Source organism: Xenopus tropicalis, chromosome 3 (genome assembly GCF_000004195.4).
Source record: "Xenopus tropicalis strain Nigerian chromosome 3, UCB_Xtro_10.0, whole genome shotgun sequence".
NCBI classification, from domain to species: Eukaryota; Metazoa; Chordata; class Amphibia; order Anura; family Pipidae; genus Xenopus; species Xenopus tropicalis.
In genome coordinates, this window is record NC_030679.2 from 25,132,157 (window position 1) to 25,276,335 (window position 144,179).

At 39.9% G+C, this 144,179-nt stretch overlaps 3 protein-coding genes across 7 annotated transcripts; 1 reads left to right on the top strand and 2 right to left on the bottom strand.

Annotated features, from left to right (window-relative positions):
* Nucleotides 1-1,969: 1,969 nt before the first annotated feature.
* Nucleotides 1,970-20,675, bottom strand: fbxl21p. Of its 2 annotated transcripts, none has more exons than XM_004912774.4 (7): nucleotides 20,440-20,675; nucleotides 18,509-18,540; nucleotides 12,383-12,482; nucleotides 10,268-10,643; nucleotides 9,718-9,840; nucleotides 6,588-6,759; nucleotides 1,970-2,852 (listed from the first exon to the last, which is right to left on the bottom strand). In XM_004912774.4, the coding sequence occupies exons 3-7, from the start codon at nucleotides 12,442-12,444 to the stop codon at nucleotides 2,209-2,211; spliced, it is 1,377 nt and encodes a 458-aa protein (XP_004912831.1). In that variant the 5' UTR covers nucleotides 12,445-12,482; nucleotides 18,509-18,540; nucleotides 20,440-20,675; the 3' UTR covers nucleotides 1,970-2,208. The 2 variants fall into 2 exon arrangements, with proteins under 2 accessions (XP_004912831.1, XP_002935952.1); XM_002935906.5 differs by having other exon boundaries at nucleotides 12,383-12,478; nucleotides 20,440-20,674.
* A 32,768-nt stretch (nucleotides 20,676-53,443) lies between these two features.
* On the top strand, nucleotides 53,444-55,280 carry il9 (interleukin 9). Of its 2 annotated transcripts, none has more exons than NM_001171896.1 (5): nucleotides 53,444-53,532; nucleotides 53,577-53,613; nucleotides 53,817-53,861; nucleotides 54,289-54,414; nucleotides 55,167-55,280. In NM_001171896.1, the coding sequence occupies exons 1-5, from the start codon at nucleotides 53,444-53,446 to the stop codon at nucleotides 55,278-55,280; spliced, it is 411 nt and encodes a 136-aa protein (NP_001165367.1). The 2 variants fall into 2 exon arrangements, with proteins under 2 accessions (NP_001165367.1, NP_001165366.1); NM_001171895.1 differs by lacking the exon at nucleotides 53,577-53,613 and adding an exon at nucleotides 53,638-53,683.
* A 5,657-nt stretch (nucleotides 55,281-60,937) lies between these two features.
* slc25a48 (solute carrier family 25 member 48) lies at nucleotides 60,938-107,679 on the bottom strand. Of its 3 annotated transcripts, none has more exons than XM_031897980.1 (8): nucleotides 106,930-107,679; nucleotides 75,661-75,704; nucleotides 71,633-71,704; nucleotides 70,433-70,685; nucleotides 68,511-68,768; nucleotides 67,273-67,406; nucleotides 63,509-63,638; nucleotides 60,938-62,070 (listed from the first exon to the last, which is right to left on the bottom strand). In XM_031897980.1, the coding sequence occupies exons 1-7, from the start codon at nucleotides 107,105-107,107 to the stop codon at nucleotides 63,525-63,527; spliced, it is 1,053 nt and encodes a 350-aa protein (XP_031753840.1). In that variant the 5' UTR covers nucleotides 107,108-107,679; the 3' UTR covers nucleotides 60,938-62,070; nucleotides 63,509-63,524.
* Between the last annotated feature and the right edge of the window lie 36,500 nt (nucleotides 107,680-144,179).

The following is a 144,179-nucleotide window of genomic DNA, read 5'->3' on the forward strand; positions in this document are numbered from 1 at the left end:
GTTGAAGTTAGAAACAAATGGATTATTCTGCTGTAGTCAAAATATGTAAATGTATGGAACTTGTACGGCCAGATTAAATGGAAGTGAGTTCATTTTAGGTGCTTAATCTTATGATAAAGGTCTGTGGAGTCACCAGATATCTCCTTTTGCATTGGCTGCTATGGAAATTGCTAAGGGACAGGCTATATGTTTAATGAGGTTAATAGAGGATTAGAATTGGAATCAGAACACGGAGAGGCAAACAAATGATTACTTCTCTGTAGTTTTATGGCCTAGGGAAGGCCAGTAGCGACATCTCACAGTTTTAGACATCACTTTGTTTGATAGCTGCAGTTAAACCAAGGGTGAAAGGCCCATGTATGGTGATGGGAAAGCTGGGAGTTGTCATGTGGTTGGTAAAGTAAAATGAACTGTTAGTGGGTTGTACAAGGGCATATGTTATTTGTGAATAACAGTTATTACAAATGACACGTTTAAATTGATCTCATTTTTATTTGTTTCCCCAAGCAATCGCTCTATTGCTCCCCCCTTCACAAAAATTACAGCTGTTATAATCTGAACAGTAAGAAAAATAATTTAAAGCTATAAAATTAAGAGGCGTTAAGTATTGCAATATTTTAAAAAGGGGAGATTGAATATGTACAACGACAATAATACCATTTTACATATTAACATCCCCAGTGTAGAAACTACTAGAACATAGCAGGAAAGGTATAATAAAGTAGTGCATCATAAAGCAATATACAGTACAATGTTTCTTACACCTACCAGCTTGCAGCACGTGTGCTTTATGTACAATGAATACCCTACCTAAAAAGAGTATCCATAGTTTGTAGAAGAAACTAAACTCTCCATCCAGTTCAATGGGGGTTTTAATATTCCCTAGGGATAAGAATAAATTATTTACATAGCAAATGAAATATCCTGTGTATGTATATATACAGCAATCTCATTACTTTTCAGTATTATCAAACTCAAATATAATATTTATATATGCACAAAATATATTTAAGTGTATGCCATTATTTAGACCTAGAAACTGAAATGATATCAATGACACAAATAAATTAAAACACAAAATTAAATACTAATAATCAGTCTTTGATTGATTTTTTTTGGGGGGGTGTGACTGCAACTTTTTTTAAAAGGGGTTCCCCACCCAAAACTGATTTATCCCATTGATAAGAAAATTCTAAGCAACTTTCCATGTGAGTTGAAATTTTTGACATTATTTGTAAACAATAAAACAATATAACAGGAGTCAGTTTCCCTGCAGGTCTTTTTATCAACTGCCTTGCAACCCTGTTCAGGACTAGCAGTGCAAAGAATGTAAACAGACAAATACTGCTTTTAATTTACAAATCACTTTAGAACCACTAAAAATGTGTCATAAATGTATATTGGAAAGCTGTTTAGAATTACTAGTTAATAGTTGGAAGACTTTTTCCAACTATAACGTTTGAAAATACAGTATGTAATACAATTAATAATAAACAATAAATAATAAAGCAACTATGAAGGTAAAGGTTTAATTAATCAAGGTCATGATAAATAGTATGTAGCAGTGATAATTCTAAACAACAAAACTTGCTCAGTAATCTTGGAAACGTTTCCCCATTCATCCAAGTAGCTTCTTAAAATGAAGTGCTGAAACATTCCCATGATTACTGAGTGCAGTTGCTTAAGCATATCACTGCTAGATACTATATACCAGTGATCCCCAACCAGTGGCTCGGGGGCAACATGTTGCTCATCAACCCCTTGGATGTTGCTCCCAGTGCCCCCAAACCAGGTAGTTATTTTTGAATTCCTGACTTGGAGGCAAGTTTTGGTTGAATAAAAACAAGATTTACTACCAAATAAAGCCCCCTGTAAGCTGATAGTGTGCATAGAAGCTCACTAATAGCTAATCTTAGCCCTTATTTGGCTCCTCCATGAACTTTTATGGTGCTTGTGTTGCTCTCCAAGTCTTTTTACATTATACTGTGGCTCACGAGTAAGAAAGGTTGGGGATCCCTGCTATATACCATGGCCTGGATGAATGAGACCTTCACAGACAATCACATCATCCGTGCAAAGTTTTTATCCAGTACAAACCATGCCAATCAAGCAGTATTTTCACCATATATTTTAGAATCTGACTGTTGCATAGTAAGCAGAACCGAAGGCCAACGGAATTCTGAAGCTTCATGCTTTATACCGGCTTGCCTACCAAGTAGGCATCATATCTGGAAACCACATTCTGCCAAGATGCTTTGAAACTTCATAATGAATTTGCTCCAAGTTGTATTTGTTATCAGGAATGAGTACTTCTTCCATAATGGATAGCTGGGTGAGTCTCCTTCCACACATTTTTACAAACTCTACAAATGCACTGCAAGAGACCTCACACTCCCCAAGACCAATAGCAGTCAAGTTCTTGCATCGATCTGCAATTCGAATAAGCTCATCATCCAACGGTTGAAGCCCATTGGCGCACACAACCAGCTCAATTAGGCGTGGGCAGTTCATACCGATCCGTCCAAGCATTGCTTTGCTTACTGCCCGACCAAAGTAAAGATGAGTGACAGGAGTCTCTTCTCTGAAGAATGCATCAAATTCCTCTTCATACAGAAAGAAGTACATGACAATGTTCACCTTTGGTGAATGCTTGATAAGCGCATCCCAGCTTTGTTTCTTAATTGTATGAAATTGTGTTTGACCTGGATTTTCACTTACAACGTCAATGCGAAGGTGTTCGAGGCGAACGTGCTTCTCGGTGGAAAGGGCCAGTAATAGCTCATCGCTCAGAAGATGGTAATTAAGTGCTAGTTCTCGAAGGCCATGACACTGATCTGCCACGCACAGAATTCCTTTGAAAATAGGTAAATAGGTTAATTTATCTAAGAATATATATGATCTAACTTGCCACCAAAATAAATCCATGCAGTTTAGTAAGGATCGAGGTACAATTTTATTATTACAGAGAAAAGGAAATTATTCTTAAAAATTAGAATTATTTACTCAAAATGGACTTTGCTTATGTAATTTGGAGCTTCCAGATAACAGGTCCTATATCTGTACATAATTAAATTAGGAATCTAACAAAATACAAAAATAATGAGTTAGGACTTGGCGTGTTGCATGTTGGTCATGAGAAAACGACAATCCTGCAATATAGCTGTCAGTTTATCTCACAGGAGAAAAACATGTTCCTGATGATTGGCCAGTTGTGTGTTTTTCCAGTCCTGACCAATAACCATGTGATATGGTAATAAGTTCAGGGATCTGGAAGATTTAAGAAATGAATTTGCTGATGCATCACATTGACCAGTGCATAGTACACTGGCAGATAAGAAAGGAAAGAGGAGCCACAGCTTCTTTTCACTTCCTGCTGTTCCGATCATTTGGGATGTTTGCCGAATTCTCAGATCAGTTAAAGTGTGCCCATAGCGTGTATTGCCCAAAGTATATTCTCCTTCTGCCTGAGTGCATACCCATAAGTCTGTGTATGGCAGGTTTTTGTTTAAACACAGGCACTGGAATGGTAATAGTGACTCACTGAGTCACCTCGGTGTTCCATGACTTGTATAAAAGCTATTGGCCTTCAACCTTGTTTCTTTATATGTTCATGGAACTGCTTGGTGACTTATAAAATCTACATATATTTTACATTAGGGGTACATAATTCATTATGTTAGATGGAGCCTAGTGTGTAATATGAAAAATAATATACCTCCTGTTGAATATATGAGGCTATTGATGTTCTATGACATGTTCCATGACAATCGGCTTGTGGCCTTGTGCCCTTATATAGACATGGAAATTCATTATTCTCTATATTACATTGCATTATACCTTATGTAGTTTTTAAGTAAACATTGTAATATATATCACTAGATTTTGCATTTGGCCACTAGGTGAAACATCCACAAGGCAGAAAATTCTGTTAAAATCCATGGGATTTCTATTCACAACATTAAAAGCAGCTTATTGTTCCTAAGGCAGCCATACACATTCCTAAGGCAGCCATACAGATTCCTAAGGCAGCCATACACATTCCTAAGGCAGCCATACACATTCCTAAGGCAGCCATACACATTCCTAAGGCAGCCATACATATTCCTAAGGCAGCCATACACGTTCCAAGGCAGCCATACACGTTCCAAGGCAGCCATACACGTTCCTAAGGCAGCCATACAGATTCATAATGCAGCCATACATGTTCCTTAGGCAGCCATACAGATTCCTAAGGCAGCCATACACGTTCCTAAGGCAGCCATACAGATTCCTAAGGCAGCCATACATGTTCCTAAGGCAGCCATACAGATTCTTAAGGCAGCCATACACGTCCCTAAGGCAGCCATACAGATTCCTAACGCAGCCATACATGTTCCTAAGGCAGCCATACAGATTCCTAAGGCAGCCATATACGTTCCAAGGCAGCCATACAGATTCTTAAGACAGCCATACACGTTCCTAACGCAGCCATACACGTTCCTAAGGCAGCCATACAGATTCCTAAGGCAGCCATACACATAGTTACATAGTTACATAGTTACATAGGGTTGAAAAAAGACCAGTGTCCATCAAGTTCAACCCATCCAAGTAAACCCAGCACACCTAACCCACACCTACCAATCTTTACACTCACGTACATAAACTATAAATACAACCACTAATACTAACTGTAGATATTAGTATCACAATAGCCTTGGATATTCTGATTGATCAAGAACTCATCCAGGCCCCTCTTAAAGGCATTAACAGAATCTGCCATTACCACATCACTAGGAAGGGCATTCCATAACCTCACTGCCCTCACCGTGAAAAACCACCTACGCTGCTTCAAATGGAAGCTCCTTTCCTCTAATCTAAAGGGGTGACCTCTGGTGCGTTGATTGTTTTTATGGGAAAAAAGAACATCCCCCAACTGCCTATAATCCCCTCTAATGTACTTGTACAGAGTAATCATGTCCCCTCGCAAGCGCCTCTTTTCCAGAGAAAACAACCCCAACCTCGACAGTCTCACCTCATAGTTTAAATCTTCCATCCCCTTAACCAGTTTAGTTGCACGTCTCTGCACTCTCTCCAGCTCATTAATATCCTTCTTAAGGACTGGAGCCCAAAACTGCACTGCATACTCAAGGTGAGGCCTTACCAGGGACCTATAAAGGGGCAAAATTATGTTCTCATCCCTTGAGTCAATGCCCTTTTTTATACAAGACAGCACTTTATTTGCTTTAGTAGCCACAGAATGACACTGCCTGGAATTAGACAACTTGTTATCAACAAAAACCCCTAGATCCTTCTCCATTAAGGAAACCCCCAACACACTACCATTCAGTCGATAGTTTGCGTTTATATTATTTCTACCAAAGTGCATAACTTACACGTTCCTAAGGCAGCCATACACGTTCCTAAAGCAGCCATACATGTTCCTAAGGCAGCCATACAGATTCCTAAGGCAGCCATACATGTTCCTAAGGCAGCCATACAGATTCCTAAGGCAGCCATACACGTCCCTAAGGCAGCCATACAGATTCCTAACGCAGCCATACATGTTCCTAAGGCAGCCATACAGATTCCTAAGGCAGCCATATACGTTCCAAGGCAGCCATACACATTCTTAAGACAGCCATACACGTTCCTAACGCAGCCATACATGTTCCTAAGGCAGCCATACAGATTCCTAAGGCAGCCATACACGTTCCTAAGGCAGCCATACAGATTCCTGCTATGTACCGCACCACCATATACTTCTGGGCCTCCAAACTGCCCCTTCAGTTCAGGCGGGTGCATTCTCAGCACAGAATTTCCCCAAGGTTCTGTACCGCGCATGTGCCCTGCTGAGTTGTCAAAGGGGAGCTTGGGAAAAGAAAAAAGATGGCAGAGCACCAAGCTCTGCAAGCAGCAGCCTGGACTTTGGGCTTCCCTGAATAATGTTAAATTTCCTACTCCTTAACACAAACCCCAACATATTTTAATATGTGCCTTTTGTCTCTAGGTGGAGTATTAAAGGCAACCAACTGATCATTACTAAGGCGGCCATACGTAAGCCAGCTTGGTACTGTATCAGGCCAAATGGGAGGATTCTGTATGAGGGGCCCTACACAGCCTTAAAGCCTTTTCATTGTTCATTTATTTGGAATGTCAATACAATTGGAACAGCAGGAAGTGAAGATGAATGCGGCACCTTGTCACTTTTTCATCTGTCAGTTCATCATGTACTAGTCCTAGACAAGACAAGAGCCACATCCCCCTTTTTTAAAGGGCGTACTCAATATTCTAAATATCGTACATCTCTTAAATATCATTTTAAGCAACTTTGTCATATCAATTTCAAACTATTCTGTGATGTCAATAAGGAAAGAAACATCACAGTGCAATGCATTGTGGGTTATAAAGTTCCTCCTCCCATGCCAGGATTCAAACGATGCAGAAAGAAAAGAACCATTTCTGGATTTCAGCATATAAAATAGTATTTATTCATACTTTTTGAAAGAACAGATTACAGTGATAGGTATATTAGGGATTTCTGTGTTATGTGGGGCTCTAAAAAATTTGGTTTGAAAGCCAGAGTCCCCCTTTAAACAGCAAAGTCTTACCAGCAGGAGAGACGTGTGGACAACTGCTCATTTTAAGTAGTTTCAAAGTGTCGCTGTTATTTGCTACCAAAACCTTTAACGAAGGGTCGTCAACAGGCGTGTCGTCAATCTTTATGGATGACAGGGACTTCGAGTTCACAAAAACTACTGTCAGTGCAGAGACAAAATGAGACTGCAACAGAGAAAATACAGCTTAGAATTTATCTGTAAAGCATTAATCTGTTAAACAATGAGAGCTCTCAGCTTAAAACCTTTTCATTCCAATATCTGATTTACATGGACTCATATACTTGTGTTGTTCTAGGTGCAACAGTTTGGGGGCAATCTGCCATGTTTTCTACCCATAATGCAATCCTCTTTTTTTTTCTTTTTAGAATTCCAGCTTAATTTTACTGACAAATATCTCAATGTGATAATGCAGATGCCAAATGTTAAGCCGGTTAGTGACTGGCTTATATTTGGGTGCAATCTGTGCCTGTGCCCATTTGCAAAGGAGCACTGTCCTTTCTGTCTGGTCAAGACAACTGTTAGGTTTAGGGCTTCCTTGTTTCTTAAGTGGATCTGACTGTATCATATACTTGCTGCTTCATTTATTTCTAACAGTGAGCACTACAGCACAAATACTTATCCATTATCTAAGGATATAGGGTTTACCCCTTGTTTTAATTAAGAAAACAAATCATACTGGGTACATTTATCAGTGATCATTATCTAACAATTGATCCCAAATATTTCAAAATGAAATGAATGTAAAGAAATATTTGTGGTGAATCAGATCCATTTTTTTATGAATCCTTTGAATTTTATCCTGGAAAGTAAATGTAGTTTTCCAGGAGAGGTTGGACAATGACAAATATGAAATCTGATCGATTACCAGTTCATTCAGTTCTATCGAAATGTTAAAGTGTAGGAGGAGCAAAATTCCCATAGATATTTGATAAATTTGCTATAAATGTTGTAGTGTTTAATTATACAGTACAATAGGACAATACAGCATCACCCAAATCCAAGAAGAAAGGCAATTGTGCTGCAAACACATAGGGGCCCATATATGATTGGCCGAGCTTTCGTGCTCAGGACATGATAAGTAAGGCCCTATGTGACTCAACCACCAATAAAGAAAAAATTGCTCATTTTGTCATTTGGACCAGTGTGCAGTCTATGGGGCCGATTCACTTAAGTCCGAAAATACAAGTAATATTTATAGCATGCCTTAAAAATATTATCACTTCTTATATTTTTCGAGTTAAGGTTCGATCCACTAAAAGGATACTTGTCTGACTTAAGAAGCAATGTTATTTATGTTGCGATGACATATTTTTAAGTGATATTTTAAAGCATGCAATATATTTATGTGTTATTTCGTAGCATGCGATAATAGTGCACACTATTACGCACGCAACCGTTACTTTCTGAAAACTACCATTCTGAAAATTACCATTTCCCTGAAAACTGGAGGATGCATCACTGCAAACTCCATCTTGTCACCACAGACAATCACCAGCTGCAATGTTGTTTAGTAACGCCTACTCCTGGAATGTGGTAAGTTTCATAGTAATTATCGCCACATTTTATGCTTTTAATGCTTCAAATATATCTGTGAATTATGTGTTAGTATTATTTCTATTTGATAATTACCTCAATGCGATGGAAATAACGCTTTGAGATCATTAGGATTTTTGCGCATGCGATATAAGTTGTAATGCATGCAAAATGACTTTGATGAATCGGTACTTAATTATCGAACACTTTTTAACGCATAAAACTATGCGTTAAGCGTTAACGACCTTTAATGAATCGGCCCCTATATGTATTAAAAGATCTTACTAAATAAGTAGCTATTGTGCCATCTTTTGTGCAATTAAACCATATAGTGTAATAAACTCTCCAATGAACATTACATAGCAAAATGCATTGTTTTTATTCCATTTTCTTTACATGACATTACACGTGCCCCTAATGCAGATAGAATACATGCAGTGTATGTGTTAATCCAACTCACCACTGACATCAGGAGATTATACACTTTTACATTCGGTCACAAAAGGGGGGGGGGTATCATATGGGCTCAGCAAGTCAAAGGACACTAAGGGGTGGTCCAAACTTTTAGTATTTTATAAAATGGCCCTTTACTAGCAGCTTTGGAATTGATTTGCATTATTTATTTCTTTACAATTTTTGAATTATTTGCTAAATAATTCTAAATCTTTTCAATATCCAAAAGGGAGTCACCGACCCTGGCAGCTAAAAAAAAAACTATTGCTCTGTGAGGCTACAATTGTATTGTTATTGTTACTTTTTATTACTTATCCTTCTATTCAGTCCCTCTCTATTCATCTTCCAGTCTCTCATCCATGCCACTGCCTGGTTGCTAGGGTCAATAAGACACTAGAAACAGATAGCTGCTGAAATGCTAAGGCGAAGAGCTGCTGAAAAGAAAGCGAAATAACCAAAAAATAAATAATAAAGACCAACTGAAAATATCAGAATATCACATCATAGTAATAGTAAATTTAAAAGCAAACTACCTCTTTAAGTTCATCTATCTTACCATTAACTCACAGAACAATCTATTGCAATTGTCATCTTAGGGTACCAGTGACCCCCTGTGTAACACAGAAAGTTCTTCTGCCCTTAACCTTTTGTATGCCTTAACCCTGCATATTCTTTGACTGAAAACATTATTTAACTGTAGGAATGTGTTCTGATTTGCTTTAAACTAATCTTAACTCTCCTTATTTCTGTCACTGAGCTGCTTAACATTATGAATGCAATAGATATGGCTGTTGTGTCTCAATAAGGAAAATGGAAAGGTTTTTTAAATGATAGGATTTGTATGTTAAGCCCTTTGTCACTTTTCATTTGGTAAACATATTCCAAAAGGAGGTCAGGTTATCTTGGCCTTTTCTAATTATAGCAGCAAGGGATAGCTCTTCGTTACAGAAATAGGCATCTGGCATAGGTTAAAGTTTCACTTTAGGATAACTCTATCAGTATGCAGCAGTGGCCCAGATATAATCTGCAGTGCACTGTTCCAGGCAATGTGCTTGTGTGTTTATTTGTGTGAAGAAAAACATGAGCAAATTGGGAATGCTATCTTTCCTAGTTTAATAATCTCTATTCACACTACCTTAGATACATTCATGAAACTGGGTTTTGCCGTTGATATGAGTCCGAGGGTTTTGATGGAACAGTTCACAAGCTGGGAAAGAATATCACAAGCTGCTTCTGCCGACTCAGTGCAACTGTCAACCTAGGTTGAAAAAAAAAAGCAACAATTATTATTTTCCTTAATTAAGACAATCCTATATACTGTATTAAACCTTTAAATAAAACATTACCTATTGTAAGTTTTTTTAGGTATAGGAAATATTAACCAAATACGAGTACTCCACAGTGTATCGACAGTGCTGCAGTGTCATTTGTAATTGTAAGTCAGTATTTGTATGCATTTTGTTTTACAACTATGCTCTTCTTTTGTACAGTGCTGTAGAATATACAGCCAGTTAGTTCAATGCCATTGCCTGCATAGTGTTTCTAACTAGCTAAATTAGCTGGGGCTTAAAAGTTTTGACATGGAATTTTTGCCCAAGTGTTGCTCTGGACTCTGTAAGTTTAAGGTACAAATACCTACATTCCAAACAGATTCCCCATGAAATGCTCTTGTTTCACATTCTTACCTTAAAGCTAACATACTGAAGATGATCTGCATGCTTTTTGATAATCTGTTGAATGAGATCAGGGTGGGTGGATTTCAAGTATGAAGTAGCTGGCTGATTCAGTTCAAACTCAAACTTTCTCCACAGCTCAGGGATATGAAAAACTTCATTCCATCGCCGGCACACAGATGACGCACGAGCACGATCTACTAAAGGAAGATACTGAAAAATATGCAGCACAACATGGTGTGGCAGATTGCCCCAGTCTAACGTGCAGGACTGCATTTGTGCTTTGCACATCTTTGATGATGGGCTCTCCATTTTCTGTTTTTTCATTCTTTGTGGTGATTTTACAAGTTGACTATCAATTGTTACTGTTACTCTACCTCGTTTCATTCTATGGAAAAAAAATACACAAAAATAAATAATGTACACAATTTACTATATATTAGGCTCTTCTAAAAATTACACATGAAGGGGACCTTAACCTTAACCTTTGTTTAACAAATATAACTGCCAGTTTAAATCCCAAAAACATGAAGTTAAATATGGTGCACTTTATGCTTAAGGCTTCTGTTTATGACTGGAGCTACTGGAGCCCTTTAAAAATATTGCCTCAAAAAAGATTTCCCCAGAGCTCTATATCTCCTGAATCTCAGATGGGCAGCCTGATATTCCCACCAAGAACATACAGCTGTCCAGATTACAATAAACACATATATGGGTTTAATATGATTATGTACACGCTAAATCATTTGTTGCATCATTGTATTTTTTATGGTTTTTGAATTATTTAGCTTTTTGTTTAGCAGCTCTCCAGTTGGAATTTTGGCAGTATCTGGATGCTAGGGTCCAATATAACCTAGCAACCAGGCAATGTAAGAGACTGGTTCTATACATCCATTATTTTTCTGGGGAATAATGACTTTCTGACAGGGTCATACCTATCAACTACTGTTCCTTTTACAGTAAACATTAGGGGAAAACGTTAATATTTTTAATAGCTGATGACGCTAACTAAAGCTACTTGTTATATTCATATGCTTTGGAGGTAAAGGGCCCCAAGGTTGGATGTCAAACCTGTCTCTGGGGGCAACATACGGGACACTGCCATATAAACCTTACTCATAAGCAGGGTACACTTCCCCTTTAACAGTGGCACCTGCATTGTGATGAGAGGTGACTTCACCCTAGGAATGTGACAGTTGGTTTAGTCCATTGGTTGGATTATTGCCAGAAAACACTTATTTATAAGAAAAAAGAAGGAAAATATTTAAGTGACGCCCCACCCCAGACTAGCAGAAGTTGCTCCTCTCACTGATTTTAGTGAATTTGGAGAATTTTCCCCTAAAATGGGCTTTGGAGATGCCTTTAATCTTAGTGCTGGTTGGGAGACACAGGCCCAGGATTTGGCAGTTATACAGGGCTGCCAGACACTGCACTTTTGCATTTTGGTGCCTATGTTAGTAAATCAGTCCTTGTGCCTATTCAGTGTCCTTGATAACATCTAATCCCATTAGACCTGGCAACTGAAATCAAGCATTTCATCCAGTTTGCATTTCTCCTATTCATACATTATCCTAACTTTCACACAAATGCCTGGTTGCTATTTTTAAAGTGGAATACAACAAAGTATTATGAGTTGCAGTGCAATTCATTGAAATGATGGATTTTTAAGTACTACATTGTATCCATAGCAACCGACCACAACTCTGCTATCATTATTGAAGCTTGCTTTAGACCAATCAAAACCCCATTGCTATGATGTTTTTATTAGTCCTGCACTTCTGTACCCAAGTCACCCAAAGGGCATAACTGGGCCTTGGGGCGATCTGAACCTTAAACATAATAACTAGAAATGTTAAACTTACCATTAAAGCCCTAAGGTTTAGCATAAAAACATCATTTGTAGCATTTTAACTTAAATTGTTGTTGAGTTTAGTGCTTCTTGCGGTCAGTAATGAAGAGAAATAAATAATTTGTCTAATCTGTAGATTTATTCTGATTTGGCAATTTCACTTTAATTCTTTTACAGGAAATGTGCATTGTAATTGACTGTGTGAGAAATGTACTAGACCTCTTAAGCACAACGCAATGCAAAGTTATTGTGAATAAAATAATGCCATTCTTCCTTACCTAAAAAATGCTTCCAAGTTATAACTTGCACTGGATGTATGAACTGAGGTAACCGCTGCCATGGGGCATTCACCAGCATTCGTCCACTTTCACTTTCTAGCTTGGTAAAAATAGAAAAAAATAAAACAAATCAGAAAAGAATGGGACAGAGGCAATTTAGTAACATTTAAAACTGACTTGGTCACTATTCACTTCTTGAACACAGAATATAACTTCATAATTATGAATTTTATCTTTGCTTGCATTTTTTTCCAGCAATTTTGTGCAATTTTTTTCACACTTATAGCATTTCTGGGCTGCTTGAGGGCCGTGACACATGGCTGATTATGGACCCCCCATATCCAGTTGGAACTTGGGCAAATACCCCTTGCCCCTTGTCCAATATAGCACCTCTGAGTGCCTCAACACAGCTAATGTATTGGTGCTACTGTCATGTACTATAGGACAGTATTCATGCTGAGCACCTTAGCTTCAAACCTAAATTTGGTCTTCATTTATTTTTTTATTTGTGGTTTTTGAATTATTTAGCTTTTTATTCAGCAGCTATCTGGCTGTTAGGGTCTAATTTAACCTAGCAACCAGGCAGTGGTTTGAAAAAGAGGTAGGGATATGAATAGAGGAGGGCCTAAAAAGACAGCTAAGTAATAAAATGTAACAATAGTAATTCAGTAATAGTAATAGTAATGCAGTTTTCCGGCTACTGAAATCTAGAAAGAGTCAAAAGAGGAAGGCAAATATTTTAAAAAATGAAGACCAGCTGAAAAGTTGCTAAAAATAGGCCATTCTATAACATACTAAAGTTAACCTGAAGGTGAACTACCCCTTTATAAGAAGCTTGATTTTAATTGATTTGTGCTAGTTCTTTACACACTCTCAAAACTGCTGGCTCCTGTAAATGAATAAAAAGTGATATAAAAAGCGATATAAGGCAAGCCACAGCACCAGAACTGCAGGACAAACAAACTGTTCCATATATTACATGAAAATAATGTAACAGTTTAATTATCTATTTTGAAAGGTCTTGTTGCTTGTTAATCTATCCAGGGCACATCATAAAAAATAAGTGTTCTGACAAAAGTAGTGCATCCATCAGTTGTCCGCTAATTAGACGTTCTATCTATATTTCTTTCAAGCAGGCAGGCCAGTCAAAATAAATAGAGAGGTGTATTAAATTAGATCCCCATGCCCCAATTAAAGATGAGCAGGTTTTGTATGTCAGCGATTAAAAAAAGTATGTTAAGGACTGAGATAGGGCTGGCTTTAAAAATGAATCACGATGTCGACCTAATTACTACTGGAAGCCTCAGCTGAAACCCTGACTCCTCTGTGATGCAAAATTGCACTGTAAAACTGGTTGCACAAAAGGGAAATGAACTCCTAGCTGTGATATTGACAGTGCGTACATCTTCCAGAAGTGGCAAGGTCACCAAAGTCTTGTTAGATTTAAAGGTAAATATGAAGACAGAGCATTAGTTCTGAAATGCCCTGGACTTGTGATCATATCTTAAAAAAATGCATTGACCTAGGGTACTGCCAAAATGATGGCACTCACACATAAAGTACGCTAGTAGGGGGTAAGTGACTACAACTTTTTTTCCCCTTAAACAGAAAAGAAACACATTGTTTTTGCTTTGTGATTATGTTCAATACAGTAGTAAGCACTAGGTATTCACATAGACTTCATAGAATTCATCCTATTTGAGGCCTTCACCCCACTTTGATATGCTACCATGATCCAGGGCTTGACCCTAATGTGTACAGCAAAACATTTTTAGGACCCTTCCAGCTCTCAAACCTTGGGAGAGAAATTCTTGCGTACACCCAAATTAAAATTCTACATTTGTCTTGATTCCACTGGGCCCTCAATATTGGTGGATTTTGATCCAAGCTCAACACTGGCTGAGCAATCTGTGTTTTGGATTTTATTGTCTACAGAAGAACTGCAAACTCAACGCTCAATGTTCACATAATTTATTGTATATTGTATTTTGTACACACTTTTTCAAAATCTTTATGCACAGTGTCAGGTGGGTGAGAACCAGTATATACAACATATACATATATTACTCACTGTGAGGGAACGACTTTGGGAGTAACATCAATATGTGCCACAATTGAAGAAAATATATATGTATAACACCCACACATTCAGAAACTCTTCCCAGACACCATAACCCCTCAGTGTTGGAGATGTTGAGAACAAAAGGGTCCGTTATTTCATATGCTTTGGAGATGTTCTACTTCTACTAAATCCAATTATATTGATCTAATGATAATTATACTGGGAGACACGGTTCCTTTATTAGAAAATCCTGCCTAAAGAATAGAAACCACTTTTTAACAGTTGTGAGAGGGATAACAGCAAATCAGTCCACTGATGCTACTGGAAATCAGTAGCATCTCCAGCCTCCTTGTTGAGGTAAACAGACTGTGTAAAAACATGATTCAATAGATATGTTTGGTACATTATGGCATAACTGGCATGTGTTAGAGCTCAACAAATTATGAACAATTAGTTAATAATAACTAAAATAAAGCATTTTGGAAGTACCTATGTACTCCCAATTTAAGCTGATCCTGGAAAAAGTGGAGGGGCATGCCTACTAAGCTAAAGGGCATATATTTATAATAAAAGGATGAGCAGCACATGTATTATAGTCAGTGAAATTCAATTTGCAACAGAATAGAAGAAGTTGCTTACCAAGAAAAACTTTAAAAATTAAAAAAACACAAAAACCAAGGTATTATGGTCAGTTAATGGGGAAGGGCAGTAAGATTTAGGGGTGACGAATGGCTGGAACCATCCCTGATTTTCTGAATATTCATTGTACAATGTATTCTTTTGAAAAAACTACAAAGGAAATCATGGCCAGCAATGTGAGATAAACAAATAGTTGTGCCAAGAGCTTCAAGTCTGCTTTAACTTGCCTTGCCATTGCTGGCAAAATCACTCCTGAGCGTAATAATGTGACACAGTAACCAAAACAAAGCAGCAGCACAAGTGAAATGATTCTCTTAGAGTGAGAAAGGCATCAAAAATGGCGCTCAATCTGTTCGAGGGGGCCCATTATCTAACATATCATTGCCCACAAGAAAGAGCACACAAGAGATTAAAGAGGCACTTGTACAACTCCTATTACAGCCAAGGCAGATATACAAAGGGTAAACCTAACACTATTTAAAAGCTATTTGCCAAAGCTAAAAAAAACTATCCATGGTAGAAGATACACTATCTTGCTATTAGAGGTCTGTATGTGCTTTACCTGTGTTTCTGACACAACTGATGGACTCCCACAGGTAAAGCACATACAGACCTCTAATAGTAAGACTGCTTAAAAGCATGTAAAGCCACACAGGGGACTGCTGTGCGCAGTTCCAAGATATCTTAAAACATTCTGAAACAAAAAGATTAAGTATGCCATGCTGTAAAAATATCTGGTTATCACACAACAATATAACTCCTTGTTATCTTCAAAGATTTACTACTTGCATGCTATGAGAAGGAGGTTCAAGGTGTAAATGAAAAAAAATGAAAAACCTTAAAGTGCACTCAGACCTTGTTGTTTATTAAACAACCATTGTTTTGTATGACTATAAAAAGCAGAATAGAATTTCTGTGTAAGACTTTCCCTACCAATATTTGCTTACAAAACAAATAACAATATAATATGATAAAACAATGGAAGTGTTTCTATTATCCAAGTATGCATATAAGTATATAAATATGTATAATTATACTATTGCACAAGTGACATGTATATCATCATGACATTCTTGTGGTGTAAGGCCTATTAGAAGGACATACATTTGAAATGTTCTTATACACATTGCAGAATAACTAGGAATAACATGACCATTCAGACAGATTTATTTGTAATTGGCCTTATAGTGTTGGCCACAGTCCCTAAATCATGATCAACATACCCCTTTCAAAAGTCACATCTCAACCATAGATTCAGTTCACCAGTACTGTATGAGCATGCTACAGAGCTCTTGGGGTAAATGGCAATATACCCCCTTTATGTAGTTCCTATGCATCAAAGATTTTTCTTACATATAACACTTTGCAACCAAATTTATGCAGCATTACAAAAAGTATGCACAAGTATACCTGATCAGTAAAGTCTTGCTGAAGGTCTAGTTTTTCACCATTCCATAGACTTCTAAAGGTAAATTAATTTCCAGTTATTTGCAATAGCCTTCCTCTAAAGGGTCCCTAAGATTCCTTAGGAAGTCAAGCACTAATACACCCTTTTAATGATTTGCATGTAATTGCATGCATGGATGCTAGGTAACCCTGTAATTACCCCCAGCTTGGACAATAAGCCCAGGGTTACTTGGCATGTTGCATCCATGGATGCAACTGACATGCTTCAAGTGAATCCATAAACTAATGCCAAAATAGCTGCAAACAGCCTCAGTAAAGTTACTTATCAAGGGAAATATACACCACCTATATATAAATCTTTTATACCAACACGATAAGAGGGGTATGAGGGCCTTGGTTCCCCTGAGTGTCTCCAAGGCCTTTGACACTGTTGAACAGGAGGATCTGTAGTCTGCAATGAGAGCCTCTAGGTTCAACTCCAGTTAGCTGGTTTAACTATACAGGTATGTACAACCCAGGGTAGGCATCAGGGCAAATAGTCTAAGCCATTTGATACTTCCAGGGGTACAGGACAGGGATAATCCCATCTCTATGTATTCGGGTCCTGCTCTAATACAAATCAGCCATGCTGTAATAATAACTGACATGAACAAGCTGCTAAATATTGACCTAGATATTTGTCCTAAGCCCTTATCAGAATAAGTGATTAACTTTCTATTACACGCAACTAAAATTAAGCAATTCCCTTACCAGATATATGGCCAGTTAAAAAATAATGTACAGGTACACTAATAGAGCTAATAATAACATGTTCCCAATAATTTGGGATTTATGGATAAATTGCTATCCATTTTCATGAGCAATAAATCAGTACAACCTTTTTTGTTAGACTACAGGTGGCCATACATGTAAAGATCATTTTCAAAGTTGGCAAATGATGTGTGGTGCCAAATTGGACTGACCAGATTGTTGACCAGCTCAGATTATACTGTGTGGCTATAGGGAACGGCTGACTAAGGACAGCATCAATGCATCCTCACCCAAACAAGATTTTTAAACCTGCCCGATAGATATCTGGATGATTCTCAAACAAATATTGGTCAGGCAAGCAGTCCCACATGTGCCCCATATGTTGCCCAATAAACTGCCGACTTGGTCTAGAATGGCCAGCTTGTGTATGGCCAGCTTTATCCTGTATACAATAACTAGGTGTTAATGTATTGTCTAAGTATGAGAGGTGATTTGTATGAAAATCATTTATTAGCAAAACCCAGCAAGAGCTCACAGATTACCTTTTTGTAATTAAAGGTCCTTAAAGTAAAGTGCATAAATAATAAAAATATGTTGCACTATACATAAAGCATGGGAAGAAAATCCATCCTTATGCCCCAGTCCTGTTAGTCATGGAAGCCCAGATGTAATACCTCCATGAGGTCCTTGGGAACTAATTTCCCAAACTAATTTCCACCAACTCCTAGAATGTTAGTGCTGCATACACATAATAGTACAGATAGAAGAAAAGTTGCAGAACTTGCCATTGTGGTTTCAAACAGCAGGGAAACATCAATCATTTTTGGTACAGAAAAATGCAATACGGTAGTTCTTATTTACAGTGTAAAACAGTAGATTTGGTGGTCTTTAAAACTATGCCTAAACACACACATATATCTCAGTCCCTACTATACCAATGTCACATTCATAATTTACTTAATACAGTTATTCTCAGGAAAAATGTTTCAGTAGCCACAACCAAACATTGGTGACCACATAGTGAACATCCAGGGTCTTCTATGGCAATGACTTAACAGTTTTAAATGCTTAGAATTATGTATTGTATCTTCCTTTATATGTATATCATAGAATTAATCACATTACATTGCCTAAAGCAAAGTGGTACTTCACAAAGTACACAGCATAGCTAAAGGACAACCAAATCAGCATACATATATACTACATGGTTAAGGAATACAGCATAAAAACAATATTTTTAAGTTTTACAAAGCAATTATTAGTCTTACCTTATATATGGCGCGTTGCTTTGCCCTGTAGGCTGTATGTAAAATAAAAGGTAAATTGTAAGGAAAAAGTCTGTATGTATTGCAATGTTTTCAAGTCACTTGAAGACATTCATAAAGTTCAAGATAAATGATGCAATACTGCATCTTTCACAATTCAAGTTTCTTTGCATTAAAAAAAAAACTCAAATTCGAATTATGGTTTAAAAACTTGAATATCTGGTGTCTATTAAGTGCAAAAAAAAAAAAAAAATTTTGCCTTATATAAGCTTGAGAGTTTCTATGGGAGTCGTCCGAGGCAAAGTCAATCTATATTTTCAGTTTGAGATATTTGATTTCTTTGAGTTTTACGAGTTTACCACATTAATAAATAAGTGAGCATTCCATATGAGAGTTTATTCGATTTAGAAAAGCTAAAACTCGAATTCAAACTCGGAAATTGGCAAATAAGCCATTTCTTTTTAAAATGATAATAACATGTCATGTTACCTGTAGGAAGACAGAAATGCCTCAGGGTATTGAAAAGCGGCTATCAAAGGTAAATATAGGGTGACTCGTCAGTTTCAGGTTCAGCCAGAAACAACAACTTAATCTTGGCCTTGATCTGGTCTTGCACCTTGGCGTATGAGCGACGTCACAAACATAACATACCATAAGGGCATTAACCATGATCTATGTAAACACCACACTGTTCCTACCTCCAGGCTGTGGGTTTTTTCCCTTCATGTTTTCCTGAGGGGAGCTAATTTACAAATCCCCTTTGTCCTCCTGACCTGGAGAGCCATGCTCCAGATTCTGCAAGGGATCTCGCTTCTGCTTTTAATCTGTATATCTTTTCTAAAGTGCGTCATCTCTGACCCCAAATAGTGACCTTATCACTTGACGTGCTACTGTATGCACATGTTCACTTGGACACAAGCCAAACATATTCCGTGCGAGGTACCACAACACCACAATATTCAAGAAGGACACAAGATGGTTGCAGATACCTTTCTCTGTGGTTGTAAAGTTGGCCTAGTTCTGTTTCTATCAAACTGTGCAAGTTCAGCAGAACATTTATACAATTTTTGCTTTCAAAATTAGGGTTGGTCATTAAATAGCCAGGTCACATGGTTATCAAGACTTATATATTTTGAGTAATACCAGCATAGCTGTATGATACTAATATGCCTCATTATATACTGCCCATAACAAGTAATCATTTTCATAGGGTTTGCCAGGAAACATGTTCCTGAATTAACAGAAACCTGGAAATTACCCTATTATTATTATTATTATTATTAACAACAACACATATTTATAAAGAGAAAGCAATGCTGTGCTATAAATAGAAAATAGGTATCAACACTCAACATACATCTTACATACAAAAATACTTGATTAAAAAGGTAAAGTGCATCAATTATATGCTTTAATATCCAATTAAAATCCCACACCAACAGTTAGCTGAGTGTTATGATTGTATGACCTTATTACATTGATTTTTCATGTAGAAAACAAGTTGTCAGAAAGAGACCTGATAGAACTCGAGACGTCTTGATATCGCACGTACAGGTTTTGCAGCAGGGTAGCAAAGCAGATTTACTTTCCTTCCTTACTTCCTGGTATGTTTTGCATTGAGGTATACAGCAAAATAAACAGTGTCAATAGGGAACACTCCTTGCAGTTTATGACCATTCTGTCTTGTTTCTGTGTTAATATTTTACAAGAAGGGCCTATGCAGTTTTCTCAGACAAACAGCACCGGTATTATTTTCTCTGTGGAATCACCTGCTTGGGAATGCTTAATAAGGTTAAACCCCCCTTAAATGCATCAGGTCAACCCTGAAGGGACTGTGTGCACCTTCTATTCCATTTGCAGGGACATAAGCAAAACAGTAATTACACAATTAGCAGCTGCTCATTCCTGCCAGCAAATAAACAACACAGGCCTACCTTTTCTTGGCTTGCTGCTGCTGCAGTTTGTATGAGGAAAAAGAAACTGGCTGTCTGCGTAGTTTGCTTAAGAAGATCTGTCACACTGTGCAGGCTGCTTGATGGCTTTTTCTCTGAGACGCTTCCCCCCCCCTCCCAATGTTTCTGTGTTGCTGTGAGGGAAAAGTAGGTCACTGTGTCGGGGAGGCTGTGGGGAAGGAGGAGATCTGGCCGCCATCCAACCTCTGACATAGATCAATAAAACAAATAACAGGACTGGGTATTTTCTTTAAAGCAAGAGAAACATATTATTCTGGAGGGTAAACTATAAACTGCACGGTTTGCTATGGTCAGCAATTTGTCATGCCGGTGGCAATTCACAAACTGAAGTGTTCATTTTAGACAAACGAAAAGATGCAACTGTTACTGCAAACTTCAAGCACAAAGTGCAACAGTCATACAGTATATATGGTGGAGTGCTGGAGGAATGAAATCATACTGATATGGGATCTATTTTCCCCAAACCAAATATTTAGAAAGCTCCGATTTACAGTAAGGCCATCTCCCATATACTGTGTTTTAATCAAATAATTCACATTTCTAAAAAAAGGATTTCCTATTTATCGGTACAGGTATAGGCCCCGTTATGCAGAATGCTCGGGACTAAGGGTATTCCAGATAAGGGGTCTTTTGGTAATTTTGATCTTCATACCTTAAGTCTACTAAAAAAAACAATAAAACAGTAATTAAACCCAGTAGGATTGTTTTGCATCCAATAAGGATTAATTATATCTTAGTTGGGATCAAGTACAGGTACTGTTTTATTATTACAGAGAAAAGGGAATCATTTAACCATTAAATAAACCCAATAGGGCTGTTCTGCCCCCAATAAGGGGTAATTATATCTTAGTTGGGATCAAGTACAGGGTACTGCTTTTTTTTTACAGAGAAAAAGAAAATCAATTTTAAAAATCTGAATTATTTGATTAAAATGGAGTCTATGGGAGACAGGCTTTCCGTAATTCGGAGCTTTCTGGATAACAGGTTTCCGGATAATGGATCCCATACCTGTATTAATAAAACAATACCTCATACTTAATGCCAACTAAGATATAATTATGTTGGTTTGAAAAACCTAACATAGTGTTCTTCTACTTCAGCTTATTCTTCTTTGCTTGTGCTTTTCTAAGCGACCCTGCCCCCCCCCGTCTTTTTGTGGCGCCGCTCCAAACACCCCAGTTTTTTTATTGACTTTTTTTAAAACTGATGCCACGCTTACAGTTTTGAAGCTACACCCCCCAAACTTGAATAACATAATTATGGGGTCACAACAAATGAAAAAGGACATTTGTTGGACAATCCAAAGTGGGAGGAGCCAATACCAGCCAATAAAACTTCACTTATTGCCTCTAAAGGCAACTTCGGGCGACTGTGGGACATCGCAGTGACGCATATGCCATCCCACCGGCGATTTACATTCTAGCCGATGGGATGGCATTGCGGGGAGATTAGTCGCCCGCGACAACAAAGATTTGTCGCTGGGCGACTAATCTCCCTGTGTACCCCTGCCCTAAGGGTTGATTCCATTTCTTCTAGCAATCAATAACAATTAGTAAGAATGAGAAAGAAAACCTAAGATGTATCTCACTGAAAGGTCCTGAAATAACATACCATTAATTAAACACATTATTCAGTGAAATACACAACCATTTATTGGCTCAGAATTTAAATACAAAATTCAAAAAACAAAACATACTATACCAAATGGAAAGGTACATCTCATGCTACATGGCACCCTCTCTCCTTCCTAACGCGTTTCGCACACTAGGTGCTTCATCAGAGGAAGTACTTGAGCCAATAAATGGTTGTGTATTTCACTGAATAATGTGTTTAATTAATGGCATTTCTTCTAGCAGTAGCTATTTCACAGACTAGCACTCCACGGCCCACCAATACCAGGCAGCGATCCCTAACATATATTTTTATTAGATAACCATGTAGGATACAGTCACCAACCAGCTCCAGGAGATCTGCACTCCATTGTAGATTAATTGGCCTTTCTTGCATGGAAGTTTACATTATTTCTTTTGTTCGAGATATAAGCAGTTTGTAGCCAGTCAGCCTTAGAACAGCAGGTGGCACTGTTGTTGTTATGTTGCTGTACTAAGAAAATCATTCTTCATTAAACGAATGGCCTGATACATCATGTTTCATGGTCTGTATTTATTTTGAATATAAAGGTATTTAATAATAATTCAGAGGGTTTGAGTGCTGTTCAAATAGCTAAAAAAAATTAAACATAAGTGGGTTGACCCCTGAGGTACATGCATTCTGTAACTGTAACTGTTGCTGACAATGAGTTTTCTCTACAGTCAAACCCTGAGGTGTGATTGAGAGTTTGGTTCTAAGCCTGAGTGCAGTTTATATAGCAGGCACTGGCTTAGTGGAAGGCATAATAGAGTTTTGTTGAATGTGAATTGGGACATGAACAAAAATCTTCAGAAAATCACTTCTAGAAAGTTGACTCTGCAATAGACAACCAACTAATTTTATATAAATTAACTGTTATCTGTACAGTATTTTTACACCCTTTCCCCTCTGAAGTCTTGAAAGTCATATAAACTCGACATGGTATAAATTTGAATTAAACTCGATCACTGCTGTATTCATCAAATGTCACGATAATGCTTGAATCGTTGTATGAAAATTTTTTCAGTTCAAAGTATTAATGTTAAAACTTGAAAAATCTGAGTTTAAATGGGCATTTGTTTCCATGAATACTCTTTATTTTTCCCAAACAGGAATTGCTCCAGCAGCCATTTTAGGAGCACTCATTCTAGGAAAATAATAATGTTTCACTTGATAATGATGTTGACTTGAATAATAATGTTTCACAAGTTTCACTTAAAACTGGGGGAAATAGAAAACACTGATGGGATTAACTTCCCCTTAAAAACATGTGAAATAGAAAACAATGAGGGGATTAAGTTCCCCTTGTAGCTGGGTGAAACTGAAAACAATGAGGGGATTAAGTTCCCCTTGAAGCTGGGTGAAACTTGAAAGTTCAAGGACAGGCTGTCACTATTCTATTCCTCTGCTATTCTAAGTCTCCAAAGGACTCAATGGTACTCGACAGATCAAACCTGACAAATTTTTTTTGACAAAAAAAAGTTAACTAAACATTAATAAATCCAAAATGATGGGAGTTATTTTAGAAAAACTAATTTATCGGGGAGCAATAATGAACAAATATGGGGGGAATCCACAAAAGTGGAGAGAGCCCTTTTTGGAGTAAAAGTGGTGGAAAAACTGGTGGAAAACACTTTCTCCATATTCACAAAGAGAAATCCACCTAAATTCTGACTCAACCGCCACGCTTCAGTTTTTGGTAAAAGAAAGACAGTTTACAGACACTTTTGTGAATCTGTTGTTCAAACGACATTTATACAACGTTTTAACAACATTTTCAAAATGGAGTTAAGCCAGTGTAACTCTGTCAGACCAATTCTAAGCTCTTCTGTTTTGTTTGGTCTCACCCAGTCTCCATTTCACACCTCTGGTAGAAAAGCTTAACTTATATCTTATATATAAAACATTTTTACCTGACATTTGCATTGTTATGCTAACTTAATGAATGAGGCAGTAATATCATTTTGAGAGAAAATATTGTATACATTTTTATTTAAAGGAAAAGTAAAGCCTCCCAGGCAAATTTTTAGTTTTAACAGCAGTGCCCCATCATTAACTTATCTGTGCCCCCATAGCATGTCCAGAACAACAGAGCTGCTACATTAGAAAGCTTAGCTTGTCCTGAAAAAAATGATGTATCATTTTCCTAGGCAAACTAAAATTACCCCTCAGGAAATGCCCCAAAGTGAAATGGCAAACGGCAGATGAAATGCAAAATCCTGCTGGTAAAATCCTTATTCCAAGGCTCGTGTAGATGTGGGACTGGGTTTGATGGCACTGACAGATTTACTAAGAGCTAAAGACAAATTCTTAAAAAAAATGTCAGGAAAATGACAAAATCTGAAAAATGTCTGTTTAAAAGACAAATTCACAAAAGTGGAGTTAGAGGTTTGTGAATAAGGTGGAAAATTCATCAAATCTATCTCCACTTTTATTTTGTCTCAATATCACCACTTTTGTGAATTCCCCCCATAGAGTTATGGCGAAAACCCATTCAGAAATCTCGAAATTATCTAAAAGTAAGAAAAATCCGACTTGATTTCAAAATTGTTTAGTAAATGTGCCCCTTAGCTGTAGGACAGCAAAAAATATTGTCCATGACTGGATGCAGTAAATTTAGTAAAGCAGATCGAGCTTAGAGACCGAAGAATACATTTCATTGGAGCAGTAAAAGTAGGTCAGTATGTCACAGTTTCCCTGAGATGTACTAGCAATGTTCGCATCATATTTCCAATGGTTCATGACAACACGAGGCACAAATATTAAGTGCATGCAGCTTGTATTTTATTGTAACATACACATTTGATCAAAGGCAATATGCCATGGAGGATAACTGACATGTAAAGCCTGATAAAATGAAAACCATCAAAAACTGCACCAAGCAGAATAAATATAGCGTTCTAGCTTGCAATAATGTGGCAAATCGATTGGCAGTAAAATGCCAAAATTACTTTCCTTTTTCCTTTAATGGTATAAGTTTCAGCTTTGAATGCACTTAAATATAAAACTCTTGCCAGGCCTACTTGCACACATCAAAATCAATCTAAACCCTTCTCACTCGTCCAAAGCACAAGCCACCCCAGTAACCAGGCGAGGCCGAAGCAATTCCAGAATTTCATTGAGCAATGACCTATCTTGTAAAACCAAAACACCCAACACCACCTTAGTTGTGAAGAAGAGAGCATATATAGCTAAGGCAATCTATAGCTTAATGGGGTAGTTCACCTTTAAATTAACTTTTAATATGAGTTTACATTGATATTCTGAGACAATTTGCAATTGGTCCGCTTTTATTTTTAATGGTTTTTCAGTTATTTAGCTTTTTGTTCAGCAGCTCTCCATTTGATATTTCAGCAGCTATCTGGTTGCTAGGGTCTTATTTACCATTTGAAAGCTGGAAAGAGGCAGAAGAGAAAGGCAAATTATTCAAGAACTATAAAACAATTAATTAGGAAGATCAATTGCAAAGTTGCTAGGAATAGGCCATTCTATTACATAGTAAAAGTTAACCTAACTTAAGTGAATCTCCCCTTTAGATGTGTTTAAGTTAGTATAACAGAGGGAGAGGCAGCAGGTACTGACACCCCAGGCACATTATACACAATGAGTAATGTATATATTGTATTTACAAAACCAGCACATTGAGTACTGATGGCAGATATTCTGGCCCTGGCACTTTAACACTGGTACTGATACACAACATAGAAATGAACAAAACAAAGTGCCAAAAACAACAACAACAAATATATAAAAGCACAATTAGATTTTTCAGGGGGAAAGTGTTAACTTACCATCTCTTAGGGTTTTTATGTGGTTTGGGATAGGGATATTATAGATTGTGTATAGTACCTGTGTATTGTACCTGTGTATAGTACCTGTGGGGGTGGGATGAAATCTGCAGCAAAAGTTCTTAGGTAAAGTTTACAGCCTGTGGATTCTTATTTTCAGTCTTCATTTCTGCACTGCCTTCAGTTTATAATATCTCCCAGAGCCCTGTCTGCATCTGTGTCTGAATTGGTCAATATTACTGTCTGTCAAGAAAGTTGTGCTCTGATTGGAGAATCCATAAGAAGAAAGATCCAATCAGAGCATATCTGATTACAGCAGAACCGGAGCTTGCAGGAACAGGAGAAAGAGAGATGATGGTTTTTTTTTAAGGTTCTAAGCAAGTTTGGGGAGGCTTAGCCACCCTTAGCCTTATTGAAAATCCGCCTATGAATTGAACCTCAACTGCAGCCATTGTTGTCTAAAACTAAGGGGCAACCTGTAGAAGAAAGGACATCCAGGCTGAAGTGACACACTCTCACATATTCAGAAACCTGTTTATTGCTCTCTACTCCTACGTGGTTATTAATGATAAAACCGACTTTTAGATGAATTTGTCCCAAAGCCCAATCTGTGAACCACAGATGCCCAGAATAAAAAAAGAACGGTTTCAAGCATATTTTAATCAGTTTATGCTTCCTAATCTCAAACCCAAACACAGTAATCCCATCACTGACAACCAGCTCATTAACTGGGATACATCCAGTTACTTTCTATGCAGCATTCAAACGTTCATTACAGTACATTAAAACATACTGTAAAAATGGTACATTTGCATTCCATATATTACACTTACCAGTCTTCTGAATTCCCTGGCTGCAGTTCCATTTCTATTTAGGCATCCAGTGTTCTAAAGCCATGCTAAGAATAAAGTGTCTAGTTAAAGACCAGCTAATTTGTGCCTATATGATAGATTTCAGTGACCACAGAAAAATAAAGAAATATGCGCTCAAATGTACTTTTGGAAAACAGTACTTACCTGTGCACTACTGTGCAATGGATGGGGCATTTTACCATTTTTGACCCGCAGAAACATTATGTTATGTATAACATTAACATTAGGTTATGTCATTACATAACCTGCCCATAATTACAGTAGAAATCATAATGAGAGTTACAACAAGAGTGCCAACACTTACATTACATTCCAAACTTTTACAAGCACCAGTTTGAACATTACTTTATAGACATATATTTTAAGCACAGTCTTACTCTGCACATAAATAAGTACACACAAGCATGATCTTGTATAGACAATACCTCAATATCAAAAAATATAAGGATCAATAAGAAACAAATAAGTAGCTGCATGTCAACAATGAATTAAAATGGAAGTAAATGTAGTTTTCAAGTAAAATAACAATAATTATATTACATTTTTATTATTAACATGTATTTATAAAGCACTTACATATTCCACAGCGCTGCACTATTAATGAGTGTAGACACTAAACATACAGCTCTACATACAAAAACAGATACAAGAGCTAAAAAGGGCCCTGGATAAAAGAGCTTGCAATATATATGAATCAAATACACGATGCATGAAAGATCCATCATTAGAAATTGCATAAAGAAATGCTCGTCATTAAGCGTCCTCTTGCCCTTCTCTCTGGCGTCTGTGTTAATGACTCCTTTTTTGGTTGAATCCTAATTTTTTTTATTATGGTTATGGCAAACAAAGCCTTCTTTTTAACCTTCACAAGAGCTTTATCAAATAAATGGCCATAAGTAGCTTGTTGGTGAAGAGTCTGCTTCACTGCTCTCCTTGTGTCACCAGCATTCAGTATACAGTATTTCTGGCCTGAGAAAATCAGTCTAACTCAGCAGCAGTTAATATATTTAATTTTTTTATGAGTCAATTTTAATGAAGCATTAAAGGCGTTGTAAACCTTACCATAACACTGTCCCACTGCGCCACCTAGTTTTGCTATAAAAGTTGCCAAAAACGTAATTATAGATCCAAGAAAATTCACCAATGAGAATTCTACTGATCAAAAACTTCATTATAAATGCAAAATAATTGACCTATGAGAATGCTGACTCCCAGCATTGTGTCTTGCTGTTATCTTACATATAGATCATTATCATAGATCATCATAGTAAAGTAAAAAATCTAAGATCCACATGTGTGGCCCTCTACCTACAAACCACCGATGTGCACCTTTGTATTTGATGGGCATTCACTCTAGTACCCTGCACAAAGGGGTATGGTGTAGTGCGCACACATAATGCGCCAGAATATTTGAAACAGGAGTTTGGAAGGTTTGGAGAGCACGGGGATCATTAAACCACATTTCTACTGCCATCTGTCTGCCAGTTTTCAAAATGTGAGTTTAGAGCTTAATATATAAAAACCCATGTTCTAATTATCTCTAACTCTCACCCATTGATAAATACACTTCTAAAAATCCCATAGGAATGAATAGAATGTAGGTGAGTTTTTATATATTAAAGGAACAGTAACACCAAAAAATGAAAGTGTATAAAAATAATTAATATATTATATACTATTGCACTGGTAAAGGTTGTGTGTTTTCTTCATAAACACTACTGCAGTTTATATAAATACCCAGCTGTGTAGCCATGGGGGCAGCCATTTAAATTGAAAAAAGGAGAAAAGGCACAGGTTACTAAGCAGATAACAGATAAGTAGCAGATTCCCATTGTATTCTACACAGTTTATCTGGTATCTTCTTATGTAACCTGTGCCTTTTCTCCTTTTTTCAATTTAAATGGCTGCCCCCATGGCTACACAGCAGCTATTTCTATTAACTATAGTAGTCTTTCTGAAGCAAACATGCAACTTTTACCAGTGCAGGGCAACAGTACATTATATTTTAATTATTTTAAAACATTTTTATTTTTTAGTGTTACTGTTCCTTTAAGCTCTAACCTCACATTTTGATAAATTTGTCCCCTACAGTCTGCTCATTTGTTTTTTTCTTTTTAAAGTAGAAGGAAACGTAAAAAGGTAGAATGTTAGGCACCCCTCAGTGATTATAATCGCTTACCTGATACCCCGGCTGGTGCTCCTGTTAGGAGAAAACCGCACCAGCCCAGGGTAGTTGCGAGAAAGGATCCTCTCCCTTCTCTTGTTTGTCTTTAGAATCCCAGGGCCGGCACATGTGCAATAGAGAGAAAAAGCTGTTTTTTTTTGTTCGGCTTGTCACTCTACTGCGCAAGTGGTGCAAAGACAGAAGGAGGAGAATTACTCCAGCCTGGGGTATAAGGTAAGCGATTTCAGTCACTGGGGGGTGCCTAACATTTTGGTGCCTCTTAGTGTTCTTACCTTTTCTTCTCCATTAATCACATCAGTAACTTCTGTTCACTGCATTACCTGCTTTCTCCTCATTTCAAAAACAGTGGGTTAACAAATATTATCAAAAGTTACACATTTTAGGGATTTCAAATGAATGTTCCAATAGTGAAGCAGAAAGTGGGCATAAGGGCAAAGTATGACCCACTTGTCTCCATATGTGTTTTGTAATCAGTTGGAAAGAAGCAAATGCGCTCCTATACATTTACGGGTTTAGATGCACTGACAGGCACAGCCTTGCCCCGAGTGCAGCTACACTGATTGAATCAGAGATTGGTTTCAAAAACGTGAAAGTGTGCGTTTATCGAGATGATCTCTGCTCTGCTTGGTAACAGTTTAAATAACTGCTATGATATTCTCTTACAACAGAATTAAGGCCATCCTAACAATTTTACCTCATATTTTTTCGTGGACAGGGACTTGACCAATGATTTTATTTTTGTACATGCTAGTGTCTATTGATTTTAAACAGGGTTACAAAAAAGCAATCAGATATCACCAAAAGTCAGGGCTTGAATAGTAATTACAAAACACATCTGATAAGTCAGCATGGTATGCAGGATATAGGTTAGAAAGTTAACTGAAAAAAATTTAAGGTAACAGTATATCAAATAGCGAATTAACAAAAAGGGGGGGGGTCACAAGGATTTATAAGTCAAGCAGATATATACTATGCATCAACTAAAAAATTGTTTGTAATATAACTTTATCTTATGATTCCCCATATATACTCATCCATCATTGCAAGTGTTTATGGAATACAATACGATAGGGGTTAACTGTTTCTATTACTTTAGAAATTCATGGGGGTTGAAGTTCCACAATTTTTCCCTATTTTTTCCCTACTTCTGGTTGCAGTAAGAATTTGTGTGATTACAACTTTTGTGCTATGCAGATGTTTTTTAATACACAGGTATAACAAAGCTGGATGAAGGGTAACCTGCATTAATAACATACTTTAAGGTCCCATGGTGTAAAGGTAATTGCACTCAGATGACTGCAGGTGCTTTGAGCACTGTGTTTTTTAGTCCTCCAAACATCCAGTGCCAAAAGCCCAAAGCAGCCACCCAGTGTGAGTGTAAACAGAAGATAGTAGGTTGGTAAAGTGTAATGACAAGTTTCCATTTAGAGTGAAAAAGCTGGCGCTGTCTGACTTAAATATTTGGCCAAATGTTTTCCAGTATCGGACATTTCCACCACGACACTGATTTGCAAATTTGTAAATATTATTAAATCTACTGGCTGTTCAGTCTTTTTTCAGAATGACTAGGATTCTATAAGCTTTTTCTTTAATACTGACATTGTATTTAATCAATATTGCTTAGCATCAGAGCATGCAATGTGCTCTGTATATAGTTTCTGGACCAGGGTTGCAGCAAGAAAGAAACAGAGAGAATATTCCCTACTATAATTCTAAGTCTAATAGAAGGCACTGAGATGTTTCTTAAATGAACAAGGCACTTTTCTAAAAGGTCATAAAACGATATTGGAAATCTGATGTCAGAATAATATCATTTACCTTATGATACAATGAGATACGATCATTCTGTAAATTATAAGTATGATACAACTTCTTTTTATTTACAGGCTGTCTGACTTGATTTATAACAGGGATTCTAAATTAAAACTCTGGATGAAAGAAAGTAAAAGTTGTACAGCCATTGTACATTGAAGTAAGAGTTCCCTGTGCTCTCCAAACCTCTCTCTGAAACTCCTGTTTCAAATATTCTGGCACATTATGTGTGCGCACTACATACCCCTTTGTGCAGGGTACTATAGTGGATGCCCATCAAATACAAAGGTGCACATTGGTGGTTTGTAGGTAGAGGGCCACACATGCTGATCTTAGATGTTTTTTTTAGCTGTAAGCTAACTTGCATAGATTATTATATTTCTTAACTCTCTGGGTTTGAAATGAAGAGCACTTCTCCTCCCTCACTGTACAAGCTGTGTGAACCAGCAGTCTCTCATAATACAGAGTTTTATATTTCTGCACTCACTTTACCTGCCTGGGTATTATCTCTGACTCTACTCTAGTCTCTCCATCTCCAATCATAGTAAAACCGTGGTCAAGGCCTGATACTTTTTCTTTCCCAAGCAACAATTAATACACTCAGCTATGCCCTCCCCTCTCCCAACTTCATTCTGTAATAAACTGTGATGCCAGAAATCCTTCTTTTCTCATATTTGCTTTCCATTAAGCACAAAATAACTTACAAGCTCCTTCTTTTTCTTTTTAATACATTTCATTTATCTGCACCATACTACATCTCTTCTCGTGTATCCATTCTTGGGCAACTTCTCTTTGCCACCAACTGGTCACATCACCAACTTCTACTGCTGTATCCCACCTTAAACCTTCCTTTTTTGCTGCTTTATACCTGTGTAATTCTATCCCTGAATCCCTGCGCAGAGAATCCTTCTTCAAACTCTTTAGAGTTTGACTGCTTCTAGGAGAACTTACATAACATCTCACTCAGTCTTGGAACTTAGGTAGCAATGGCAACCACTGTAAATTATAGTATTATGCTTACCCACCCACTTAGATTGTAATCCAGGAATCCCCAACCTTTTTTTTACTTGTGAGCCACACTTAGATGTAAAAGGTGTTGGTGAGCCACACAAGCTTAAAAAAGTTCCTTGTGATTGCTAAATATGGGCTGTGATTGGCTATTTGGTAGCCCATGTGGACTGCTAACCAGCAGAAAGCTCTGCTTAGCGAAAAGTGTGCCTTTATGCTTTCAAAACTGCCTCCAAACCAGAGATTTAAAAATGAGCACCCATGAAATGGGGTGGTGAGCAACTTGTTGCTCACAAGCCACTGGTTGGATATCACTGCTGTAAATTGTACTAGCCAAGTATCTCCTTCCATTTATCTCTTAGCAACCAATTTTGAATGGATTTATTTATATTATATTATTGTATTGATCCCTGTATGTTCTACTATTAAATTGTTATAATGCCCAGCACTGTGTACATAAGTAGCACTATATCAATAAAAATAATCATACAGGCCAAAAGTGAAGCCTCTGCAGCCATATAAAAGATAGAATATTTTTGTGAAAAATGGGTACGCAATGAGATCACTAGGAAACTTTTCTCAGGGGTTTCTATAATCACCTAATGTTTGAGGAAATCATTATTCATAAAATATGTAAGTAGATGTCTGAATCAGATGGATGGATGTTTGAATCAGAAAATAATTTTCTCTGCCCACTCCCAACTTTCTGTTTCTATTGGTCTATGTATTAAAGCATCTCTTCATGTTTATCTTATAGAAGCATTGAAATATTAACTGTAAAATCATGATCTTGGTACAGTCATGATTCAGTCCCTACTAATATTTTGTGTCTATGTTCCTCTATGGTGGCGGTAAAAAAAGAGTGATTTTGATGTTTCCATCCACAACATGGGATCTGATCAGATCAGAAATCGTCTGGGCTCAATAGAAACTCTTTTATGAGACATTCCAGACAGAAATAAATTAGTCATATTCAACAGAGAATTAGAGGTGCACCACTAAATAAGATCTCCAGCATCTGTATATATGAGAAAGCATTTGAGGAAGTGGTTTAATACCAAACACTCACTTGATTCATGTTATATGAAGCCGCATCTCCTGGAGTACAGCATGACAATTAACAGAGACATACTATAACAGTAAATTACCAGGAAGACAGCTAAATGGAGGGGGGTGATTTGATGTGAGATATGCTGTTTGTCAAAACCACATCTAGTAAACTTCCTAACAGTTAGAACTGAACATTGCATTACTGAAGTAATGAACACAGCTCATTATGAAATCAGTTAAAGAGTAATAACACTTTTGGTGAGTAACTTGTCTCCTTTAGGTTAATAGTGGTAAATGCCTCATCAATTAAAGTTATAACAATGTTATCTCTTTATATTACTATTTTGACAACCTTGCACTATATAGATATGGGGAATTTTAGTCAATTACAGTATTGGGTGATAAAACCCTCCAAAGGTAAGGAACAAAAAGACTGATCTACAGGAAAATCAAATGAGTGAACAGCTTTACGTTGTACTGCGCTCCATGACTGTAGTAGGATGTAGTTGATAATAGGATGTGTAACTTTGCTTCAGTGGGAAAAATTAGGCAAAAGCCAGACAACAACCCTACAAGTTTAACCCAAATGAAAGTGTTTCCAATATTACATTATCCTTATTCACTTTTGGGTAACCAACAGAAACAACACGAGAACGACAATAATGTACATGAAAAATTATTTAAGACAAAGGGCCCGATTCACTAAAGTCCGAAATAAGGAGTGCTATTTATAGCATGCGTTAAAAATCTTATCACTTCTTATTTTTCGCTCGATTCACTAAAAGAACACTTGTCATAATTAAGAAGCGATGTTCTTGGCGTTATTTATCTTACGATGACATATTTTAATGAAAAAAACTATGCGATAAGCGTTATTGACCTTTAGTGAATCGGCCCCTATAACGCTTATCGCATAGTTTTTTTCATTAAAATATGTCATCGTAAGATAAATAACGCCAAGAACATCGCTTCTTAATTATGACTAGTGTCCTTTTAGTGAATCGAGCGAAAAATCAGAAGTGATAAGATTTTTAACGCATGCTATAAATAGCACTCCTTATTTCGGACTTTAGTGAATCGGGCCCAAAATGTTCTAAGGGCTCATTTACAAACATAGGTTGGTAAATAGGACTGGTGCAGTTGACTGTAGCAACCAATCAGTAATTAGCTACTGCACAGCAATAATTTGGAACCTTTGTAAGTAAACCAGCCCCTTACAACCCACATTTCAAGCTTCATAATTAGCCATATTGAAATACTTTGAATGCATAAACCTCAAATACTTATGGTGTTCCATTGTGGAAAAGCATAAGGTACACCCCAACCCTAATGCCACGCAGACTGGGTGTTATTTATTTCAGCATAAGGCACCAACTTTCATGCAAGCCTATCCAAGTAAAAACCCCTACAAACCCTTGCAACATCATGCTTAATCTAAACCTGAAAAATAAATTGATATGAAGTTACTCAGGATGTTCTTTTGAGAACTATTGTAATTAATTGTAATTTTGTAATTACATTTCTATTTTCAGTGGTTTCTATGGTATTAGCATTTTAGGCAGTTTTAGACTGGTAATACCAGGCTTTCCCTCAACAGATCTGTTTAAAATGTCATACAAGTGTCTTACACTAACACATATGCTAGCAGCAACTAGTTGACCCAAAAACTAGTGTAGTGTAGAGTAACCAATGGACAATATTAAGTCCTGGTATCCAGGGAGTAGACACAAGCAAAATCAGCCAGTTTGGGTCAAGGCAGGCAGTGATTATCACAAAGAATTAACAGGCCAAGGGCCAGGAAACAGCAATCAGCATGGTTAGAAGCAAGCTGGGTAAAAATAGAACGTCAGTCAGGATAACTACAGATGAAATACTGGGCTCAAGGAAATTCCAGGATAACCTACCAACAAACTAGGAAAGGTTGAACTTGATGGACTTTTTTCAGTCTTTTTTTTTCAACCCAACTTGTAACTATGTAAGATGGCGTCCAAATAAAGGCCCAAGAAACATCAATGTGCAGGCGTATTGCCAAACATCATATTGGTGTAACGGCATCATTCTGCATTGACTCATACACATACTTGAGTAAGGAGATTTTAATTTTAAAAAATTTGAATAAACTCCATGAATGTGTGACATTTACTGAAAAAGTACGTGTGGGGAAAAAGTCACAGAAAATTCACAAAACTCAAAATTTTTCAAATTGTTGCACAAAAGCCGACATAAAAAATCTGAGACCTCTAATGATTCTGTCACGGCTGGTATCCCAAAACTCAGAACAGGCGCCAAGGGTCCGGTCTCGGCTCACGCTTCTGCCTCTAACAGCCGCCTTTCACGTCGGGAGGAGCCCTTCGCTACTCGGATGCCGCCAGGTCTTATAGTGAGAGACCCAATGAGAGAGTTCTGAGCAGGCAAGGGAACCAGAACCGTGTGGCAGGGAGAAGGGGAATGAGTAATCGTAGTCAGAGGTCAGGCCAAGGTCAGCAACGTTCGGACAGCGCTGTACCAAACGGAATGCAAAAGAGTAGTCAGAGGTCAGACGGGGTCAATAACAATCAGGCAGCGCGGTACCAAACAGAATCCAGAAGAGTAGTCAATTTCAGGCAAAGGTCGGTTCAGGCAGCAGTACAGGATAGGTCAAGAACAGGCAAGGGTCAAAACAGATCAGAATCATAAGAATAACGCACCCAGGAACTAACAGGAGGTAGACCTATGTTGGGCGATGATTATGCTGTAAGATCGGCTTTAAATATTCAAATTTCGCGCCACAGTGACGTCATACGCAGTGCAACGCGGAAGAAGGTAAGTGCACATGCGCACGTCAAAAAGGCGATGGACACGCGCGTAACAGAACCGGAGGGTGGGTGTCCCCACACAGGCAGCGGTGGGCGTCCCCGCCGGCCCCCTAGACCACCAGGTACTCTTACAGATTCAAAGCAAAAGAAGGATCCTCCAGGGAAGGGATATCTGCCACTGACTTATACACGATCTCAGCAGGTTTTGGCTAGCGAATTGTCAAATTTGGATTTTTAGCAATAAAAAATCAGAATCAGAAAAAAAAAATCTGATTATATGTAAATGGCCCCCTAAGTCTCATCTGTCATTTAGCTGGCCCCAGGTTCCAGTTTGTCTAGATCCTGCTGCAAGGATGCTGTATTCTGGATGCATTGTCGGGCCAGGCCGGCGCCAGCCCAGACGCGATGTCCATGGCGCTCCCCCGCCCGAAGATCTCCCTCCCCTGTTGTGCCTAAGCTAAGACTAAAGCAGATGCATTTGGGAGAGGGAGTTGGACGGGCGGCGGGGGCCCCTTGGTCTGGTTGTAGGGCCCTGGGACAGGAGCCCTGGTGGGCCCTGCACGCCCCAGTCTGACCCTGCCTGGATGAAACATAGGGGCCAATTCACAAAAGGGCGATATAACGAGCGCTATTTATAGCATGCGTTAAAAATGTTAGCGCTTCTTATTTTTTGCGTCTTAACGCTCGATTCACTGAAAGGACAGGCGTCATAATTAAGACGCGATGTTCTTTGCGTTATTTAACTCGTGATGAGCGTTTTTCTTGCGTTAATTCCCGGTGCGTGCGATATAAGTTGCCGTTTGCTATATTAGCGCACGATTATACGCACTTAACCATTACTTTCGTAAAACTACTGTTCTGAAAATTCCATTTCCCTGCAAACTGGCGGCTGCATCACTCTAGGGCCAACACAGACTTGAAAAAATCCCACTGCAAAGTCCATATTGTGTTGCCAAAAGCTCACGAACCACAATTTTCTTTAAGTACCGCCTGCCCCAAGTAGGGGTTAATATTTGCACACACTAATGCACACACTAATGCGATATTTAGCGCGTTTAGCGCTTCATATGTGTTTGTGAATCATGCGTTAGTACTATTTCTATGCGCAGTGCGTTTTTTTGCGCATGCGATATGCGTCTTAACGCATGCGAAATGACTTTGATGAATCGAGGCTTAATTATAGCATGCTTTTTAACGCAAAAAAGCATGCAATAAGCGTTATCAACCTTTAGTGAATTGGCCCCACAGTGTTGTGTATAGGTAGTATACATGCAGGCAGAACACAATCTTCATACCTTGGGCAGATTCAAATCAAATTTCTTACTTCTTATTTTATTTCCCTTGTCATTTTCTCCTGCTGCCTTTTGCATTTGTACCTTTACTTTCTCACCTTCTCTGTACCTTCTCTGTAATTCCCATTTTTGCATTGTTTTGTATTTGTCACTTTTATTTAATATAGATTAACAGAAGTTGAAAAAGATATCCAGTATGCATGTATATGTATTATACAATAACAAAATGGCTGTTTTTATTCTGTGTCTTGTGATTTGTTGAAATATTTTGGAGACATTTCTCAGAAAAGGATCTTAGCAGTTTTAAATGAGATGCTGAAGATTAGTACCTTCGTGCAGAAGCCCCTTTCGAGAAAACCTATTTTGATCTCTTGATCTTATCCTCATCTATTTGCCACCCTTGTGGGCTGTTGTTTAGATGAGCTCTGCCAATGCATGCAAAATGATTTATGTCAATGTAAGCAAAAGCTGTTCCCATATTCCTTAACTGGGCTTTTAGAATAACTCAGGACTCATAATTATGATTGGATACTAAACTTCTGAAAACTAAGATTTCAAGACCCCAAAATATGCTACTATTTTCAGCCTATTATGAAACGATTGTGGGTCCATGGAGATCTAAACATATAGCATCCAACTAAGGGAACATAGCTCACCCTTTAAACAAATGGTATATACAGTATTTATGTGACATGGGGAATGATTTATGAATATGTGGATAACAATACCTTTAGATTTACAAGATCTTTTTTGACCTGTAACAATTTATTGATCAAAAGCCAAACAGAAAATATAAGTGCACAAGAAACCACTCAGCATCTCACATAGATGGGCATAGAGCAAATCAGGGGGCTGTAGGTTTCTGCTAAGAACTTGGTTTGCCTTGCCTTAGATAAAAAGCTAAATAGGATTATAGCACAAAAAATGTATTCAATAATATACGAATTTTCAGCTTAATAATTGAGTACTATAACTGTAATTATAAACCCACGTATCCCAAAATCTGTAGAGGTTCATTACTATTAATATGACACAAGTATGGTGGCTCCCTAGTAGCTACAGATCTGATTATTACATTCTGATGCTAATTGCTCTAGTTTCAGAGCTGCCATGTAATGTTAATCTGAATGAATTACTAATCAGCCTTATATTGTGACATTTATATTCTATATATACAGTATATTGTGAGTGGGTCCCTAAGCTCAGGTAAGTGCGAGCGGCACAGAGCAAGGGCAGTGAATTGGCAGAAAAGAAGATGGGGACTACTGGGGCATCTTTGGGGCACAGATCTTCCCTGCTAAAGGGCTGGGGTTGCCTTGGGCTGGTACAGAAGCCCCAAAATATAATGTACAACATTTCTAGTCTATTTATTTAGTTAAGCTTTAGTTATACTTTAAGGATCATGATGAACTGGGCTTTGGCATTAAACAACTGACCCTTGGCAACTATTCTCTGTATATTGTGTTAGGCAAAAAGAAAAATTGATACAGAATGCTATCTTTAACTCCATCACAGGATTTTGTGTGTACAACATTTCTAGGAATTATTATGTTGTGGTAAATACAGTATTAGCGTTTGTGCTGACAACACAGTATGTATCATTTTCATAAATGTCATTTGTCTGCCGGTTCATAGATTCTTAGAAAGAATCTTATCATATTCTACTGGCAATCTGGGCGGCAAAGTGGCAGATGAGATTTAATGTTGATTAATGTAAGGTCATGAATCTGGGATGGAAAATATGCAGCCACTTATACCCTTAATGGGACTGCACTAGGCAAATCCATAATGGAGAAGGAGCTTGGAGTCCTTGTAGATAATAAACTTGGCTGTAGCAAGCAATGCCAGGCAGCAGAGATTTACGGGGGGAGGGGGTTATTCTTCCCCTTTACAGAGCGCTGGTAATGCCCCATCTAGAATATGCCATGCAATTTTGGTCTCCAGTGCTCAAACGGGACAAAAAGGGAAACTAAGCCGGTAAAGGGTATAGAAAGCCTATGGAAAGTCTCAGTTATGAAGAAAGACTGGGCAGGTTGCTATTGGTTACACTGAGTAAAAGCACTTGAGGGGGGATATGATAATTATGTTTAAATATGTAAGGGGATTGTATAATAATCTCTCTAATGCTTTCTTTACCAGTAGGTCCTTCCAGCAGATATTAAGGCACACATTTCAATTAGAAGAAAGGAGGATCCATGCAAATATTCGGAATGGGTTTTTTACAGTGAGATCTGTGAAGTTGTGGAGTTAAATCAGTCGTACTGGTAGATACATTAGATAGGTACAAGAAGGGGTTGGATGGCTTTTTAGCAAGTGAGGGAATAATACAGGGTTATGGGAGATAGCTCTTAGTACAAGTGAGGGAATAATACAGGGTTATGGGAGATAGCTCTTAGTACAAGTGAGGGAATACAGGGTTATGGGAGATAGCTCTCAGTACAAGTGAGGGAATACAGGGGTATGGGAGATAGCTCTCAGTACAAGTGAGGGAATACAGGGGTATGGGAGATAGCTCTCAGTACAAGTGAGGGAATACAGGGGTAGGGGAGATAGCTCTCAGTACAAGTGAGGGAATACAGGGCTATGGGAGATAGCTCTCAGTACAAGTGAGGGAATACAGGGGTAGGGGAGATAGCTCTCAGTACAAGTGAGGGAATACAGGGGTAGGGGAGATAGCTCTCAGTACAAGTGAGGGAATACAGGGGTATGGGAGATAGCTCTCAGTACAAGTGAGGGAATACAGGGGTAGGGGGGATAGCTCTCAGTACAAGTGAGGGAATACAGGGGTAGGGGGGATAGCTCTCAGTACAAGTGAGGGAATACAGGGGTATGGGAGATAGCTCTCAGTACAAGTGAGGGACTACAGGGGTAGGGGGGATAGCTCTCAGTACAAGTGAGGGAATACAGGGGTATGGGAGATAGCTCTCAGTACAAGTGAGGGAATACAGGGGTATGGGAGATAGCTCTCAGTACAAGTGAGGGAATACAGGGGTAGGGGAGATAGCTCTCAGTACAAGTGAGGGAATACAGGGGTAGGGGAGATAGCTCTCAGTACAAGTGAGGGAATACAGGGGTAGGGGAGATAGCTCTCAGTACAAGTGAGGGAATACAGGGTTATGGGAGATAGCTCTCAGTACAAGTGAGGGAATACAGGGGTAGGGGAGATAGCTCTCAGTACAAGTGAGGGAATACAGGGGTAGGGGAGATAGCTCTCAGTACAAGTGAGGGAATACAGGGGTAGGGGAGATAGCTCTCAGTACAAGTGAGGGAATACAGGGGTAGGGGAGATAGCTCTCAGTACAAGTGAGGGAATACAGGGGTATGGGAGATAGCTCTCAGTACAAGTGAGGGAATACAGGGGTAGGGGAGATAGCTCTCAGTACAAGTGAGGGAATACAGGGGTAGGGGAGATAGCTCTCAGTACAAGTGAGGGAATACAGGGGTAGGGGAGATAGCTCTCAGTACAAGTGAGGGAATAAAGGGGTAGGGGAGATAGCTCTCAGTACAAGTGAGGGAATACAGGGGTAGGGGAGATAGCTCTCAGTACAAGTGAGGGAATATAGGGGTAGGGGGGATAGCTCTCAGTACAAGTGAGGGAATACAGGGTTATGGGAGATAGCTCTCAGTACAAGTGAGGGAATACAGGGTTATGGGAGATAGCTCTTAGTACAAGTGAGGGAATACAGGGGTATGGGAGATAGCTCTCAGTACAAGTGAGGGAATACAGGGGTAGGGGAGATAGCTCTCAGTACAAGTGAGGGAATACAGGGGTAGGGGGGATAGATCTTAGTACAAGTGAGGGAATACAGGGGTAGGGGAGATAGCTCTTAGTACAAGTGAGGGAATACAGGGGTATGGGAGATAGCTCTCAGTACAAGTGAGGGAATACAGGGGTAGGGGAGATAGCTCTCAGTACAAGTGAGGAATACAGGGGTAGGGGAGATAGCTCTCAGTACAAGTGAGGGAATACAGGGTTATGGGAGATAGCTCTCAGTACAAGTGAGGGAATACAGGGGTAGGGGAGATAGCTCTCAGTACAAGTGAGGGAATACAGGGGTAGGGGAGATAGCTCTCAGTACAAGTGAGGGAATACAGGGGTAGGGGAGATAGCTCTCAGTACAAGTGAGGGAATACAGGGGTATGGGAGATAGCTCTCAGTACAAGTGAGGGAATACAGGGGTATGGGAGATAGCTCTCAGTACAAGTGAGGGAATACAGGGTTATGGGAGATAGCTCTCAGTACAAGTGAGGGAATACAGGGGTATGGGAGATAGCTCTAAGTACAAATTGATCCAGGAACTGGTCCAATTGCCATCTTGGAGTCAGGAAGGAATTCCCCCCCCCCCTTGGGCAAATTAGAGAGGATTCAAAAGGTTGTTTTTTTGCTTTCTTTTGGATCAACTAGCAGTTAGGCAGGTTAGGCATAAAAGGTTGAACCTGATGGACATGTATTTTTTTTCAACCTAATTTACTATATTACTATGTTACTCACAGACTACTTTGCATCTTTCCACCTATAGTCTACAATTGTTGATGCATTATATACTGGATGGACACTTTTTCTTGCTTATCAGATTTGGTAAATGTGTTAAAACTTTTTATGGTTCATGGCTAGGTCTTTTTATTCAATTTAACCCAAAAATAGAACTTAATATTTACAGGAATATGGGGTTACCCTAATGATCCTTTTTTGTTGCATTGTAAATGAATTTAACACATGGAGAGAATAAGATTCTGTATATACATCTGGGAGATATTGGAATATTCTTTTTATACAGACCACTTATTTACAAAATACTGACTATGTTTTGCTGCATACGTATTAAACATTTTAGGATCACAATGGATTTGATTATATTACCTAGTAATTATTATTGTTATTATCATTAGCAGCCTTGTAAGACTAGTCTGTGTGAGAATTTTTCTATCCAAATACCCTTGGAAGGTTTACCTTTTCATCAGGGCCCCACCAGCTCATAACAAAGTTAAAAACATTTAAAAACATTCAGCAATCAGTTATTCAGCATTAATAAATAAAAAGAGGGCACCCTCTCATAGTGTAGTATGCTATTATAATTGAAATTACAATTTCACATAATATTTAACCTCAGCTAGAGTCTGTCATGGGTTATCTACCATACACGGTCAATTCACATTTCAGAGAGCTATTTAGCTGACATGTTTTTGGACCAAAAGAGCTCTTTACCCAAACATTTGACAGAGAAACACAAACCAAGTCCAATTTCCTAATCCATATACCCTCATATTGCAACAGTGCTTTGTTTATATTGCCACTACCACCTGAGTAAACATGCATCATGAATTTTGGTTTCCGTTATGCCTGCCTGGCCACACACACGTACTGAATATTACCAATGTCAACAGTCATACTACTGTTGCGAAACATTTCTCTGAATGCTCCAATAGATCCCTATCTTTTTTACAAGTTACAGGGATAGATAGAGCAATCCCAAGCCCTAGAGGGGGCGATATCTCTTCAGTTTTAATTAGAAAAGAAACGAAGTGGATTTTCTTCCTAAAAACTCGACAACCACATGGACTCAACTATGACTACGATGTTACTTGTTATGTATAATTACCTAAATCTAGCTTTTTTATGGTTATACACCAATTTACTGTATACAATGTTCAATATATCCTTATGTGAATTTATGACTTTTTATCCACCTTCCCTAGCCATATGACCCTTCGGTCTGATTGGTTGATTGCAAAGTTTACTTCATTGGTCAATTTGCCTTTAAATATTGTGTATTATGTTTAATGTATCCAGCCTATGACTAAGTACCCTATGGTATGAAACGCGTAAGGCTATTTGCTTTTACATATGGATAAAATAAAATTTATACTTTTTTAACTCAATTATTCTCTACTGGCTGCATTTTTCTACTTTTTTGCAACTAATAATTCGGAGTGCCTGCCTATCTTCATATTTGATTGGCCACACCCCTTACCTGCTCAATCTTGCTCCAGATCCTCTTAAACCCAACCCCATAATTGTATGGTAGTCCAGGTTCCTCAACTGCCTCCTGATTGAGGCCCTAGCACTCAAGATACTCATGTAAAGATGTGCGTCCCAGTGTAAGAAGATAGAAAACAATGTAATATATATACAGTTGCAAGAAAAAGTATGTGAACCCTTTGGAATTATATGGATTTCTGCACAAATTGGTCATAAAATGTGATCTGATCTTCATCTAAGTCACAACAATAGACAATCACAGTCTGATCTTCATCTAAGTCACAACAATAGACAATCACAGTCTGCTTAAACTAATACCACACAGATAATTAAATGTTTCCATGTTTTTATTGAGCACACCATGTAAACATTCACAGTGCAGGTGGAAAAAGTATGCGAACCCTTGGATTTAATAACTGGTTGAACCTCCTTTGGCAGCAATAACTTCAACCAAATGTTTCCTGTAGTTGCAGATCAGACGGTCAGGAGTAATTCTTGACCATTCCTCTTTTCAGGACTGTTTCAGTTCAGCAATATTCTTGGGATCTCTGGTGTAAATCGCTTTCTTGAGGTCATGCCACAGCATCTCAATCGGGTTGAGGTCGGGACTCTCCAGAAGGCGTATTTTCTTCTGTTTAAGCCATTCTGTTGTTGATTTACTTCTACGCTTTGGGTCATCTTCTGCTGAGCTTCAGCTGGTGGACAGATGGCCTTAAGTTCTCCTGCAAAATGTCTTGATAAACTTGGGAATTCATTTTTCCTTCGATGATAGCAGTCCGTCCAGGCCCTGACGCAGCAAAGCAGCCCCAAACCATGATGCCCCCACCACCATACTTCACAGTTGGGATGAGGTTTTGATGTTGGTGTGCTGTGCCTCTTTTTCTCCACACATAGGGGCAGATTTATTAATCCACAAATCCGAATCCCGAATGGGAAAAAAAACGAATTGGAAATGAAAATTTTGTGACTTTTTCGTATTCTTTGCGATTTTTTCGTCGTCGACGCGACTTTTTTGCGAATTGGCGCAAATTTTTCATCGCCGTTACGACTTTTTCGCTAATTGTCGCGACTTTTTCGTATTGAGCGCTTGTAAACGGCGGGCAAACCTTTCCGACTTTGCATGATTTTGGAAGCCTCCCATAGGACTCAATGGCACTCTGCAGCTCCAACCCGGCCCAAGGAAAGTCTCCCATAGGGCTCAATGGCACTCTGCAGCTCCAACCCGGCCCAAGGAAAGTCTCCCATAGGGCTCAATGGCACTCTGCAGCTCCAACCCGGCCCAAGGAAAGTCTCCCATAGGGCTCAATGGCACTCTGCAGCTCCAACCCGGCCCAAGGAAAGTCTCCCATAGGGCTCAATGGCACTCTGCAGCTCCAACCCGGCCCAAGGAAAGTCTCCCATAGGGCTCAATGGCACTCTGCAGCTCCAACCCGGCCCAAGGAAAGTCTCCCATAGGGCTCAATGGCACTCTGCAGCTCCAACCCGGCCCAAGGAAAGTCTCCCATAGGGCTCAATGGCACTCTGCAGCTCCAACCCGGCCCAAGGAAAGTCTCCCATAGGGCTCAATGGCACTCTGCAGCTCCAACCCGGCCCAAGGAAAGTCTCCCATAGGGCTCAATGGCACTCTGCAGCTCCAACCCGGCCCAAGGAAAGTCTCCCATAGGGCTCAATGGCACTCTGCAGCTCCAACCCGGCCCAAGGAAAGTCTCCCATAGGGCTCAATGGCACTCTGCAGCTCCAACCCGGCCCAAGGAAAGTCTCCCATAGGGCTCAATGGCACTCTGCAGCTCCAACCCGGCCCAAGGAAAGTCTCCCATAGGGCTCAATGGCACTCTGCAGCTCCAACCCGGCCCAAGGAAAGTCTCCCATAGGGCTCAATGGCACTCTGCAGCTCCAACCCGGCCCAAGGAAAGTCTCCCATAGGGCTCAATGGCACTCTGCAGCTCCAACCTGGCCCAAGGAAAGTCTCCCATAGGGCTCAATGGCACTCTGCAGCTCCAACCTGGCCCAAGGAACGTCTCCCATAGGACTCAATGGCACTATGCAGCTCCAACCCGGCCCAAGGAAAGTCACAATACTGAATACGGTTATTTCGCGACGGGGACGAAAAAGTCACGACAATTCACGAAAAAGTCGTGACACCATCGAAAAAGTCGGATGCTTTTCGGACGTTCGTGGATTAGTAAATGTCCCCCATAGTGTTGTGTGTTTCTTCTAAACAACTCAACTTTGGTTTCATCTGTCCACAGAAAATTTTGCCAGTACTGCTGTGGAACATCCAGGTGCTCTTTTGCAAACTTTAAACGTGCAGCAATATATTTTTTTTGGACAGCAGTGGCTTCCTCTGTGGTATCCTCCCATGAAATCCATTCTTGTTTAGTGTTTTACGTATCGTAGATACGCTAACAGGGATGTTAGCAGATGCCAGACAGTTTTGTAAGTCTTTAGCTGACACTCTAGGTTTCTTCTTCACCTCATTGAGCATTCTGCAGTGTGCTCTTGCTGTCATCTTTACAGGATGGCCACTCCTAGGGAGAGTAGCAGCAGTGCTGAACTTTCTCCATTCATAGAGAATTTGTCTTACCATGGACTGATGAACAGCAAGGCTTTTGGAGATACTTTTATAACCCTTTCCAGCTTTATGCAAGTCAACAATTCTTAATCGTAGGTCTTCTGAGAGCTCTTTTGTGCGAGGCATCATTCACATCAGGCAATGCTTCTTGGGAAAAGCAAGCCAAACACTGGTGTGTGTTTTTTATAGGGCAGGGCAGCTGTAACCAACAGCTCCAATCTTATCTCATTGATTGGACTCCAGTTGGCTGGCACCTTACTCCAATTAGCTCTTGGAGATGTCATTAGTCTAGGGGTTCTCATACTTTTTCCACCTGCACTGTGAATGTTTACATGGTGTGTTCAATAAAAACATGGAAACATTTAATTATTTAGGGCTGAATTACTAAGGTGCGTTAAAACGAGTGCTACTTATAGCATGCGTTAAAAATTTTATTGCGTCTTATTTTTCGCGTCTTAACGCACGATTCACTAAAAGGATATTTGCGTTAATTTAGACGTGATGCTGTTTGCGTTATTTAAGTCGCGAAGACTATTTTTGTGCGGTATTTGACACAACACGCGCTATTTGTCGCGCGCTAATTAACGCACGTGCACTACTTTTCGCGCGCATGCTGTAACGTTCAAGTTAGAAGGGAACCAGTGTGCGACCGCTGTATGCAAAATCTGACTCCTACAGTATAACAGGAACTCCCAGCTCGTTCCGGTCTTCACCGACGCCCTTTTGGGGCCCCGGACTTTCTGCTGCGGTCCAAGCTGGGGTCCTGCAAACTTTCGGAGTTCAGACGAGATACGAGGTACAGGCAAGGCAAAGGCAGAACGTAGTCGGGGTACAGGCACAAGTCGGGGCTGGCAGCAATATTCGTAATAGGGGTAAAGGCAAAAGATCGAGGCAGGTAGCAAGTATCGTGGTCAGGGTACAGGCAAAGGTCAAATCCGGAAATAACAAACAAAATGCAAGAGCAGGTACTGAAGATAACAGAAGCCAGCTTGGGCAATGAAAACACTGAAGGAAGGGGTTTAAATAGCCGAATTTGGCGCCAAAACCAAAGGAACCGGAAACCTGGAAAACCTGCACAAAAATGGCGCCTAATGCTTCAAGGCGCGCGACTGCCCATGTCCGCGCGTCATCGCATCGCATGTGCAGTAACGCCGCGCCGTCCCTGCCGAACCCGGAAGTGCGGGGCCCTACTAGAGCGCGTCTGCCGGCCGGCGCGACCTAAGGTAGGAGAACGCGCCGGTCCGGCAGAGCGCCTCTCACATGCCATATACACCATTACGTTCGTAAAACTACTTTTTTTTAAAATGCCCATTTCCCTGCAAACTGGAGGCTGCATCACTCTAGGGCCAACACAGACTTGAATAAATCACAGTTGTTAAGGATTCCAGGACTGTGAAGAAACGGAGTGAGTTTTTTTTTTTTTTTAAGGAGACTTAGCCGCCCCTAGCCTTATTGAAAATCCACCTATGAGTATCATCATGTTTCCCTCCATGCTGCTACAGTAAGTACACATTAAGATGCCTTTTGATATGGACACCAACAGATTAAGTTAGTGTTTGTAAATCTATGCTCCATATTATCTTATGAAATGGCGAAAAATCTGTGAAACCTGTTTCAGGTTTTTTTGTTGCCTACGTCTTTTATTTGTCGCCTGTGACTTTTTTTTCTCACCTGAGTCAGTTTTGCGCCTATTTTGACGTGCCCAATGTGACTTAACCTCACCTATTTTTACATGACCGCGTCTTTATTTGACGCGCGACAATTCACCAATTGTGAATTTCGAATCCATGTCTGGCAAAAAAATTCGCTCATCACTACTTATAGCTCCTGCTGTAAACAATATTTTTTTCTGAAGTATTATTCATGTTGTGTCATATACAGGTATAGAATCCCTTATCCGGAAACATGTTATCCAGAAAGTTCCAAATTACGGAAAGGCCATCTCCCATAGACTCCATAATAAGAAAATGATTCTAATTTTTAAAAATGATTTCCTTTTTCTCTGTAATAATAAAACAGTACCTTGTACAGGTATGGGATCCCTTATCCTTAAACCCGTTATCCAGAAAGCTCCGAATTACGGAAAGCCTGTCTCCTATAGACTCCATTTTAATCAAATAATTCAGAATTTTAAAACTGATTTCCTTTTTCTCTGTAATAATAAAACAGTACCTAGTAATTGATCCCAACTAAGATATAATTAATCCTTATTGGGGGCAGAACAGCCCTATTGGGTTTATTTAATGGTTAAATGATTCCCTTTTCTCTGTAATAATAAAACAGTACCTGTACTTGATCCCAACTAAGATATAATTACCCCTTATTGGGGGCAGAACAGCCCTATTGGGTTTATTTAATGGTTAAATGATTCCCTTTTCTCTGTAATAATAAAACAGTACCTTGTACTTGATCCCAACTTAGATATAATGAATCTTTATTGGAGGCAAAACAATCCTATTGGGGTTAAATAATGTTTAAATTATTTTTTTAGTAGACTTAAGGTATGGAGATCCAAATTATGGAAAGATCCCTTATCCAGAAAGCCCCAGGTCCCAAGCATTGTGGATTCTATATCTGTATCTAGATTTCTATTCTCTCAAAATGTTAAAATGTAACATAAATGCTAAAGCTTCAGATTCAGCTTTTGGCACTTGTAGCCTGCTGCCTGTTGAGATGACCTGCACTTTTACTACCCTCCCAGTTCTGTGTGTAAGTCAAAAACCTATTGCAGATTTATCACAGGTTGAGTTTTTCCTTTCTGATCAACTTCAATCACAATTTGTTTTACCTCCAAGTTGAATTGTTTACAATAATGACAATTCTGAGAGTGGTCTAAGTTGTCAAAAGTCACAATAAGGGGCAAAATTATTATTATATTATTATTAGTTACGAAAAAATCAGTGAACCAAGACAAAAATGTGAAAACAGGTTTGTGACAGAATAACTTGTTTTATCTTTCTAAAACCTGGGTTCTATAAGGTACATATTTACTCACTTGTACTGTTTGTAGCACCTATTCCTGGGTCATTAAAAAGGTGCTGAGCTAAATACCCAAGGAGATACTTATAAATAAACACATGCTAAGTATCTTCACAAATTGGGTACAGACGGGATCTGGTGGAGGAGAAAGCATGTGTGCCATGGCTGTATGAGTACATTGGCCAATACATTGGCCAATTGTAGGTGCCGATATCGGTTCCTCGGACCGATTGGGCAGCTTGTTGGCCCCTGTAGGGGCAGGAACGAGGGGCATGCCGGACAAATATCTGGCCCAGGTCCAACGATCGAATTAGCCTACATTTTCCCGATATCGCCCACCATAGCTGGGGATATCGGGAGAAGATCCACTCACTTAGCGACCTCGCCAAGCAAGCAGATCTCAACGTGTATGGCCACCTTAAACCTTGTATGTACTTAAATGACTTCTTATCTATGTTAAGATAGGTCTATCTTACCCTATGCATCCATAATCAGACTAGTGGCGTTGAACACTGAAGGCTGGTTGCAATGAGTACAATGATTAGGTTAGATACCATTCTATTTTTATATTCTATATATGTCAATAATCATGGTCACTATTTTTACCACAATTTTACACAGTTTATTACACACAATTGCAAAAAATGTAAAATCAAAATGGCACCACCTAAAACCCATCAAGAGGTCATAGAAGTCAATGTGAAGTGTATTTTGACCATTTAAGAAAGTTGAAAATCAGGTTTTTTTCTACCACAATTTAGCTTTTTCCACAATTTGTCCCCTGAATTTAATGCAATTATGATTAACCCATTCTAGATTATGAATACATCTTTGCCAAATTACATTTTGTTACCACTGTCATAACTTTTTTACATTCATTTTTGATAAACGTGCTCCTCATTACATTCAGCTGACATTCATTTTATAAATATTTAGTAAGTATAGAGATATATATTTCCTTTTAAAAAAAAAGCCAAAAGCAATTGGACATTTGAGTATTGTTGATAAGGTTTCACCACATATACAAGTGGCTTTTTCAGTTCTTGGGGTTCAGTTCCCAGGTAGAATGATTTATTTCTACTAGATACTGTATATCCTGGCATTTCTTTTCATGGTTTTAGAATAAAAGCATACCTATATGCTTTACAGCTCAACACAAAAACCACCACACATTGCACAGGAACCTCATTAACTATAAATTTGAAAAAAATAAGCCACATTAACCTTAAAATGCATCCATTTATGTTAACATTATATTTCTTATTTGGTGCCCATCTCTGAAGGCTGTTTAAAATGTTTACATAAAAATAATTTGATTATGTCGCCATTAGCATGAATATACAGTATGCCAGGGTAGTTAAGTTCAAAAATATAATAACACATAACCCACAGTTTATAGGTAGAAAAAATATATACAAGTAATAACGTACCAAATGTAAGATGATGTGGTCCAGGTGCACCAGGCCAAGACCGACAGCAAGGGGAGTGGAAAACCATATATATCAGCACATTCAGTCAATAGAGATGCTGTGTAGTTATGAGTGAAACAATAACCACTCCACTCTCCACCTTTCACCATTGGCGGATTTTTTCTTGAAACTTTGTGTAAAAAAAAAAAAAAAAAAAGAACTGTCGCTCGTAAAAGAGAATTGTCTCTTGCGTCAATAAGAATTGTTTCTCATCAAAAGAATTGTCTCTCGCGTCAAAAGAATTGTTGCATGCCACAATTTATTTTGATGCGCTACATTTTCTCTGTTTTGCGAATATTTTGAAAGATTCCCAAATTTTCTTGAAACGGGACAGATTCGCTCATCACTAATGCTGTGTCAATAAACATTTTTTGTTTTTAACATTACTTTTGGTGATCTACGTGGTTTTTTGAATGTCTAACTCCATTTATGTGCTCATATATATATATACAGTATATAGTTAAGTTCAAGGTAAATCATTTAAGATAAAATATTCTTTGTTCAGCCAGAACCTTGTGGGAAGCTGTAGTGTGAATGTTTCTAGATAATAGATCCCAAACCCAAGTTTGCTTTTATTTATATATAACTGTTTATGTAACCAACATATTGGCCAAGGGTAGAAATTCAAAATGTGAGAAAAAAATAGAAAAATAATAAACCAATTACCAATTGGGTAAATAATGGTTGAAAGAAGATGAAAATTTTAATGGCAGACAGGAAGATGCCATTACATAAAATATGTATACACTCACCAAAAGGATTATTAAGAACACCTGTTCAATTTCTCATTAATGCAATTATCTAATCAACCAATCACATGGCAGTTGCTTCAATGCATTTAGGGGTGTGGTCCTGGTCAAGACAATCTCCTGAACTCCAAACTGAATGTCAGAATGGGAAAGAAAGGTGATTTAAGCAATTTTGAGCGTGGCATGGTTGTTGGTGCCAGACGGGCCGGCCTGGTATTTCACATCTGCTCAGTTACTGGGATTTTCACGCACAACCATTTCTAGGGTTTACAAAGAATGGTGTGAAAAGGGAAAAACATCCAGTATGCGGCAGTCCTGTGGGCGAAAATTCCTTGTTGATGCTAGAGGTCAGAGGAGAATGGGCCGACTGATTCAAGCTGATAGAAGAGCAACTTTGACTGAAATAACCACTCGTTACAACCGAGGTATGCAGCAAAGCATTTGTGAAGCCACAACTCACACAACCTTGAGGCGGATGGGCTACAACAGCAGAAGACCCCACCGGGTACCACTCATCTCCACTACAAATAGGAAAAAGAGGCTACAATTTGCACGAGCTCACCAAAATTGGACAGTTGAAGACTGGAAAAATGTTGCCTGGTCTGATGAGTCTCGATTTCTGTTGAGACATTCAAATGGTCAGAATTTGGCGTAAACAGAATGAGAACATGGATCCATCATGCCTTGTTACCACTGTGCAGGCTGGTGGTGGTGGTGTAATGGTGTGGGGGATGTTTTCTTGGCACACTTTAGGCCCCTTAGTGCCAATTGGGCATCGTTTAAATGCCACGGCCTACCTGAGCATTGTTTCTGACCATGTCCATCCCTTTATGACCACCATGTACCCATCCTCTGATGGCTACTTCCAGCAGGATAATGCACCATGTCACAAAGCTCGAATCATTTCAAATTGGTTTCTTGAACATGACAATGAGTTCACTGTACTAAAATGGCCCCCACAGTCACCAGATCTCAACCCAATAGAGCATCTTTGGGATGTGGTGGAACGGGAGCTTCGTGCCCTGGATGTGCATCCCACAAATCTCCATCAACTGCAAGATGCTATCCTATCAATATGGGCCAACATTTCTAAAGAATGCTTTCAGCACCTTGTTGAATCAATGCCACGTAGAATTAAGGCAATTCTGAAGGCGAAAGGGGGTCAAACACCGTATTAGTATGGTGTTCCTAATAATCCTTTTGGTGTGTGTATTTTTATAGAGCATTATATAGCACATATACACAAAACACAGTTATTCAAATAAGACATTATTGATTTAGTACCAAGTACACAACTCATGGAGGGAGGTGATTCTATCACCTGTAATGGAGTTCACCTAAGGAAAAATTGCTGGTGTTGATTTAATGACGTAACCCATGTTTCCTGTTTTACAAAGCTGGTTACTGCACTAGAAATCTCAGCTGGGTATAGGCATTTCCTGGGTCAGTTTTAGAAAAACCTATGAAGGTGACTAAGTTTACAATTTAAATGATACATTCTTGCCGAAACAAAATGCACAACAATGTTCTATTACTAACATAGGGTTTTTCCCCATCTGCTGGAAATTTTACGAAGGGCTGAATTTAAAGGGGGTTGCAGAGAATGCAGAGCAATTGCTTGACGTTTAGCGAAAGGCTATCATGCAATCTCGCATTTTTCTGCTTTGTGCCCTTTTTTCTTTAATGTTGGCACAGGGAACTGTTCAAGCCAGACCACGAGAATGTAGGGTAACATCCTCTGGGAGAGATATAGTGCAACTAATGAAAATGATAAAGGTATGCAACCAACTCGTTGACACTAAAGTGTATTTCTATCCAAAATAAAATAAATTATACATTTCATTTATGATGTTGTTTTATTTTTCTCAGGCATCATGTGAAAACTATCAGTGTGATAAGACAGATGCTGGGACGGCTCACAATACCTATCACGTAAGTAAATGCTGTCTGCTTTATACATAAAACATTTATTTAATGCCCTGTCTGTCCTATGAACTCAAATATAATTTCAAGTAGAACGGTTAGATTAGGTCATTTTATTGCATTGCAAAACTTTTATACTTGACAGAGAAAATAAAAAAAGTATGGTTTATTATCATATATCTCTCATCTTCACAGTTTTTTATATTTTCCTGTGCCTCCTCACCAATAGACTCTATGCTATGATAATACGAAGCACGTTTAGCCTCTTAATTCTTTAAGATAACTACTGACGTAAAGCACACTTGCATAATTGGGGCTTTATCGGGAAGGACAAAAATGAAATTTTTTACTTTTTTCAGTGTAAAAAAAATACATTTTCATTTAAAAATATAACAAGTTTTATAATGCATTTCTGGTAAAGTAAATGCAGTAAATGTATGTGCACAGGTGTAGCACAAGTGCAGGTATGGGAGCTATTATCTGAATTGCTTGGAAACTAGGGGGTTATTTATCGATGTTTGATTCGTTTCTAAAAAAAAAAAACTAACTTTTTTCAATTTAAAAATATTTAATTTTATTTAAAATTGTTTTTATATATATTTTTTTATTTTTTTAAGCCTAACTTAAAAGGGCTTTGTGTACTTTTATGGGTGGGTATGCCCATGTTTCAACTATTTAGTTCATTTGAACTTTGGGAGTTTTTAAAAAAAAAATGTTTCAAGCTTTGCGAGCCGTTAAAAAAAAATTAAGAATTCAAGGTAATTGCATTTTTTTACATTTTTATTGAATTGGATTTGAAAAATAAATATGGTAACATCATGCATTTCATAGCTGTGCCTGAAGTCTTCCTAGGGCAGTGGGTATGCTGGGGTTATACATTGTGGTGCTAGCAACATTGGCAATACAAACACTGCATTTTATCTCTGATGGCCAGCTCTGCGGAATATGTTGGTGCTTTATAAATACATAATAATGGACAATTGAAGTATCCAAAGGATATATTGTCTATGCACCACCCTGTATAAACCTCAGGTACATAGCAGTGGGATGTCTAAGGTATGACACAAATATACTGTACGTAGCTACACCTATTTGTATCTCAGTAACATTGATTATACAATATACCTTTATTCTCTTGTGCTCTGGTTATGTTTTCCTTCCATTCTGGTCTCTAGGTCTCCTTTCCCTTTTTCAATGTGGTATATGCTCTCAATTCTCTATTCTCTTATTTTCAGAATCAAGAAAAACACAACATGTGTGGATGTCTTGATATTCCCCAGGTAAGAATTGTTAGAATGTCCTAAACACACTGAAAAACAAGAACGAAAATCCAGATATATAATGCTATAAAAATAGAGAATATTATAGGGAGACATATTACATTATTGAACAATCAGACTTTGTTCTAGTTTCTATTTTCTTGGGGAAAAAATCTCCTTTTTTTGCTGCTGCCACTGAGCTCTAACATTTCCTAGAACAAAATGTAATAATATTGAAACATATCAACTTTGTCAGTTGATCACACCACTTTCACTTAAAAAAAAACATTAAACTGCTGGGAATCACTCTAGTTTGGTTTTGTGCAGATCTGCCCTACAGTCTCTTATTAATCAGTTTATATCTTATTTTATTGGCAACCTTTAGGAACAGAGCATTTTGTAGCAATGTAAAGATCACAATAAAAATACATTTATATCTTTGTTTTAGAACACCTGCAGTCTTTCCTGCTTTAACAGTGGCCTTCAGGAAATCAAAGATCATCTTAATGAAACTAAACTCCTCTCCAGATTCTCTATAATGAGGACTGCATGCAAGGTAAGGGATTTTGTAGTGGTTGGCCAGCATTCACCAATATTTTACCAAGGCCAAACTTCCAGTTGGAATTTGCCTTTGGATTTGTCTTTGGTTCCCAACCCTAGATGGTGTTTTCCTGAAACAAAATTTACATAGTAAAAAGTATTATTTATATTTTGTCATAATTATTAAAATTAACCCAACTTGCATGATGAACACCCTTAAAAAACAATTTTTTTCACAAGTTGGGGCTCCTGGCTTCTGTTGTTATGGGCGACTCTCTCTGAATTATGTGAATTGCAGATCAATGCACATTGGTGGTAACAGCACATGATCTGTGCAAAAGAAAAACATTTTGAGTTTAGAACATCCCATTATAAGACTTATTAAAAGAGGCTCCCACTCACTGTAAAATATTGTGTTTGGGGTGGGGGTGGGGGGGGTCCATTGTGTCTTTTCTACTCTTGGACTTAATTGCCTTTGAGAAGAATAGGACTAAACTAGTAGAAATTACTAGTGGGTTTTATTGTGCTGCATAATTAGTAGTGATGGGGCATAAACAACAGTCACCAAATATGGTTTATTATGTGTTAAACTTAATGAAAATGGAGAATGTATCTGATATAAATGTTTGACACAAGCAGCAATAAGGGGAAGTTAATTAAATCTATTAAATCTAACTAATTCCATCAAGAAATTGTATTTGACAACAAGACCTTGCTAATGTTTTGTTCGTAACACAACCTTATATATCAGTACATACCTGTATCTATTTCTTTTTCTGTTTACAGGACGTATCATGTGCAAAATCATGTGAGACATCATCATTTGGGAATTGGTATTCGTTTCTGGAAGAGCTACATAGTGCCTTTCAACAAATAGCAGGTGAAGCAGAAAGCAAATAAAAGCAGATTTCAACTCCTACTGATTTATCTACAAAGGTCTATTAGCCTGTTTATTAAGGAAAACACAGTATTTATTTGATTTATTTTTAACCAACAGTTTGTTATTAAATGAAAAAAAGAAAAACATACATTTGCATGAAATAAATTATTTGAATTGTTAGAAAATATATTTTCTACTTGTCATTTTGTCATTTAAGAGTATTTATTAATTACAGAAGATCACACTCACTGGTTCTATGTATGCAGACCTCTTCCCACCACAAAAAGAAACAAAGATCCAGCCATTAGCACTCAGACCATACTGAAATAGAAAGACGTCCTCCATCTTTATTGGCAGTCAGTGAAAACAAGTTAATGTACAATAAATACATTACCCTAATATCCCAGATATAAAAACAATCAAGATATATCCAAAGGTTCTTTAAGTTGGTAACCTTAATAGAAAATGCCTCTCTAGTAATGGAGGCACATAGCCCTCCTCCATGCATACTAAGACACCACAAGATGAAAGGGCCAGCTGTTGTAAATTCCATAAGAGCAACTAGATCAAAGTCTATGCTTGCAATTCAAAAACTCTGTGGCTCTATCAATGGTGGCTTTATTGTCATTTGAAAAAAATGTCAGTCACTCTCTTAAGACACTATGGTGTTATCCAAGATTCAAAATTAGTCTCAAATTGATATAAATTAACATTATAAGACAATAAGGAACTTCACAAACAAGGCAGTTACTAGAGAAAACAAAGGATAGCAACAACACTTGACAACAGTGCAATAGTACAGTGGCCAATAATTTTAAATACAAGAAATTTTGCAAAGCATAAGTAAATTCTATACATGTTAATTACTGTTATAAATACATATATGTATCTTATCCAGAATGTGCAGGACTTGGGGTTTTCTGAATAAAGGGTCTTTCAATAATTTGGATCTCTATACCTTAAGTCTGCTTTAAAATCATTTAAATATTAAATAAACCCAAAAGAATTGTTTTGCCTCCAATAAGGAATAATTATATCTTAGTTGGGATCAAGTACAGGTACTGTTTTATTATTACAGAGAAAAGGGAATCATTTAACCATTAAATAAACCCAATAGGGCTGTTCTGCCCCCAATAAGGGGTAATTATATCTTAGTTGGGATCAAGTACAGGTACTGTTTTATTATTACAGAGAAAAGGGAATCATTTAACCATTAAATAAACCCAATAGGGCTGTTCTGCCCCCAATAAGGGGTAATTATATCTTAGTTGGGATCAAGTACAGGTACTGTTTTATTATTACAGAGAAAAGGGAATCATTTAACCATTAAATAAACCCAATAGGGCTGTTCTGCCCCCAATAAGGGGTAATTATATCTTAGTTGGGATCAAGTACAGGTACTGTTTTATTATTACAGAGAAAAGGGAATCATTTAACCATTAAATAAACCCAATAGGGCTGTTCTGCCCCCAATAAGGGGTAATTATATCTTAGTTGGGATCAAGTACAAGGTACTGTTTTATTACTACAGAGAAAAGGAAATAATTTTTAAAAATTTGAATTCTTTAATTAAAATGAACTCTGTGGGAGATGGCATTCCCATAATTTGGAACTTTCTGGGTACTGGGTTTCAGGATAATGGATCCCATACCTGTATATTTGACAAGTGGTTGGCTGTAGGCAAGACTTCAGGGTCTCACATGTAGACTCTGACTATTCAAAAGAGTCATTAATAAATAAAGCACTGTTATAGGTAGGTTTAATCAATGTTGGCAATGTGCATGTGATTTATACCCAAGTTTCTGGAGGTAGCACATAATGCTTCATTGGGGCAACATCTCTCATAAAGTGGCTCCCTATTAGGTAGCACTGTGTGATACTGTGTGACACTACAGTTTGAAAACATCTTATAGCTGGGCAGTTCCCAAGATACAGATGATAGATAAAGTAACCACAAGCTTATTTACTATTTACAAGTTTTTGTAACTGTTTTAGTTGCTGAGGACTTTGCATGTGACTCTCTTCAAATGCATATAGTGCTTTTTTTTAATCAAATAAGTGCATTTCTGTACTACATTATATTCTGAATGCACAAGAACCAGAAAAAGCACTAAAATGTAACTGAACTGAATGTAACTGTTTGAGCTATAATTTTTCCTTTAAGTATAAAGACATATGTACTAAGTGCAGGGTGCAAATGCAAAAGAAGTGTGGAAACCATCATTTCTAAATTGCCGCAGGTCTCTGTGCTCCAAAATGTGCCCCAAAATGTGCCCCATGACTTCTGCCAATTAAGAATAATGCAGGGCAGAGACGCAAGAGTACAATAAAACATGACAGTTGTGCAAGATTTTGAACCCCTTATTGCTCTAGCACTTGCATCTAAGGTCATAGTATCATGGAAAAGTCAGTTCCTCTTAGTTCTTAGGTTATTGATTTTATAAGGTTTTACACATACCTTCTATAAAGATAACCAAACCTACCCAGTATTGGCTTTTAGAACTGTATACCGTATATACTCGAGTATAAGCCGATCCGAATATAAGCCGAGGTACCTAATTTTACTTAAGAAAACTGGAAAAACTTGTTGACTCGAGTATAAGCCTAACATAAGCATCCAACATAATATATTATGTTATATATTATATTCGGATCGGTTTATACTCAAGTATATACGGTACTTGGAATAACATTTTCATTGCGCAAAGCCAGACGAGACTTCCTATTTCAATAATATTAAGATGTATAAGTCAAGAATAAGCACACACTCAAGGGCCATTACTAAAGAGGGGCACCTACAAGCTGTTGTTATCCTAATGCCCTTTCCTGTTTCCCACTCTTTGCTCCCCATTTCTATTGGACTGTGCATAACCTTGGCATTCCTATGATATTGCACACATCAATTTCAATAGGGTGTTAAATGTGAGGGCAGCTCTGCAGCATCATTGAGCACCAGCTGAACTAGGCAAACTGCATGCAGACCTCATTAAAGCCTGCAACAGAATACATGAATAAAATGTTCGGTCTTCAGTAAAGTTGCGTGGTTCAAGGCATTGCTTTGTGGTATCAGTGCTGCAAAGTTTTAAAGACAAGTTGGGGGCAATTAAAACTGGTATATAAATAGAGCTGCATTCGTTTCCATAAAATAACTATTACTACTATTACTAGGTTGAACTCATTACATTACAAGTATTATTTGTTGGATAATGTTTTACCAGTGCAAATAATTTAGTGTGAGAAACTCTCTGCTGCACAATAAACAGCATGCCTGACACTCTGCACACATAAATGAACAAATGAGCCCATTGGTTCCAGGCAGACCCTCACACATTGTTAATTACTACTGGTAACTTTAACAAGGTTTAGGAATGTGGTAAGAGTCTGCCGACAATTAGGCGATTAACTGTCAGATGCTTTCTCCCTAGGAGTGCAGCTAGAACCTGCTCCCAGGCGTTACCTGAATTCAGATTTTAGTATCCGGCAATGCTCCTCCAAGCGACATGTGGGCGTATGCGCGGTACACACAGGTGGGTGGGGGGAGGGGGCGCGTGCCGCGAAGGAGAACTATCGGGATACTTGTCACGAAGGAGCACTGCCGGATTACTTGTTACTTGGGACCGGCGCCGGTAGGATACTTGCCTCGAGTAAAAGCCGAGGATTCCATTTTTAACACATTTTGAGTGCTGGAAAACTCGGCTTATACTCGAATATATACGGTAACTAATAGAATGGTTATACTGCCAAACAGCACTGATGTTATAGTTTAGAAACAACAATACGTTTGGGAAAGGACTACATGACGCTTGTGCTGTGTAGCTGCTCAATACACAACTTTAATACTGCCTCTACTACTTCTTTGGCCCCTATCTGAAAATCCTCAGACATTGCTTTCTGAGTTTAAGCACTACCCTCTTAGTTCTCTTCTCTGCATTTTCTTCATTCTTTCCTACGTGACTCTGACACATTTATTTAGTAGTGATTAATGGGCTTGTAATGCTATTTTCCCTAGACGGCTGTTTGCTGTTAAATGAGAAAATGTGCATTTCTGCTAAACCTTTTTAGAACAAATACAATAACATGTACAAATCCAAGTGGAAACTTAAAGAAATACAAATCTAATGGCATTAGCAGAATGGTTGGCACAATGTGGCTGGTCATGCCCTCTTTAAGATGCCACATCAGCCTAAAGAATACCATTACAAACATGTCATATTATTCATTCACTGGTCATGATCAGAGCAAAGTGCCAGACTTGTATTTAAGATAGTAATGATAACATGCTGTATTGTCAGTTCCAGATACTATACATATGTATAGTTTCATTGAGTGTGCCATATACTTCCTCCAGTGTCGGACTGGGACCCCAGGGGCCCACCAGAAAACCTTAGACCGTGGGCCCACTCTCCAAACTAATTTTTCTCCTTCCCTTGTCCAACCTCTTTATTCTCCTAGTCTCTTTTATTTACATGCTAGCATCTATCCTTCCATCTACTTCTACTCTTTGTTCCCATTCAGAAATAGGAGATGACCATGAAGCAGGCCAAATGGTCAGGAGCAGGAGGGCCCACTGACACCTGGGCCCACCGGGAGTTTTCCTGGTATCCTGGTGGGCCAGTCCGACACTTCCTTGATGACTGGCAAGGCGTCTACCATACACTTGCAAAAAGAGGTAATTAGGAGTCACACATATTATTAAAGGATATTATCTGGTTAAACCTCCCTTTGTCAGATAGATTAAAGCAGTGATCCCCAACCAGTGGCTCAGGGGCAGCATGTTGCTCCCCAACCCCTTGGATGTTGCTCCCAGTGCCCCCAAACCAGGGAGTTATTTTTGAATTCCTGACTTGGGGGCAAGTTTTGGTTGAATAAAAACAAGATTTCCTACCAAATAAAGCCCCCTGTAAGCTGATAGTGTGCATAGAAGCTCACTAATAGCCAATCTTAGCCCTTATTTGGCTCCTCCATAAACGTTTATGGTGCTTGTGTTGCTCTCCAAGCCTTTTTACATTTGACTGTGGCTCATGAGTAAGAAAGGTTGAGGATCCCTGGATTAAAGTGTCACCAAAAAAGTTTTTAGTAGGCACTTAAATATTATTAGGAAAGCAGCAAACCATTATTTTTGGATTTGGTGGAATTCCAACATCTCCACAAAAGACTCTAACCTGAACCTAATTTGTATTAAAAACATTGTCACAATTATTTGTCCAAAACATTAAAGTCACATGAATTTTAAGGGTTAAGATTTGTTTCGGCTAAAATGTTAGAGACTGGTGCATGCCTAAATTGAATGCAACATTAGGCTAAATGCGGTATGTTTTCTTGTTCTTTATGCATTCTATTCATTTCCTGTTTTTTTTATCTTTATGCAGAAAGGCGGTCAGACAATGTGTGGCCCCTCATAAACTCTCTGTCTGTTTGGCCTGTGGGCCAGTTGGTTGGAGAACATACCTGATCGCACCGAGTATGGCTGCATTTACCCTGCACTATTCCATTTGTACACAAGGGGGAAGCCATTAAATTAGAATTTAAGCTATAGCAGAGTTAAAATAGCATAAAACAGATAAGCTGTGTAGAATACAATGGTTTTAGTTCTTACACAGGAAGATAAAGAGGGGTCAAATGCTGATTAAAGCTTTCCACAAAATTGCTGAATGAAAACCTCTTATATTAAATAGGATGGTTGCTAAGAAAACGTTTATTTGTAAGTGCTGGATAAACAGATACAAACTTTATATGTAAAAGACATTAAAAGACACATTTCCCTTCTGATATTGCAGAGGGAGGTGGAGCTCTGCCCCCTTTATACAAAGTGATTGTAGACTGTACCATTTGATTAAAACTAATACAATTTATAAGCATGTATGTATTGTGATAAACAGAACTAGTAATGAGCGATTTTTTTCGCCAGATATGGATTCGCATCAAATTTTCGCATTTCGTCATTGGCAAAATGTTTCTCAAAACCTCCTCAAAGGAGGAGGACGCAGGCGACAAAAGAAGACGTGCGCAACAAAAAAGTCGAGCGTCAAACGCGTTTCATGGATTTTTCGCCGTTTTCGTAACGGGACATATTCGCTCATCACTAAACACAATACTTGGTCGCACCGGGCCCCACTGATTCGACTGTTGATATACACGCTGCCGCTAAGGTGGGGGAAGCATTGCTGGGGTAGATACTTGCTACCACATACAACACAGTTTGACACACTCCCAATACCTCCAGTACAGATATTGGCAAATACTTTTTTGAATTACATTTATAAATAACTCTAAAATAATTTTTAATCAATATCCAACTGGCAGAGTTGAATAACAGATGCTATATGCTACTTTCACCCATATCATATATTAACTTTAATAAACTGAACAGTTGTGAGAGAAGTGTATTAAAGGGCTTGTATTAAACAAAATCCATGGTTTGAATGCTGGATAACTGCTGTGATCAAAAATAAAAACAAAATGACACCTGTTGCAGTTCCATTCCTCTTAATTTTTCTAAAGATTGGGCAATAGGTCATGGAAAATAGCAATTTATTTCGGTGGGCAGGTGTCTATCATTTCGGGACCCCCCAGTGAAATAGTCTTTCCTTTCATCAATAAGTAGGAAATGTCTTCAAGCAGCTCATCTTTGTCCTGAGGCTTCACCCTTCCCCACTCTTCTTGGATCCAAGATAAATGGGGGCATCGCTCAAGTAATTCCTCTTTGCAGATCACCAGCTGAGGGTGTTTGTTCGGAATCACTCAGTTATAAGAACTCATTCCATTCTAGCCCCCCACTTCTTAGAGCAGAGAAGTATTTTTCAGAGAGACCTGTGAAAACAAGGAAATATGTGATTGCTGTCTGTTCTTGTCCTATAACACTGTTAAAATTTTTGAACAGGCTGAAAGGGTTCTGTACAGTTTGGGTGCTACTTGCAAACATAAAATCACATATATATGAAACAATACATGGATCTTACCCTTTCTGGACCTCTCTCCTCTACTATATTACCAGAACTGGGCTGCTCCAGTGCATGTTCCCCCCACCCTCCATGTGTGCACACTGTATGGAGCACACTGTATATAGCACACTGTATCTAGCACACTGTATGGAGCACACTGTATCTAGTACACTGTATGGAGCACACTGTATGGAGCACACTGTATCTAGTACACTGTATGGAGCACACTGTATGGAGCACACTGTATGGAGCACACTGTATCTAGCACACTGTAGGGAGCACACTGTAGGGAGCACACTGTAGGGAGCACACTGTATCTAGCACACTGTAGGGAGCACACTGTATGGAGCACACTGTAGGGAGCACACTGTAGGGAGCACACTGTAGGGAGCACACTGTATGGAGCACACTGTATGGAACACACTGTTTGGAGCACACTGTTTGGAGCACACTGTATGGAGCACACTGTATGGAGCACACTGTAGGGAGCACACTGGAGTAGTGCTGATAAGCAGAAATTGGGAATGAGGGCCCAGACTAGAGGTGGGTGAAGGAAGAGGTACGTGCCTAGCGCCCCACAATGGATGTGCCCTAGACACATGCCTATTCTGCCTACTCCTTGTCCAGCCCTGTATATTATAAGTCTAAAAATGAAGACTAAAAATGCGGTTCCTCCTGTGCCCTTTCTGTGACAGGAAAGTAAGAAGAAATTATTTGTGAACCCAAAAACCCAATGGGTACATCCAGATAGACATAACATAAGAACGCCAAATTCGCTGACCTAATTAACTGGAGAGATGGCAGTTATAAAAAATAATTAATTGCTCAAACTGTGAGAATTAACAGTTTTCTCCTTTCACACCAATTTTTCTCATTATTTTTTTGAAACCACAAATAAACTCACTTCCACGAATTTCAGTCATTTATCAAAAGAGCTGAACTAAAAAAAATCACAAGCAGGAAAAAGTCTTTCTTTGCTTTGTGGTCTTTGAGGTTTTGATGCTGGTTTTTGGGCAACAAGTTGAATAAGTTGAGATTTTCACAACTTTTTGCACTAAAACCAGTGTTAAAACACCTGAAAACCCCTAAGACCACAAAGCAAAGAGAGATCTAATTGTAAAAGGAACATCTGCCATTGACTTCTACATGATCTCGGTTGGTTGTAGAGGTTTTGGGATTTGGAATTGTTTAGTTGTATAATAAACTGCAGAAACATTTTGCTCTTTTTCCTGCAGGTTTTTGCAGATAAAAAGCCCCTTATTTAGTCTATGAAACTAAACAGTTTACATAAAGTGCTATTATTTTACCTGTTGTTTATCGGTCTCATTCCATGTTGGTCCTTTTCATAGCTTTACGTGTAAGTTCATATGTGAGAAACATGGCCGCACTCATTGGAAATCCCCTTACTGTGTTAACTGTGATGCCCTTAAAAAAAACCTAAGGAAGATAATGTAAATTAGAATGTTAAGGGTGACCAATGGGTTTTGGACTGGAAATACTGTTAGAAACCCTGGCCTCCTGGAAAGAAGCAACATCATCAATCTACGTGACTTTTATGCATGTGACTATTTTGCTGTGACCGCAACTAATTTGGCACAACTGCAACTTTTTTTTATGCAACTGTGACTTCCCTTCGGAAGGTATTTTGGGGGTATAGTTTTCCATGGAGACATTGCCATGACAATGGGTGCCACAGGGCCATTACCAATAAAACTATTGACATGGAAATGGAAACCTTGTCAGTAGTACCAAAGGGACTGGTGTAAATGCGGCGTTACCATGAAATGGTGGTAACTTAATCGTTTTTCTCACAGTGGCTTCAAAGAGTGTAATTTCTGCTTTGATCTTTTTTTTTTTTTACACATTAAGTTTAAGGTTCTTAGAATTATCATTATCGTGGTGACAATTGCAAGAGATTTTATTCACCACAGTAAAGATGTTTGTAGAGATATCCTTGTAAAAATGACTGTGAAGATTGTTGCTATGGCTGTGGTTACCATGGAGATTCTGTATTACACTTGATTTATGCTAAAACTGGTAACTAATCTCTCCAAAATGCCTTTCTGTTTTTGGTTTTTGGAAAGCGAAGCGATGTGTAGATCTTTCCACTAGTAATTCATATTATTGCTAGTGGAAAGGCATTTTGGAGAGATTAGTAATGTGCAGCAGCAGAGATCTATTGCGAGTGACTAAATCTCTCTATAGCTCATCACCCTTAAGTATAGTTTCTATGTAATGCAGTGATCCCCAACCAGTGGCTCGGGGGCAACATGTTGCTCACCAACCCCTTGGATGTTGCTCCCAGTGCCCCATTTTTGAATTCCTGACTTGGGGGCAAGTTTTGGTTGAATAAAAACAAGATTTACCCCCAAATAAAGCCCTCTGTAAGCTGATAGCGTGCATAGAGGCTGCCTAATAGCCAATCACAGCCCTTATTTGGCTCCTTCATGATTTTTTATGGTGCTTGTGTTGCTTGTGTCTTTTTATATTTGACTGTGGCTCACGAGTAAGAAAGGTTGGGGACCCCTGATGTCATGGTCTAATGGCATCAGTTGCCATGATAATATATTCACAGAAATCTTAGTTGTGTCTTTCTAGAAGCCTCTATCTAGTTACTAATCTAGAGATAGTTTCCATGATACAGGTACTACAGAGATGTTACAATGGCAAAGGTCCCCTTGAAAAGATTTGCCAACATGGACAATATTAGTATCCTAACAATACTTAACATCCATAGTCATCAAATGAATAGCTGCAACTGAGACAAATAATTACACCACTTTTTTCCATGTTCATATAGGGAAATCATCTTCAAAAACAGAAACTATAGCAAAGCACATTGCTACAGCATTTACAGTATATTTTGTTTGTTCATGTAGCAGCGCAAGCAATAAGCAATATGCACATAATGAATAGACACCATGGCTGAATTGTGGCCACAGCACCAAGGCTTTACCTGCGCCTGAAGCAATCATTTTAAAGGAACAGTAACACCAAAAAAATGAAAGTGTATAAAAGTAACTAAAATATAATGTGCTGCTGCCCTGCACTGGTAAAAGTTGTGTGTTTACTTCAGAAAGTCTACTATAATTTATATAAATAAGCTGCTGTGTAGCCATGGAGGCAGCCATTCAAAGGAGAAAAGGCACAGGCACATAGCAGATAACAGATAAAACACTATTGTATTCTACAGAACTTATCTGTTATCTGCTATGTAACCTGTGCCTTTTCTCCTTTTTTCCAGCTTAAATGGCTGCCCCCGTGGCTACACAGCAGCTTATTATATAAATTATAGTAGTGTTACTGTAGCAAACACACCAGTTTTACCAGTGCAGGGCAACAGTGCATTATATTTTTATTACTTTAAAGCTCTTTCATTTTTTGGTGTTCCTTTAAGACTGAAACCAGATGCAGCTGCCCAGCTGGTGCGGTGGTTGGAGAATGTATTTACATCTGTTTACACCTGTTTTCCTTCACTTTCAAGCTTCCACAAGTAAAATGACAATATTTTGTATGCCAATAAGCACAAGCCCTTAAACCAGTGATCCCCAACCAGTGGTTTATGAGCTCACCACCTCTTTGATGTTGCTCCTAGTGGCCTCAAAGTAGGTGCCATTTTTATATTTCTGGCTTGGAGGCAAGTTGTGGAAACACAGAGAAGTTCTACTCCAAGCAGAGCCTCCTGCAGCCCAGCAGTCCACATAGGGCTACCAAATAGCCAATCACAGCCCTTATTTGGCATCTCCCAAAGAACTTTTTTCAAGCTTGTGTGGCTCACCAACACTTTTAACATCTGAGTGTGGCTTATGAGTAAAAAAGGTTGGAGATCCCTGCCTTAAACTATGTATACAGACACACTCTTGTATACAGACCTCCATCCTCTTGTGTCTTTGAATCTTAACCTATTGCAACTGTATCTTGTATTTATTTGAATTTATTGTTATACTTTGTATTTATCTATTATTAGCTTAATAACCCCCTGTTTGTATTAATGTATTCTACTGTACAGCACTGCGTATATAAGTAGCGCTTTATAAATAAAGATATACATACATATACATACACTGTGGTCATTTAGTGTCATAACATCAAGCAAAGTAAAGAGCAATATCAGTAACAGTTCCACATAGTGACAATGGGCTGCAGTCTGAGTTCTTTAATATGGGCCAAAAATACACATTCTCAATGTGACTTCTAACAGAGAACTGGCAGGGAAGAAGAGCAGGATCAAGAGGGCTGTGTGCCGCCTAGAGGCATTCAACTAAGTCAGTGGCTTGTATGACATTAGTGGGCATATCACACACACATTCTATGTTCTGCATAACCTGGACAGTTCAGTAGACAGGACAGAGGGTGGCAGTGGTCAGGCTTCTTCAACTTCTGGCATATGTGATTGGGCAGTAGGTAAGGAATCTATGCACTCAGCAATAGCTAACTAATTAGTTAAAAGACTGCACTGTGTGTGCAGGTTTTAGTGAAGGAATATGGGATTTATGCCAACATGTAAATGAAGTGAGTGACTGTGCACAGGTATAATTTTGCACTTTTTAACAAAGAGGTTCCCACTGGTCCCCAGGTCTCTGAAAAATTCACATTTAGACCAGGCAATAGTTGCCTCCATAGATCAACCATATAAAGTGGCACCAATTGTGTCATTTGCAGCAATTACCTCTCTCCCTTTACACTTTGCATTTACTGTATAAAGCATTTTTTAATGAGATATACCCTTCTTATTTTTTAAAGAGGTCATGTGTCTATTTCCCCTGTTAATCTCAGTTATACAAAGACCCTGTCTATTTAAAAGCAGATTCACTTTAGAATTAGAAGCCAGTAGGGACCAGTTCCACAAAGGAGCAAAAAGCACTAGATAATGTTGTTCGGATTTATGTAGTTTACAATATGGTAAGGGACACACAGGTTTCCTCCTGCTCCTGATGGCTTTTGTTTGTCTTATATTTGTATATATTTCTATTCAATATGCAACACAGCATTAACATTCTATAGTTAAACAAACAATTCTTCTATTTCTTTTTCCCAGCTCTCCCGGTTATTGCATTAATAATACACTTACCCTAATACCTTCCTTCTGGTAACTTTGGGTAATACAGTCTGTGACCCCTTTATAATTAGTGGAATGAACACCATCTGCTTGAAGACGACTTTTTACTACATCCATGGGCGTTGCTGTGCCCCATGATAATGCCCCTAAGGTAAAAAATTAAAGAAAAAATGTTGTCATACTAACCATGATTTTTGCTTTTACTGGATAACCAAAGAATAGGTGATCAAACAGCCCCAGGCAGTATCTTCTGACTGCAATGTAGTTTATTTAGTATAGTGTAAGCATACAACATATATAAACATGTGGTGTGCTTGCACTGCTAAAATAAACTATGTTGCAGTCAAAACATACTGCCTGGGGCTATTTGATCTTCTATTCTTTGGTTATGTTAAAGGTACATATTATCTGCATTTATTCCTTTGCAAATGCAATGCCATAACTTGGGAATGCAATCTTATTTTACATCTTCATGTACTCACCGGGTTATTTCTTTCCCCTATCAGAAGGTCAGACCCCAAAGCTTTTAAAGCCCTAACCCCTTCCAGGGTCTTAAGGTGCCTGTACACTGGCCATTTTTCTATTGCATAGGTCCTCAACCTTTTTTACTTATGAGCCACGTAAAAAGTTTTGGTGAGCCACACAAGCAAAGTTCTTTGCAGATGCCAAATAAGGACTGCGATTGGCTATTTGGTAGCCCCACGGGGACTGCTGGGCTGCAGGAGGCTCTACTTGGAGTAAAACTGTGTCTCTGTGCTTCCAAAACTTGCCTCCAAGCCAGAAATGTAAAAATTGGCACCTACTTGAGGCCACTGGAAACAACATTAAAGGGGGTGGTGAGCAACATGTTGGGGATTTATGTTCTATAGTATATGACAAATCAGCCTGCAGGTACTGCACAAGTGACAATATACTGTATATGGCCACCTTCCAGCAATCCATTTTATGTGAGCTCTACCTTTTATCTATTTTAACAAAAAGAGCCAGTATGAAAGCGCTGTTTATTTCTCTGCAACTATTTAGTTGTTAAAATCCCAAGCCTGACAGTTGCACAATACAAATGTAAACCTGAAAATGCAAAATTAAAAATGAAGACCAATTTCAAATTGTCCTACTGTATCCATCATAAAATTAAAAACAATAAAACTGCCAACTACAAATTATCTTTTAAACAAATGTTTATGCTTTATGCATCTTTCAACATGGGCTTATCTGAAATGATTATGTTTTTACTATCACTAAAGACATACCTGCCAGCCCACCAGCTATCCAAACACAAAAGGAACTCGGTGCTCTGTGCTGGTCTGAAGTAATCCATTCACATAGAAACGTGTAAGGGATAAAGTATAAACAGTAGCCAGGAATGTCTCTAAGGAGCATAGCGCCAGCCCCCCGGTACATCCCTGCAATGCCTTCTTGCCTTAAGATACAACTCATACAATGTGCTGGGCCATTGTACACTGCATGCCATTTATGTGGCACTTGTGTCTGGTTTAGTGATCTTCTTCCTGTACATAGAAAGAATTATAAAGAACTTAAAAGAAGTTGTAAAGAAATATATTTCAGTCTCTATCTCTGTCATTACAATTGTCTGTATAACACAAAATTCTCCGTTATCATAGATTCATATTTAAATGACTATTGTTGGCTTTAAATGCTGAAAAGGTAAGATTTTTAAATAATAAACTAATTGCCCAGGTGACAAATATCTCGAAAATCGCCTTTACCCTGACATTCCTTTTCGGGGAGATTTTAAAAAAAGGTAAACATGGGTAGCCCCACTGGTGACATTTTTGAGACCTGTAGATACAATTCATATATTACATTTATGCTACTAGTCCAAAGTTTCTGTCCAACCTTCAATTCAACCCCATGAGTATAAACACATGTAGGTTTATTTATTTTGTAACCTTTTGTACAGGAAGCAGCAACAGCTGAAGACTTGGGCACCAAATATCAGATGTGGCTATTGGCATAAATACAGTAAATATGGTTGCAGCAACACCAACTAGGTAGGGTATTGTGGGGCACTTGCCTCTGTAAAAGCAGGCCAAAAGGAGTGGGAGAATGTAAGGTAAACAGGAAAAAATAAGCACATAGAGTAGGTGAGAAGGGCAACAAAAGAACTGAAAAAGGGAGAGAATGGGAGGTCAGAAGATGAATAGTGGAGAAGAAAGTTTGAAGAAGACAATAAAGTAGCAATAGAAGATGAGAAGCAAAATAATGGACAGAAGGAACTGGCAAAGAAAACTAAATAGGGAGCAAAAGGGAGAGAAAGGGTATGTCATGATAAATAGGGAAGGGTTAAAACTGGGTGGTGGGAAAAAGAAAAACCAGGAAGGAAGAGAGAGACAGAGCAATACAAAGAAGAGAAGAATTAAATTAATTATGGCAGGTGTAATGATATAAATAATGTATACTTTGAGTAAGTTGATATACCTTCCAATGTTCATGTATTTTATACAAACTATTTAGATGTAGGTGTCTCTAGTTTTATGTATTGATGTGAATATTCTGTATATGTGTGTGTTTATATATTTTACTGATGGGTGGATGTATGTGTGTATATTGTCCATTAAATATAATGACATGCTGGGACACAATGAGCCATCAGGGACACATATTTAGATATATTTGGCTCCATATAAATACAGCTATGCAATGTATGTTAACTCCCTTTTTTACGCATTGTAAATTTAGATTTTGATTAACTTGCTGATTAGTTTCAAGAATCCTAAATAAATGTTTGATGTGTGCTTGAAATTGTCAACTGTTTTAATATCCATCCACAAAAATAGCGCATGTACAAGGCAAGTACCCCTGTGCTAAGAGGACATGTTTATTATCAGTATATAATATACAGTTTGGTCATTTCCCTATGGAACCAAACTGTAAATTATATCCTTATAAATGGTGCTTAGTGATGTCATAAGTTATAATTGGAGCTTAGTGATGCAATTTCTGTCACACGACTCACTAAAATTTGTATATTATAATAAATAAAGTACCCCTTGTTGTAAAATATGAGAATATTAGAAGTCACCTTGGAGTTCCATGACCTGTACAGTATAAAAGGCTGAAGGCCTTGTGTTTTTATATGGTAATGAAACTCCTCGGTGAATATTACATCACATATTTATAACGTGTGCGTTTTTAAATAAGGATTTCCTACCCGTAATGATTTCTTGGGTTTGCATTTGCAGCCTTATCTTTACCAAGTCAACAGGTCCTCCGATCCCTACAGAAATGCACCCCGATAACATGCTTGCAACAGTCAGGTCAAATAGGTCTGGAGACTGGCGAGGGCTCTTATCCCGATACTGGCTAAGCAGGCTCAGAGTGTTGCTGAAAACACCAAATACCACAGAGTTGTAGACTGCAATACTGGCCAGCGGGAAAGACATTCCTTTAAAGAACCCAGCAACCTGCCAGTGAAACAAAGCATGATTAATTGTGTAATAAAGAGCAACTAGAGCCTTAAAAAAGAAAACTAAACCACAGAATGAATACTTAACCAACAGATATTATGTTAACTGACCTATTAAAGAATCTTACTAAACTGGAATAAATATATATATCAGTAAATATTGCTCTTTTCCATTCTTTCCCTTGAGCCGCCATTTAGTGATGGGCCATGTGCTCCCTCAGAGATCAGCTGACAGGAAGTAATGCAGCTCTTACTGTAACAGGAAGTAGTATGGGAGAAAAAGGCAGAACTCTGTCCATTCATTGGCTGAGAGGGCCTAGCATGTATGTGTGCCTTGGCTTGTATGTGTGCACTGTGAATTCTATGATCCCAGGAGGCGGCCCTTAATTCTTAACATGGCAATTTTCTATTTAGGATTACCAAATGGCACATACTACTAAAAACGTATATTTTTATGATAATGGTTTATTTAGATGAAGCAGGGTTTTATATATGAGCTCGTTTATGCAATAAATGTTTATAGAGACCTACATTGTTTGGGGGGTATTTTTTTTTTTTTAGCATCTGTTGGTTTATTGTATGTTATTTATTCCTTCCCCTGATTGTTTATGGCCATTGCTTGGTAGATCCCATGTGTACTGACATGGAAGGGGCGTATATAGTAAATTCCATTTCTTCTAGTCCCAAAATGTCAGTACAGGGTTTCCCATCCCAATCATTTGGTTCTCGTACAGCTTGGCAAATATATAACAGGTAAGGAGGAAGTCAGGTGATCTTATAGGTAACGACTAATTTTGATTGGCTTTGGTATAGGTCTTACCCCCTGGCTGGGAGGGGCAATATTGCCATGTGTACTGACATGTCGGGACTAGAAGAAATGGAATTTACAATATGAAGGTAAGTGAAATTCTCTTTATTTTATTCATTAGATAGAACCATACTTACATTTTCATTCTTGTAAATAGTAAAAATGCAATTAAATGTATTCCCGTAACCTTTTCCAACTTGTAGGCGAGCCTGTGAAACACAATACAGTGAGAAACTGAAAAGCAAGGTGTATTTCTTAAACCATACATAGGTAGAACAATAAAAAGCTGGGGATAGAAATCTTCCCAGATTAACAATGAATTAAATTGTGCTGTTCTCACGTAAATGCAAAACTTTATATACATTGGAGACAAAGGGGAAATTACAAGGCATTTTAAGCTCTGCGTATACATTGTAAGTGAAACTACTTTCTAGTGATGAGAGAATCTTTTCACCAGGCATGGATTTGAGGCAAAAACCCCATTTTGCCACTGGTGAATGTTTTCATTAAACTGCAGCAAAATTTGCAGCAAAAAAAAAATCCACAGAGAAAAAGCGCCCATTGGCTTTAATATATTTGGAGTGAGAAAAAGTTGCATTTGTAAAAAAAAAAGTCGCACAGTAGGACTGAAAAGTGAGAAGAAACGCCCTTTGACTTTAATGCTGTGAAAAAACACCTATTGACCAACTTAATCTGCCAATTTTTCACCAGTTTGCAAACTTTTTGGTGAAGTGAAATGGGACAGTTTCGCCCATCACTGCTACTTTCCACTATGCTATGACTGTTTCTTATAGAAAAAATATTGTGCCATCTAGATATTCCTTCAACCACTTGCGCAGGCCAGAAATGATCCAAATCAGATTGACCAAAACCCCATTTTAATTTTCAGTTATCCATGCACTGCATTGAATGTGGCTTTCTCTTCAGAGTGCAAAGAAGCATGGAATGTGGCCGACAATGGCTGGACGTCTGCGGGGAGCAAAAGCTTAAGATACTGCAATTTTGCAAGCTTTTACTGAAAAGCCCAGAGTGATTCTCTTTCACTAAAAATACTTTGTTTCTCTATATTTATTGTTTATCCATTTAGATGTTATTACCAATGTCTGGACCCTGCAGCAAAGCCATTTTCCAAGCATTTTAGAACAGAAGTTCCTCTCTGTTACGTTTCACTACATGCTCCACCTAGTGGCAGAATCTAACCATTTCTACATTTTAAAATGTATTGAATATACAATATTCATTAAATAAATGATAAAAAATGTCCCTTTAATTATAAACCGTTATTTTTAACTTCAAGGAGATGGATTCACAAAGCTCTGTAAATTATAAAGTACAGGTATGGGATCCATTATCCAGGGCAAAACAATCCTACTGGGTTTAATTAATGTATTTCAAGTGATTTTTTCATAGACTTAAGGTATGAAGATCCAAATTACAGAAAAAACCCTTATCCGGAATACCCTGGGTCCAGAGCATTCTTATACCTGTACCTGTTAGAGCTCTCTGGCTGCATTCAGTATATGTGCCACTAATGTCATTACTAGCCTAATGTGATTACTTGTCTTGATTTGCCCAAAGGATCACTCATTAAATCATCTTTTTACCTTTTTTCATTCCTGGGTAAGAACATCAAATAATTTCCCGAGTAGTGAGCTGTTGGCACAATTACGGCCAAGGACTGCTTGTATCATAGGTTTATAACACTGGCAGCCACAGGATATACATAAACATATTGCATAGATACTGACACTCTGTAAAAACCAATATTTACTAAAGCAGAACAGGCAGATCGTTAGGACAAAATGTCAACTGAACAGTACATGTCAGAAGCCCAATCAAAATCCAGAGCCGCAGTTCCACCCAATGATCTTTGCTGCACTGCAAAGGGCTTAAATAAACACAGGACGGAACACTTATTGCCAGTTTGCCAGGTTTGTAATTAAATGCTTTTCTAGCTGAATTTCAAATTCATTGCTATTTCTTTTCCTTCGACATGGCATCAGATAGGGAGGTGGCATAGACATGAATGGAAAAATGCAGGAAAGCATACAGTGTATAAAAGTAGAATTGAATCATTATCTGAATATTGTATATAATATACAATTATTATCATTTATATGATATACAGTAGTACCAACGGCAGGCCTGGGGCTGGCAATCTGGGAGAGGGGCTGCTGTATGCTGCCATAGACAGTCACTATGCATTGGGCTGGTGTGGGAGCTGTTTGGGCCTCTGTGTACTTGAAATGCCAGGGCCTATTTTGATTACCAGTCTATTGCGCAAAATCTGGTTTTTGGGAGGCCTGTCTGGGTCAAAACTCCCTGCCTGGTTTTACAAATTAGGAAAACCAGGCAGGACTCTATTAGACTGACACGGTGATCAGCCAATCGCCAATTGCAACGTCGTAACCCCACCCATCACATCATCAGCCATGTCTGCAACGTGATCCATCACTCCTCCATGACATCACCTCTCCACCTGAGTTTCCTTCAGTAGGCTACCAGCTTTATTTATAAGGGTGTAACAAAACTGTTACCAACAATAAATGACATACTGTATATTACTAATGTTATAAAACAGTAACAAAATACAATTCTACTGAAATGCTTGCCAGCCAACCATGAAGGGCTGCCTGCCATACTGGCCACCTTCTACAGCCAAATTAGGTGGGCAGCCATAATGAGTGTCTGTCTCCTCATGTAGCTATGCCTGAGGACACCACTGAGCCATCAGCACCCTTATGATTTGTAGCCTGGCAACCCACAACCTCTGGCAACCATTCCTGCTGCCACACTGTGACTTGGGATCCTGGAAAAGTAGGGAGGGTGGGAACATATCTCTCTGTAGTCCTACCAGAGAAAAGAGGCTGTGCTGTTGAGTGGGAACCATATTTAACCCTTTATTTTCCTGAACCTCCTCCTGACCCACCATACTTTCAGCCACACTCCCTATACGTTGCTCCATCCCTTCCACCCCTAACCCACACCAGCCCTATTGACATGCCAGAACCAATTCCTAAGCTGCTCTTTTTTACCCAGTCAAGGCTCCTACCCTAGACTCCCCTAAAGTCGGAGTGTCATTCTTCTTCTAACATAGAAATAAGGATTTTTCCATTATAAACAACAAAGCTTAGCCACTTATGCACATCATTACCTCACACTACCTACCATATATTCAAAGATTACACAGTTATTCCCAATGATCTGTTCTCTGGAAGGAACATTTTGTCAGGGACTGTGGGTGAGAGGATCTACTTAGGGCAATCACGACCTCTCCCTTTGATATGAAATATCCTGATAAATGAGACACACTGGGTGTGTTTATTGACATTGAGCAAACTTGTTCCAGTGCACTTACCCACAACAACCTATCAGTAATACGCATTCAGCAGTCTGATGTAGTTAGACTAATGAATGTATTTGGGTTATTGTACGGGGCAACTTTGCTCAGTATTAGTAAATAATAACCAGATATTCCAAAGAACCTGTGCCAATATTATTTGTACTGTTTACTTGAATGTAAACCCTGCTTGGAAACACAGCACAGTATTTCTTTAATTTACAGTATGCTTTAGGAGGGAGGAGGTTGGGGAAGTGCTATGAGCGGGCTCATAGGAATGTCACTAGTAGGTAAGGTAAATTAAGGTTAATCTTGTTTTCATATGACAGGGGATTATTAATGGAAAACGACAGCATTGCGAAGAATGCCTGAAGAGCTGCTTTCTCTATATCTTGCCAACAGAAGGCATTTGATACAACTGGCATGGTAGTCTACAGTCATTTACACTCAGCTTCTCTCCACATGCCTCTACTACAGTATTTAACATGTCTTTTATCAAATAGTGTCATTTAATCATTATCTGCTGCTTCACACACTGGGTTAAAATCACCTATAGTCTAGTTATAATTTCATAAGACATAAGACTGGTATGTATTTACTCATGGATCTGTGATGCATAGGGACACCCAACTGCAGCAAAGACGTAAAAAAAAAAGATGTTTATCATTAACAAATCTATTGAACTATTTGACTCCATTGTTTGCCCATCTGCTAAATATTTTTCTGTGCAACCATATCCTGTTTGTACTGGGAGTTTCCAAAAGCAGGTAACTTCATACATTACACGTAGAACTTGAGATGCTTCATATAATAGGGATTGTATACCTTAACTGTGTCCAGCGGGTGTCCTACAATAACACTGGCGGCGCCTGCAGACAAAATAAAAGTCCTTATTAAGTATAAATGTAGAATGGCAATGTGTCTGATGCTCTGGACTACATGTGATTCCTTGCTCAGCACAACTACTCTTCAACAAACATACACTTCTAAATATCTAATAGGAATCATAGTAGCATTTTAATTTGAATTCTTACCTTTTATATCTCTTCAAAACAATTCAAAGGCTTGTAATAATCCATCTGAAAGAAGGTAGCTTAGACCCTTACCTCCTAGGTATCCAGCCACAAACTCTTCTGCTTGGATCCTTCCCATATTTTATATTGATTGCTGTGTCCCTGCCGTTGCAGCTATGTTTAGAGCCAGCTACATTGCCTCTGAGGCTGTATTGGTTTTCATTCAGTCCAAAGGTAATGTGCAAATCTTTCTGCTGCCAGAAATGGTTTACCATTGAAAACTGAAAACGTACCCTATGTTAGTTTGGTATTATCAGTATTTTTTTTCTTTGCAAGGCGACTTATAGATTTTAAAATTGAGAAACGAGTTCCCGGAAATGTCACAGTGATTTTGTCACCAATAAAGATTCTCATGCTTTAACTGTGCGCTGTAAATGAAATTCAATATGTTCATTTTATCTCTTCACAATCTTTTAATGAGCTAGCTCCCAACCCTTCTTCATTTACATCTCACTGGCATCTATCTACAATCTTTTTAGTTTTGCATTAGACTATTATCATTCCTGTTTTAGTGATGAGCAAATCTGCCCTGTTTCGCTGAAAAATGAGTGCAAAACTGTGCAAAAATTAGCAAGAAAATCACGGAACGCATCTATTGCACACATTTTTTGGAAACACGCAACTTTTTTGACCGTGACTTGTGGAATTTTGCCGCAAATCCATGCCTGGCAAAGAATTTTGCTCATCACTATTCTTTACTTATTTAATGTATTTCATTTTCTTTTCATTTTTTGTAACCTTCATTATTTAGACAGAAGCTCTAGGCAATGGAAATGTACATAAATAGTAAACAGGAACAGCTCTGGAACCAGAGTAGACAAAGAGACTGGGCCAAAACCTTCTCTTCCTTTGCACAACACCGAATCTAAGTTTCTGTCCTATAAGCTACTTATATCTTTGTAGCTACAAGCACTACATGTAGCTTAGTTATATTATTTTGTAGCCATAGCTAGATAACATAATTGTGGTACCTGGGCTTCTGACAATTTAAAAAAATAAATTAACATTTTGTGTTTAGTTAGGGTTAGTTTAGTTAGGGTATTTATTCATAAATGCTAAAAGAATGACAAACTCAGTAAACTGTTAATATTAATTCCACCCTACTGTTAATTCTATCTCCAAGTAGAACAAACCACTCCATTCCTAAACAGGGATGACTAGTTTAATTGTATTTTCCTTCCATCCAGTTATAATGGCTGGCAAACTGACATGTTAGTAGCCCTACTGTGTACACACTGGGGTGGGTAACATTGGGGATAAACATATGAGGGGACATATATGTCCGCAAGTGCAGTGAGCAAAGTACAATTTCATGCATGATCGTCATGTTTTATTCAGCAGTATAGAGTATTCTCCCAGAATTCCAGCTTTATTATGGCCACAAGAGAAGGTTGTGTCTGACACAATTGTGCTGTGCCCGACACTATTCTCCAAAATAAATGCAATTGCACAAAAATCATGTGGCCGGATTCGCCGGATTCTTTATAAGCAATGGACCCTGGAGATACTGGCTGGTCAGGAGGTGGCAGTAGCTCCAGGGTTCCCCTGCATCAATAAGTGCAGGAATTCAAAATGGAGGGCAGGAACGACTGAGCAATGCCAACCGCCAAACACAAAAAAACAATAGGACTGACAGAAATGAACGCTAATGGAAATGACCTTATGTTGCCTTTGGACTAGGAACTCTGCTTTCTACATCACAACAAATCATAGCAAGTGTCCCAACCTCTCACTGTGAAGATTAGATTAGATTAGATTCAACTTTATTGTCATTACACATGTATAAATACAGGGTAACGAAATGAGATTTAGAATCAGAAATGCAAGCGACAGCAGTGCAATATATACAATATAGCACAGTGTTCAGTGAAGTTAAATTAAGTAGAGTGAAGTTGAAGTAAATAGCAAAATTAAGTACTTGTGCAGTATAGTACAGGTATGGGACCTGTTATCCAGAATGCTCGGAACCTGGGGTTTTCTGGATAAGTGATCTTTCTGTAATTTGGATCTCCATAACGCAAGTCTGCTAAAAATCATTTAAATATTGAATAAACCCATTAGGATTGTTTTGCATCCATTAAGGATTAATTATATCTTAGTTGGGATCAAGTACAGGTACTGTTTTATTATTACAGAGAAAAGGGAATCATTTAACCATTAAATAAACCCAATAGGGCTGTTCTGCCCCCAATAAGGGGTAATTATATCTTAGTTGGGATCAAGTACAGGTACTGTTTTATTATTACAGAGAAAAAGGAAATCATTTTTAAAAATTAGAATTATTTGCTTATAATGGAGTCTATGGGAGATGGCCTTTCCGTAATTCGGAACTTTCTGGATAACGGGTTTCTGGATAATGGATCCCATATCTGTACAGTGAAATTAAAATAAATACGGTTATGTTAAAATATTTGTACAATATAATTCAGTGAAATCAAAATAAAAACTGTGAAGTTGAAATACTTGTACAGTATAGTACAGTGAAGTTGAAGGAAATACAGTGAAATTAAGGTAAGTGCAGTGAAGTTGAAGTACTTGTACAATACAGTACAGTGAAGTTCAAATAAATACAGTAAAGTTGAGGTAAGTGAAATTAAAGTAAGTACAGTAAAATTGAAGTAAATATAGTGAAGTTGAAGTAAGTACAGTGAAAGTAAAATACTTGATTATATACAAATAATAAAAAACAGTATAAGCAGATAAAAACAATGTAGGCATTAATATGCATAAAAGCAAATTGGCGCGCATAGTAAAATAATAAAAGTACAAGGTAGTTCAGCGAGGGACAGAGTTCAATAAGGAAACAGCTGTGGGAAAAAAACTTTTCCCAAACCTACTGGTTTTGATCCAAAGGCTCTTAAAACGTCTTCTGGAAGGAAGGAGCTGAAAAAATCTATGGGCAGGATGAAAGGGGTGCCTAAGAATGCTACGAGCCCGGCGCAGGCACCGCTTCTTCTGGACATTGTCAATAGCAGGCAATGGAGTCCCTATAATGCATTGAGCAGATTTCACCACCCATGCCTTACAATTGGAAACTGAGCAATTCCCATACCAAACTGAAATACAGTTGGTCAGGATGCTCTCAGTCGCACAGCAGTAGAAGTTACCCAGAATGTCAACAGACAGATGATTCTTCTTTAATGTCCTCAAGAAGAAGAGTCACTGGTGGGCCTTCTTAACAAGGCAGGAGGTTTTAATCGTCCATGACAGGTTCTCAGAGATGTTAATCCCCAGGAACTTAAAACTGGGGACACGTTCAACAGCCATGCCATTGATATAAATGGGTTCCTGCATATCTCCCTTCTCCTTCCTACAGTCACAATGAGCTCCTTAGTTTTACTGGAGCAAATTATTTTCAGCGCACCAAGTTGCTAAGTGCCAAACCTCTGCCCTGTAATTCGTCTCATCGTTGTTACTGATGAGTCCAATCACCGTGGTGTCATCTGCAAACTTGACAATGGAATTAGATCGAAACCTAGGTTTGCAATCATGGGTAAAAAGGGAGTAGAGAGGGAGGGAGGGGGAAGTAACATATTTATGGAGGAAACCCAATACCAGGCTGACCTGTACGTATTAGCAGGTGCCTAGAGTATGCTTTTGCCAGCAGGGTCAATTGAGAAGCAGGGTTAATGGGGAACTACTGAATATTCATTGGTGAGCTGCGCAGACATGCAAAATGGAGATCTGAAAAGGTCAGGGGAAATGACTTACTAACTGTCAAACAAAATAAATGACATACATGCAACATATAAAATATTAGAGTGCTCAAAAAGGACTGCCTTTGGGAAAAGCTCTGCTTAACTGGGCCAAGCTAGGTAACTTCAAAGACATTGCTAATAGACAGGCTTTACTCAGGCAAGAGCTGTGACCTGGGCAGAATCAATTATTCAGACCTCTTTAGCCTTTTGTCAAGGTCAAGCTTGGCAGAATGATAATTTAATGCACACTGATGTCCACTGAAAAGACTATGTCAGTAATTTACAAAAAACCCTTGGCACAAGCGCTAAGGGGTACAAAATCAGCTCGATTTCAGAGCATTTGCATCATGAGAGCTCGTACCTGAGGGCTATGAAAGGCACCATCCAGTGCTTGAATGTCTGTATAACATGAGTTATGGTGGGTGGGCAGGGGTTAAGATAAGGGGTGTTTGCATACGCCAGCCAGCTCTCTCAAAATATAGCTTTGCTGAACGCAGGCAGTGTTGTATTTATCATGGAGGCGAAGGTTCTGCGGAATGCAAAGACCTGCACCCCTAGATAGTGAGAAACAGGCTCAAATCAGCTTGTTTCTCACATTTGCACCCTGCCTTGCACATCATAGATCAACCGTTATGTCTCAAAAATGTGAAGCAGAATAATTTTACACAATATGCATTGTGTGGGATTGTATATATATTATGATTTGGCTCTCACACATGCCTGCAGGCCCAGGGAGGAGCATAATACAAAACAATGGACCTCTCGATTGTTAGTCAAGTTTTTCTGGTGTGAAACAGAACTACATATTTCAAATAGTATTTATGTTAACTGATAATGGTTTAGCTACAGCCCCACAGTCCCTGGGCTGTCACCCCATCCCTATGTTAGTTACCGTACTGTAATCGAATAACAGCATTTAATACAGGAAATCATTACACACACAAAATACTGGTAATACAAATGTTATAAAACAAATTTCAGGGTTTTTTTGTCATAAATATATTGCTTTAAGAAAAAATATGACCCTGAACATGGCTGGTTTCTTATGCATAGACTATAAAGGGCTTATATGAAATATAAAGGCTATATGAAATTTTTAATCTTCTAATACAGGCATAGGACCTGTTATAAAGAATGCTTGGTACCAGGTCTGGATAAGAGGTATTTCCTTAATTTGGATCCTCATTCCTTAAATCTACTAAAAGATCAATTTAAAGATGAAATAAACTCAACATCATTGTTTTGGTTCCAATAAGGATTAATTATAGGACCAAGTACAAGGTACTGTTTTATTATTACAGAGAAAAGGGAATCATTTAACCATTAAATAAACCCAATAGGGCTGTTCTGCCCCCAATAAGGGGTAATTATATCTTAGTTGGGATCAAGTACAGGTACTGTTTTATTATTACAGAGAAAAAGGGAATCATTTAACCATTAAATAAACCAAATAGGGCTGTTCTGCCCCCAATAAGGGGTAATTATATCTTAGTTGGGATCAAGTACAGGTACTGTTTTATTATTACAGAGAAAAGGGAATCATTTAACCATTAAATAAACCCAATAGGGCTGTTCTGCCCCCAATAAGGGGTAATTATATCTTAGTTGGGATCAAGTACAGGTACTGTTTTATTATTACAGAGAAAAGGGAATCATTTAACCATTAAATAAACCCAATAGGGCTGTTCTGCCCCCAATAAGGGGTAATTATATCTTAGTTGGGACCAAGTACAAGGTACTGTTTTATTATTATAGAGAAAAGGAAATAATTTTTAAACATGTAAATTATTTGATTAAAATGAAATCTGTGGGAGATGGCCTTTCCGTAATTCTGAGCTTTCTGAGCTTTCTCCATATGGGGCCCTTACAGCAAGAGCTTCTACAACATTGGGACAAAAAAAAGGTCAGTTGGGTGGAAAATTATTGGGTTCTGTCTAGATCACAGTTCAGGTGGTGGCTTCAACTACCAGCCTGAACCAGATCTCTTCTTCAGAGGAAGTCTGTTAACTATGGATGAGTTTAGCAAAGGTTGGAGGATCATTTAGGCAATCAGTTCTAGGTGTGTAGTCTCTAATAGAAAGAACACTATCCACAAATTTCAGGATGCTGCAAAGTTTCCAATACTTTATTGTGGAGAGATCCGCAATGGTCCAGACAGACAGTGCTATGGTTGTGTCCTATATAAATCCCAAGGGAGGAACCAGATCTCACCTTCTGTTAGGGAGTCCCTGAGAGTCCTGCACTGGGTGGAAGCCAATGTTTTTTAAGTTTAAGCAGTCCACATCAGGGGCTGGACAATGTGTGAGCAGACTGTCTGAGCTAAAATGTGATTCTTCCTGGGGAATGGTCATTGAAGGCTCCACAAGCAAAGCTTATGCCAGAGATCAAAAGTGTTGTTTTTTTTTTTATACATTGTCTTCTTCTACTCAATGGGGCTGATTTACTAAGACACGATTTCGAATCCGAATTGGAAAAATTCCGATTGGAAACGAACATTTTGCGACTTTTTCGTATTTTTTGCGATTTTTTCGGCGTCTTTACGATTTTTGCGAAAAAACGCGAGTTTTTCGTAGCCATTGCGAAAGTTGCGCAAAGTCGCGATTTTTTCGTAGCGTTAACACTTGCGCGCAAAGTCGCGCCTTTTTCGTAGCGTTAAAACTTAAAAGGCGCAACATTTCGCGCAAGTTTTAACGCTATGAAAAAATCGCGACTTTGCGCAACTTTCGTAATGGCTACGAAAAACTCACGTTTTTTCGCAAAAATCATAAAGACGCCGAAAAAATCGCAAAAAATACTAAAAAATCGCAAAATACCGATCATTACGAAAAAAACGCAATCGGCCGCATTCGGCCCGTTCGTGGGTTAGTAAATGTGCCCCAATATGTGCTTGGTTTTAGGATTTAATAAAGGGTTGAAACTGGGAACAATTAGAACTCATGTACAGGCATTCCCAATAATTGATTTGATTTAAAAGATTATTAGATCCAAAAGTGATGAGGGTATTATCAAACTGTAACCAAACAGAAAAAAGCGATCAATGATAATACGAGCACTCCGCCCCATAAGCACTAGCAGAAGATAAAAATTAACATTACACTAATCCTTACGTTCTGAAGCAGTGCTAATTAAGGGTTGTTTATCAACCTTTGTATTTTTTTCTGTAAATTCAAGGTTTTTTTGCATTAAAAATCATGAATTTAAATAATGGAATTTCCTGATGTTTATCAAGAGAAAAAAAACATGAAAACTGCAAATGTAAAACTTCAGCATCTAAAAGCTTGCAGGGTCACATAGAAGTCAGTGGGAGCTGGCCTAGGGAAAATTCAAACTATTTAGTCAATGGGAGTTTTAACAATTTTTTAAAAGCTGTGCAACTAGTAATTAGTAGTGATAAGCGAATCTGTCCCTTTTTGCTTCGGTGAAAAATTTGCGAATCTTTCAAAAGATTCGCGAAACAGCAAAAATGTCGAGCGTCAAAAAAAATTGTCACCGGCGGCTATTCTTTTGTCGCACAGCTATTCTTTTGTCGCCCGCGGCTATTCTTTCATCGAGCGGCTATTCATTTGTCACCCGCGGCTATTCTTTTGTCTCCCGCGGCTATCATTTTGTCGCCAGCAGCAATTATTTTGTCGCGCGGCTATTATTTTGGATGTGCCACGAATCCATGCCTGCCGAAACATTTCGCCCATCACTAGTAATTAGCGAATCTGTCCCGTTTCTCTTCACCATAAAATTTACGAAACGGCAAGAAAATTTGCCTTTTTGACACAATCGTGCCCAATTTGACACACGACAACAAATTTTTACACGCAACTAATTTTTTGGCAACTAATTTTCACAGGAGTTTTGCTGCAAATCCATGCCTGGTGAAAAATTTGCTCATCACTATGTGCGACCCACTAAACTTAATACTAAAATTAGGAATTTGAGGTATTCAACTTTTTTTCTGTTTTTTTTTCTGGTATTAAAAAAATTATTTTTTCTTTAGAATTTTTTTTTCATAAATAAGATTTAAAGTTGTTTTAAAATTTGAGGTTATTCGAAATACAAACAAATACAAAAAATTAAACAAATACAAATAATGATAATATAGAGTAGTAAAAAAAAACAGTTTAAAGGAAAACTATACCCCCAAAACAATGTAGGTCGCTATAAAAATATATTGCATAAACAAGCTCATATGTAAAACCTTGCTTCATCTAAATAAACCACTTCCATAAAGAAGTAAATTTATACTTACCGTAATTTACATTTCCCTTAGTCCCTGCGGCAGCAACCATGATTACATTCCCCTGTCAGGTAGGACAAGCAGATAGAGAGTTAAATAAAAAACCCCACCTATAAGTAGGAGTTCCTTACCAGCCTCTGATAGTGTATTTAAAAAGTAACACAGACAATAATGCTTCAAACAATTTTAATGGGAGGGTAATTCTTGCTGCCGCAGGGACTAAGGGAAATGTAAATTACGGTAAGTATAAATTTACTTCTTCCCTTACGTCCCCTTGCGGCAGCAACCATGAGAACTAGCGAGTAATTTAGGGTGGGTCGAGGTTACACCGCCCTCCGGAGTATGCTGCTGCCAAAGGAAGCTTCCTGAGAGGCTGCGATGTCCACCCTATAGTGTTGCACAAAAGTATTAGGATTACTCCAGGTGGCTGCACGGCAAATGCTGTCTATTGACACACCAGCCATCTCTGCCCAGGATGTTGAAATTTTCCTCGTGGAATGAGCTCTTATCCTAAATGGTGGAATAAGATCATCTTTAATATAGGCCATCTGAATAGTCTCCCGGATCCACCTGGCAATAGAGGGTCTGGAAGCTTTAAGCCCTTTTTGTTTCCCTGCAAAACTGAGAAATAGATTTTCCTCTCTCCTGAACGGCTTTGTTCGTTCAAGATATATCTTTAAACTTCTCCCCACATCCAGTAGAGTGAGCTGGCTATCTTGAGCTTGAGATCCTTGATTCACATAAGGTAGCACAATCTCCTGATTAATATTACCAGCCGTAGACACCTTAGGTCTAAAATTAGGCAGAGTTCTCAATACCACTCGATCCGGCAAAAAAGAGATGTATGGTTCCTTGGATGAGAGGGCTTGAAGTTCTCCAATACGTTTAGCCGACGTGATAGCCACCAAAAAGAGAGCTTTGAAGGAGAGACATTTTAAAGAACAATCCTGAAGAGGCTCATAAGGTGATTCACAAAGTTTCTTTAAAACTAGCGAGAGATCCCATGTTGGACAAGGGTAGAGCACCCTAGGACGAATCTTGGATATAGCTTTCAAAAACCTCTTGACTAAGGGTAATGAAGAGAGCGGCCTATCCAAAAGGGCAGAAAGCGCAGAAATCTGTACCTTGATTGTATTAACAGCCAGCCCCTTGGAGAACCCTTCTTGAAGGAATTTTAGTACAGATTTGATTGGTGGCTGTCTATGGTTAATTTGATGGTTGCGACACCAGCTTTTGAATATTCTCCAATTCCTGGAGTAGATTCTATTAGTGGACTGCTTCCTGGAATGGATGAGGATATCAACTACTTCAGGCGATAAGTCCTGCTCTGTTAAAATGGACCTATCAGTCTCCAGGCTGTAAGTTGAAGCCTCGCAAGATCCTGGTAACATAGAGACTCCTGGGTCAATAGGGTCGGAAACTGGGGAAGAATCCAAAATTTCCGTCTGGACATTCTCATTAACGGTGCAAACCAGCTTCTCTTGGGCCAGAAGGGAGCTATTAGGATGGCATTCGCTTGATCCAACTTTATTTTCTGAATCACTCTGGGAATCATCGGAATTGGTGGAAATACATACACCAGGGGAAAGTCCCACCTGAAGGACATTGCGTCCAAGTAATCTGGCTGATCCAGTCTGTTGAGAGAGCAGAACATCTCCACCTTGCGATTCCTCCTGGTTGCCATCAAATCTATTACCGGCACTCCCCATAGACTGGAGACCTTGTGAAACATTCTGAAGTCTAGCGCCCATTCCCCTGGCACTGACAATCTCCTGCTCAGGCAGTCTGCCAAAATGTTGTCCTCCCCTCTTATATGGACTGCTGTCAACTGGACTACATTGTTTTCTGCCCATGACAGGATCCTGTAGACCTCCTGACTCAGGATAGGCGCTCTGGTACCCCCTTGCTTGTTGATATAAGCAACTGTTGTCGAGTTGTCTGACATAATCTTTAGATGGGTTCCCCTTAGGCGGTGCTGAAAAAACTGAATTGCCTTGAAGACTGCTCTCACCTCCCTGAAATTGGAGGACATTGAACTCTCCATGGGACTCCAGGCTCCCTGAGCTGTCTTCCCATATAAGTGAGCACCCCATCCTTTCTGGGAAGCATCCGTGGTAAGGACAGTCCACTCCACCTGCTGGAACGTCGACCCCTTGGATAATCTGTTCTTCTGGAGCCACCACCCCAGCTGAAGTTTTGTCTCTCTGCTGACAATTATTCTGTCTTCTAGTGAGGACAACCGACGATCCCATCTCCTCAAGATCTCTGTCTGTAGGGGCCTCATATGAAACCTTGCCCACGGCACTGCGGCTATGGAAGAAGTCATCAGACCTAAGACTCTCATTGCTAGACGGAGAGAAATCTGTGGGAGCTCTATTATGTTGCGAACAGCATGTGTCAACCTGAGTATTCTCTCCTCTGGTAAGTATATTTTCATTTCTGCCGAATTGATGAGGAAGCCCAGAAATTGAATTTCCCTTGATGGAACAAGGGTCGATTTCTCCCAATTTATTATCCAGCCCAGTTTTTGGAGTAAGTCTGTAGTCTGAGTTAAATGTTTCTGCAGAAGTGTGGCTGATACTGCTGAAATCAGCCAATCGTCTAGATACGGGACCACTGAAATCCCCTCCTTCCTCAAGACTGCTACCACCGAGACCACCAATTTGGTAAAAACTCGAGGGGCTGTTGTTATCCCAAAGGGTAAGACTCTGAATTGCAGGTGTAGAAGAGAGCCTCTGATTACCACCGCTATGCGAAGAAATCTTCTGTGGGGTGGAAACAATGGCACATGCAGGTAAGCATCCCTGAGATCTAAAGAAACCATGTGGTCTCCCCGATCTATCACATTCATCACTGATTTGATAGTCTCCATTCTGAAGGACTTTTTCCGGATGTATCGATTGACAAAACGTAAGTCTATTATGGTTCTGAAGGAACCATTTGGTTTGGGCACTAAAAAAACCTTTGAATATGTGCCCTGAAATACCTCTAAGGGAGGAACCTTCTCGAGGACCCTTGAAGAAATAAACTCCTCTATAGCCTCCTCGAGGGCTAATTGTTTTGCAGACTGGGCCAAGGGAGTGCGAAGAAACCTCTGAGGCGGACACTGATGGAACTCTATCCGATAGCCATCTTCTATAAGCTGGAGAACCCATCTGTCTGTTACAGTCTCCTCCCATTCTGGTAGAAAAAAATGAAGTCTTCCTCCAACTGGAAGAAGGCTTCTGGCGTCAGAAGGGTGACTTCTTTTTCTGGAAGGAGGGCTTGTCGCCTCCCTTGTTGAAAGAAGAATTCTTTCTGAAGGGACGAAATGAATCCTTATCTGATCTCCTTCTGTCCCTCCTAAAGGGCGACTCACGTTTAGGAGACCTTCTGGCTCTGAAAAACGAATTTTTATTCTTTCTCACATTTTCCTGAGGCAGACGTTTATTCTTGGCACCTGACAAAGATTCCAATAACTTGTCTAGTTCAGAACCAAACAGATGACCAGGCTCAAACCCCATGGTACACAGACTGTTCTTTGAAGCAACATCAGCTGTCCAGGTTCTTAGCCAAAGAGCCCTCCTAGCAGCGGTGGATAAGGCCATTGCCTTAGCTGACAACTTAATTCCCTCTAAAGTAGCATCACATAAAAAGTCCAGAGCCATATTGATTCTTGCAAGGGAATTGGACAAATCTTCTCTAGGAACTTTATTGGCTACATCTTCACCAAGTTGTTTAAGCCAAATCTAGTGGAGCGTGCAACACCTGATGCTGCCAGAGCTGGTTTACAGGCAGCAACTGCTGTAGTATAAGAGCGTCTAAGAACACACTCTACTTTACGATCCATAGGATCCTTCAACCCGGATCCGTCCTCCACCGGAATTAAAGTCTTTTTGGAAAGTCTAGCAATTGCTATGTCTACCTTAGGAGGTGTCTCCCAAGTCTGTGACTCCTCCTCCTGCACTGGAAACAAAAGCTTGTGTCTTTTAGTTATTGTAGGCGCTTTCTCTGGATCTTTCCATTCCCTTTTCATGAGATCCTTCATGATGGGATGAATAGGAAAAGCTTTAGCTTTTTTTACAGCCTGAGAAGAGGTGTCTGCTTCTGTTCCCTCCAAAGAGTCCATTGTAAATCTGACACGCCTAATCAGCTTTGCAGTATTTTCTGGAGAGAATAAGGCCAAAGTCTCTTCCTCCTCCGAAGAAGAATCCTCCCCTGAATGTTCAGGTGAAATTGTAACTGTCTCAATAGGTGATTGAGATGGATCAGCAAAGTTACTGGAGCTACTCCGTGATTGGGACATCATTTCCTTCATCGTGGTCTTAATAAACTCCTTAATCCACAGAGATGAGTCTGCATCCGGACTTTGTTTCTGTGCCACAAAAGCCAAACAGTCTTTGCATAATCTTTTCTCATATCCATCCGGTAACATGTCATCACATGCTCTACACTGTAGGTGTCTGGATTTTTTGTGCCTCTTAACCGCAGGCGTATCCTGAATAGGAGGGGTGGACATCTGAAAAGAATAATAAGTAATTGAGTGTAAGATCTAATGCACCCAACAGTTACCACAGCCCCCACCAACCTCTACACTACCTTACAGCCTACTCAGAAGGCTGCAGCCTAGGCAGGAGAGACGACTCTTGCAGGACCGTTCAGCGTCTCTTAGAACCGCCGTATGAGCCCAGGCACCGCTCCAAACAAAATACAGGTTTAAATCCCCTGTTCCTCGCCGCTTGCGCCTGTATCGGCGCACGCGTGACGTCATCCGGGAGCGCGATTGAATCTGCGCATGCTCCAAGCAGCGCGCTTCCTCCACGGCCGCCATCCTAGTAATGGGCAGCCCTCGGCTGCTTTCCCTTACAGTGGCGCCGCTCCACCTAAGGACACACGCGTCCCTTGGATATTCTGCCCCTTGGACAGCTAATCCAGCGGTCCTCAAGTCCCCTTGGGACCTGGCACTTGAAACCCTAAAGAAAAAAAGAAAGAGGAATTAGAAAGATTCCGCTTGACCTACCTCATAGGACAGAAAAAACACTATCAGAGGCTGGTAAGGAACTCCTACTTATAGGTGGGGTTTTTTATTTAACTCTCTATCTGCTTGTCCTACCTGACAGGGGAATGTAATCATGGTTGCTGCCGCAAGGGGACGTAAGGGAAATATACTTTTTAGTAGTATGTGCCATTGGGTAATCCTAAATAGAAAATTGCCATTTTAAGAATTATGGGCCGCCTCCTGGTATCAGAGGATTCACAGTGCACACAAACAAGCCAAGGCAATATATATATATAACAGTTTGGTAAGATTCTTTAATAGGTCACTTAATATGATATAAACTATCTGCTGGTTAAGTATTCATTCTGGGGGTATAGTTTTCCTTTAAATGGCTACTTATTAACTCCATAGTCATAGTCAAAGTCATATGGCAATAACATTATTTACCCAATAAGGATATGCCGCCAGATTTGTTAGAACCAGCCAGAAAATAATTAGACCATTAGCAAATACAGCTAGGATAAGTAAAATTATTCAGCCAGGTACATGAATCCCCCTTTATTGGTGTCAAACCTCAGATAGTACTTTCCGTGCCCAAGTACTGTAGTTACTGAATAACACTTGCTGGGGAATTTAGGTGTAAAAGAAGAGACTGTGCCTTTGTCCTTGCATAACCTAGATGCTAACAAGCCAGCAATGTGTAACCCATGTTCAATGACCTTATTATATTGTGTCCAGACACAGATGAAGTTGTGTAAGGTTTGCAAAGTAAACTGCCTATCAAATTAAATAAAAATGTGAATTTAGAATATACTTACTTGAGTTGAAGGTAGGATGTTTTAATGGTTTAAACTGAAGTAGGGCCAGATGACTAGCAGTGTGTGTAATCCAATACAGTACATTGCAACAGCGCAATTTGTTATATTAGATCAGTCTAGTTGCAAATACAATATCACACGGAGCGGGGGAATTACCTACAGAGATGTTGGAAATAAATGTAAGTAGCAACTTTACCAATAAAAGTGAAAAAATGCAGAAACAGGGCCATGGCAGTGATAGGAGTAACTGTATATAGCAAATGTACCCATATAAGGGGGACTGCTGCACATAAGTCACACACTTGCATCTGAATATTCAGGAGCATCCAGCAGGTATGCAGGGCAGGTATGTAGGGTAGGTATGTAGGGTAGGTATGCAGGGCAGGTATGCAGGGCAGCTTGAAGGGCGGGTTGGGTGCTCTATTCAAGAGGGGCACTCTATCCACCCTGTACCTTGTGGTGCACACCCTTATAGGGGTCATTTACGAATGCCAATAAGGCAAATATTGCACAGTCTCCAATAAAAGCTTTAATCACATTGTAAACTGCTTTTCACTTTATTTTTTTTTTCAGATGCAACAAAATGACCTCACAAATCTCTACAAATAGCAGCAGGTCGTATATTTGATTCTAAAAATGGACAACCATCCACTATAGTTGGGAAATTGGATTTAATAGTTGAGTTTAATGCCCTTAAAATAAAAATCATGATTAGAAAATACCATATTGGTCAATACGAAACCACTGGACTGTGCATTTACACTGGAGCTCAAGTTGCCTTTCATTTTTAGTAGCTTAGGCTGTAACATAGTCAAAAAAAGTTGCTCTGAGAGCTTACAATTGTATTGTTATTGTTACTATCTTTCTTTTTAGTCCCTCTCCTATTTATATTCCAGTCTATCATTCAAACCACTGCCTGGTTGCTAAGGTAAACAAGACTCTAGCAACCAGATAGCTAATAAAATACCAAACTGGAAAGCTGCAGAACAATAATCTAAATGACTGAAAAAACACAAGAAAATACGAAATGGAAAAAAAAACCAATTGCAAATTTTCTCGGAAAAACAATGTCTATGTCATGCTAAATGTTAATTTCATGGTGAATTACCTCTTTAAATCATGATTGACAGGAAAGATGTAAACATTTTCTAAGCTCTGTTTATCTCATCTAATTTTAGCTATGTAACCTAAATAGTAGTAAACATACTGAAGTGCAACTCTGAAGATGCCAGACATGTTTAACAGCTGTTGTACACACCTACACAGTGGTTATGCAATCAGTGCAATATTTATCATAGTCCTTTTGCAGAGCATACTGAAAAATAAGACATACAGTAGGGCCATATATGAATCAGAGTAAAACTAAAATACAATGTATTTGCTAATTTTGTGCCCAGAAGCTTCCAGCCTGAGAAACCTGCATGCAGGAGCAGAAAGGTATATCATAGCTGGTCAGTCCCTTACAGGCATCTCAGTAAAACCCACACACCTTCCTACTCTCCCCCATAAATAGTTTGCCCAGGACCTCCTTATTTCCACCTTCAGAGTCTTGCAGCCCCTCAAATCTTGGGGAAGCCTTCTTTCCAGTGTCACCCATTGCCACAGTAATGAGGCTTGGCATGACTTCCAGTAGCCCTCTCCATTGGTACCATTGCTGCCGCAACAAGAGTAGACACTTGTATAACAGTTCCATTCCCCAGCTTGGAATGACTAAACTGGCTCATTCTTACCTTGTCTGAGGGAATCACTGATATAGCCCTTAGCATTCTTATGACAAACAGTTGCAGAGTGCCACCCTCTCCTCTAAAACAAATTGGTCTGCTAAGCTGTGAAATGATAGTCGAACGAGCCTGCCCCCTATATTCTCTATATTCTTCAATGAAAATGACATGAGTGAACATGCAAACCATTGCTGTTCACAAAGCTGAACCATAAAATCACAAGCTTTATGCATTTTATGCTGCACAAGGACTTAATCTTATTGCACTTTAGAGACGTTTAAAGGTCTAAACACTAATACAGTTCAACCATTAAGATGAAAGAATACTTGGCAGTGTAAAGGTGGCCATACACGCACCGATATTATTGTAGAAAACCTAGTTTTGTACGATATCCATGGGGTATATGAGACGATTGGGCGGGACTAAAGATTTTGCTCGGGCGCGCTGAAGGCGCCTGAGCAAAATCTGCAAATTATGCTCAATTAAGGAGGCCCTAAAGACACTACTATTTCATGTAATGAAATGATGCTTTGTAAATGAGCCCTGTAGTGTGTATAACAAAACTGGATCCCTTTTGCCCCCTCTCCAGCACTTCCTTACTTAACCCTATCCTAACATTCCCCACAAATACCATATACAGATCCCAGCTGTCTTTGCATAGGAGAACTGTGAGGGGCTGCTGTAAGTTAGAACTCAGGCACTGCTACAGCCTTCAGCTTTAATACAGTGCTCTCAGTTATAATCTAGCTTCTAGGGACTGCAGGCCCCTTATATGTGCCAGAGGCTGATTCTGCCCATGGCCTCCAGCTGTTGCTGTACGTCACCTCTTGGCATCTATTAACTGACTGCCTGCAGAAATGCTGGGTGTTGGAATTTCACAACAACATTCCTTACACAGCTGCACATATCAGCGTGCCTAAAATGAAAGAAATTATATCTCATTGATTCTGTAACAGCCTCCTGCTCTACTCATCTGGTCTTAGATTTCCTAGATCTCCCCTGCTCAGCCTTTGTATATACACAGTCTTTGGGGAGATTTCACTTCTTCCAAACAAATATCTGGCACTATTTTATATTTCCTCTAATGCGGCACATCTGTTTGTAACATTGTAATACAAGTGTCCAACATATATGTCTTTTTGTCTATGAAGATTCTCATTCATCCAGGCCATGATATACAGTATCTAGTAGAATTACGTCTAAAAAACAACTGGACTTTTCTGAGTTTTTTCTTGAAAACGTTTCACCACTTCAGTTCAAATGACTGATAGGGAATTCCCTGGTATTTAAACTCTTGATGGTAGTACAGTCACAGACATCCAATCACAATGGTTCCATTGAACTTGTTCAGTTAGGTGTTAGCTGAAACTGACAGGTGTAAGAAGGTATGATCCAATCACAATGGTACCATGATTGTCATTGATGAAGGTGTTAATCCTTCAAAGTACATGACTGGAAGTGTGAATTGTTGTGAAATCGCCGGGGTAAGGATGTCAAAGCGGCATTGTATATTGCTGACAAGCGGTGTCTCTGGCCCCCTCCTCTGTTCAGGGATGGTTTTTCCAGGCTGGCATAAATGGCCTCTTTCACACCTCTTTCAAACCATCTGTCCTCTCGGTCCAAAATATGCACATTACTGTCCTCAAAAAAGTGACCTTTTTCTTTGAGGTGTAGATAGACTGCTGAGTCTTGTCCTGAGGAGTTTGCCCGCCTATGTTGGGCCATTCTCTTACAGAGAGGTTGTTTTGTCTCCCCAGTGTATAAGTCAGAGCACTCTTTACTACACTGGACAGCATAGACCACATTACTTTTCATGTGCTTGGGTGTAGGGTCTTTAGGGGGCACCAGCTTTTGTCTCAGGGTGTTGCTGGGTTTGAAAAACACAGGAATGCGATGTTTGTTGAAAATTCTTCAAAGTTTTTCTGATGTTCCAGCAACATATGGGATGACTGTGTTGCTTCGCCTGCTATGTTCCTCCCTTCTGTGTATTGGTCTGGTCTTTCTGTTCTTGGATTTGGTTTTGATAAAGGCCCAGTCTGGGTACCCACAAATTTTCAGAGCTCCTTTTAGATGTTTATATTCTTTCTCCTTAGCCTCTGCATTGGATGCCACAGTTTCAGCCAGATGATGTAGAGTCCTAATAACACCCAGTTTCTGTTCCAAAGGGTGGTGGGAATCAAACAGCAAGTACTGGTCTGTGTGGGTGGGTTACCTGTATACTTCAATACCCAGGTCCCTCCCCTCTGATAACTATAGCACAGTCCAAAAAAGCCAGTTTGTTGTCTTTCACATCTTCCCTTGTGAACATGATGTTTTTGTCCACCGTGTTTGGTGAAGGCTGGAACCTCGTGTACGTTAATTTTGACCCAGGTGTCATCCACATATCTGAACCAATGACTTGGTGTTGTTCCCTTGAAGGTGTCCAGGGCTTTCTTTTCCACTTCTTCCATGTAAAGGTTCGGTACAATTGGAGACACAGGCGAACCCATGGCAGAGCCATGTTTTTGTCTATAGAAAACGTCCTTGTGCTTGAAGTAAGTGGTATTGAGACATAGGTCCAGTAAGGAACAAACTTGTTCTGGGGTCAGCTTTGTTCTGCTGCTGAGGGTGGTGTCTTGTTTCAGCCGTTTCCTCACTGTTTCAATTGCCTCGGCAGTGGGTATGCATGTGAACAGAGATGTTACATCATAGGACACCATTCATCATCGATCTCCAGCTTTAACTCCTTCACTTTTTTGACAAAGTACATGGAGTTCTGAATGTGGTGTACTGTGTTTCCAACTAAGGGGGCTAAGATGTTGGCCACGTATTTAGCAATGTTATAAGTCACAGAGTTAATGCTGCTGACAATTGACCTCAAAGGGGCTCCTTCTTTGTGTATTTTTGGGAGTCCATATAGGCATGGAGTGGCTTCACCTGGGTAAAGGCGATGGTACAAAGCTGGACTGATGACCTTTTCCTTCTCAAGGTGCTGCAAGCAGTCTATAACCTTCTTCTTGTAGCTGCTTGTTGGATCTCTCTTGAGTTGTTCATATGTGTCTGAATCGTTGAGCAGTATGGACACTTTGGCATGGTAGTCTGATGTATTCAGTATCACTGTACACCTTCCTTTATCTGCTGGCAGGATGGTGACACTTGAGTCCTTGGCAAGTGATGTCAGAGCCCTGCTCTCTTGCAAACTTAGGTTGGAAGGGGGAGCTTTAGCATTAGTTAGGGCTGCTAATACTTTCAACTGGATGTTTTCAGCCTCATCCACTGGTATCTTATTGTTGTGGATGGATGATTCTGTGGCTGTGATAGAGTCTACCACTGGTACATACCGTGGGCCACTGCAAGTTCAGTCCCTTGGCTAAGACCTCCCACAGATCCTTGATGTTCTGGCATGTCTTGTTTTCATCTTCCTTCCTCCCTGTTGATTTGTCTGTTCGCTAGGTGTTGTTGGTACGCGATAATAAACTGGTGAATTTGTTTATTTGCCTCTCCTTGCCCCTGGCATGTTGTGCAAGTTGTACCCGCTCTGTGAATTCAACCACTCTTTGCAACGTCAGCACCGGTAGTTGTGCTGTCAGTCTCTGTTTCGCATTATCAAATTTATGAACCAGGGCCTCAATTGAGAAGTTAGTCTGCCTCACCCGTTCATTTAACAGTTGTTTCTGGGCTTTCTGAAGGATCACCTTGGCCCTGTGACCTTTAACCGAAGAACCCAGACATAGGCTGCATGGTGTGATTCCCTGATATCTGCATCACAGGTTAAAACAAAGATGGTTTCTGTAATCCGCTTATACACTGGGGAGACAAAAGAACTTCTTTGTAAGAGAATGGCCCAACATAGGCGGGCAAACTCCTCAGGTGTCCAGGGCTTACCGGGGCTGCCAACTCATGGGCAATGGCACTATTGCAAGTAAATGACATTACTCGCGGTGATTCAACTTTATCACAGAAAAATGCAAAAGCAGGTATTTCGCCGCGATTTAGCCAAACTGCTGTGAGTAAAGTCATTTACTTGCAACAGTTACAATTACATTGCTATAGAAGGGCAAGGCATTTTTGGATATATTTGTCACCCACGGTAGCGAATTTTTTAACGCCGGTGACAGTTCTACCTGTGTGTCGCCCTCAGGTGCCTATAAATAATAATAAATCGCTAAAAAAGCCCTACGCCTGCTACTTGTGCCTGCACCCGAATGAATGGGATTCGCTCGGGTGCAGGCACATGTAGCCAATATACGCATGAAAATGCGTGAGAATGCAAAGTCTCGCGTTTTCATGCGTATATCGGCTACATGTGCCTGCACCCGAGCGTATCTCATTCATTCGGGTGCAGGCACAAGTAGCAGGCGTAGGGCTGAATTTTCGGCAAGTGTTTTTCCGCTTGCTGAAAAAATCAGCCCTACGCCGCGTGTGGCATCAGCCTAAGAGAATATTGGGAGCAACAACACCATGAAGTCCAAAGAACACACCAGACAGGTCAGTGATAAAGTTATTGAGAAATTTAAAGCAGGCTTAGGCTACAAAAAGATTTCCAAAGCCTTGAACATCCCACGGAGCACTGTTCCACCGATCATTCAGAAATGGAAGGAGTATGGCACAACTGTAAACCTACCAAGACAAGGCCGTCCACCTAAACTCACAGGCCGAACAAGGAGAGCGCTGATCAGAAATGCAGCCAAGAGGCCCATGGTGACTCTGGGGGAGCTGCAGAGATCTACAGCTCAGGTGGGGGAATCTGTCCATAGGACAACTATTAGTCGTGCACTGCACAAAGTTGGCCTTTACGGAAGAGTGGCAAAAAGAAAGCCATTGTTAACAGAAAACCATAAGAAGTCCCGTTTGCAGTTTGCCACAAGCCATGTGGGGGACACAGCAAACATGTGGAAGAAGGTGCTCTGGTCAGATGAGACCAAAATTGAACTTTTTGGCCAAAATGCAAAACGCCATGTGTGGCGGAAAACTAACACTGCACATCACTCTGAACACACCATCCCCACTGTCAAATATGGTGGTGGAAGCATCATGCTCTGGGGGTGCTTCTCTTCAGCAGGGACAGGGAAGCTGCTCAGAGTTGATGGGAAGATGGATGGAGCCAAATACAGGGCAATCTTGGAAGAAAACCTCTTGGAGTCTGCAAAAGACTTGAGACTGGGGCGGAGGTTCACCTTTCAGCAGGACAACGACCCTAAACATAAAGCCAGGGCAACAATGGAATGGTTTAAAACAAAACATATCCATGTGTTAGAATGGCCCAGTCAAAGTCCAGATCTAAATCTAATCGAGAATCTGTGGCAAGATCTGAAAACTGCTGTTCACAAACGCTGTCCATCTAATCTGACTGAGCTGGAGCTGTTTTGCAAAGAAGAATGGGCAAGGATTTCAGTTGCAGCAAAAGGGGGTTCTACAAAGTATTGACTCAGGGGGCTGAATAATTACGCACACCCCACTTTGCAGTTATTTAGTTGTAAAAAATGTTTGGAATCATGTATGATTTTCGTTCCACTTCTCACGTGTACACCACTTTGTATTGGTCTTTCACGTGGAATTCCAATAAAATTGATTCATGTTTGTGGCTGTAATGTGAGAAAATGTGGAAAAGTTCAAGGGGGCTGAATACTTTTGCAAGCCACTGTATATGTTTAAATTGTGTGCCACCTAGTGGGAAAAGTGAGAAACTAAAGTAAATAATCATTGTGCCATTTAAATTGTTATCCTTGAACCAACAAATTATGTATTTTTTTAGCTGTAATATTGGTGTGTAGCTGAAAATCTCAGTTCCCCAAGGGAAGTGTTTATCTTACTAGTTACAATTGTACCTAAAGGTGGCCATACACGTGGCGATCTGACGATGTTTCGTGCGACCATCGGTCGCACGAAACATCGTCAGATGTGCCACACACCATTCAGGGCTGAATCGGCAGGTAAGGAGGTAGAAACAATAGGATTTCTACCTCCTTCTGCCGATTCAGCTCTGAAGGGAGATTTTGATCAGGCGCCTTCTATGGCGCCCGATCAAAATTTTCCAACTGGTCCGATCGGCGAGTCGGCCGATATCAGCAGGTTCCTGCGATATCGGTCGACTCGCTGACATACCATACACGCACCGAATATCGTACGAAACGAGGTTTCGTACGATATTATCGGTGCGTGTATGGCCACCTTAAGTGCAGGTGTTGACTATTTAGTATTCTGGTCCTCTTCTTATCTAATTAAGTTTGAGAAACTTTGTATCTGTTTGTTCAGTGCAGGAGATCAAAGGGAAATAAGGGACTTTTCAGTAATAATCTGGGACTGCCGGCTGAGCTGTTAAAATCAGGACTCTCCAATGAAAATAGGGACAGTTGGGAGGTATGCTGAAATCTTCTCCAGTCCATGAGAAACCAGCTTTTTGGAAGTGTAAGGAGGTCTGGGGTGTCAGAAATCATTGCCCCTCATTGTTTTTAATGTATTTGTGGCTGAAGTTCCCACTGCTTATCAATGTATTCAATGTATTTTGGGTGCCACTACTTCTGCCCCTTACTGTATAATGTATTTAGGATCTGGAGTTATTGTTCATAGAAGTCAATGTACAAGTGCATACTGTGTGTATATATCTATATCTCCTTTACTGTACAAGCTAATTAAGGATAATGGCACATAGGGCAGTTTTTACCCAGTGTATTTTAGCTGGCAGAGAAATGCCTGTTCAAGAAGTGTAGCGGCTCTGTGAAGATCAGCTTCTGAACTCTGCAGTACTCTAGAAACTAAGTTCATGTTTTCCAAAACCTCTCACTTGCCCTTTCTCTTCTAAGTGCCACATTTGAAAATGGTATTTTATAGCAATTAGTGATGAGCAACATTTTTCATCAGGCATGGATTTGTGGCGAATCTCTGCATTTCGTCATTGGCGGATTTTTTAGCGGACGGGTGCAAAAAGTTGCCACGGAAAAAATTTGCCACAGAAAAAATTTGCCACATGACAATAAAAAGTTGTGCATGTCAAAAAAATGTAACCCTTTCTTGGCACACTCACTTCTTTGGACTGTATACTTACATATAAAGGAGATTTTTAGTTAGTTCTCTTAGCAATGTGAAAGATACTGGGAACTGGGATTTTAGCGCAGTCCCGCCACCTAGTGGACATTGAGAGCACAACTCAAGGAGATTTCCATTAGGAAAAATAATTAGCTCACACTTTGCAGCAAGGATAACTTTATATAACCGTTGAAATAGAATGTAAAACAACTTTATGGATAACTGATTATCCTGCCCTGAGGAACCCGTGCAGTCTCTCCACTCCTGGCACAGTCTCTGTCGGTGCCCAGTCCCAACTTGGATCTGGATAGACCCAACCCTTCGCCAAGAGCTCAAGTCCCCCCAGGTAGCGCTGCCTGCCCCAGAGTACCTTCCCCTTTGGAAAGGTGGCTGCTCCCACGTAGCAGGCAAGTGAGCAATACCTGCTCTCTCCAGGGGACACACACGGAGATTCCACAGAGGACTCTGTAATCACCAGCAGCCCAGCAGACTTTTTGCAGTCTGAACTCACAACAATTGGCACTGGCTACTCACTCTGGTTCTCTTTTCCAAAAGCTGGCAAAACAACAGGGGCTCCCTTTATAAACTGCTGGGCCCGCCCCTCATTTTCGGCTCCAAACCTAGGCACGCCTTTCTCTCCCAACAGTGCACTGGGGCATCCAGCCAATCGGGTTTCTCCCCAGTCTGTAGCCAGGCTGGATGATGTCGCAGACAGAGAAACAGGGGAAAGTTTTGCTAATTTTTCACTGAAGCAAAATGGGACAGGTTCACTCATCATTACCTTCCACTCATGTTGGCAGCCCCATCATAACCCTGACCTCTACAGATTTGAGATCTATACCCATATCATTTAGAATTCTTATGACCTTATTTTCAAAGCTCTCTGCACTATAGTCTGTTACCTCAAAAAAAACTTATTTTATTTTAAACTTTCCATTATCTTGTTTATTTAAATTTCAATTCAAAAATCTTACAACCAAACATTACTGATTAATGATGAGCAAAATGTTTCCCCAGGCATGGATTTGCAGCGAAATTCCATATTTCGTCTTTGGCGGATTTTTTTAGCAAAATGTGTGAAACAATTTCTGTGGAATAATTTTGCAGAGTGAGGTTGTGTCAAATAGATTGCAGTTGTGTCAAAAAGTTGCAGTCACAGCAAAAAAGTTGCAGATGCAGCAAAAAAAATTTGCGTGCATCAAAAAAGTTGCATGGTAGCCACGTTTCGCAAATTTTTTGGTGAAGCAAGATGGGAAAGATTTGCTCTTCACTATGGCTGATTCTATTTTGATATGTCTGCAGTTGTGTGATGAAGATGATGGAATAAAAAGACTGCTGATTAATCACTTAACAGAAAGATCATTTCATTTTGGATGCTGGGCTTAAGTATTTAGTTTTGCCATTTTCATTGGAAAAGTAAAGGGTCATAATGGGATAGGAGATCAATTATATTTAAAAAATTGGCACTCTGCTCTCCTCTTTCTCGAATATTCTCCCAATGACCCCGGAAAGAAAGTTGACATGGCGCTAGTGTTCCTTCTACATCCAAAAGACAAGTGATAAGTGCAAGAATGCAATGTTTTATTGTTTCCATGTACTGTGCACGAGGCACGTAAGTGTGATGTACTTGTTCATGCACCTTTATGTTTTCACTCAATCCCTGCCAGTCGTGCAAGCAGCCATCAGGCCAAGCATTTAGTGGGAAAGGATCAGAGTGCTCCTCCCCTGAATACAGCCAACATAGATCACAATACATGCCATTATATAAGGGGGATAACAGAGCCATAACCATTCTATTTCCTGTCCTGGTTTTGTTTGGATAAAATAGTTTCTGCTAAAAGATCTGTTTTCAAATCTTTTGGAAATGGTCCTTCAAGGGTTGCCTGAAATAATTTTTATTTTCATATTATCATCTAGTCACATGATTTTATCATCAAGTCACATGATTTTAAGGATTTGAATTTGGTTCATGCAGAGGCATGGATTGGGATGAATCCTGCTGGAAAAGGCTGAATCTTGGCCGAATCCTGGATTGTCTGCTGAACTATTTCAGAGCCGCAGTCACCTTCACATATTATTTCTATAACATTTTCTTGTGAGGTAGAAGCTTCCGGATCTGAAGGTTGGTTGAGACAGATTGGTCTTAGTATAGTATATATAGAACATAGTACCGATCTTGGCTAATTGTTTCGCTTGTTCTTGCTGAGCAGCTTTTAGTTTTCTTTTATGTGCGCTAGTGATGAGCAAATTGTTTCACCAGGCATAGATTCACTGCAAAATTCCACATTTTGCCATTGGGCGATGATTTTTTTAAACGATACTGCTATGAAAATACGGGCTACAAAAAATTTGCCTCAAACAGGTCCTGTCCCGTCAAAAAAGGCACGCGCGTAATAAAAAAAGCCATGCAAGTAATTGCTGAATGCTGAATAATAAACTATTTGGACTGAACTGTCAGCAGGAATGAGTGACACAGCTGAATAATATTTTACTCTGAACTGTCAGTGAGAAGAAGTGAAGCACCTAATGAAAACTATTTTGATTAAATGTCAAAACAAGTGACGCTACTAGGCACAGAATGGAAACTATTTAGATTGAACTTCAGTTAGAAGAAGTGATTCTCCTAAGCGCTTAATGAATATTTAGTCTGACTGAACTTGTTAGAACAAGTGACACTTCCAAGTGCTCAATAAAAATTACTTAGACTGATCGAACCTCAGTTAGAACAAGTCATACCCCCCCCCCCCCCCCCGCATTGCAGGGTCTGCGGGGCCTTATTTATGCCACTGAAGAACACAGACCTGAGCTAATTCAGCAACACCAGAAGGCTAGACAGATGCATAAATTGTTGGAACAGGTTGCCAGGGGCCCCCACCCCAGGCCACAGCTTACTGCACCCCCCCCCCCACAATTCCAGATTGGCAGATAGGGAGGAGCGGGCCAGTGGGGGGGCCGCAACTGGGGAGTGGTGGGAGCAAGCCGGTGGGGGACGCAGATGGGGAGCGGTAGGAGCAGGCCGGCCTAATCTGACCCTGGGTGCATTGTCTTGTTTTTTTGCACTGTGCATACTGCTATAGAGGTCATAAATAACCGTTTTTATGAGATGTTATAATGTGATACAGAGACAATGGCTATATGTCCCACCTTAAACATAAAAAAGCAACTGGATTTAGAAACCAGGAATAGTCTGGTTTGACCACTAGATGGTGCCATCACCCTGTTTTGATAAATGATAAATAGCCACTTTAGCTATTTACAAAAGTTAAAAAATCCATTCTAATACAATGCTGGATATTAACATGCAACCAAAACAGCATTTGCATCTGTGTGACCCATTTATAACTGGGATTGGAGTGGGGCAGGCAGATTCACAACAGAAAATGTGTGTGTGTTATAATATACACTGTCCCTAATTCTGAATGAGGGCAGGGTTAATAAATAAAGTTAAATGCTAATTATAAAGACCACTCACCTCGGGGACCAAAACTTTTTTTTTACTGCCTTGTATGTCCTTTCCAGATGTATGTGGGGTAACTACATATGGGTCACCCTAAATGCAACTGCTTTGCTTCGCTGGTGTTTTGTTTGTATTGTTACAAGATCTTCAGTGTCCCCAAGAGCATCCAGTTCTTTCTGTCCACTCATTCTCTTTCTCAGAGAGGAACCTTCTTTTCTAATGTTAAAAAAAAAAACTTGCTTTCCTAAGTAGGTTCTTGAGAATGTTCCCTTTTGTTCTCCCTCTCCCTATTGCGGAAACCGAACAGCTTGTCTGGCACCAAAGTAGTTAGAGAATGTGCCTGGAGATGTACAGGTGTGAGCAGGGCCATATATACTGTATATACTCGAGTATAAGCCTAATTTTTCAGCACCCAATATGTGCTGAAATTCATCTTCATCAACCATCCTTACCTGTCCCATTCTTCACTAGACATTGCATTTTATATTCTATATAAACTAATAAACTATATACTGTATGTTTGAAGGATTTGACTGAGCTAAGGGGGTAGTACTCTTATAGTATCATTGTTGATACCATATTGTTTTTGTTGACCCTCTTCTCCACTTACAGAGCTAGTTTACTGTTTTTTTTTAAAATAAATATTTAAAAACATATACCCCACTGATGCCTCATTTAATGTAATTTTATTGGTATTTTTTTGATTATTGAAACTTAGCAGTATCTGCTGCATTTCCCACCCTAGGCTTATACCCAAGTTTTTCCAGTTTTCTTAGGTAAAATTAGGTACATCGGCTTATACTCGAGTATATACGGTATATAGGCACCCGAGGGCCTATACTGAGGGTGGCAGCTTTAGGAAGGGCACCCCTGTGCCTATATAATCGATAATTTTTATTTTTAAAAAAATAAAAACTCTCCTCAGCCATTGCCAGATGCACCCTGGACAAATTCGGTGGCAGAACTGGGGGCGTTTGTGAGCGTATATGATGTCACTTCTGGCGGAAGTAGAGGAAGTGACGTCCCATGCACCTGTATGCTTGGTGTCACTTCTGCAAATGCCCTAAATACAGGCCTGGGCATGAGGGGCATGTAGGATATGGATCATCCTTGGTTCTTATTGGTCCTCAAGAGATAGATGGGGTTCACTATTTATCACTAAGGTGGGTCTTATCTGCCCTTTTTCCATTGCCTAAAACTCTGTGTGTACCCCTCCCACCTACCTCTACACCTACTCCTAGCACTTCAACCCATACCATTGCATTCTCCCCACCGGGGAGGGGGGATTTCAGTTATAGACGCCCCCCCAACCATGGGGTCCCCTATAGTTATACCACTGAATTGACCAATAATCCTGTATAAGGCAGAGCTAAAAGTAGAATCCAAAATTGTGTTACACTTCTATTCTTATCATGGAAGATCATTATTTTTATAGGTGGGGAGAAAATAGCCCTCTGTGTTTCACTCCAGTTACCTTTTTTTTCTAACTACAGAGAAAATATGCATTCAGGGAAAACATGCCTCCGGATCATGTGCTAATACCTGGCATGCATGTACTACAGAGTATTGAACTTTCCATAAAATAACACTTGACACTGAACAGGTGTCTCCCAGACAATGCCCTTTAGTTCTCTGAATGCTGAGCTTAGGAACAGCAATAACAGGGAATAGTGCCAACAGGGCCAAGGCCTTATTGCTGCTGTGAGTCCCTTGCAGCTCAGAGAGCCTAATTAAGGAAGAATGAATACAGCTATGCAGTCACGTGCCGTAGCACATTCTAGTCACACCAAATCATTGCTCTCTTGAGTAGAAAGAAATAGCATTTCAGATGCCTGACGTTGGTTTGACAGCCGCCGAGTTCAAATGAACCTGTAAGTACAACTATGAGAACATAGAGCAGTGTTTGCTTGCAGTATCTCATTAAACATGGCAATGCCAAAGCTAGGTTTGGTTTGTAAATGAAAGGCGCGATGTGCCGGAATTCGGTCACATGTCTGGCCGGATCACTCACCCACACACAACAGCTATTTGGGAGTACTCATGCAGGATAAGGTAACGAGGTTTTGAAAATAATATTCAGGGACGGAAGGCATTAGTGCCAGAAAATGCAGCTCTGGCCTCTGGAGAACTAAAGCTTGAAGTTAAAGAAGTAGGCTAACATTGCTACACCTTATGTTTTGGGGTTTCTGTACCAGCCCAAGGCAACTACAACCCTTTAGCAGGGAAGATTTGTGCCCCAAAGATGCCCCAGTAGCCCCCCATCTTCTTTTCTGCTGATTCACTGCACAGGCAGGGTTGGACAAGGCCAGTGGGACACCGGGAAAAAACTTGGTGGGCCCCAGCCCTTGTGGGCCCTGCCAACCCTGACCCAATCCCTGCCGATGCTCCCCCACTGACCTCCCTTCCCCGAGATGAGGTATGCATGCTCCGGGGGGATGGGCAGGGGAGGTGTGGGTGGCGGGGGCCCATAGGGGTGTCGGGGCCCCTGGGTGGCAACCCCAGTGGGCCCCACACACCCCAGTCCAATCCTGCGCACATGCTCTGTGCTGTTGTCTATAACTGTAGTCTATAAATATATTATATATACCAAATGGGATACAAGGCTAATTAGCAATCGATTCAGATTCACATCTAATGGCAGATCTATCTATTTAATGGCAATTTGCATTATAATTAATAATATAATCAGCTAGCTTCCTGTATGACAGACAAACATATTTTTCTGCTTGATGATTCCCGATGACCCCTAAAGCTTAGATTCTCCACAGCTGCCCAGAGCGCACTGAGCACGTGTAGTGTCATTGACACTCAAAAGATGGCCTAAGATTCAAGATGGTGAGCACGATGCACAACCTTGAAATCCAAAAACATTATTGTCATAGGGCTGCCAACTCTCTATGCTGACACAGAATGTGTAGTATATAAAATACAGCATTTCTACCTATATTCATTTAGCTTTTAGTTCTTCTTTAAACCTTTAAGAGACTCCCTTTCAACCACTGCCATCTGAAGTCATCTAAACAGACCTGGAGTTTCTATAATGAATGGTCAAGCCAGTAGGAAATCCAAAAGTGTTAAGAAGCTGTGACTAGAGAGCACATCATTGGTGTCAATGAGTGTTTTTTCACTGCAACTTTTTTCAATGGTTACATTTTCCATGTAAAGTACATTGGAGTCTTGGGGAGTTTTAAATGGTGACTTTTTTGCCACAACTTTCATTTTGCTTCAACTTTTTCCACAGTGACCTTTTTCTGTGCAGAATACACTGGAGTCTACAGGTGTTTTTTTTTTTTGGGCCAACTTTTTCACAGATATAAATTATTTATATTAAATAATTTTTTTGCAGCATTTTTGCAAAAGTATCCTCTGATTTCACCAAGAATCAAGGAGAACAAATTTACTCATTGCTAGTTATTCCGAATGTTTGGAACATCAATTTTGTAACATTAATTAAACCCAATCAGATTGTTTTTCCTCCAATAAGGGGTAATTATATCTTAGTTGGGATCAAGTACAAGGTACTGTTTTATTATTACAGAGAAAAGGGAATCATTTAACCATTAAATAAACCCAATAGGGCTGTTCTGCCCCCAATAAGGGGTAATTATATCTTAGTTGGGATCAAGTACAGGTACTGTTTTATTATTACAGAGAAAAGGAAATCATTTAACCATTAAATAAACCCAATAGGGCTGTTCTGCCCCCAATAAGGGGTAATTATATCTTAGTTGGGATCAAGTACAGGTACTGTTTTATTATTACAGAGAAAAAGGAAATCATTTAACCATTAAATAAACCCAATAGGGCTGTTGTGCCCCCAGTAAGGGGTAATTATATCTTAGTTGGGATCAAGTACAGGTACTGTTTTATTATTACAGAGAAAAAGGAAATCATTTAACCATTAAATAAACCCAATAGGGCTGTTGTGCCCCCAGTAAGGGGTAATTATATCTTAGTTGGGATCAAGTACAGGTACTGTTTTATTATTATAGAGAAAAGGGAATCATTTAACCATTAAATAAACCCAATAGGACTGTTCTGCCCCCAATAAGGGGTAATTATATCTTAGTTGGGATCAAGTACAGGTACTGTTTTATTATTACAGAGAAAAGGGAATAATTTAACCATTAAATAAACCCAATAGGGCTGTTCTGCCCCCAAGAAGGGGTAATTATATCTTAGTTGGGATCAAGTAGAGGTACTGTTTTATTATAACAGAGAAAAAGGAAATCATTTAACCATTAAATAAACCCAATAGGGCTGTTGTGCCCCCAGTAAGGGGTAATTATATCTTAGTTGGGATCAAGTACAGGTACTGTTTTATTATTACAGAGAAAAAGGAAATCAGTTTTTTTTAAAAATGTGAATCATTTGATTTACATGGAGGCTATGGGAGATAGCTTTGTGAATAAGGGAGGAAGGGGCTAAGCACAGTTCACTGCAGGGAGTACCAAGTGATAGTTTTGTTCCCCAGGGGTCTGAAACAGACGATATTCCTGGAAAACATAGACTAATGCCTGACTAAGCCTTTTGTTGCTCCTGCATAGCTCTCCCTTACTAACATAGTTCCACTGCATCATTTTACAGCCTTTGTATCAAATTCTATTGGAATGACGCAAGGAACAATTCTTTTCCTTACAAAATGCCAGGAACTCTACACTTGGGGTTTTGCCACACATTTCCTAACAGAGATCTAGGAAAGCTGAAAAAGGGTTTTTCCCCAAATCTATAGAGAGTTTTGATTCAATTTTGTGCACGGAAATCAGTGAGTCATTCACTTACTGACATTTCCTCAATTAACTTAATCTTTTGACATTTATCTCATGTAATAGTACAATATAAACATTAAACTGCTTAGTAATATAACTGAACAAAGATAAACAAAGGAATAGGAGCAAGAATAATAATTAATACTGAGCATGAACTACTGTGATTGTACAAATAAAGGGCATAACTGAGGATCCTAGTCTGATATTTACTATTATAATTCATTTGATGATTTTCCCTTTTGTGCAATATTCAGTAATGGGTATTGGTCCATAGGAAATAATGGTGTCAATGTTAGGTAAAATTAGTAGATTAAAATGATATATAAAATTAGTAAATTGATACTCACCAAAATTACTACTGCCAAAGGAGGCTTCCTGGGAGGCTAAGATGTCTACGCTGTAATGTTTGACAGAAGTGTTTGGATTACTCCATGTTTCCATCCGATAAATATTCTCCATGGAAACTCCTGCAACCTCGGCCAAGGAAGTCAATACTTTCCGAGTTGTATGAGCCTTATCTGGCATAATATCATCTTTACTATAGGCCACCTGTATAGCTTCTCTGATCCAGTGGGAAATAGGTTTAGAAGCTTTCAGACCTTTCTTCTTCCCAGCAAATCTGATGAAGAGATTGTCATCCTTTTCTGAAGGAAAAGGTAGATCTTTAATGCTCTGCCCACTTCTAGCAGAAGAAGTTGGCTATCCCGAGCTGAGCCTCTTGATTAATATTTAGCAGCACAATGTCCTGATTAATATTAGCAGCTGTAGCAACCTTAGGTCTGAAAAAGAGCAGGGTTATTAATACCACTCAGTCTGGTAGAAATTAAATATAAGGCTTTTTAGATTATAGCACCTTCTCCAATCCTCCTGGCTGACATGATAGCCACTAGGAAGATGTCTTAAAAGACAGACATTTGATGGGGCAATCTTAAATAGGCTCATATGGAGATACACAGAGTTCTCTCAAGACTAAAAGAAGATCCCACGGGGGAAGAGGATGAAGAACCTTAGGACAAATCCTAGAGATGGCCCTTAGCAGATGCAGGAAGAGATCTATCCAGTTGAGCAGAAAGAGCCGAAATCCAGCCCTTTATCAAATTCTTCCTGAAGAAAATTAAGTTAAAGGGGAACAATCATGAAAAATATCGAAAATATAAAGTTTAGACAAACATTTTGATAAAAATTTTGCACTGTTACAAAGCTAAAACAAGGAGAAGACGTCTGGCATCAAAATGACAACTTCTTTTTCTGGGTGGATAATCTCTCACTCTTATTGTCTTTCACTCTCTTATTGAATCTAAGACTGGAAATCTTCTTGGAAGAACGAAAGGGATCCTTTTATTGTTTCATCCTATCTTTCTTAGAGGAAGAGTCTGTTCTGGGTGATCTTTTGGCTCAGAAAAAAAAAACTACTCTTCCTAGAGGTATCCTGGGGCAGACACATACCCTTAGAACCTGACAGGGACTGCTCCGAGCCAAATAAGTGCCTGGGCTGAAAAGCTATAGTTTAGAAGGCATTTTTGGAAACAATATCTAGATTGTCTAGTAAATGTTTAGATTTATGTCAGAGATTTATGTTATGAACTTTTTACAGCAGAAGGCTCTTTCAGGGGAGGAGTAGACATCTGGAAGAAAAAACAAATGCACTTAAGTGTAACACCTACACAGCAGTTTCAACCAACCACCGAATCTCTATGCTTCCTTACAGCCTAACCCAGTATGAAGGCTGCAACCTAGGCTCTTAGCTGCACCCTGGGCTGCAATGTACAATGCGGCAACCACAATGTAAGGACACAGTTCTATCCCCTGGATATTTTACCCCTTGAGTAGTCAATCCCTATGGTCCTTAAGTCCCCTATGGACCTGGAAAGTCTCCAGATAACAATAAAAAAGGATATATATTCCACTTGCCTACCATAAAGGACAAAAAACACTACTGAACATTAGAGGTAACTCCTTCTTATAGGTGGGGTCTGTTGCATGTTGTTTAACTCTTTATCTTCTTGTCCTGCCTAGTAGGTGAAATAAAATAGCCAGAGGCAGAATTGATGTTATGGCTTGACAAAGGGAGTAAATGCTTCCAAAACAGTAATGTTGCTTGTCTGAAGTCTGTCTAGCCTGGAACATGAACATATCACAATAAAAGCAAGGCAAAAGAAACAATCATATCTTGATAAACTGTGGTAACTCTGTGCAAATGACAGATGAAAGAGAAAATGGCAACATTGTACAATACTAGATAGAACCCTCGTACTTTTTCAATTATCTCAGTTTTTGATAGGCAGCTTTCCAGTTTGGAGTTTCAGCAGTTAGCTGGTTGCTAGGGTCCAAAGTACCTTAGAAACCAGGGAGTGGTTTGAATGAGAGATTGGTATATGAATAGGAGAGGGTCTGAAAAATAGAAAAATTAGTAATACAGATATAGAACCCATTATCCAGAATGCTCGGGACCAAGGGTATTATGGATAAGGTGTCTTTACGTAATTTGGATCTCCATACCTTAAGTCTACTAAAAAATCAATAAAAAATTAATCAAACCCAATAGGACTGTTTTGCATCCAATAAGGATTATTTATATCTTAGTTGGGATCAAGTACAGGTACTTTTTTATTATTACAGAGAAAGGGGAATCATTTAACCATTAAATAAACCCAATAGGGCTGTTCTGCCCCAATAAGGGGTAATTATATCTTAGTTGGGATCAAGTACAGGTACTGTTTTATTATTACAGAGAAAAAGGAAATCATTTTTAAAAATTAGAATTACCTTCTTAAAATGGACTCTATGTGAGATGGCCTTCCCATCATTTGGAGTTTTTTGGGTTTACCAGTTAAGGGATCCCATACCTATAAGTAGAACATGTTTCATGGCAAATCTTCTACCCGCTGCCTTATCCCTTCAAACAGGCACATCATGCACTAAACACCTGTTCTGTCCTTGGCCTGCCTTCTTTTCAGGTAATGTTTGCACATAGGCAATCACTTTAATCATTTAAACACACACATACCTATATACAGGGCTGCCATCAGAAACTTTGGGGCCCTGTACAAGTTGTTTATATGGGGCCCCCATGAACACGAGCAGTACCTAAATTTTGGCTGTGCAATATAAGCAGCTGATGTTAAAAGTCAGTGCTGTCCAACTTCTGTGGTGCAGAGGGCCAGAATTTCTCTAGTATACATAGTGGAGGGACACCAATGGAAGCCAGTTTTGACCACTCCCCTTTTTTTAAACTGCACCCACTTCAAACCACACCCATGTTATTACAAGAGCTTTTAAGACCATGCCCACATTAATGGTGGCAACACAGCAAAAACCCAAATGCTTGGTGCTCACTACGGGGATATCAACCATCATTCATTTGTGAAAGAATTCTATTATGTCATATTAAGACACACCTTTAAATCCATATGCCTCCTCCTTCCTTGTGGATAGCACATCAACCCCCAGCACATAATTACACACCTTAGGGACCATTTAATGGCTATTTCCAACTGCTAACAAACTCCCAGAACAAACCCCTGCCAGGTTCACCTCCCACAGGCAGTGAAGGGCAGGCAGAGTATGGCACACACAGGCAGCATAGGGCAGGCAGAGTACTGCCTGTGTGTGCCATACTCTGCCTGCCCTATGCTGCTGTGTGTGCCATACTCTGCCTGCCCTTCACTGCCTGTGTGTGCCATACTCTGCCTGCCCTATGCTGCCTGTGTGTGCAATATTATACCTGCCATATGCTGCCTGTGTGTGCCATACTCTGCCTGCCCTATGCTGCCTGTGTGTGCCATACTCTGCCTGCCCTATGCTGCCTGTGTGTGCCATGCTCATCTGCTCATCTGATTCATAATGATGCCTAGCTGCTTAAAGAACAAAACCACAGCATTCTGCATTCATTCAGAGGGCTAAATGGTCTAACCTATAGGCAGTAAATGGGCAACTTAAATGGTAAGTCATTACAAATGAGTATCAGTAGTGCAGTCCTGTAAGTTCTTGTAATTGTTACCCATTAGTTTAAACAACTATAAACCACTTTAGGTTCATATATCGATATACTCCGTTTGCCTTCACCCCTGTGTCACTCTTTAAAATGGAAAAGAATCTGTGAGATCTTTGCAATGAATAGTTTCAGAGTCAGTATTACAAGAGTATAACTTCTTTAGTTCCCGGTGACTTCATGGGAAGTTTTCCCCCAACAGCAGCCAGCTTTATTTTTGCACATATCCACTACCCATATACCTCGTATTTTATCGAATTTCAGCCCATTTTCCACGATTACAAATGGTTTATTAAATTACAGTTCTTCTTGGGCCTCCAAAGAGCTTAATTGTTTCACAAATACCTTCAGAGTCTCTGTTACGTCATTTTGAGGCAAAACCAATGCTGGTTTCCTGAACAGTAATGGCAGCACTGAACGTAAAGGGAAACAAAAGGAACAATACAAGTTTCTTTATTAACACTAGTTCTTTGGTGGCCCAAAGTAGTGGGTGGGTGGCCCAGCCTCACAAACAATTAGGATAAGATTTGAAACAAATGATTATCATAAACTGAGACCAGTATATTAGGACATAAAGACCTCTGCTGTTCATAATAACCTGTGTATTTCTGTGCATAAACTTTCATATATACAGTATATATATATTGTATGTCCACATATAAATATATACCCTGTACCATATGAATAAATATCAGCATAAGAGTCAAGTGCACCTACAAGCACTTATAGGTATAGGTAACTTTGTATCATGGGCGTCCGCAGAAAATTTTCCAAGGGGGGGCAAGTAAGCTAGTATCATCCTGCAACAGACAAATATATATATATATATATATATATATATATATATATATATAAATATATGTAACCCTATTTTGGCTACGGTTGTACTTTTAACACGCAATCACCTGCGTGTGGCGCTACAGGAGCCCTGAGCCCCCGCTTATTTGTGGGGGACAGGTTTGATATAAATGGCGTGCCTCCACCCAGGGTAGGTATAGGTAGAACTATATGTCTCCTCCCTGGGAAAACTCTATGAGGTCCTCCTTGGACCCGGACTCCCAGCAACTCCCGGTACCTTGCCCCTCCCTTGGGGTAGCTGCTTACCAGGCAGTTGAGGATCCTCAGTATATGAACCACCAAGACACTGGTTAAAATGGTGAACCAGATGAACTTGTTTATTGATGCAGGCAGAACACTTCAGAGGATGTCACACAGACGGCTCAAGTCACACTCTCTCTTTGGGCTACCCCCGGTACTCCCGCCGGATGCTTCCACCTAGGAACTCACCCCGGTCCACGCGTAGGGCCCCTTCACTGGGAACACTCCCAGGTGCTGACTTGGCTCCCCTTACTACACACTACAGGCCCTTAACTCCAGCCATGAGTGCTGGGGGGTCTTAACCCCTCTCTCTCCTGTTGGGGCTATCGCTGCCCGTTCTCTCTAGCCTGCCTGTCACTCCTAGAGTGACCTGTTACAGTACCTCCTGTACTAGAACACAAGCCTGTTATACGCTTCTTTACAAGAAGCAGTCCCAGGACGAAGACCTGCACAAAATGGGTGTCAGCCCTTTTTATACTTTTAGCACAGCGACATCTAGTGGTTACTGTTAACTTGCAGGGAAACTCCCTTTTCACACATAAACACCTAGGACCACCTTTAGGTGTCCAAATCTCATAAGGCCACCCTCATGGTGCCTGTCTAAAGGGGAACTAGTCCTGGAGGGGCCCAATTCTTTGGGGTCCCTACATTCTCCCCCGGCTGAAACTCTGTCACCTCCTGGCTGACATCTCATACACACTCAAATACTTTACACAGTACTTTTACATCACGCTTCAACAGCCTCTCCTGAGGTCTGTCAAGGATACAATGGGTTACCTGGAAACAATGTTAAACACAATAAACATTTCCCTTCAACCCCTTCAATCTTTGTGTAAGTCCCACACAAGAAAAATTTGAAAGGACACTTGTTGCCCTTAACCAAATTTAAAACTTATTGAACTGGAAAATCAAAGTCTCCAACTCTCCTTAAGGGAGTCCATGTCCCAAGGTAATCGGTACCCTGGGATACCTCCAACCAACAGGTTGGGCACTCTGGTCAGTCCACACTCCGACTGACGAACCCTCCTGGATCTCCTTGCGGCCGGGCATCCTCCTCTGGCCAACACAGGATCTCCCTGCTCTCTGATGCAGCCGTCATCTTTGCTGGCAAAAGCTACCAGTAACTGTGCACACGCTTTCTCTCGCGCTGACTCACTCTGCTCCAAAATGGCTACCGCAACGTCACTCCTTTGGTCACGCCCAGGCCTCTTGGCGCACTTTCTCGCTGATCCAGTCGGTCGCACCACGCAATTGGGTGGCACCGATACAAACGCTGGTTACACCCCTCTCTCACACGCTTCCTCTTGCGTGCCTTCCCTGTCCCTTTGGCGCCAACAGCCCTGCAACCTGATTGGCTAGGAGCCTTTCCTCACTCCTCTCGCGCCAAAATCCCTCTTGGATATGGATCAGGGTGGCCCAAACTTTAACACGGATGGAAGGAAGGGTGTAGCACTCACACAAGGCCTCAGTTCCCTTAGGGCCCTTTCTGCTTAATGATTCCTGCTCTCATCTCAGCAGTGCCTCCAAAATGTAACCCTATTTTGGCTACGGTTGTACTTTTAACACGCAATCACCTGCGTGTGGCGCTACAGGAGCCCTGAGCCCCCGCTTATTTGTGGGGGACAGGTTTGATATAAATGGCGTGCCTCCACCCAGGGTAGGTATAGGTAGAACTATATGTCTCCTCCCTGGGAAAACTCTATGAGGTCCTCCTTGGACCCGGACTCCCAGCAACTCCCGGTACCTTGCCCCTCCCTTGGGGTAGCTGCTTACCAGGCAGTTGAGGATCCTCAGTATATGAACCACCAAGACACTGGTTAAAATGGTGAACCAGATGAACTTGTTTATTGATGCAGGCAGAACACTTCAGAGGATGTCACACAGACGGCTCAAGTCACACTCTCTCTTTGGGCTACCCCCGGTACTCCCGCCGGATGCTTCCACCTAGGAACTCACCCCGGTCCACGCGTAGGGCCCCTTCACTGGGAACACTCCCAGGTGCTGACTTGGCTCCCCTTACTACACACTACAGGCCCTTAACTCCAGCCATGAGTGCTGGGGGGTCTTAACCCCTCTCTCTCCTGTTGGGGCTATCGCTGCCCGTTCTCTCTAGCCTGCCTGTCACTCCTAGAGTGACCTGTTACAGTACCTCCTGTACTAGAACACAAGCCTGTTATACGCTTCTTTACAAGAAGCAGTCCCAGGACGAAGACCTGCACAAAATGGGTGTCAGCCCTTTTTATACTTTTAGCACAGCGACATCTAGTGGTTACTGTTAACTTGCAGGGAAACTCCCTTTTCACACATAAACACCTAGGACCACCTTTAGGTGTCCAAATCTCATAAGGCCACCCTCATGGTGCCTGTCTAAAGGGGAACTAGTCCTGGAGGGGCCCAATTCTTTGGGGTCCCTACATATATATTTTTTTTTTGCAGGATGATACTAGGGGAGGCTAAAGATGGCCCATACACAGACTGACCTACAGCTAATGTGACACTTAGTGGATTCGCTGCTGGCGTAAAAAGTTAACCTCCCAACTACCTCTTGCCGTTCCCACTGACTCCCAGGGATACTGTACAAAAGTGCGGGGGGGGCTTTTTTGTTTTTACCCTAAAATGTTTAGTATGTTAAAGTATTTATACGCGCATTTCTGTGAGGGGATCTGCAAACATTTGTGTTTGTGATCAGGGCTAGTTCGCATTCAAATTCACTTTTATTTTTAATGGTTTTTCAGTTATTTAGCTTTTTGTTCAGCAGCTCTCCATTTGGTATTTCAGCAGCTATCTGGTTGCTAGGGTCTTATTTACCCTAGCAACCAGGTAGTGGTTTAAACAAGAGATGGGAATATGAATAGTTAAGGGGCCTACTTGGAAAAATAAGTAATACAAAATTATAATAATAATAAAATTGTAGCCTCACAGAGCAATATTTTTGGCCCCCATTTGAAATCTGTATAGAGGCAGAACAGAGGCCTGTGTATAGTACCTGGGTATAGTACCTGTGTATAGTGCCTGTGTATAGTACCTGGGTATAGTACCTGGGTATAGTACCTGTGTATAGTGCCTGTGTATAGTACCTGGGTATAGTACCTGTTTATAGTGCCTGTGTATAGTACCTGGGTATAGTACCTGTGTATAGTGCCTGTGTATAGTACCTGGGTATAGTACCTGTTTATAGTGCCTGCGTATAGTGCCTGGGTATAGTACCTGGGTATAGTACCTGGGTATAGTACCTGTGTATAGTGCCTGTGTATAGTGCCTGGGTATAGTACCTGCGTATAGTACCTGCGTATAGTGCCTGCGTATAGTGCCTGGGTATAGTGCCTGGGTATAGTGCCTGGGTATAGTGCCTGCGTATAGTGCCTGGGTATAGTGCCTGCGTATAGTGCCTGCGTATAGTGCCTGGGTATAGTGCCTGGGTATAGTGCCTGCGTATAGTGCCTGCGTATAGTGCCTGGGTATAGTGCCTGGGTATAGTGCCTGGGTATAGTGCCTGCGTATAGTGCCTGGGTATAGTGCCTGCGTATAGTGCCTGCGTATAGTGCCTGGGTATAGTGCCTGGGTATAGTGCCTGCGTATAGTGCCTGGGTATAGTGCCTGGGTATAGTGCCTGGGTATAGTGCCTGCGTATAGTGCCTGGGTATAGTGCCTGGGTATAGTGCCTGGGTATAGTACCTGGGTATAGTGCCTGGGTATAGTGCCTGGGTATAGTACCTGGGTATAGTACCTGGGTATAGTACCTGGGTATAGTGCCTGGGTATAGTGCCTGGGTATAGTGCCTGGGTATAGTGCCTGGGTATAGTGCCTGGGTATAGTGCCTGGGTATAGTACCTGGGTATAGTACCTGTGTATAGTGCCTGTGTATAGTACCTGTGTATAGTACCTGTGTATAGTGCCTGTGTATAGTACCTGTGTATAGTGCCTGTGGGATGAAATCTGCAGCAAAAGTTGAGAGTTGGTTCTCAGGTAAAGTTACAGCTGCAGATTCTTCTTTTCAGTCTTCATTTGTTTCCAGTTTGCAAAATCTCCCGATCCCTGTGTGCATCTGTGCTCTGATTGGTCAATTTTACTGTCTGTCAAGGAAGCTGTGCTCTGATTGGAGAATCCACAAGAAGAAAGATCCAATCGGAGCACAGCAAAAACGGGCTTGAGGAGACAGTGCAGAAAGTAAGGTTTTTTTTGCTACTTTTCCAGGGGGGGGCAAGTGCCCCCTCTTGCCCCCTTCTGTGGACGCCCATGCTTTGTATTCTCAAGCAGATTCACATTTCTTATCAGAGTCCCCATATGAGTGCTCCGTGATTTATATGCTGATATATAAACTCTAATAAGAAATACGAAACTAGTTGAGAACATGAAGTGACCCATACCTATAAGCGCTTGTCAGTGCAGATAATTCGCTAGGGTTGGGTTAATAAAGCAAAGAACTCTCGCCAAGTGTAAATGGAGTCAGCTTGGCACAGGGTATCTAGCCAGCTTGCAGATATGTAAGTGTTTTCCCCACGTCACACACAGCAGAATGAATGGAATGATGTCTCACTAATAGTAGTGACACAGTGTTTCTTATGGTACTTTCTACATAGAAATAAATTATGATTATTACTGGGTGGGGGGCAATTCTATATTATAATGTAACTGCCTCCTCTTATGGGATTTTCTCATTACAGGAACAGCTCTGTGGATTGGAAACCAACATGAGTGACTGTAGCACACCCTCGCCAGTGGAACTTCCCAAGCATATCCTGGATGTCTGGGTCATAGTCCTCATCATACTGGCCACCATTTTGGTCATGGCCTCCTTGTTGCTCTTTCATGCAGCAGCTGTTGTTATGTTCAGAGTACGGACACACCCAATCCGAAGTACCAGGTAGCGGTGCAGGAACAGGAGCAGTTTATTTACAGATCTGTAGATTTGGACTAACAATGGACAAGAGACAAATCTTCATCCCACAAGAAAGAACTGCAGTCTCATTTTCAGCCTTTATTGAACAATGGATGTACAAAGAGACTGAATAAAGCAAACTGATGATTAATATAGGATTTTACCATAATAGGAGACCATGGCATCAACATTGGTTTCTTCTGCCATGAACTCCTCCAGGGCCTGTAAGTGAAAGAAAAGAGCATTATGGACACAATACTAAATGGATGTAAATTCTGCTCAAGGTCAGTCTGGATTTGAGGATAATAGTGACAGAAAGAGGTTGAGGATCTGTATAGCACACATCTGTATAGCGCCTCTCTCCTTCTGCCACCTCCCTAGTGACAAGGGCCCTGTCTGACACACACGGAGCAGAATGCTCTATTTGCATAGGCAAATGCTATGGCAGCTCCCACCTAAATGTATGAATGGAAACCATGAGAGAAGTAGGATGCTGCACAGACAGAGGTGGATAAGGAGAAGGTATATAGAACAGTGAAAGGGAAACACAGTTTAGATGAAAGTGTATATTTTACAATTTCTCTTTTGTGGAATTACAGAGGAAACAGATACATTACCGGAAGAGTTGGCCTCCTTCTGATGCAACCTAAAGGCAGACAAATGGGCATTATATTAGGAAGAGCAATAGGAGAAGTTGCAAGACTGTGACATGAATGCTACAGGGCTAATAGACACAAGTATTCCCATATCTATATTCTCCCATCTGTATTAATGCTTTTGAGAAAGGAGAATAAAGGGTACAGAAAGCTTGAGTCATTGGGGGTGCCAATTTGGTACGGCTGTAATAATTTACCTGTTACCACAGGCTGACTATGCACCATACAACAGATGTTTTTAGGGTGAGCTGTGATCTTCCCAGCATTCCCTGCAGCTCTTCAGGCTTGAGACATGTACAGTATGGATCTCTTCAGAAACGTTCTGCACAGGCACCAAATGTGACTAAGGGACAGGGGATGCTGGGAAGCTGGTGACAGCCTGACCTGTAGAAATGGGCTGGTGCAATTTTGAAGATGAGGCGAGCAGGCCTGGGAAAGGGATAAGCAACCTAACATATTGGCACCCCCCTCAATTTGTCTAGGACAGATTTGCTGTAATTACCTCTTAAAAGGTCTTTGATGGTTGCCATTTTAAAATTTGAGGAAGCCCCCTAAGGAGCCGGCACAAGGCCGGGGTACCCCAAGGGGTCTTCCTCAGATGGTGCTGGTTCTCCAATCAACAGTTGTTCAGATAAAGATGTTAAAAAGGAGAAACCAGAAAAAATCCAAAAAATCACTGAAGAAAAAAAATTGCTCAAATCTCTCAAATCGCACGTAAGGTTGCACACTATAGCAATCTGTATAGAGAAGAGAATAAAAAGTTAGCTTTAGGGATAATACATTTAGCTCTTAATATTTTCTGTAAAATACAGAGAAAGAAAGAGATCTGGCTATTTTACCCTAAATGTGCACTTCCAGCAGGTACTGGGCCTCAGTTTATACCATGCTGGAAGTTTGCCTACAGTAGCCAATCCATACCCCCCAACTGTCCCGCTTTTTGCCCGGTTTTTACAGCGCGTCCCGCTGTCCCGGATTGTTCAATGAATGTCCCGCATTACGGAAATGCAGAACAATCATTAAACTATCCAGGCCAGCGGGATGCGCTGACTGCGGGCGAGAGCTCCGGCTCCGTCTCTTCTTGCGGCTCCTGCTTCTTATTCGGCTCCTCGTACGGCGGCGACAGGTCCTTTTATAAGCCCCCCTAATCCTTACCCCAAATCTTACAATAACTGACACTCAAGCCAGGATTACAAGAACATTAAATAGGCACAAGGGCTCCTTTACTAACATAGATGCCTCAATGCAACCAATCAGCAGTTAGCTTTAAAGATTCCTTTAAGGGAGCATTGCCATAATTTAAGAACCATTGATTTAAATATAATCCCTCCAAAAGCAAGAAATAGTAAATCAGGCCCTGTGTCCATCGTATGTGAAAGTGACTGTTGGAAATCATTGGGGGCAGAAAGGAAAAAATACACTTGGGCTCAATCAGTGACTAGCTTTTCTCAGCCAGTTAAAGGTAGAATTATAAAAGCAAATATTTGATTGGTCATCATGGATTAATGCCCTGGTGTACATTTGCCCAGTGTTGATAAATGCCCCCCCCCAGCTGCAGGGCAGGGAGGTAAATAATCAGCCCCAAACCTAAAATGAGTAAGTGGCAACAAGGCTATAGGGCTGTATTTCTGGGTAACTGTAAGCAGGAGCAATTAAACATTGTAGTATTCAATTGTACCCTGTTGCCCCCCCTTCCCACAGCTGGGGTATTATAAATGTTATTCTGTAAAAGGAGAAAGTATTGCTATTGTAGTCTTGTAACTGTAATCCCATTACATGTTAAGGTTGGTACATGAGAGCAGGGCATGTACCTGGGGCAGAGGGGCAAAACTCTAAGGAGCCTGTCAGTACCGGAAACAAAAATGTTGTATTTTATGATGGGCCACAAAGGTCCCCAAATGTTACCTTTTTATGGGGGCCCCAGTCAAATAAAGTGTATCTTTGCTGGCAGCTCTGTAAAACTGGCAGATCCTGGGTCTGTGTCTCCCAACCAGCGTAAAGATTAATGTTTTCTCTAAAGACCATTTTAGGGGATAATTCTCCAAATTCACTAAAGTCATCAAGAGGCGCAACATTTGCCAACCTAGGGGGCCTCACCCAACTACTCATATATTTGCCATAAATACCACAAAATGTGGTGGAATGCATGTATTTAATAGTGCCTTTAAACAAACATCAAAGAGAACAAATGGAGTGTTTTGCTCTGCATTCCCAGGGCTGCATCCTTCAGCTTCCCCCAGGGCCCCCCCAAGCATCCTTCAGCTTCCCCCGGGCCCCCCCGAAGCATCCTTCAGCTTCCCCCGGGCCCCCCCGAAGCATCCTTCAGCTTCCCCCGGGGCCCCCCAAAGCATCCTTCAGCTTCCCCCGGGGCCCCCCCAAGCATCCTTCAGCTTCCCCCGGGCCCCCCCAAGCATCCTTCAGCTACCCCGGGGCCCCCCCAAGCATCCTTCAGCTTCCCCCGGGCCCCCCAAAGCATCCTTCAGCTTCCCTCCCCCCAGCTGCCTCCTGCTTCCTCTGGCTCTGGTGGTGTCCTCCGCTATGTGCCGCGGCTCCCCGCTACTTCTGCGCTTTTATAAGGTTGCGCCCCGTGCATGTGATGTCAGTATGCCCGGGCGCAACCTCCAGGACACCACCACAAACAGAGGAAGCAGGGCCGGGCTTGATTAAAGGGGGCCCGAGCTAAGAAAACTCTAGCACGGCCGGGCCCCCTTTAAAGCTAAAAACCCCCGGGCCCGGGTCCCCCCTGTGCCCCCCTGATGGCGGCCCTGCCTATATATATATATTGTGTTAAACTCTGAAATCAATTATATCTGAATTAATGTGTCAGATTTATTAATACCGCATAGCAAGATAAATGGAATAAGCTTTCCGGTCCTACTGTTGCTGAAACAAAACAGCTGGGTAGCATCATGATGATTTATATGCACCTGAAAAATAGTGACGTCAATGTTTCAGAGATGGATGGCTCAATCAAGATAAATTAGTTTTATTGTCTTCATTTATTCACCGAAATGTCACAGTCTTATTTATTCAGTCATAATGAGAAAAGTAACTACATGCCCTATGTTGTACTCTACCTCTTAAATGAGCTTACACTCCCTGGTATTTGTAGCCAGTCAATACCAGCTGTCCACTAAATAGAAAAATGGTAAATATAGTAATCTCACTAAACACAGCATGGCATTAAAGAATAAAATATTGTTTTGCTGGTAAGAAGAGAAACAAGACTTTAAGACAGAACAACAAAAAGAAATTTTTTTTTGAATAAAAGATAAAAGTAAAAGAAAAAAGTACGTGAAAGTATGAATGGCTAATTTACAAGAAAGAAATAGGTCGACCCTAATTGGTAAATTTACTGTATATCACCAGAAAGACACAAAGCTGCAGTTTGAGAGAAAAAAACTTGATGGAGAGAAGGTGTAAATATGGTTTAAATGCAATCTAGTGCCAAACTGCAGTTTGCGTTTTTGCCAGGGGTATACCAGGAATATGGCATCAAACTCCAGGGGCGGGCCAAGCCGACCGGGCGCCCTAGGCAACCCGGTCGGCCAACTCCGGCGATTAGATCGGTCATTGCCTCCGTCGCTAATGACAAGCGGCGGAGGCAATGACAAAGTAGCACTAGGGGTAGGCAGGAGAGGCTCCAGCCTGGTGCCCCTCAATCGTTGCGCCCCTAGGCAGCTGCCTCTTCTGCCTACCCCTAGTTCTGGCCCTGTCAAACTCACTGTGAGGTTCCACCTAGCTTCTAATTTATACTTTTCTCCAGCCTCTCCTTTCTACCATCTAGATATTAACTTATTCTCACAATGGTTGCCAGTTCAGACAAAATGACTTTCATGCACAACAATATTCATATTTCACCACATTTCCAAACAGATTCGGAAGCTCCCAAGCAGTGTGAATGAGGAAAATATAGAAATCTCATATCAACACAAGAAAAGAATCAACATACTGAACTCAATGCAATCTGCTGCAAATTAACAGAAAACTTTTATAACATGAAATATATCCAATAACTAACATACATAGTTCTTTTTTTTTACCAAAGTTTTATGTCAGCATTAGTTAAGTATTTAAGAGATTAAAAGCTTAAACCAGATGAAGGAAAATGAATTGCATGTGATGAACTAATTAATGTTTAGTTATTTGCTTAGTGGTTTGGACCTTTCCAGTAAATTCTTCTCCAAAACAAGTGTCTAATATATCCAGCATTCCAGCACTTGGTTGCACATTTTCCGCCCACAACATTTGAATGATTGGCAGCTATTTAAACTGAAAATGATGTTAATATATGTTGCTAATTATAAAAAACACTTTTTGGCTATTTAAGCCCACAGATGGACAAACATTGTGTTACAAAACCAAAGAAAGTGGAGCAATTACAGGACTTGTGTTATGAATTAACAAGTGAATTCTGAAGGATGATTAGCCCAGGTATTTAGCTATCATTTACAGATATGATGGCAGGTTAGTATTCATACAATGAAGTTATTCTTTACTAGATCAGAACAGTTCTTTTGTTGGGGGATTGCCGGATTTCCATGAGATGGCTATTGCTATTTTCACATGCAGCAGTAAGACTATAATGAATTCCCAGTCTACTTTGTTTGGTGCTAGATTACCCACTTAATAAAAAGGATACCTTTTAGTGGAACTGGCAATGCTAGAAAGGCAGCTATTTCCTCGCCAGTTTTACAACAGAAGATCTGTATTTTGGAGTAATTTCAGACTATTTGCGCTTAGTAATGGGACATTCAGGGCTGCCCTCAGAAACTTTGGGGCCCTGTACAAGTTGTTTATATGGGGCCCCCATGAACACGAGCAGTACCTAAATTTTGGCTGTGCAATATAAACAGCTGATGTTATAAGTCAGTGCTGTCCAACTTTTGTGGTGCAGCGGGCCAGAATTTCTCTAGTATATATAGTGGAGGGCTGGTAATGGAAGCCTTTTTTGACAACTCCCCTTTTTTAAATTGCACCCACTTCAAACCACACCCATGTTATTACAAGAGCTTTTAAGTCCATGCCCACATTAATGGTGGCAACACAGCAAAAACCCAAATGCTTGGTGCTCACTACGGGGATATCAACCATCATTCATATGTGAAATAATTATATTATGTCATATTAAGACACACCTTTAAATCCATATGCCTCCTCCTTTCTTGTGTATAGCACAGCAACCCCCAGCACATAATTACACACCTTAGGGACCATTTAATGGCTATTTCCAACTGCTAACAAACTCCCAGAACAAACCCCTGCCAGGTTCTAACAATTGAAAAGAGACAAATCTTCGTCCCACAAGAAACAACTGCAGTCTCATTTTCAGCCTTTATTGAAGAATGGATGTGCAAAGAGACTGAATATGTTTGGGGGTTGGATGATTAAACATCACCCCTCCTGCATTAAAATATCACTAGAAATCAAATCACTTATTTTATGCCAATCAAAAATACCCTGCCATAGACAATACTGAGAACTGCCTCCGCTTAAACACACCTAGAGATAATTATCAGTTATAATCAGCATTGTCTATTTTTGTAGTGACAAGTAGCTGCTACTAGTAGCTCCTTGTGTCTTCACTCTAAAGAAACAACAGGCATCCAGAACAATCACTATGGCATCCTCATTTATATATAAAAATGGCTGATGTACAGAGTCCTTATCTGTGAAGTCTGCCGCATCACCTGATACATCTTAGGTGATTTTGTAGTATCTCACAATTCTGCATTCTCCTGACACCATCTTGCCTTTCTATACACACTATCCCACTGGTAGAGTATCTTACCACTTTCTCATTTTACAGTTCCCTCCTCTGATACTGTATATAGTATCACATAGTTACAAAGCAACCATTTTGGCATGGAGTTCCACCTCTCACTGACCAAAATTTAAGCACCCCCCAGTGATTGTATTTACTTATCTAATACCCCAAGCCAGTGCTCCTGATAACAGAAAATTGCCTCAGCCTGGGGTTCTTCCCAGTGAGCCCCACTGATCACATGTGCAGTAGAGTAAAAAGCACTTTTCTGTAAAGCCCTGGGGGTTGTGAAGAAGGAGAAATTTGAAGAAGAGAATCGCTCTGCGGTGCTCACTGGAAATACCCCCGGCTGGTGTAGTTTTTTTGATAACAGGAGCACCAGCCTGGGGTAACTTATTTGCAGAATTCCAAGTGACACTTTTTCAGCTAATGTGACGCCATTGTTCCAGTTCATAGAAGCTTAGACATTCCTGTGTTTCCAGGCTAGAAAGGCCACAGGTTCTGGTGCAATAATGGGTCTGGGCCTCAATTCATGAAGTCATTCTGCTTCTTAGTAGGCCTTTATTTTGTAGCACCTATACCCAGGGCTGCTTAAGGTACCAGCGGGCCCTGGGCAAAATTTCATTGGTGGGCCCCCACTGCCCCAAGTGAACCGTAGGTGGGAAAACATACCGGCCAATTCATTTTCTCTCCCTAACACCTAGTGACCAATTAGCAAAGTAGGCTGTTTTTCAATGTAAGTCTTTCCTAAGACTTTAATAAAAGTTATATCAAGGGGGTGCTTGAAGGGGGTAAGAATGAAAATGAGTTATACCAAGATAAAGCAATTACTTAACAAACTTAAAAGTCCCATGAGAAAATAGTTTGCTACATTTTAAGTAGTCCCAAAGATCAATTAAGGCCGTGATAAATTCAAACAGATGGTCAAACTGAATATATCTATGAAACACATTCAAAGAAGGGTGTGCTCCCCTAGTATAATAGCCCTAGCCAGTAAAACACCTGCCAAGTCTGAGGCTGGTATTAGAAATTTGCCAGCAATATAGTTGGCCAAATCCAACTTCTTCTCTTCCCTATAATCTGGCCTTAATGCTCCCCTGTGTCATAGCTCCACCCTATTTCATCAACACCCCTCCCCTGTATGTCATGGCCTGGTCCCTTTTATGTCGCACCCTGCCCCCCCCCCCCTTTATGTCATGACCCACCCCCCGCTGGGCAGTAAACCATTTTGGTAAAGGTGGCAACCCTAGACACCCTCCATTGTTTGCTAGGCCATTTGTCCTGCTGGATATGGATTATAGGAGCGCTGTGGGGGGTAATAAGTAAGGTTGGGCCAAGCTATCTGGACAATAAAAGAAATGTTAGGCAAGTCCCACTGCCATGTATGGCACTGCCTATTACAGGAATGGAATCCATTCTCCAGAAACCAGTTATCCAGAAAGTTCCAAACTATGGAATAGCCATCTTCCATGCACCCTATTTATAAACAAATAATTCACTTTTAAAAAATGATTTCCTTTTTTCCTGTAATAATAAACAATACCTGGTATTGACTAAGATATATGGTGATCTAAATTACAGAAAGATCCCTTAATCGGAACCAAGCATTCTGATACCGGAACCAAGCATTCTGGATAATCCCATATCTCTATAATCCATTGTGCAAGCAGTAATTTAATCAAGCACATACGTATGGCACACCTGCAGTATGGCTGCTTGATTTACAGGAGAGAGCAGTGATATAATAAATAGTATGGCATATTGTGTTACTGGCATCAGTCTGGATGCAGGGTCACTTCCTGTTTCCCAAGATGCAATAGTTTCTGCTTAGAGAATAGTTGAAGGCCCAACCAGCCAAGCAGCCTGGTCACTGCCAGAGTAATGAATGATTTGTGCTGCTGATCTGCCCCCTGACTAGAAGAAACCTGCCCCCCATACATACCTTGTATATACCATTTCCCCTACTAAGCCCTTCCTATTGTTGCAGCTAAGTGTAACCCCCATCTCTACTCACTATTCAGGCTAAGGAAGGGACACCCTACAAGCTAAGGGCCCCCCTAGTTTCACAGACTCAGCAGCAGCAGTGACTGGAGCCATGGCTGATGAATGAATGAATGAATCTTTCCCACTGATATGGCAGCACAGTAACTGCACTCAATAGGCCACACATACAAAGCAATGCTCTGTGTACATAATAAGGTATGTATGTACTGCACATCTAAAGGAAAACAAATGCCATATAAACCTTACTCATAAACGGGGTACACTTTCCCTTTAACAGTGGCCCCTGCATTATGATGAGAGTTGACTTCATACCCATGGAAGTGGCAGTTGGTACTGTCCGTTGGTTTGCATTGTGGTGAGAGGTAAGCATCGATCTTCTCTGATAGATTTTTTGACAAATAACCCTTATTTTGATGGAAAAATGAGGGGAAATAGTTGGGTGATGTCCCCCTAGACTAGCGGATGTTGCTCCTCTCACTGATTTTAGTGAATTAAGAGAATTTTCCCCTAAAAGGGGCTTTGGAGATGTCTTTGATCTTAGCACTTGCTGGGAGACACAGACACCAGGATTTGGCAGTTATTGCAGGGATTGGAGCAAAATACACATTTTTTTAATGGGGAAAAAACATGATATTTGGTGACCCCTGTGCCAAACCATAAATTCTTCATTTTCGTTCCCAGTACTGACAGGCTCCTTAGAGTTTTGCCCTTCTGCCCAGGTATATGCCCTACTCTCATGTACCAACCTTAACTGAATTAAAGTCCTGCCCCCATACATACATGTCCCCATAAGTATAATGCCATATAAACCATACTCATAACATGGTACAGCACCTGTCATGTGATGAGCACCCAGGAATGTGACAGTTGGTACTGTCCGTTGGTTTGCATTGTGGCGAGAGGTAAGCATGGATCTTCTCTGATAGATTTTTTGACAAACAAGCCTTATTTTTATGGAAAAATAAGGGGAAATAGTTGGGTGATGTCCCCCTAGACTAGCGGATGTTGCTCCTCTCACTGATTTTAGTGAATTTAGAGAATTATCCCCTAAAATGGTCTTTAGAGAAAACATTAATCTTTACGCTGGTTGGGAGACACAGACCCAGGATCTGCCAGTTATACAGAGCTGCCAGCAAAGATACACTTTATTTGACTGGGGCCCCCATAAAAAGGTAACATTTAGGGACCTTTGTGGCCCATCATAAAATACTTCATTTTTGTTTCCGGTACTGACAGGCTCCTTTGAGTTTTGCCCCTCTGCCCCAGGTACATGCCCTGCTCTCATGTACCAACCTTAACATGTAATGGGATTACAGTTACAAGACTACAATAGCAATACTTTCTCCTTTTAAAGAATAACATTTATAATACCCCAGCTGTGGGAAGGGGGGGCAACAGGGTACAATTGAATACTACAATGTTTAATTGCTCCTGCTTACAGTTACCCAGAAATACAGCCCTATAGCCTTGTTGCCACTTACTCATTTTAGGTTTGGGGCTGATTATTTACCTCCCTGCCCTGCAGCTGGGGGGGGGGTTATTTATCAACACTGGGCAAATGTGCACCAGGGCAGTAATCCATGATGACCAATCAAATATTTGCTTTTATAATTCTACCTTTAGCTGGCTGAGAAAAGCTAGTCACTGATTGGTTGCTGCGGGTTACTGCCCAGGTGCAATCTTTCCCAGTGCTAATGAGCCCAAGTGTATTTTTTCCTTTCTGCCCTCAATGGTTTCCAACAGTCACTTTCACATACGATGGACACAGGGCCTGATTTACTATTTCTTACTTTTGGAGGGAGTATATTTAAATCAATGGTTCTTAAATTATGGCAATGCTCCCTTAGAGGAATCGTTAAAGCTAACTGCTGATTGGTTGCATTGAGGCATCTATGTTAGTAAAGGAGCCCTTGTGCCTATTTAATGTTCTTGTAATCCTGGCTTGAGTGTCAGTTATTGTAAGATTTGGGGTAAGGATTAGGGGGGCTGATAAAATGCTGGATCTCAAATGGGTGATTTAGCTCCACTGAGGTTACTTGCCCAGGAAAGAGGAAACATCCCTGAATTATCATTTAGTCTGCTAAATCTGAATATTTAGGAACATAGTATTGAACATAAAATACCAATTGGTTGCTAGGGTCATCAGACCTGGGAACTGAAGTCAACCCATTATTGTTAATGCTTATCTTTCTGTTCAAGCCATCTCCTATTAATATTTTATTCTGACTTTTACACAAATGCCTGGTCCGGGACCCTAGCAACTAAAATGTAAATGCTGTTATTAGTTGCAGTGTAATACAACTAACCATTATCAGTTGCAGCGTAAGATCAATGAAACTATGGATTTTGTTGTATTTCTGAATTGAGCAACAAAGGCATAATTTATTGACATAAGTACAAAAGTGTTGTTACCCATTGCAACCAACCAGAACTGTACAATCATTATTGTAAGTAGGTCTAGACCAATCAAAACCCTTTGCTATGAGTCCTGCACTTCTTTACCTAAGTAACCAAAGGGCATAACTAGGCCTTTCTTCTTAACATGGAGTAAGTTGCCCCAATGTCCTATGTCCTTATTCTAACTGTACCAATGCCCATTTCTGATTGGCTACTGTAGGCAAACTTCCAGCATGGTATAAACTGAGGCCCAGTACCTGCTGGAAGTGCACATTTAGGGTAAAATAGCTAGATCTCTTTCTTTCTCTGTATTTTATAGAAAATATTAAGAGCTAAATGTATTATCCCTAAAGCTAACCTTTTATTCTCTTTTCTATACAGATTGCGATAGTGTGCAACCTTACATGCGATTTGAGAGAGTTGAGCGATTCTTTTTCTTCAGTGATTTTCTGGATTTTTTTTTTCTGGTTTCTCCTCAATTTATTTTTTAACATCTTTATCTGAACAACTGTTGATTGGAGAACCAGCACCATCTGAGGAAGACCCCTTGGGGTGCCCCGGCCTTGTGCCGGCTCCTTAGGGGCTTCCTCGAATTTTAAAATGGCAACCGTCAAACACCTTTTAAGAGGTAATTACAGCAAATCTGTCCTAGACAAATTGAGGGGGGTGCCACTATGTTAGGTTGCTTATCCCTTTCCCAGGCCTGCTCGCCTCATCTTCAAAATTGCACCAGCTCAGTTTTCTTCAGGTCAGGCTGTCACCAGCTTCCCAGCATCCCCTGTGCCTTAGTCACACTTGGTGCCTGTGCAGAACGTTTCTGAAGAGATCCATACTGTACATGTCTCAAGCCTGAAGAGCTACAGGGAATGCTGGGAAGATGGCAGCTCACCCTAAAAAACATCTGTTGTGTGGTGCATAGTCAGCCTGTGGTAACAGGTAAATTATTACAGCCGTACCAAATTGGCACCCCCAATGACTCAAGCTTCCTGTACCCTTTATTCTCCTTTCTCAAAAGCATTAATACGGATGGGAGAATATAGATAAGTAAATACTTGTGTTTATTATCCCCGTAGCATTCATGTCAAAGTTTTGAAACTTCTCCTATTGTTCTTCCTAATATAATGCCCATTTGTCTGCCTTTAGGTTGCATCATAATGAGGCCAACTCTTCCGGTAATGTATCTGTTTCCTCTTAAATTCCACAAAAGAGAAATTGTAAAATCATCTCATCTAAGCTGTGTTTCCCTTTCACTGTTTTATATATCTTCACCTTATCCACCTCTGTCTGTCTGGGCAGCATCCTACTTCTCTCATGGTTTCCATTCATACATTTAGGTGGGAGCTGCCATAGCATTTGCCTCTGTGCAAATCTGCTCCATGTGTGTCAGCCAGGGCCCTTGTGGCAGAAGGAGAGAGGCGCTATACAGATATGTGCTATACAGATCCTCAACCTCTTTCTGTCACTATTATCCTCAAAGCCTGACTGATTGTGAGCAGAATTTAGATCCATTTAGTACTGTGTCCATAATGCTCTTTTCTTTCACTTACAGGCCCTGGAGGAGTTCATGGCAGAAGAAACCGATGTTGATGCCATGGTTTCCTATTATGGTAAAATCCTATATTAATCATCAGTTCTGCTTTACAGCCTTTCCCCAAAATTAGAAAGTGCCATTTATATTCAGCAGCTTTATTTTGCTGCAGCTTTATTCATACAAGCCACTTACTTGGTACCCGACTGCCCATGTACCCAGCTTGGGTTAGTAGAAGGGATACCTGGGAGCAAGGGAATGGGCTGGCATGCAAGATGAGACACATGGCTAGAGTACAAAGTAACAATTATGGTTTCTGGGGGTTAAAAACCTTACATTGTCCCTGGTATTTTAGACTGTCTTCCACAGTCTCCAGCACAACAGAATATGGTACTTTAGCCCAAAATATCAAAGATGGGAAAAGTCCCAACATGGTGATTGTAACTGGCAAAGGTGTCAGGGTTAGTTTATTGAATGTGAATTCCTTTTCCCTTTCAGCTGTTTCATGGAAATGTATTTTTCTTTGCAGAACATCACTACAGAGTCCATTTTGGTGTGATTGACAACTTGTAAGTAGAACAAAAATGTTCTTATCAAATGTTGGGAATCATTTGCTATTGTCACAGTCACAGGGGGTAAGTGCAAGAGCAATAAGGGTGAAAAATTGCATCCCTTAGGGCCCATGCACTTAGCGATTGGTCTGTGCCTTGCGCCAGATTCAGAACCCAGTGCAAGATGCAGAACGCAGCACTGACAAGCACAGGGTATTTAATGCTTGATGTGGGCATGGGGTAAGTAAAGGGTTACTCTGCCTTGTGTAGCTGAATAAAGTGCAGCCAAAAATATTGCTAAATTAGGAATCATTCAAACCTGATTATATAGGATAAGCAGCACCCAAACATCTGCTCACTGCAATGCATTATGGGACCTTTTGTATTGGGCATCACACTGTACCTGCTATAGGTGCATCTATAGTAGAAATACAATGCAATAGCAGAACATTTTAATAAAGCTGAATGGGATTTTTTTGCAGAGAGCACTTTCTGTACTGGTATGAAATGGACTGCAGCATTTCTTGGGACGAAAGCATCCCCCAGTACATGATGATGAACCAACATCTGGTAAGTAATCCAAAATATATGCTTAAATAAATATGGAATAATTGATATTAGATTGCCAGCTCTTGTCCCAATATATTTTATGGCTGGATATTTGTTCCACATGATGATATGGTACAAGGCCCAGGCAATAACATTGGATACTGCTTTGATAGCTATTAATTGTACTTATTCCAAGATTTCTTTTTCACATTACTACTTTCTTTCATGTTACAGGAACAACTGGAAAGTCTAGCAGTGACATATCGGGTCCTGTATACCATGGAGTCTCTGCCATACGTAAGTACCATTATTATTATAGAAGAAGTTATTATCTCTTGCTCCATGGGGGGATTCTAAAGTCAACCACCTAACATTGACTCTCTACTTCCACAGATAACTCCAGAAGGACAAGTGCTGAAGGACCAGTACAGGGCATTTGTCGAACTCCATCAAGTAAGTTCCCTGATGCAGTCCTTGAGTATTTATTGAAAAATGACTCACTGTTTTTCAGACTATAAGTAACATAAATCTCTGAACTGTGTGTTTGTGCCAATAATAATGTCATTAATAGAATCTGCCACCACAATATCACCTGGCAGGGATATCCACACCCTCACTGCCCTCACCGTTAAAAGGAACTATTGGCACAATCTATACAGGCATAACCATAACTATCTCCTTTCTTTCCCCTTTGTTCCTATCCTTGTGCCTCCCCTGCGCTCACAGGCTGTAACATCAAAGCTTGAGGAGATCAAAATTAAGATCTTGGAGAAGGAGGAACAACTTAAAGAAGCTGCTGGGTATGTATTTTGCAAATGACACTTCCCATTCCAGTTACTGACATATAAGGGCAATATATGGATTATTTATTACCTTATAGGAAGCATTTTGGTCTTTGCCATATTGATATTGAAAACCACTGAACCTTTTCTGAATCAGCTTTTTTTTTTAAATTTAGGGACCTATTGTAATCATTATAACTGTGCCTTAAAGTAGGCAGGGCTAACCCAAACTTGTAGCCAGTCAGACCACAGAAGTGCCATAAGGATAAAGCAGCCAGTCTACTAGGAATAATAATATCATAGAGCAAAATGAGGCAAAAAAAAAAAAGACAGAATCATGCAGAAACCTTACTAGAAGCCACTGGTTACCCAGCCCCCTCAGAGGTTCATATTTTGGGGGGATATAGGAACACAACCACAGTACGTATTTTTAAAGCAAATTACAATACTCATTTTAAAATTTTTCATCTCTTCAGAATCAGTGACCTTCAGGAGCAGCCTCCTGCTGCCAAGGATGAGGAGGAAGACATTCTTCAAGAGCCTCCTGCAGAGGAGGGTGTGACCCGGGATGAGACCCCTCCTGCTGCAGAGGAGGCAATAAACATCAGTGAAGAACCTCCCACTGTAGACCAGGAAGAGACGCCTCCTGGCGTAGAAGAGGAGAAAGAGAAGATCTGGGAGGAACCTCCCACTGCAGACCAGGAAGAGGCGCCTCCTGGCGTAGAAGAGGAGAAAGAGAAGATCTGGGAGGAACCTCCTACTGCAGAGGAGGCAGAGAGCAGGGAAATGGAATCTCCTGCTGCAGCGGTAGAAAGACCTGCCCTGCATAAACGGCTTAGGAATGCCGTCAGAAGGAGGTTCCAGAGGATTTGGGTAATTTATCTATTTACTCGTAATCTCTTTTAATTTACAAATGCACCATGTTAGCCAGCACAGTCCCACCTCACTTCCTGCTGTTCATGTCATTTGGGCTATGTGAATTGTCCTGATGGAAATGCAACCATAGCAAGTATGGCCCCTCATACGCTATCTGTTCTTTATGCTGATCAGCCTTTAGGCTATACTGGGTGGCTGATTCTAAGTAAAGATCTGGCCACATCTACAGATATCACTGCTGATTCTTTAGTAGGCCAATGTTGGGGTAGAGAGGTAACTCACATAGGGCCGCTGTAGCGCTAGCTTAGATATCCCCCTTTGGAAATGCGTATCCCCACTAGAAACTAGACTGGAAGAAGGGGATTAGATGAAAAATAAAAGGTACCATTCCAGGTAGCTCAAAATCTCTAAACTCAGCCTTTTATATGATAAAAGTATTTGTCTGTAATTTACTCATATTGCAACAATTTTTAAACATTTGTTTTTTATTTTCAGCTCTCCACCAGAAGATTCATGAGGGAGGCCTGCTGCCACCATCCTTCACCTGATTCCTGATTTACTTTCCACCCATCCTCCTCCACCAGCTGCCTTATTCAATTTCAAACCACCCCACAGCACACACGCTCAACCCACCCATAACTACCCACCCCAATTCAAAAGTGCCCAAACCATCTCACTCTCTACACACTTGCCCACCACTCGAGACAAGCCCCAGCCCACCTATTCCACTGCATAAGCCCATACCCCCCACCCACAAAAGGCCCAAACCACACACTCACCCCTTTACACACAGAACATATAAAGCCATGATCCAGGGTGTAAAACCGACTGCCGTTTCTAGGAGTCAGGAAGGAATTTTTACCTTCAGGGCAAATTGGCTGAGCACTGGGGTTTTTCGCCTTCCTCTGTATCATTGGCTTTTAGGAATGCCCAACCCCCAATCAAATTTTAATTTGAATAAATCCTGTGCCCACCAACAGATTTACCCATAGACATGTCTCTGTGTTTTTCTTGAATACATATGGTGAATATTGAGGGGAGGGAAGGGGCTCCTGTGCTTCATTCTGCTAAAGGTCACTACTGGTGTGGCCATAATCTTAATATATTAAATGTACAAGTCCTTGCGATCCACTTCTGGCCTACTCCATGTCCAGGATCTGTGGGATAGGCAAGGGGAAAGTGTATCCATGGGTGGAAGGTATACTGCAGGTATGTACAAGGAGGTTTTATAACTGTAGCGGGTTCCAGTGTCTGACTTCCTCTCTCAAAAACAGTAGTCGTTATAGATTGTAGTGTTAATTTGCCCAAGAGTCTAAGAATATAGCCATTTCTAGAGAACAGTCTGCAAGTATATTGCATTTTTTCCTTATGTGCATGTGTTTCATCCCCCCTGGTGCTACACATTCCACCAAGATTTTGTGACTGACAAAACTGACTGTCTCTTAAATTGACCATAATGTGTGTATGTGTGTACAAAAGGGACTAATGTGAGTGAGGAATCTGCTGCATAATATGTTGGTGCTCTATAAATAAGGATAATAATATTAGTAATGTCCTATCAGTTGACTGAAGCTGCTCTTTTTTGGAAAAAAATACTGGCCTTGTAATGGCTGTTATCTATTATTAAATATATCAAGTAGTATTTTTATTGACTGGGGGGGCGACAGCCTGCTGGAGCTGTTAGAGCTAAAGAATACAGCTCTATCTCCCTACAACCACCCCCCCCCCCCCCCGCAGAGATTATAAATGTATTTCTCCTTTAATGCAGGGGACAGAATGCTATGTAATGGATGTTTCTGATTGGGCTTTTTCACATAACTAAAAGATAATGGCCCCTAAGATATATAATATTATATGATGTTGAATCCCTGTAAGCTTTATCACCTTGAGTGCTTCTAAATTGATTTCCATATTGTTATTTTTATTATTATATTATATTGTATTGTATTGTATTGTTTATTCTACAATACAATATGTTTTAGGGCCCACTAAAGGACTAATAGGACTTATGCAAAATAAATAAACAAAAAAAAATGAGTACATAACTTAGTGAAGAACTTGTTTAATTTTAGAGGGGCTATTCAATCTGTTTAACCCCTTTAATGGTATTTGTGCTAGAGGAGGCTTCTAACAACTTGAACTTCCCATATATTCCACAAGGCGCCAGTGTGCCACCTCATTGGTTTTTTGGCATGAAGTAAGAGAAATCAGTTCTCAGAAATCCAGATGGTTATATGATAGAAAGATTTGCTTTAAAGCATGAACATGGGGAACAAAACTATGGACTATAGAGTTTTCTGACCTTATTCGGCCATTGTTTGCTTGTCAGTGGCACTAAACATGCTCAGGGGTTGTTGGAAATCATCAAAAACAGCAAAACGTGAGCAGTAGTGTAACCTGTGCTGGGCCCTCCAAAAATAATCTTCTGAGGGGCAAATAGTCCTCCCCCGCCTCCCCTTCCAGCCCACTTGTACTGCATCATCACAGCTATTTTAATGTTAGGAGAGGGGCCAGGGAGGGGGGATTAAGATACAGCAGACCCCCTGTTGCCTGCGCCCCTTACAACCACAGGGTCTACTGTATAGGTAGTTATGTCACTGAAAGTAAGGTTAAGATTAGTGAAAGGCAAAAAAATTTATCAGGCATGGATTTGCGGTGAATTTCTGCGTTTCGCCATTGGCGGATTTTTTTTTCGCAAAACGGGCGATGAAATTTACTGTGGAAAAGTCAAAAGAATTGTTTCGAGTGTCAAACATATTGTCGAGCGCATCAAAAGAATTGTTACACGTCAAACGTATTTTCGCGCGTCAAAAAGAATTTGCTTTCATCATCAAAAAAAATTGTCTGATCAAAAAAATTTATCAGGCATGGATTTGCGGCGAATTTCTGCATTTCACCATTGGCGGACTTTTTTCGCAAAACGGGTGATGAAATTTACTGCAGAAAATTTAAAAGAATTGTTTCGAGTGTCAAACGTATTGTCGAGCGCATCAAAAGAATTGTTATGCGTCAAACGTATTTTCGCGCGTCAAAAAGAATTTGCTTTCATCATCAAAAAGAATTGTCTCTCACATCAAAAAGAATTGTCTCGCGCCAAAAAGAATTCTCTCTCATCAAAAGTATTGTTGCTCCCCAAACGTATTGTCGCGTGTCAAAAGAATTGTCTCTCGCTTCAAAAAGAATTGTCTTGCGCCAAAAAATTGTTGCACGTCAAATGTATTGTTGCACGTCAAACGCGCGACATATTCGCTCATCACTAGTTAAGGTTGCTAAAGAATGCTCTGGTGCCATGAAATGGGAATCTGTGAATCAGCAGAAAGAAGATGGGGCTATTGGGGCATTTTGGAGGCACAGATCTTCCCTGCTAATGGGTGGCTGATACAGAAGCAGAAAATATAGGCTGTAGCATTTATATTCTAGTACTTTGTGTGGCTTTAGTTCCCCATTAACACATCTCATTTCCAGGAAATATTTTGGTTTCAATTTAGTAACATATAAAATAATTTTTTTATAAAAAAAAAATGTATTTACAGATATTAAAGCTCGTAGCAAAATAAATTATGTGCAAAACTATATTATTGCATTCTTTCTAATATGTTTATGGCCAGAATTAATGTGTATATACCTTTGTACAGAATTCTGAATACCTTTTATACCTTTCCTTTTAATAGACAAATATAAACGTATAGCAAAATGTTTAATGACTTACATCAGGCTGCCCAGTTGGAGACCATGCCAGGGGGGCTGTAAGGTGCCACAGACAGTCACTATTTATTGGGCTGGGGGGGGGCTATTTGTGCCTCTGGGTACTGGGAATGTCAGGGGGGCTGTAAGGTGCCACAGACAGTCACTATTTATTGGACTGGGGGGGCTGTTTGTGCCTCTGGGTACTGGGAATGCCAGGGGGGCTGTAAGGTGCCACAGACAGTCACTATGTATTGGGCTGGGGGGGGGCTGTTTGTGCCTCTTGGTACTGGGAATGCCAGGGGGGCTGTAAGGTGCCACAGACAGTCACTATTTATTGGGCTGGGGGGGGCTGTTTGTGCCTCTTGGTACTGGGAATGCCAGGGGGGCTGTAAGGTGCCACAGACAGTCACTATTTATTGGGCTGGGGGGGGGCTGTTTGTGCCTCTTGGTACTGGGAATGCCAGGGGGGCTGTAAGGTGCCACAGACAGTCACTATTTATTGGGCTGGGGGGGGCTGTTTGTGCCTCTGGGTACTGGGAATGCCAGGGGGGCTGTAAGGTGCCACAGACAGTCACTATTTATTGGGCTGGGGGGGCTGTTTGTGCCTCTGGGTACTGGGAATGCCAGGGGGGCTGTAAGGTGCCACAGACAGTCACTATTTATTGGGCTGGGGGTGCAGTTTGGGTCTCTGGTTACATGAAATGCCAGGGCCAGAACCCCAGACCAGACCTGCTAGGTTTCCAGGTCATGAGATGCAAGTAATAAAAAAGGCCAACATGTTTTTTACATATATTCTATTCTGATATTATTATACTGACATTTACATTATGTGCTTTATATGCTGTTATCCTTTTCCTACAAATAATGCCACAAAAAGCTGGAAGTCAAGCTACACACTGGGACAGGGACTGGTGTGAATGACGTATTCGTGCTGTAAAGGGTTTCAAAATATGTTGCCACTATATAAAAAAAGGACAATAAATGAATGAGGCAGTGGCAGCCAAATCTTACATGGAATATTGCCCATTGACTCTATTCTCTCATCTGTCCTACATATGGTTTGTTGGGGATTGGGTTCTGCTGTGCCACATCTTCCCCATGATACTGTGCCTTGCTCCCACCATCACTTTGTCTCTGTCACATTCCCCATATAAACCATATTAGCCCTTGGAGCACCTTCCCCTCTGGGCTGTGATATTTGGGGGTGCAACACTCTAGTGGAAGGCTTATGACCCCTTTTTAAGGCTAGTAGATCAAATTAAACCGTTTAAAAAAAAGTAAACGGTGCTAAACCTGATTGATAAACTGAAAGCACTGACTGACGGAAGGATTATGAAAACAAATCAGAGCTGAAGCTGAGGTTGCTTTGGCTGGACTGAATGGCTTTCGCCTGCCTCTTTTCTTAGTACTGACTGAAGTACTAAAACAAACACTTTTGTGAGAATAAGTAGTCAAAATAATTTACAAAATGGCAACCAAAACAGATGTAACAATTTACCGATATCTTCTCAGCAATATAGTTAGTGCTTTTAGGAATAATATAAATCATTATGCCAATATATATATAAACTTCTTTACTTCCAACCCTGTCTAATTTATAGCTAAATTAAAAGCAAGTATTGTCTTGCTAAGGCTTTCACTTATTCCTGCCATTATGAAGTGATGTAATATCCATTTACTCTGAAATCTGATTTACATTTATTATCACGCACACATTTTCTAAATTCGAACCTGTGCTTTCATTCACTTGTATATTGCAAAAATACACTTTGAAGCATCATCTGTTCTTATGCTTTCCCCAGAAATGATCAATAACTTAATTTAGCTGTTTGCATATTCTAAATACTGTACAAAAGGGGACATTTACAAAAGCAAGTACAGAGTGCAAAGTGCAAAATCAGATGCAAATAGCCAAGTTTTTTAATCATAAAGCAGCATGTTCCCTATAATTTCAGTGTAATTGTGGCCTTACTCTAAGTTGTAAATCTGGAAATTGAGCCTAATGCATCTAAACAGATGCAATTGTGCTGACATTTTGACGCAAATCAGGTGCAAGCTGTGCCTAGGGGTTGTGTCACTTTCAGAGCATGTTCAGAACAGCATTTGCATTACTGGGAGCAAGTCTGGCATATCTATTACTGCAAACTGCTGTGGGAACCCCTAATGCTACCCAGGGCAGTAGCTCCATGGTTCCACAGAGTCATCAGGCACAGCTACTCAACATTCAGCAGGAGAGGCAGGAGGAGGCAAGTATTGTTTTGTCGCCCAAGCTGCTGGATCATTAGTGGCCACATTTACACAATTTTGTGCTTTAGTTTAGAGATTTTGAGATGTGTACAGGTATGTGTTTAGGTATGGGATTTGTTATCCAGAAAGCTCCAAATTACAGAAAGGCCATCTCCCATAGACTCCATTTTAATTAAATAGTTTAGAAATGATTTCCTTTTTCTCTGTAATAATAAAACAGTACTTTGTACTTGATCCCAACTAAGATATAATTACCCCTTATTGGGGGCAGAACAGCCCTATTGGGTTTATTAAATGGTTAAATGATTCCCTTTTCTCTGTAATAATAAAACAGTACTTTGTACTTGATCCCAACTAAGATATAATTACCCCTTATTGGGGGCAGAACAGCCCTATTGGGTTTATTTAATGGTTAAATGATTCCCTTTTCTCTGTAATAATAAAACAGTACCTGTACTTGATCCCAACTAAGATATAATTACCCCTTATTGGGGGCAGAACAGCCCTATTGGGTTTATTTAATGGTTAAATGATTCCCTTTTCTCTGTAATAATAAAACAGTACCTGTACTTGATCCCAACTAAGATATAATTACCCCTTATTGGGGGCAGAACAGCCCTATTGGGTTTATTTAATGGTTAAATGATTCCCTTTTCTCTGTAATAATAAAACAGTACCTGTACTTGATCCCAACTAAGATATAATTACCCCTTATTGGGGGAAGAACAGCCCTATTGGGTTTATTTAATGGTTAAATGATTCCCTTTTCTCTGTAATAATAAAACAGTGCCTTGTACTTGATCCCAACTAAGATATAATTAATCCTTATTGGGGGCAACAAAATTCTATTGGGTTTATGAAATGGTTAAATCATTTTTAAGCAGACCCAAATTATGGAAAGACCCCCATATCCAGAAAACCCCAGGTCCTGAGCATTCTGGATAACAGGTCCCATACCTGTACTAGCGTATGCATGACCTTGAAAATAGCTCCTGTGGTTTCGACTCTGTGTTTGCACCTGTGGATTTGCCTCAGGAGGAAGACTGACATTGAAGAACAGACCAAAGTCCTAACATGGCATTACTAAACAAAATACATTCCCCCATATGTAATAAAATACACTAAGTTTGCCCGGAAGCAGTAACAAATAGCAACCTATGAGATGTTTGCTTTTAAACAGGTGACCAATAAACGATACCTGCTGTTTGATTGCTATGGGTTACTGCTCCTGGGCAAAATGAGTGCCTTTTATTATATAAACCCGATTGGGTACAACATTTCTATCTAAGTATACACTACTGTGTCAGTGCTAGATGCTTAGTCTAAAGGTGTAAAGGTTATTGCTATTGCCAAGAAATAGGTTTTATTTTAATGTATATTTTGGCCACAAATTTGGCAAAATTATATTTTGTTTTATTCCATCTTATTATAAGGCATGAAGTCACTCTCATTTTAATGCAATAATAGTTCTCTGCTTAGAATAATAGCTTTTTTAAACATTTATACAAATGTAAATTGAAATTAAATCTTAGTATATCTGCACAAGGAAAACATATTTGCATTCCATTATGGAATAATATGGGCTCTTACTTATGGACAATTCTAGCTAAGGACATTATGGTTTTTAACAGAATATAGGTATGGGACCTGTTATCCATAATGATCGGGACCTGGGGTTTTCCGGATAAGGGGTCTTTCCGTAATTTGGATTTCCAAATAAACATTTAAATATTGAATAAACTAAATAAGCTTGTTTTGCCTCCAATAAGGGGTAATTATATCTTAGTTGGGCTCAAGTACAGGTTTTATTATTAAAGAGAAAAGGGAATCATTTAACCATTAAATAAACCCAATAGGGCTGTTCTGCCCCCAATAAGGGGTAATTATATCTTAGTTGGGATCAAGTACAGGTACTGTTTTATTATTACAGAGAAAAGGGAATCATTTAACCATTAAATAAACCCAATAGGGCTGTTCTGCCCCCAATAAGGGGTAATTATATCTTAGTTGGGATCAAGTACAGGTACTGTTTTATTATTACAGAGAAAAGGGAATCATTTAACCATTAAATAAACCCAATAGGGCTGTTCTGCCCCCAATAAGGATTAATTATATCTTAGTTAGGATCAAGTACAGGTACTGTTTTATTATTACAGAGAAAAGGGAATCATTTAACCATTAAATAAACCCAATAGGGCTGTTCTGCCCCCAATAAGGATTAATTATATCTTAGTTAGGATCAAGTACAGGTACTGTTTTATTATTACAGAGAAAAGGGAATCATTTAACCATTAAATAAACCCAATAGGGCTGTTCTGCCCCCAATAAGGGGTAATTATATCTTAGTTAGGATCAAGTACAGGTACTGTTTTATTATTACAGAGAAAAGGGAATCATTTAACCATTAAATAAACCCAATAGGGCTGTTCTGTCCCCAATAAGGGGTAATTATATCTTAGTTGGGATCAAGTACAGGTACTGTTTTATTATTACAGAGAAAAGGGAATCATTTAACCATTAAATAAACCCAATAGGATTGTTCTGCCCCCAATAAGGGGTAATTATATCTTAGTTGGGATCAAGTACAGGTACTGTTTTATTATTACAGAGAAAAGGGAATCATTTAACCATTAAATAAACCCAATAGGGCTGTTCTGCCCCCAATAAGGATTAATTATTTCTTAGTTGGCATCAAGTACAGGTTTTATTATTAAAGAGAAAAAGGAAATCATTTAAAAAAAATTAGCTTATAATAGAGTCTATGGGAGATGGCCTTTCTGTAATTCCGAACTTTCTGGATAACAGGTTTCTGGATGAGGGATCCCATATCCATATATATATATACACACACACACATATATATATAACTAGAATATGTTTTTAAGTTTTAATCTACATTCCACAACCTCTCCGTAGGGTGTCTGGAACATATCTGCTCTGCTTTATGTTCTACAGTATATGATGTTGACTGATAAGTTTTAATGAGCATTAGCGTTTAGCTAAAATTATTTTGGCATCTGCAGAAAGGATTTTTTGAGGGGATTCATTACAATAATTAAGGTAAACTATCTATGCATCTGACTAGCAGCAAACTTCTAGTGTCTACATTTAGAATTATGACTCATGGCTAAAGGAACACAAATGGAAGTTTAGCTGATCATCATGTAAAAAAAACATTGTCTGAATGGAAACAATTGAATTGAATGGAAATGCTGAATGGAAATTCAATGCAACAGTATATCTCATATGCTGGAACTCCATTCTCCTCCCATACCATATGGTTATTGTGCTTTTACACCCGCTATTATGGCCCCAGAAGCAGTGAACTTAGTGGTGACCATGTTGGATTACCGAAGTGATGATGCAGGGGCTCCCATGTGAAGTGTGCATCATCACTGATGGCAAAATCCTTTTTTGGGGTTGGTATGGGGCATAGTGTATGTTCTACACCAGTTATCCCCAACCAATGGCTCTCCAACCCCTTGGAAGTTGCTCCCAGTGGCCTCAAAGCAGGGGCTTATTTTTGAATTGCTCGTTAGGAGGCAAGTTTGGTTACTTAAAAACCCAGTGTAATACCAAACTGCTACCAAATATACCAATTATAGCTCTTATTGGAACCCCCGAGAACTATTTTTCATGCTTGTGTTGCTCCCCAACACTTTTTCCCCTTGAATGTAGCTCAGGTATAAAAGGTAGGGGATCCCCATTCTACACCAATTGCGAATAGGACAGGATCAGAAATTAGCCATGGCTGAGGACCCCTAGTTAGTGTGTTATGATCAGGCAAAACTCAGAGCACAATTTGCAAAGAAAGCCTTGTCAAGATGAGCCTCTTGGCCAAGCCATTAATAACTACAGAGCTCTCATGCATCAGAGTTCACTGCAAATCACATCTTGCATATAAAGCAGTACATATAGATGCAACCACATTAGCAGATACCTAACTGACAGGTGCAATTTTGCTCCCATAGTAGAGCACTAAACAGTAAATTGAGACCCAGGAATTTCAACTGGAAACTTTTTTGAAATGTATTCTAGAGAATGGCAGAATAGAAAGTGGACGAATTCAGAATTCCCCGAACATAAAGCCTACATTATACTAAATGTTAATTCTAAGATGAGATTTTTAGACATGAAAGTCTGAAGAAATGACATATCAGTAACTGTCTGGTTTTGTGCCAGTCAGCTGTCACACACATTGGAAAGTCCCCACACATTTCCTTTTGCTCATTCCTAATTATCAACAGGACATTCAGCCCACATAACTGTAAGGAGAAAAAGCCCCCATTAAAGTGACACCTCCAGACAGCCCTCACTTAAACAGTAGCATAAGGATAATACATCTATTTATCTCTGAAAATAGCAGCACATTTTATCTTTATCTGATCCTTGTTTTTTTCATTTATTTTGATAATGATTTTTAATCTTAGATGATGAGACCCATTAATAATTTAAAATGACGGAACAGTTGTTGCTAAATAGACAATGGAAATTGGCAGCAGAAAGGGAAGCAGTTCAGTTTCTGACTCACTATACTTACAGAAGTGTAAAAGTCAAGTCCCGTGCCAAGTATATGCTTGCCTCCATCTGTATCCTTTCTGCTCACAGTGTGGGGTTGAAACTATTTCAGCCAAAATATTGAGCAACAGTATTTTTAATGATGTGGATATCTAAGATGCCTAAGATTTCTGTGATTTCTGTGATGTCAGATGAATAGTTTCATTGTTTCATCAATTCCAAACATTTAACTATGTCAAGAATGAGTAAGAACACCATGAAATTCTTCCTTTCCTACTCCTACTCTGCATTCTTCATATGGGTATAACCAAACTGTACAGTATGTTGCCCCAGTTAATATGCAGGTTCTATGTTAACACTATTACAGATGATGGATATTAATCTGATATAAAGATGCACTGGTCCTCTAATATTGGGGTCCAGGGTAATAGCATTTCTGCACTCCCCCAATTGCACTTTCTGTTGGAAAGAATGGAATATGAAGTAGCTATAGCAGATGCTGGCACTGAATGGGAATTCTCATGTTGGCATTCCTGACTGATCCCTGTCTGGCAACACCAGTGTCTGCTGGGGAAGAAGTTCCGAAATAAAGATGTGATAAACATAACTGTAATGTAAGATGATCTAGAGGCTTGTGTGTGTTTTCTAGCCAAGACATGTACCTTTTAACAGGTGGAACGCAACTTGATGCATTAAACCAACATTCACCGCTTGCCTCCGGCACAGTGAGTACAAACTAATAAAATAGACTGGGCTGCGTTAACTCCTGCATTTCCCTGCGGTGGAACACATAAAAACATATCCACTGCAGGGGAAAAAAGGAAGAGACACCAGTGTATAAAAAGCCCTTACTGCACATTAAAGCGATACTGTAATGGGAAAACATGTTTGTTTTCCAAATGCATCAGAGCTTCTCCAGCAGAATCCTGCATTGAAATCTGTTTTTCAAAGACGCAAACAGATTTTTTTATGTTTTATTTTGAAATTTCACATGGGGCTAGCCATATTCTTTATTTCCCAGGGTGCCACAGCCATGTGACCTGTGCTCTGATAAACTTCAGTCGCACTTGGAGTGATATCCCCCCCCAGCAGTCAATCAGCAGAACAATGGGAAGGGAGCAAGATAGCAGCTCCCAGTAGGTATCAGAATAGCACTCAATAGTAAGAAATCCAAGTCCGACTTGGGACTCCTCCAGTTACATGGGAGTAGAAGAAACAATAGGTTACTTGAAAGCAGTTCTAATGTGTAGCGCTGGCTCCTTCTGAAAGCTCAGACTCAGGCACAATGCACTGAGACTTGCAGCTACACTCAATATTACAGCTAAAAAAGATACATTTGATGGTTCAACATTTTAAATAGAGTGAATTATTTGCTATGTAAACAGTGTAATTTAGAAATAAAAATGAAACCATAAAAAGCATGACAGTATCCATTAATGTGTAGCGAGAAAACACAAAATACTATGAGAAAAAAATGACTTAAATACTTACTAAACTTGGCCCAGTGGTTACAGTGATATGACTATCCAGTCCACCCAAGGCCACCCAGGCCAACTATTATTCCAAAAAAAAAAACACCAACAAAAAATGTTGATATCCATTTAGTCCAGACTTCTTTCCTTCTTTCCATTTTGTTCCATGGCTCTCCAGTTTGAAATTTCAGCAGTTATCTGGTTGCTATAGTCCAATTTACCTTAGTTACCATGAGTGGGTTGGGAGAATGGTTGATATATGAATAGCAGAGGGGCTGAATAGAAAGAGAAATTGTAGTCTCACAGACCAATAGTTTTTTGGCTGCTGGGGTCAGTGATCGCCATTCGAAAGCTGGAAAGAGTCAGAAGAAAAAGGCAAATAATTAAAAAACCATTAAAGATAGAGAATGAAGACCAAATAAAAAGTTGCTTAGAATTGGCCATTCTATAAAGTATTAAAAGTTACCTAAGAGGTGAACTACCCCTTGAAGTCATAAACAGCAGTGCAGCGAATAGATACAGCCTGTCAGACTCATCTTTTTGTCATCAACAAATAGGAGATAAGGGGCTGCATTTTCCCAGCATTCCCCTGGAACACATG

Bases quoted from the DNA above. Each gene is read 5' to 3' on its own strand.
- slc25a48 (XM_031897980.1), bottom strand. From the start codon at position 107,107: ATGCCAGATAAGGCTCATACAACTCGGAAAGTATTGACTTCCTTGGCC. The intron at 75,705-106,929 runs GTGAGTATCAAT...TTTTGTCTGCAG, and splicing joins CTTTGGCAGTAGTAATTTTG to GCGCCGCCAGTGTTATTGTA. The intron at 67,407-68,510 runs GTATGTCTTTAG...TTTTTACCTTAG, and splicing joins GATAGCTGGTGGGCTGGCAG to GGGCATTATCATGGGGCACA.
- il9 (NM_001171895.1), top strand. From the start codon at position 53,444: ATGCTGGGGTTATACATTGTGGTGCTAGCAACATTGGCAATACAAACA. The intron at 53,533-53,637 runs GTGCTTTATAAA...GGGATGTCTAAG, and splicing joins CAGCTCTGCGGAATATGTTG to GTATGACACAAATATACTGT. The intron at 54,415-55,166 runs GTTGGCCAGCAT...TTCTGTTTACAG, and splicing joins AGGTAAGGGATTTTGTAGTG to GACGTATCATGTGCAAAATC.
- fbxl21p (XM_004912774.4), bottom strand. From the start codon at position 12,444: ATGGCAGCGGTTACCTCAGTTCATACATCCAGTGCAAGTTATAACTTG. The intron at 6,760-9,717 runs GTAGTGTGAATA...TCTCTGTTGCAG, and splicing joins GTTTCATGAATGTATCTAAG to TCTCATTTTGTCTCTGCACT. The intron at 2,853-6,587 runs GTAAGACTTTGC...CTATTTTCAAAG, and splicing joins TCCACACGTCTCTCCTGCTG to GAATTCTGTGCGTGGCAGAT.